The sequence below is a fragment of the Antennarius striatus genome, chromosome 4 (genome assembly GCF_040054535.1).
Source record: "Antennarius striatus isolate MH-2024 chromosome 4, ASM4005453v1, whole genome shotgun sequence".
NCBI lineage: Eukaryota > Metazoa > Chordata > Actinopteri > Lophiiformes > Antennariidae > Antennarius > Antennarius striatus.
This window is the reverse complement of record NC_090779.1, coordinates 9,436,106-9,555,605: the sequence shown is the minus strand read 5'-3', so window position 1 is coordinate 9,555,605 and position 119,500 is coordinate 9,436,106. Positions and strand designations below refer to the sequence as shown.

Below are 119,500 nucleotides of genomic sequence, written 5' to 3'. Positions count from 1 at the left end.
ATAAAACTGACTTTGTATTTGAAATTGCTGATTCAAACAAAGGCATAAAATTAGCAACAGCTTTAACACATGTTTTGCTACCAGAAAGAATCACCCTTTTCTCATCATTACATACAATTAAAGGCTTAACCTGTCATGGCTCTGGTTTACAGGAATACGACGCATCTGTTTGGACAACACTGAACTTGACTGAGGACATGTACACAGCACCAGAGACTGTACTCTAACTCTTTCTTGTAATAAGCAACTAACTTTTGATTCTAGTAGAGTAGTTTGTGGAGCTGCTGGGTCATTTCTGCCCATGTGAAGCGATACTACAGCACAAACACAATTACATAATGAAACAGCTGCACATTTGTAAAGAAAAACTTTTTTGTGGTTGTTCCAGTAAATGATAAATGTGTCTATCATTAGTTATATTTAGGATAACCTTGATTATTGGTGGCCCATCAGTAGCTCAGTGCGATAACAGTGCTCCCCTTTTCCTTCTCATGGGTGCCCCAGGGGTCCAGTACCAGATCTCAGGAAACTCAGACATGTGATTCGTGTTCTTCAAAATGGACATATACAGTAACTCAGTACTGCAATGGGAGGACACTAGTGAACAGTATCACCACCTGATGAGCTAATGTTTCCTCTCATGCCCACAAGTTTACAAGAGTTGTGAGTGTTTATTACAATAAGGGTTTTTTTTTTGTAATGATTGTTCAGAAAACTATTTTTAGGAGACAGTACATTTTTCCTGTGCTGAATTGAAATGAGTTAACAAGACATTTCTTTTTCTGTACTGTAACCATTCCCAGACTGTTTAAGATACATGTACAGTGCATCCCCGTTTATCAACGTTCGCAACTTCACCTCATCGTGGGTACGTGATTCCGTACCCGTGTTCTATTGTCTGACGGTATTCGGAAGTGCCCTCCGTTTCGTGAGTCTCAGACTTCAGTGAGACACAAAAGCACTTTAAGCAGTCTATCAGACTGTGGGAAAAGGTAATACAGATAGAAGGTGGTTTATTATCAGTATGGGGAGGGTCACAAATGTTTAAATTACTGTAAATAATAAGATAAATAGTTCATCGCTCGATTACGGAATTCATTAATCGTGTGTGGTTCCTGGAACGCGTTAACCGCAAAGAACGAGGGCGCACTGTATTAGGAAGTTAGAAGGGTAATAGAACTCTAACCATGAAAACCTTTCAATATAAACTTAGCAAAAGTTGTGGATGCCAAACTCTAAACCTAATATTTCCAAATCTGTCATCTGAAGCAAACAGAATGCAGTAACAACACTGTCGGTGGTCACGGCAGTGTGTCAGGAGTGATTATTAAAAACGCAGCTTTTCTTGATCTTCCTAATTTCTAAGCTTCTTGGTGTGTGTACATGCTGGATCACTGGAAGTAGAATGTAACAAACAGCATCACACTAGACACGTTGCATCTGAGAGCATGTTTACAATATTGGACCAAATCCAAATGTAAAGAATTACTGCAGGAAGAGAGGGGTGTTAATTAATGCGCACCTTTAATTCACTATATAAACCCTTGTAGAGGAGAATAAACATGACTGACTCCACACATCTGGGCATGGCCTGGATATTATAATAAACCTTTATTTTACAGTTACATATTCTTCTGGAGAAGGAAAAAGAAACAACTCAATATCTTCCCTGAGTTCAAAAAATAAGAAATGAAAGCTTGTGCGCCATGTAACAAAATAATCTTGTTAGTTTCAAGTGGTATGGTCAGTTGCCAGTGACTTGACGTTAGTCCTCAGGGACGAACTTGAAAGGCTGAACTGCAGAAAAACATCCTTGGGGCCGAAAGCGGAAGCAGCCCAATCATTGTGGTGATAAAAACAACCTGCAGACGAGCACTGAGGGCCACACAGCCCTGACCGCGGTGGAGCAGGGCTCAGTGACTCCACACACCACTCCAGGAGATAATTACACAGGCTGGATGCCGATTGCGTGCGTCTGTTCATCACTCCCTTGTTGTCACACAATAGTCCCTTGGGGTGTGTATGGGGGACTCTGTGTGTGTGTGTGTGTGTGTGTGTGTGTGTGTGTGTGTGTGTGTGTGTGTGTGTGTGTGTGTGTGTGTGTGTGTGTGTGTGTGTGTGTGTGTGTGTTGTGTGTGTGTGGACTAAGGGACTCTATGAGCCGACACCTCCTACCAACTTGCTGAACAAAAATAAATCTCATGTTTGACACAGCCATCCAAACAAAAACTAAAGTAAAGACACAAAACCTGTTTGAACATTCTCTGTGCAATTAAGACGCTCGGGGTTCTATTTTTTTTTTTTTAACTAAAGGAAAAGGTCTGAATTGTTTTTCTTTCTTTTTTTTTACTGCCTCTGTGAATATAAAAGGGACTCAGAGGAAGCAAATGTAGCCTAAATGCCTGAAATGCGCCTGGAAACTGTAAAAACCACTGATGTGTGTAGGCGTTAACGCTGCACTGCAAACACCTCTGAGTTGATTACATAAATATTGCATTACTCAATTATTTATGTGTTATTAATTAAAAAACATTTTACTTGGAAAGGAAAATATTTGTATCACCGGACTTGTGTTTAATATATTGAAGCATGCTTTAGCAGCATAAACACAGATATTAGAGCGTCAGTCTGCATGCTTAAGGAAAATAATCGCCACAAATAAAATATGAAATGAAATAAAACTGAACAAATATTATTGTCTTTTCAACGTGGGACTTACTTTTATCCATACAGTACTGTAAACACAAGTAAGTAAAGAAATATGAATAAAAATACCATCTTTCCTGTGTTATATCACAGAAAAACAAGATGTGTGCTGAAATAATCTTTGTATGACCAAACCTGGTTTAGATTTGATTATAGTCCACCTGGTTATAATCTAGATAGTAATACATTTTCAGGTACACAGAGACATTGAGAGGATGATAAGGAGAAAATATTAGATTAAATCATCATTACCTCTTTATATTTTCTTTTTAGATCACTTGCTGTGTAAGCTTTAAGGGACAATGACTGCAAACATTGATGTTATCACTTCCGCCGCTGCTGTTTTTCCATAACACACTGACAGTCATGGTGCCGATGTCAAAATTAAAATGCTGATTGTATTCATCTCCATTGAACCTCCAACCAGCAGATGACTTAATATACATCCTTTATCATCTTGAGGGCGATCATTTCCATTTTTCTCACTGAAAGTGACAGATGTGAACCATCCCATTGACCATAATTAATCTGTGTTTAAAATGAACAGACCACATAGTAGTGGAGGCATCGCCCTGGGTCTGAGGGCCTGAGTCACAGTGCTGTCTGTCTGGCCCCGTGCATTTCAGTGTAATTATCCCATTGCCATGAATAATGGGACAAGGAGGGGGTATCAGAGTGATGCTTTGATAGAGATGAGATTAGTTTAATCAAGTTCATTGCTTGGGCTCTGCCACTGAATCTCATCATCCTATCCTCTCAAATCACCAGACCCTCACCCCGCCCGCCAAAGTCCCCTTTGTGCCTGCCACATTAGCCAGAAAAATTTATGACATCGTTAGTTTTAAGTGCTACCTCTGTTAGGACAATGCATACTTAAAGCAGAGCCCTTGGTGACAAAAGGATTCATATTAAATGGGAAAAGCAGGAGTTCTGAATCCGTGGCCTGACTGGTGTCATATGGTTAATAAAGGCACATTTACAACAGAGTAAAAAAAAAAAAATAGTGAACAAGAACTCTGTTATAGCTGTGGTGGGAGTTCAATTACAACTGATAGAGTTCAGTGTAGTTGTATATCCTACATTCACTACACAAATACAGGTACATTCAGTGTGACCTCAGTCAAACAATAGAATCATTTAACACCAGCTCCAGAGTCATTCTATAAAAACTGTTGGTTTTCAGTAGTTTAGGTACCTCCAATTAGGAAGTCAAACACAGGATTTATCACCGTGACGTGTTGCCCCCCACCCCTGAGGAAAATGTTCACGTAAAATAGCAAGAATGTCATAGGGCACTGTGTGTATTTACAGACAACACATCATGTTTGTCAAAACTGACAAACCCAGTGTGAAACAAAGTGGACTCCTATAGTGATCTGAGCTAGAGAAATCCATAAACACATGTTCCCTGCAGCACATCATCACTCTCCACCGCTGGCCTGACGTCAGAGGACAGGGCTTAAAATGTCCACAGAGGACAACAACTTTGCAAACAAAGCCCGAAGTCCAGACTCTCTGAAGTCCCGACTTTGACTTTCTCCTAGCTCCGTGTCAACACGCCGCTCTGCAAGCTCCCTTCCTGCATAAAAAAATACTATTACAGCACAATTTGGGAGTCATTCATCAAATAAGACATAGGATTAATTAAGCCTGAGGACTGCATTAGCCTCCCTCTTCACTCATCAAGGTGTACCCTTGGCCTGGGGTTGGAAATGGGGGTGGGGGCTGGTGGAGAAGGGGATAGGGATGGGGATTTCTCTCTAGCATGTGTTTTGTACACTGAGTATTCATACTGGTACAAAAAAAGAAAAAAATATCCCTTTATCCCCAATTTACATATGATGTATGACAATAAAAAGACTCCAGAGGGGAATGCAACCACAGTGCTGTTCATTACATATTAGCTTTATGGCAATATATTTACCGGGCCAAATATAGGGGGGGGGGAGCTGCAAGATGACTGAGTATAAAATATGAAAAGTGTGTCAGCTGCTAATTTTTCACATTAAAACCTGGCATTAAACCTTCCAATATTTTTATAGGACTAATTCCACGTCCAACACAAGGACATGAGCTGCAGAGAGAGGCGGACCCCTCTCTCACGTTTCATCCTGAAACATGACACATGTGTGTTTTATGTGTTGTGATGGCCTTTAACAAGTAAAGATCCCCCCCCCCCCATGTGCAGAGATACGTTCACACCAAGCATCGAGTTCATTAGTCCATAGCATTCTGTCTCTCATGGAGAGGGTCACGCTTTTGATGAATGGACTGTGCAGCTTGTAGCTTCAGGCTAGGATTGGGTTCCTCAATACACAGAGAGGACCCAAAACTGGTAAGAGTGAAGAAAACAGACGCAAGATAGGAGGAAATGAGGGAGAGAAAAAGAGAGATGAATTTGAATTACCCAGGAGTTCTGACTCCCCTGAGTCGAGCCTCTGAGAGACATTAGGAATCTAATGTGCTATTATTCTCCATCACCCCCCTAAGCCTAAAACATCTGTCCTTGGGGTGTCTCCAGTAATAGACAAGGGCTTTCGGACCCTTCACTATGACAAGACAGCAGCTTCAAGAAGGGCCCTTGTCATCCTGCCGACTTAATCTGCAGGTACTTTCACAAAATTGACATTGCCTAGAGAGTAAAGCAATCACCAGACACGTGTTACAGAGCATTTATATTTCAGCAGTGCTTCCACAGAAAGTGGAAACTGACCTTTTGGAGGCCTAGCAAGAAGAATACACTTCTCTTTTTTTCTTTTTTTTTTTTTTAACTGTAAAAAGATTGTGAGCTTCTTCAAGGTTATCAAATGGCAAGCATGTCATTTGTGTTTTTTTGTATATGTGAATAGTTCATGTGTCAACTATTACATTAGTAGTCCTATCCTATATTCTACTTTACGCATGACGGTTGGAGGACTACAGTACATACAATATGACACACTCCTGATGGCTGTGTTTTCACCACAGGAGGATTTATACCTTCTTGAAGATGCTATTTTGGATGAGTAAGAATAGTCCACTTTGTTATGATGAACACAGTTATTAAAAATCATTAACAAAAGCCATGTGTGCTAAATACTCTTACTGATCATCCACCTTCCTTACACTTGTTCTGAGTGGGTGTTTTATGGTCAAGTTCCCCTCACAACATTAAACACCAATGTTTTCATGAACTAGATTCCCATTTTAGGTTGATTTCTCTCCCAAACAAAAAGTCTGGCAATTTTAAGTATTTTTTTTGTTGCAGACAAGTTTCATGAGTAGATTTTATAAAACCAGACCTCATATACATTGTAACAATTACAGAAACACATCAGTGAAACTCACTGATACAAACCAAATACCTTTGTTACAACCAGTATTGGGAATGTAATAAGTCACACACTCATTGGAAAAAAACTCATCTGAAGAGCTAATCTTCAACTAATCCCCAATAAACCGCTATTTACTTAAACTGTAAAGAGAACTGTCTCCTCAAAACTACAAAAATACAAAATATTACACATCTTGTTAATTCAAGTTGATTATGGAGACATTAAAACAATTTTAGACAAAACAAAAAAAAGAAAAATGTTTTATCATTATAAATCCATGCTTTGAATGAATTGATTGTTTACTTTTTTTATTTTATTTTTTTACAAATTTTAAAGGAATCTATGCAGAAATTCAAATTAAAACAGCCTGTAATAATGTGTGAAACAACATTTCGTTCAGATCTATCACCCACACACTAAAGGGAGATCCCTTACACTTTTTCTTTGTTTCTCTATAGCACCAATGAATACCTGTTTTCATATTAGGACAGATACATTATTCATGATACTCATTTTTAACATGAAAGACCTGTTAATAGACACATAGTATTTGAGGTTGTATTTCTACTAATTGAATTAAATCTAGTCAAAGAGCAGAAATATTTGTCTTAAAGGCTTTTGGACCCCCGAGCGCTGATTATAAATGCGCCCCATTAAATGAAAAGAATATATCTTGATTCATTAATTTTTGATGAGGGGGAGAAGAGGAGATGGAATACTATGGGTGCTCATTAATTTAAGAGAAATATTGTCTCATCATTACGTAGAATGGCATGACAACATTTCCCAGCAGATCCGTCACACAGGACAGTAGAAAACCACACAACCTGTTTAACAAAGTTTCTTTGCCAAAGAGAAGGCGTGGACTGAACAGATGGCCGAATCGATGCTTTCCACTCTTGTTCCTATCAAGCAATTAAAAGTTTCTGGCTGTTTTTCTCCCTTCCCCCTAAAGTACAGATTGCAAACATGACAAGAGGTCAAATATCTGCAAGGGAAAAAGGAGTAGAACAACTGTTCCATCGAGCCTCTCCGGTCTGGCCTCAGCTGGTGCACGAGCAGACAAGTATTCACCTGCACGAGGACTGGTAATCACCCCACACCAAAGTGAATAATTAGTGTAATAATTATGTGGCTTAAAATGAATCTGTGAGTTGCCCCGTCTCACAACGCCATCCAGAATAACAGGTGTTGAAAGTGCCTCGAAGGGACAGAGATTAAGGATTATTTCGTTATCCTGGGTCTCCTTCAGGCAAAAACTGTTGTGTTTTATCCTGTCATCCACAGCAAGGGTCGAGTGGGGGCTCATTTTCCTGTGGCTGGGCGGTTTGGGGAGCTAGGCATCTGACAGAGAGTGAATGCTGTTTAATCTGGGAGTGTGAGCTGTCCTTGAGTTTCATGGACACTCCGTGTCCACATAACCTACAGCTATCTGGAGTTAGGTTGCGTGAATAGTAACTATCAGCTGCCACAGTGTTTTTCCCTTCAAATTGAATATAATAGATAAACACAAATGGTGTTTTGGTGTTTATTCATAGAATTTAAGCACAATTACAAAAGCATAATGCTAGTGATTAAATCCAAATCATTGCTCAGCAGTGTATTTGTACTCTGATGACAGTATGGAGAGGCTCTTCCTGGCTTTATACCCTTTCAAACAGCACAGTAGTCTATATTTTCCTGAAGTGATGTCCATTAAAAGCCTGCAAGTTTTCTGATTTCTGAGGCAGCTTAGAGCCTGTATGTACTTTCTGTTTTGACTTAAGCAATGAAGCAAGTGAGCCTAAGGGTGTTTGTTCTCGCAAGAATTACTTAAAGACTTGTCAAGATGCCACAACTCATGCTTCAGTTCCCAGGCTCTTTCTGTGTTTGTTATTCAGGCTTCCTGTGTGTTTTTGAAATTGCTACAGCAGGTGTAACCGATATTAGACATAAAAAAAGTGAAATATTTGTTTCCAGTGATCCACAAAGTGCATTTTGTGTTTTAATTACAACAAAACCAAAAGAGTCCCAGTAGTATTACAGGAAGTTAGCTTTAAATAGTCATCGTGTTTTCAGTATTATTTTAATAATGTAGCAGGAATGATAATATCGTGATGTTTTTTGGTGCTACACAAAGAGATCCAGCAACATAAATATCCATTTGTATGTTTCCATTCAGCACTCACTGGATTGTGTGAATGCAAAATCAAGATGAATGAATGGTTGAAAGAGACATCGCTTGATTATAGGATCAGCTTGACATCCTGCACTTCATCTTTTACTGTGCTGTTGTCTTATAATGTCGTATCATTAGTTTCCCTGACAGTGATTTAGCATTCAGCCACCTACCCCGTTGACCTCTGCTGTGTTTAAATGTAACCTTCTTTTAGCCCCAGCCATCATTTGTCACTTCTGAGCTGTCAAATTCCCACAAATTGGACACAACCTGCCGCGACCAGTGACAGCGAGACACAGAGGGGCTGCAAAAACGAAGGCAAGGTGCTCGGCTGCATCTATTACATTTACATGGTCTGGGAAGGTTAGCAAGTCATTCCTGAACGATTACCACCTCTAATTTCTTTGGGGACAATGGGACCTTGGTTCTGTTGCCAAGCCTCTTTTTTCAGGTCAGGGCCCCCTGAATGTTAAATAAGACCCAGGAGCAGGTCAGCTGGCAGGCCGAGGGACCGGAGGAAGCCCCGCGCTTAGCTCTTAACTCTGGGAGCAAGCAAGTCGTGCAGAAAGTTGCCATCCATCTTTGGTACAATGCTAATGATCCATTTTGGGAAAGGTCGGTGGTTGGGAAAGCCATCCAGGTATAGCTGTCCGCTGGTGCCTCCCTGCTGCTTAGTGCAACACCAAGTCTGAAATCTCTGCCAACAAGAAGACACACTCACCAAAAATTCTTTAATAGGAAGCAGAACTGTTTGATATCCTCACAACTGCTCGTCAACAGCTCATTGCTGAAAGAAATTTTCATGTGGTGGCATGCAGGGCATCTCCAACTTCCATTTTATTTTATTTTTTTTAATTAATTCTTGCCTTGATGTAAATTATTAAACAGCTTCAGCTCAAGCTCAAACTGTTTTCATTTTGTTTTTGTAGCTCTAAATCACCGCTGAATATCACTCAGTGTCTTAACCGTGTTGCAGAAATCGATATTATATTCAAAACATAAGTAGAATATAAAATCGTTGCACCGTCTGACATGTACTTATAATAGTCATATGGAGCATCAGTACTGCAGAGACAACAAGAGACCTTTAAAAACACATCATGAAATCTGTGTTTGTTTATTACACATGACATGTAATGACTCCTTAACCATGAAAAATTGACCCAAAGTGTGGGACCACATCAGTGTCATTGTTGGATTGATCTTGTCAATGGATGATTTCTTTAGGGTCCAGTTCAGTTTTGATTGAAAAAATGACAAAATTGTCATTGTGAATCACTTCAATTAAAACTCAATCTTTGTTGTATGTATGTATGTGTTTTTTATGATCTCACATTAGTAAATGTTTTATGAGCCCCATACATAGAATCATTCTATATTACCACATCTGGAATATTACTTTGAACAGACTGATGAATGATAGATCTAACAATAATTTTTTTAGTGACTGTCTAAGTATTTTAGGTGTTGTCCATGATGTTGAAAAAAAAAATCTGCAAACCAACACCAGCAAAAACACAACCTCCTCAGCAAAGCCGAACATTTCATTTGCCATTTGGAAAACAAAGGTAAAGAAGACAAATACTCTATTCACTTCTTCAAAATGCGTCCCTGTCATTTTATCTAATTTGGTTTACAATGAAACAGCCAATTAAAAATAACTGCTGTACTTTGTTAATAAAGCAGAGGACTGACTCAAGGGAACATTTCATTGGCAGTTAATTATGCACCCTGGTATTCTCAGATGTTCTGGGCAAATGTACAGTGAGACAATAAAGCTGTTATTGTGCATTGGTTCCTTTTCATATTTGCATAACACAAAGAGCACCATGTGTTTAGTTGCTGGCGCCGCATGCTAAGAGGCTCGGCGTGTTTGGCAAAATGCTGGTGGTATTTGTATCTGTGGAGATGTATTATCAGGACGTCATACCTCAACGGATTCAGTTCTTGAGACATAAGGTAGTAATCCCTGGTGTTTGTTTTCAAAACATGGGTATAATCATATATTTATGTTGTTGATGTTCTGTAATCTATAATTACACATTCACTATACACTGAAGAATTGATGGCCACCGCATACAAGAGCAATACTTACTGTCTAATGTTCCACTGATATAAAAAAAACACGTGGATCAAGCACAAGCTGGATTTCACTTTTTTTTACCAGGACTTGAACAAAATTCTTTAATGCTTTTATGTCTCAGTTGTGTTGTGCTGCTCTTGGTTTTTGTGTCTATCCGAGATAAATGATGCTTGAAGTGCGGGGACATCCCTCACTGTTAACCATATGGTTTTGTGCAAAAGGTCACCAGTGTTCCTGTGGGTTAATACCAAATGCTAAAACACAGCCAAAAAAACACATGAATATTAATGACGGTCCATAGAAGATCAGCAGTATGGTAGCTCATTTTTAACGCAACAGTCCAGTGTTTTGAGATCATGGATATCATTAATTTTTTTTCTAAAAATGATGGAATAAACGGAATGGATTTACACAGTCCGTTATCCTACTAAAGAAATCAAAGTTTAAACGTATAAACAGCATAAAGGGTTACTTTAATATGTGATTTTTCTTCCAGGTGTAATTTTTCTTATCCTATCATTTCTCTTTGCATTGACAGAGGGTGGGATCAATCTCCACTCAGCACCAACACTAAGTGTTAGCTTTAAATATAGCATGTGGGTGCTCAACGCCATTCCAACATTGTGTAAAAGCCTAAAGGGACTGTAGCTTCCCCACAAATCTGCACCAAAACAACTATCTCTTTATGTGAGAATTAGCAAACAGTTATCATTTCTGTGACATAAAAGGGTCCGTGCCAACATGCACTGAAATAATAAAATATTGAAAGGTCTATGAAACATAAATGTGAATTCTTGCTACATCTGTCTCCAGCTAATTGAGTTGCTACCAAGAATGTTAGTACTCCGGAGAATAATTTGTCAGTGAAAAACATCGAATGGACCAATTTATTGGTTGCTGCGGGCTGTAGAGTTCCAACAGTCTTTGATCAACCTTTTTAGGTCAGTATCTCTGCAAGTACAGAGATGAGAATTATACAGCAGAGAAAATATTTCATCTTTTTAAAAAGACAAGAGAAGTACTTTTGTCCTTATGCTGTTTGGCTGTATGGGTGAATAAATTCTTTAGAGGACTTAATGCCCGAGTATTGTTTTCAGCGGATGGTAATTTAAACATTTATCATGGAAAAGTGACAGTGAGAGTAATTATAAGTTTTGCTTTTTCTCATCACTCACTGGGTGTGAAATGCACTGACAGGTACCACTAAGCTTTTCTGACATGTTAAATTAAAAGGATGCTTCAAAGATGTACGTTCCCGTTGGCTGAGGGGTGGATCAGTTGTGATTTTGAAAGATTCTTGGCGTTTTGACAATCAGTGAGCAAAAGGTTGTTTCACACCTCAGTCAAATGTCAGAAATTCTGTTTTCCCTAAATTATATGATATCTGTGTGCCGACTCATCGGCAGTGAGTATCCTCACTGAACCTCACTCCGAGGCAGATTCACTGCTGTTGTATCAATAGTGCTGCACCTTCATGTCGTACACAATGAACTGGTGTTTTAAGAGTAGCAATTAACATGACCGATAGTTTACTGTTGACCTTATACGACTCCAGCCATTACCTGGACTGAATGCTAGAAATGTAAACTCTGGTTAAATAAAGTACTTTAAAGAGCACTTGATAGAATACATATTTACATCATTTACATTGATGTTTGTTGATTTTTTTGATTTTAATAAAAATGTTATGATCAACTTCTCTTTGGATAGCGATGTGGGGAGGGTCATCCTGCACGAGTCACCAGTTTACAGCTTGGCTACACATTAAAGGACAAAGAACCGATCACACTCAGATATGAGAACGTGAAAATCCACTACAAAAATACCCGGTCCTCAGGTGGATTTGAACCCAGGACCTTCTTGCTGTGATGCAACAGCTCTAACCATGTGATTTAATTACAATCATTTTGTTATTATTTCTACAGAATACTATTTATTTTAATATTTTCTGACTTCAGTTATCAGTAAACTGCACACTTGCTGTAAACTGAATATTTGATTCTTTGTGTCTTGGTTGGGAAAAAATCTTTCACCTGTCTCTGGATGATGTGAAACTCACTAAAGGCTCCTTTATTTGACTTATGGATTTTCTAAAAGTATATAATTTTATCAATATTATTATCTTGTGACATATTAAACTTTAATAACTTGAGAGTACAGCCGGCTTTTTGCTCACTGTGCAAAATGCCAACGAGTATGCTGATCACTACCTTATCCCATTCATTATACTGGTGAATGGTCCCATAGTCACATGGCTGGAAACTACACTTTTGCTGGCATTAAAAGAAAACCTTGAGTAGAAAATTTAAAAATGCTGACTTGCTTTAATTCATTTGGAAACAGAAGGACTTTCCTCGTGTGTCCCACCTGAACTCTCCACACCAGAACATCTCATTCTGCTGTTAGCTTTATCTGATGGGAATTTTGAATACTACTGAAATGAATGCAAAAATTCTGAACATACCAGAGAGTCCTATCTCTTGGTACAAAATTAGGTAACACTAAAACCTCATATTTCAACCACGGAAGCAAATATCTGCTTAGCAATTGGAAGAGTCAGAGCGCAGACACAATAAAATAAAGCATGTTTGCTTGGAATATATCCACACTCCTTAATAGTGAGGTCATATAATTCATTTCTACTCAAAACATTTCAACAAGGCCCTCCAGATAAGATATCAGGTTGTGCAGCGCACTACATCATTAGCTCACATGTGTACGGTGTCTCAGAGGACCTTTAATTTGAGTAGGAAAAGTCTGTTCCACTGCAATGAGGTTAAAGAGTGGGTGACAAGAGAAGAAAATCACAGTGGAATGCATTAATTAGATAGACCTAAAAGCATATTTATCAAAGGCTAAGCCATATGGGATTCATCTTAGAGAGGATCTAATAAAGACAGGACAGGTTAATAGAATAAAAGGCCTTGAAAGGAATGTGTGCTTATACATAAAATATCAACCTGAGCTCACATGTAAACGAATCATTAGGATGTAAGGATAAAATGTTACAGCAGGCAGATCCCCACAACTGCAGTGACCTCCATGTGGTCTGACAGTGACAATTGGCTTCTAATGTTCACTCTGATTAAAATGTCAGAGCCTCCGACTTAATTCATCACAGCGTTTGAAACATTCAACATGAGATAGACCAATATTTGCTCAGCGAGGAAAGACCGTTTGCATTAAAGTTGATATCAAAATAAATATTTCATGAAGTCATTTTTTTGGGGTGGAGGGTGGGGGTGGGAAAAATAAACAGTCCAGTGATTGGGATTGAATCACTAAAATGATGTCGATCACAGCTGAGCGTGGAGGGCTCCCTTCCCACTGGTGATGACTGATGGCCCTCCGGCGGCAACTGAGACAAACGGAGCTGATTGAGAGAGCTTATCTTTATGGTGGAGCCATGGAATTGTTAACAGGATGTGACGGCTGGCATCCGCCGAGTTGAGCTGGGAAATATAGCTGTTGGGCTCTGACTACCCCACCATCATTCACAGAGGTAATGATCTCTGTCTGACTCAGAGGTAAGTAATAGTCTGCCCATGGGTTGGTAAGGACATGACACAGCAATGCTGACAAAGCTGAACCTGGACAGACCAACGGCAGGTCAGTGCACTGCTATGTTTGAACAAATTTGATGCTACAGAAGACCAGAATGCATTGCAAATTGTTTTTAAGTGTATTCAGAGGTGGGAAGTCTAACTGTTGTCTGATGTTCCTTATAGGAATAATGCAAAGCAAGATTTGCAGAGTTAAAAAAGAGCTTTTTAAATGCCCCACATGTCACTACAGCACAGGGAATGCTGTAGAGAACGAGAGATCACGACGACGGAGACGAGACTGTTCTTCGGCTCTCGCTCACGCAGGCGACAGCGTTGAGAGGAAGCAAGTCAAAGATCTAACTCAATTATCTTTAGCAGGATAATTAATCAATTCAGTATGCACATCCAAGTCTCAGAGGCATCTACGAGATAATTGTTCTCATTGACTTGAATAATTATTTGTTTGCTGATTTAATTATTTTTGCATTTGGAAAACAAATGAACTGCTGGTATGTACTACAGACTTTTCTCTTTTAATGATGGCAGGCTTACAAACTTAGCTTTGGTGCTGCAGACTGAAACAGTGATGCTATGAGAAACCCCACAGAATGTATCTTTAGAGACTGAGTATGAATGTATTATGAACTCATGTCTATGTGGGTTTTTTTATGAGGGGATATTATTTTATTTTATTTTTAATTTTTTTTAGTTGCCTGACCTCAGCTTGAAGAATGTCATTAAAGCATGGAATGTTTCTGCCTCGTAGCACCAATACAAACTGCTCTGAATTAAAGGCTAATATTTCTCAGCTACTAGTTCAGCCCTGGGTTACAGACACAACGTCCTCATATAATGACTGGCATGTTGAAAGCAACTGTCAGAGCCCTCTTCACAGCACTGCGAGTAAGAAGGAGACCTTATGGCTGCTGCAGCAAACAGCACAGATTACTGGGGTCATTTTAACAGCACTATTTATCATGCCAGTTTAAATGTTTTGCTCATTTGTTTCCTTTAAATATTTTATCTTCCCTAAAATATTCATTTAACTTCCTCTTTAAATTTTTTACCACTCCCTTTACAGTTGCTGTCTTTTTGCCTCCCTTTTAGGCTTTGCAATCATTAATAATTATTCATCTACACCCAGAAAGAGATTGCATAAAACATGCACATGAATCCTTTTTGTCTTTTCTCATTAGTGATATACTTCGAGTAGCCTAAATACTTCCCGCTACTCCACTTATGGAAATTGGTTGAAGAACCGTCTTAATGATTCTGCTCCACAAATAGGTTACAGCCCTGATCCTGATGTTCAGCACTCCTTTCATCATGAATGGAGCGGTCTGCGATAAGGTCTGTGATGATATCTGGAATTCTCCTGCAGCCTTTGCAAGGTGGAATCTGACGCATCCTGCATCAGACAACGCTATTTAAACTTCTGTTAACAGCAAGAAATGCTTGCTCACTCCTAGCTGTTTATTGAAATGAAAAATAGAACTCAAATATTACAACTGTACTTTTTCATTATAAGGCTACTTTATAGGCTCTTACTGGTTTAACAAAGTTTTCTTCAGGTGACATTTTTGCTCAGAAAATTTACATTATTTATTATTTTGTGAATTTTCAGATAAAATCGAGAAGGTAACTTTAAAAAAATCAGATAACTATGAATAAATTAAGTAAATAAAGAGAAAGCAAATTGAATTTGTGTTATTTTAGGTGTTATTCTTAAAATTGACTCTGAAATTTGGGGCATCAATTTGAAATGGATTGAATAAAAATATTTGGAATAAATTAATCTGCCTATGTTGTTTGTGGATGCTAAACCCTGGTTAAACAGATTTATCTTAGTTAAATAGATAATGTGTTTTAATTTGTTAGATAATTACAACATGACTCATTAGCAAACAGCACCATTAAGGGAGATGGAAGGGGAGCATAAACTCTCAATTTGACTGGATTATCCTTTTGTGATAAGGCCTAATGATCCAACAGAGTAAATAGCAATGTGTTAATTAGAAATGATACTGGATGATCCCCTGCACATAGAAAAGGTATTAAACAGACAGCATCATAATGTTAGATCTATAACTGCATTATATTTTCTCCATGAGGTCTGACAGTGAAATACCCCCCACCCCCACCTCCAGAAGAGAAACAATAATACTGTAAATTTACTTCATTGTGGAAGTCAGTCTCATCTCTAAGGACTTAAGTAAGAAATTGGCTGATATTCTCTGTACCTGTCAGAAACTTTTACTGATAAATTTTATTTCTGGTTGACTCAACTGGGCTATTTAAAGCATGTAATTTTTAAAAAGTATTTAATTTCCCCCTGACTCATAAGGAAAATACATTTCCTTCCAAAATTCAAATAAATATTGAGTGCAAGTCAAAATGTTGTTGGTTGTTTTTGTAATTTCACTTCATTATATGGCAACAGATTTTTTTTCTTACAACGTGGATTAGAATTGTGATAGGTTATTTAAAAAAGGCGAATACAACGTAATGTGTGAGTATCTGCCTCCACCTAATGGTGAAAACTAGTCACTGCTGACAGAGTTATACAAAATAATTAAAATGAAAAGTTCTTGAAGTTAGCATATAGGTTAAAATGACGACTGATCAGCAAACTATTATTTACATCCTCTTTAGATTAATTAAAATGAAGTGTTGCCCAGCCCATATTTATATTTTAAATGTTGTTTACTGATATAATCTTTCATACTATCGACATACCTGCATGGCAAAATCCAGAACAAAGAGAAAAACAGTTAAATGCAGCAATAATCCATACGACTGCAAAAATATACTAAGATACACTGATGGATACACTGACGTTTTTTGTCATGTGCTGTTGACCTCTGATGTCATATAGACACAGAGGCGTTTTTTCATTGTAAGAAAAATAAAAACTAAACTAAAAGTAAAGCACTAATAGGCAATAGTAACATTTCAGTGGTGGACACAAAATTGAGATTTTTTGCTGTGGTAAAATCCCAATACAGAAATTTCAAAATCTTCGATTACATAAGTAGAAAGGGCTAGTACTCAGGGAAAGTACAACCGACACTATAAACTTCTGATAATAATGTGTAATTAAAATATTATTCAATAGAAACATTTTAACAAGTAGAGATTTGATATTGAACTTTAATCCTAACATTTAATTCAATCTGATGGGCAACATTGTTTTAGGATGGACTGTAAAAGTCCACCCTTAAAAGTTGGTTTTGACCCTTGGTTTTAACGATCATATGAGAATAAATAAGAGGAATCATTTTTGTTTTTACATATTATTTATCTTGCACGTATCTTACTGTACTGTCTTATGGGAACGACAGAATTATCTTGTGCGTATAGCATATTAATCTTTGCGCACAAGATAATAAACTGCAACTATTAATGGTCAGAACAATCCAGATTTGTGATCTTAGCGTGATTATACAAAGTTCAGTGTGGGTGATGGGTGTTGTGTGAATGAATATCTATTTGATTAGGACATGTGTATGTTTACAGCGTACAGTTGTTGCGTGCAGGCAGAAGAAATAACTTCTTGGGAGTGCAAAAGAACTAAGATGTCAGTCGTGCTCTCTTTAGTCTTTCGCGGGCATCTTTATTAACAACTTTTAGCGGGTCACACAGCGGGACGACAATTGACTATAAACACCAATAAGCAAACTGAATGGGGGGAAGTGACGTCATACACCCTACAAAATAAAAGCCTCTTTTACACAGAGCGTAAGAGCGTTCTAAAACAAATATTTAACAACAGTGTTTTTAATCAACTTATTGTTCAGCCTTGTTTTATGTCAATTACATTAGTCAATATGAGGAAGAGGAACAAAGTTTAGGTGCATTACCATAATGTGACTTCATCATCATACTTAGCCCACACCGGCGTTTTGGTCCATTCTGCCCATGCATGGAAATGGTCCTCTCAGTACAGAAGCCCTGCCAAAAATGTGCCAGTCCTCTATATTACATGCTGTGTATTGTGACACTAACTGAGAATGTAAAATTATGTTACTCAAGTCACGTCTTCCAATTCAAGATAAAAAATTGGAAGTGTATCTTTGGAAATTTAATTCCCTATTAGTCATATGCTATAGATAATTAACTGAAGTGACAAATAATGAAACTTGTTTGACAGGTGGAACATTTGCAAAACGTAGCCGGTGGGAAAGTACTAGAAAACACTTAAAAACTAAACGAAGAACTTTACAAGTACATTAAGCAAACAACATTTCGAAGAAACAGAGACTTGAGTCAATAAATAATTTAACTATCTTAATAAAGATGATGGATCGTTCCTACAATTATGTAACTTTAAAATTTAGTAAAAAAATGTATTACATGCAGAATGCCAAAGACGTTTTTGCTTTTATATACGACACAGATATAGCTTTATTTAAAATCTTGAGAAAACAATAAGTGCTTTAGAACGTAATTTAACAGATTTGTTTAATTTAAAAAATAAATACTTTTTTTTCTAAATGTGTGATTTTAAATAAATAATCTTTATCTTATTGTATATATTTATTGTGTTAATAAACATTTCCCTCCGTACTGTATTGTGAGACGAACACAGAAATTCGCCCCCCCCCCCCCCCCACATCCCTCACAGGCGCTGAGCCGGCATGGCGCCCGCTGCTGCACTGAGTCGTCACTGCTGTTAGCAAACAACTAATCCCGTCTGATAGTGGCAGAGACTCCGTTCGGTAAACCTGCGGACGCTAACGCTGAGCAGTTGTCTTAATGAGCTGTGGTCGTGCCTGCTGCCGGGGTTTTCGAGGATTAATGCGGAGCAGAAGTGGCCGACATTAGCCTGTGGTTAGCCTCCAGAGTTAGCCTCCAGAGTTAGCCTCCAGAGTTAGCCCCCAGAGTTAGCCTCCAGAGTTAGCCCCCAGAGTTAGCCCCCAGAGTTAGCCCCCAGAGTTAGCCGGACGTAGCTCGTAGCTGCTGACTGAACTCCGAGAACTCTCCGGAGGAAGCGGAGAAGCGGACTGCGTACAACCGCTTGAGTCAAGTTAGCATAATTTTCGGACATACTTTTCGTTTGAATGTCGATAGAAATATAAAGACGGTCGTTTATAACACCAGTGTGACGCTTCATAGTGTTTAGTTCGTTAGTTATGTGTTTAGTTGCTCCAGCTAGCTGTCAACAACAGGAGGAGCCCCGGGGGCTAGCCGTGTAACGACACCGGCCTCAAACTTCAACACCCCCGGGTGTGAGTCGGCTCCGGCCGGCCGGCTGGCCCACACAGGCTCGGTAGGAAACCAGAGTTTATCGTTTCAGGCGTTCTCTCTGGGAGAGCAGAGGATCCTAACTCATGGCATCGGATGTTATTGCGGGCGAAGCTGTGCTGAAGGGTGTGAGTGAGGTGAATGTGAACAATAGCACCCCAGATGTTGTCACCGATAGGAGGACTCATGGAAACCCGGGAAACAGACGCACGTCCAGTCCTTCATCCTCCGGGGTGTCGGGGGAAGGTGATGAGGAGGAATCGGATGAGTTACAAAACAGCACAGCTTCTGCTGTTGAAAATGGCGAAGAGGCATTTCAAGAAAGCCTGAGCAGATCAGGAGGTGCGCCACAGGAAAGGACGACTCCAGACAATGAGCGGAGGCAGCCTGGAGGGATGACCCTCACCCCGCCGAGCCTCCCCCAGCCCCGATCACCGCAAGGCCCCGCTGGAAGGTCTGTACGGCATGAGTGCATCTAAAGTTTCTGATTTAATCCGACAAGTGCAATACTTCTCTTCCCACGGATAAAAACATCTGAACCAGATAATGAACCTTGTTAAAATGTCTGTCAATCTTTGTTACAGGCACTCGCAAATGACTGTGTTCAGCTCCTCAAATGAATTCCTCCTCTTAGAGACAAGTTTGCCAGCTTAACTCTACACACGCAAGTTTAACACAACTGCTTGGATTAGAGCTGGGTGGCACACATACTTTTATACCTATAATCTTATTTTCAGCTGGTTGTCAACATTAATACTTTGCGTACTGACAGCTAATCATATCCAGAGAGGAAAGCATATCACTGCAAATCCTATTTACATTCCCAGTGTGTACAGTAACCTGGCTGCCAAAGCAGGTAAATAGAAGTTAGACTGCAGCTCATCCGGACAATCTAGATGAACGATCCAGTCATGAGACTGGGTTGAAGCTGGTCGTGCACTAGTTTGCACCAGCAGACAAAGCAAGGCTGATTTTGTGAGATAGTGCTTTTCAATATTTTTGACTAGGACTTCAAGAGTGATAAAAAGTTAATTAATGTTGTTCCGGAACACTCAGAGCACTCGGAGGTCAAACTTGAGAAATTAGAAATGACTTCTCAAGTAATGTTAATGAAAAAACTGCAGTGATTTTTGTTTTTTTGTTAATTGTGTTTAAAAAAATACACAGAGAAGAACACTCTGCCATAATGTCACTTTACTTGAATGTGTCTTGTGTCAAATAACACCAGCTAATACAATAACTCATGAGCACAGAACATCGTTTGGTTGAATTACACAAACATAATGTGAACAAGGAGGAGTGAATTAGTCATTAGGAGTATGTGTGCACCTCAGTGTTGGTGCAAGGTTTCTAAATGCCAGTACCTGTATATGAAAAGGGTAACAACTGGGCAGCAATCAGCTCATATGTCTTATGAAACCACTAGAAGTTGACAATTCATGGTGTTGCCACTGCTTGGAAATGCTTGATGTGTTGATTTATTTTATAAAATAACCATATTTACATATCATGGACTGTTATACTACTGCTGTTTTACTACTGGCTTGTCTTCACAGCTCATTTTGTGGTTTATTATTATCAAAAATGTTAACCAGCCATTAATCTTTTGACTTCCTATTGTGACTGGTTCCCTTTAAAAGCAGCTAGCTTAGACTGCAAGAGTTCCTGCTCAGGAGACTGAATTCCTGGGTCACGTCAAACACGCTCAGCTGGATTTCAGATGTTATTCAGGGATAAGCAATAGTCAGAAGAAAATGGCTAAACTGGTTATGAAATGCTGAACACCAAATGCTCAGAATGTTTCCTTGTCTGGAAGCATAAATACAGTCATGTTTGTGATTAATGCAGCCAAGGGAGTTCTGTGCATTCAAAAGATACAGACGCCGTGATCAGTATTAGCGAGAGGCCTTACGGTTTACAAACTAAGTCTTTCAATACGGGCTGTTAATCTTTTCAAGACGCCAGTGATCTGATTATGTAGCCAGTTTAAACTCATGAGATTCTCGGGTCAGTATGCAGGACTGTTACCATAAACGATTGTTCAGTGTTCACACCTATAGACAGGCTAAATGCATTATGTCCCAGGTTATGACGGTAGAAACTACTGTTTTGGAATAAAAGTCGTTGAATGTCTCAGAAATGGCTTGAATATCAAATGGAACATGTCTCGTGTCATTAAATTGTCTCCTGTAATGTGTGTTGAGACTAAAATCTTCACACTGATTTTAGATGTAAACTTATCAGTCAATTCACCAGAAATTCATCAATTTGATCATAGAAGAAATGGGCCTTTGTCCGAAGATGCGTCAGTCAGAAATCTACGCATAATTGGAATTAAAAAAGATTGTTGTTGACATCAACTGGCCTGCATTTGATTCCACGTAATATTAAAAGCCAAATTTGCATGGTGTATACAACATGTAATAGTGGATCTGTTGTTTTGGTATTCTGATAACTTTTTTTTAACAATATCCAGCTTTTGCTAAAGATTTTAGTTGCTAGGTTTTTTTACCCCACAAACAAAAGTGACCTTTGACTCTTTGATTATGTTTCCCCATTAATTCTTTGAGGATTAAATAAATCACAGCAACTGCTGACAGGTTACCAATTACATGTTTGGATTGTGTTTGTCTTGGATAATCTCTCCCAGCTCTGTTGATGATCTAAATGTGCTGCTGTGGACATTTTTTCTTTTTGAGCAAGTACAGATTATTAAATAAAAGTGACCCCTTTATGTTTTGATTCCCAGTCTGGAGCGACAAGAATCAGTCGCCACAACAGAGGCCCGCTTAAGAATGGAAGGAGTTGAGCTTAAGGAAGAGTGGCAGGATGAGGACTTTCCACGGTAATGTTAATCGTTAATCAGCTCATTATGACATTGAATCATGTATTGATCATAGAATTTATGTAATAGTGACCTCACTGAAGGCGTGATCACTTGCTTTATGTTTGTTAGGCCGCTTCCTGAAGAAGAGGAGCTTGACGATGAGTTATTTGCAGGAACCTCTGAAGAGGGAGACACTGGTAATGAAAGCAGAATGATGCGTCTCTGGAGAATATTTAAGGATTTACTCACTAATGCACTTATACACCTTATTTTTGATAGCAGTTTTTACAAAAACAATAGTTTTCAGTAGTTAAGTCAGCTTAAAAGCAAGAAAGGTGTCTTCCAAAGTCATCTCTGCAGCAGAACAAACTTTCTCAAAAGAGACTAATGTTGTTAGCTAATGCTGATGATTTCTTCCGCTGCTTCTTACTCTTCTGTTACGATGGGTTAACACTTCATCAAGTCTATCATATCTATAAAATCACCTTGACTGTCTCTCCTAGGCTATGCAGGGAACCAAGACAAGAAGACAAAGAAGAAGCTTTCAGCTCCACGCATCAGTCTAACACTCGACCGCAGCGAAGGCTCGATTATTTCTGACGATCTAGAAGAAAGTACGGAGCTGGACCTTGATGGCATCGACACGCCATCAGACAACAGCAACGAGTTTGAATGGGAAGGTAACAAGACTTTTCTTTATGTATACAAATTGAAACAGTGACGTTTAAACTGAAATGTTGATGTTTTGAAGGGGTGAAGGCTTGTCCTGCACGAAGCAGGTGTGATCTGACTAATATTTCATTTCTTTGGACCCCATGGAACTTTCCTGACTTCATAGGTCTGGGCCAGCTGCTGACTGCCACACGTGTAGTTAAATTGTGCTTAAATGTTTTTGTGTTTCCACACTGCTGCCTTCCTCTTATTCACTTGGAAGAATTGTTTCCATTCTCTGCCTGGAAACAGGCGGCAGGCCAGCACCAGGTTCCTCTCCCCTTTGTGGTAAGGTCTGCTGGACAAGCTCCCTTTTTTTTTTCCCTGCCACCCACGAGTCAATCAACCCCCATTGTCCAGATTATGTTCTGTTGTCAGACGTGAAAACGGATCAGGGGAGACTTCATTTTTTCATACTTATTTTCAGTTTAATTTTTATGCATGCCAACTTTCATTTATTTTGTTAATTTTTTAAAAATGTACCTTATTCCTTTTTCCCTGTTTTCAACAGTCAATAGCAATTTGTCAATCAGAGTGTTACTCTGCACTGAATGCTGCTTTTTTTTTTAAAGTTGATCATTTTAACATTGGCTTACATGTTTTGTTAATAGTTATTTAGTGTGACGTCTCTTAGATTATATCACACAAATTACTGCTAATACATTACAGCATAATTAAAATGTCTGTTGTATGTATTTAGAGTAATTTGAGGAGGATTACATTGGACATTTTTGTGCACCTATGCCAAGAGGATAAAGTCAAATGGAAATGAGTACAGATCAATAGAAAAGGCAAAAATAAGTATTTGTACATCAGTCAAATGAAAGTAAAAATAGAAATTCAAATAAGCAGCAAAGCATGACACAAAGGTGCAGAAATTTTGTGCAGCATTATTTGATTATATATGATTCGTGTGGTCGATGATGATGATGATGATGATGATGTCTGGAAAGAGGAATCATACCTCACATTTGATTTGTTACGTTTATGAAATGAGCCGTTTAGAGGGAGATCCTCATAAAAGTGTGTTGGTGTGATTTGCTTGCACCGTTCACTCATGGATTCTACCTGTTGCATGCTTGGTACACATAATCATTCAAACACATGATGTCACTGATGTCCTACAAAAGATGCACAGAAGGCCTCATTGTGAGTCGATGTTGGCTCAACATGTTTACTTCCACTCGTTCCGTCTTACTCCATGCCCTCCGTCTTCTCGAGAGATGAAGTTAGAAATTAAATTCAAACTTCATCAATTGCAGTGCATGTGCCTGAAATTATCACATTATTTGATTGAAATAATTCATCATATCCAGGGTGAAGTCATACTGGGTTTAAAAATGCCTCTCCTGCTTCAGATGACCTTCCCAAGCCCAAATCCACAGAGCTCCTGCAGAAGGGAGTGGAGTCGGTGCAGGAGTATTCTTCCTCGGAGGAGAGGACAGAGGGTCGCCGCTGGCGGGTGTTTCGTATCGGAGACCAGGAACACAGAGTGGACATGAAGGCCATCGAACCTTACAAAAGGGTGATCAGCCATGGTGGTCAGTGGCAATACACTGTGTAGTCAGACACACACGTACAATCATGTTGTTTCTGTTGCTCATTAAATCATAAATCAATTGTATTGATCGTTTGTCGATTTAACCATAGAATTGTGTTTTGATACCAAAACAACACTTTTTGATGATCACTTTTAATGCAGGTTACTATGGAGATGGTTTGAATGCCATAATTGTGTTTGCTGTGTGCTTTATGCCGGAGAGCAATCAGCCAAACTACAGATACATCATGGACAATTTATTCAAGTGAGTATTTGTTTGCTTTATTTCTTATTTTACACTCGTCTGGCTTTGGGAGACGTGCTTTAAAGCCGGTGTTAACTGAATTTTCCCGGCACAGGTATGTTATCGGCACACTGGAACTTTTGGTTGCTGAGAACTATATGATTGTGTATTTGAATGGAGCAACATCTCGGAAAAAGATGCCAACCGTTGGCTGGTTGAGGAAGTGTTACCAGCAGATTGACAGGAGGTTAGTCGAGTCGGCCAAGTCTCCGAAGCGGCTGTGTCTCATGAAGTGTGTGTTGTTTGACCCCTCTCACTACTCTGTGTACAGACTAAGAAAGAACTTGAAGTCTTTGATAATCGTCCACCCCTCTTGGTTTATTCGCACCCTGCTGACACTCACAAAACCTTTTATAAGGTACCTTTTTACGTGCATTTTGAAAGAAAACTCTTTTCTGTATTTTTAATTAAATCTTGACATTTTCTAATTCTTTTCACAGCTCCAAATTCAGTCAGAAGATCAAGTTTGTGTACAGCTTAAAGGAACTCTCAGAGCTGGTTCCAATGGAGTATGTGTCCATTCCTGATTGTATCAAACAGTGAGTATGCCCCACTCACACACCAGTGTTAAAATGTCCACGCCATCTGGAGGTGGGGCTGCAGGAACGCTGTGATCTTCCTGTGTGGCCAGAGCAGGCAGGACGTTCCTGGCTCTGAACGAGGCTCGCTGAAAATGTCAACCGATTCATTTTTGTTCAAAGCCCGGGCCGTGACGTGACTGCCTTACTAGTTGGCTTACTGGTTTAATGGGTATTAATTTGGAAACGATTCAATCTTTTCTTTAAATTTTCTATGTGAAACAGAGATGAATTAATAGACTCAACACATAACTAAAGAAAGTTTTTAATTTGTCCCATGAATATGAAAAATAACATTTTTTTAAAAGAATATATACAGTAGTTGATCTTATCCTTGCTGGCATCTGTAGCACTGAGAAATTGTGTGTGTTGTATTGTTTGTTATTATAGCTTGACCTGAGGAAAATCTTATTCTTGTTTCTCTTCAGCACAAATATACATCACGTTATTCTTGCTCTGTTGATCATTTGATTTTTGTTGGCTGTGTATTTCCTACCTGACTTTTTCCCTGCCCCTTCTTAAGGTTTGACGGCGAAAAATTTAGGAAAAGCCGTAAAAGGTATATGCATTTTTACTCTGGATCAGTCTCAGTATCCCCCCCCCTGCATTTCACTAAACTAACATTTTAAAGCTCTCTCGGCTTCCAGAAATGCATCGATAGACCCGTTACCTGCTAGATAATTACAATGTTCAACTTCTTCCTTTCAGTGAACTCAGAAAGTTCCTTAGAATCAGGCTGAGAAACCGTTTGATTGGCTTCCCAAAATGGGTGGCTTGCTTGTTTTTGAACCAGCTAGTCCAGACTCGATCGACAGAGTTCATCTCAAAGCCAGTTCATCTTAAATTTGACATGTAAATATAATTTTTTCACCAGCTGCCTATGGTTTAATATGTAGCTGCATAGCTTTGAGATGTACGTTTTTGTTATTGCTGCTTTGAGACATCAAAGTTGGAAGCATCAAGTAGTACTGACATGCATGTTTCTTTTTGAAAAACAGCTTTAGAATTTGATGCAATTGATGGTGAGTAGGTTTATGTTGTTTTTATTATTTCTTTTTTTTAATTTATCCTTAGTCACTGTGGTGTGTGTGTGTTTTTGTGGTGACACTGCAACCATGTCTTTCCATGGTTTCTCCCACCCTCAGCAAACGCCCAGCTTGCCCTGTATCACAACACCTTGCATGACTCACTGCATACGCACTCCCTGCTGACGTCGAGTAAGACATAAATTCCCACTGCACTCCTGCACACAGATTTATTCTGCTCACCACCAATAAGAACGAGGGCTCAGTTGAGGTGATTCATTTGCAGGTGTTGGATGTTGGAACATTTCAAAAGTAATAACCGTGGTGTTAGAGAAGAGTGTTCATAAAACACTGCATGACAAGATGCATGGATGTTAATATCTTTTATTACAATGTAGTAAAATCTGAAGGCTTCAATCAATTCTGTACCTTTTTAAATACATATAAATAGAACAGAATTAGAGTTTGGAACAAGAGTAATATGATATAAATGAATCGCACTGCTCAGAGGTGTTAAACTAAAAGAACATGTTAACGAGACAAAGGTAAGCTGTTCTGGGTCTGGTATGTCAAAAGAAATCACACAAACATGTTTTTTAATGTTGTAAGTAATCATATTTCAGAACGGGATTGTTTTTAAGAGAGTGTTCATGAAAGGGCACTGTGTGATCACTCTGCCCGTGTTCAAAATGTCCACAGAATTGACCAGGACATGCACAGCAAGGTGGAAATTGCAGCAGCTGCTGTTCCAGAGTGAGCCTGATGGGACTGCATGATGTGGAGGAGAGTGACGAAGAACGCCAGGAACTGCTGCCGCTCTTAAGTTCAGAACACGGACAACTTGAATGGAGACTTAGCTTTTTGCATCAAAAATAGTGCCTATATGAAAATATGCTGCCTCGTCGAAGTTTTAAAAGCTTTATCCTCAGTGTTGTTCACATGCTGTCTGGAACATTTTCAAAAATCTTTTGTATTTACTGCCAGTACGTCAAGTCAAACCTAGTTACTGTTATACCCACATTATTGAAGGCACTCTGTTACAATGGTTGCTACATCTTCTGCTTTATTGCATTTATATACATATATATATATATATTTATAGTCACATGATGAAAATGAAAAATTAATATATTTTTATGGCTGTTCTGATTATAAATTGCATTTTAGGTCTCTGACCTGTTCATTGGGTGAAATTTTCATAGAACAAATTTGATGGCACCTTTTTCACAATCCACCGCTGACATTCTCCGTAAAAATCCTGCCTGGGGAAAATAAAGTATTGTTTTGCCTCACACACTTGAACTTGTTCCTTGGGTTTGTTGGGGGTGGCAATTATGAGAGTAATCATCTACAGCAAAGGTTAAACAAGTAAATTCATGGACACACATTACTTTGTACATTTTTTATCTCATGTATTGACAGTTTTACTGTTGTGGAAGTACAAAAAGCATCGACTGACCCAACAGTATGGTGACTAACACAATAATGACTAAAATATTAGGGATGGTTTGTTTTTGCTTTGTAGAGCTGTTGGACTTACGTTAACTTCCACTAGATGGCGCCACAAGTAGCAAATCTTTTAAAGTACAGTAGTATTTTAAAATCTAGTCAATGCTTTGGTAAAATTACAGAAGAAAATAGAAAATTGTCTACATTACGCTTGCATTGTAAACAACACTCTGTAAAATGATTGTGAAAATGGTTTCTGCAGTAATATCGACATGGCAGGGATCAACTCACTGACCCCTGGTGGAGTGGTGGTCCAACTGGTGACCCATGTCCAAAACCTGCATTAGATGGTGGGCGGAGGCTTTGTGAAAAGTAAAATAAAACTTTTTAAAAATCCACGTTGGCATGAATTCAAAGAAAATCTCATTCACCAGGCTCCTGGTGCTGTAGTCCTTGTTCTATGTTGGTTCAGTGTCATGAACGACAGTTTGATTTAATGGCATGTTTCTTTATCAATGTAAACTACACTCAGTTCACTTCACAGTCTCATTTTCTTATAGACATTTTGGTAAATCGCACAAAAGTTGCTTCAGCAGCGATGGATTGTCAAATTTTAAAAAACCAAACCCACATTTAAGGCTTTAAAATGTAGAACAGACTCCATGCATCTAATAACGGTATCATCCACCTCAGGATCAAACTTATTGGCGAGGAGGTGATGTTGTGACAGGAGCCACTGGATGTCCCCCACCCCGTAGACGCACACCGCCCTCTGGTACGCACCGGTGCACGGAGGGTAGGGCGCGCCCTGCCGCACGTCTCCGGACAGATAGCTCCACTTCACCAGGCGGGCGAAGGCCTGCATGTCCGACGTGTCGTACTTGACGTTAGGAGGCATCGACCCGGGAACTGAGGGCATCCTCTGCAGGGTGGCCCACAGGTGCTCATCGGGGCTGTACGTGTCCTTCTCCCACTCCAGGAGGTTCTGGACCTCCTCGTTGTGCATCACATACTCCACAAAGGCTCTGGACACCACGAAGTACGCGTTCCCCGAATACATAGGGGTACTAATGGGCGGGGGGCTTTTCCTCACGTTTGTCCCCACGACATGATCGGTGACATTGTGGTGAAACATCCATCGGTTCTTTTTGTATCCGCTGGTGCTCTCGGACTCCATGCTGTTCCCCCCGTTCAGCGCCTTGAGCCTCTGGACCATCTCTCTGTTGGTCTTGATGGGAAAGTCCGTCCCGCAGGTGTTCAGCAGGTACCTCCACCGGACGCGCGAAGCCAGCAGGTCCTTCATACAGTTCAAATCAGCCTGCACCCGGGACCACGACGCATATACCACGCTTTCTAATTTACTGGTGATAAAAACATTTGGGAAGCATGAAACAATCGCTGCCACAGCTTTTTTAAACTCCTCGGGGGATTTCTGGTCCACGTGGACGCAGTAGACGTTTTGAGGCGCGTAAATGGCCCGCAGGAGCCGCTCGAACATCTCGATCTTTTCATGGATCACCATGGAGTAAGCAATGGGAAAAGCTCTCTCTTCTTCACTGAGAGGAACTGTAAAGAAAGCTCTTTTTGCAATATACGTTTTACAATCATTTGTCTCATTGAGATAAAAATGCGTAGATAAAGCTTTTTTTCTTGTCCTGGATGCCAGAAGCGCTTCTATTTTGGTTTCACTGCCCTGCGCATCACCGCGAATGATCGCCAAACAGCCGGGCAGGTCAACGACGAACTGGTGTCGTATTCTGTGTTCAAACCGTGGCTGCTGTTTGGTGACGGTTTCCCAAAGGAGCACGAAAAGGACCGTGCTCATCAGGATGATACAGAGTCCCCTTGTCCACCGCGCTAAAAGCATTCCCCTTTTTTTTGGCGAGCAAGCAAGTGATGTTTCCATTGACGCAGTTGACACTTAGAATAATCGGGGCGAAGCTACAGCACTTCATTTGAAGAAACTATGTCCTGGTGGAGGTGTGTCGACGGCGCAGGGAAAGTTCTCAGGAAATCTCGAGATAATAAATAGGATCTAGTGATGGCATGTCCTGGTGTAGTAAGTGGAGGATGTATTACGTGTGGAACCTACCGTCAACACAGACGATAAAAGATCTTGTTTGTTTTTCCTGAGGCATTATTCTCGCATATTCAGCTATTTCCCGTCACTGACTTTTACTATTTCCTTGATTACTTCTTAATTTGGTGCCTGTCCTGGGAAAATAAATCTAAATCTAACTAATAAGTTATTTATTTTGTATTAATTTTATGTTTTATTGAAATCAGGAAGAATATGTTGCGATAAAATACAAAAAATGTGTGATAGTGTCAGTGTAAGCATGATTGATTATTTTTATATTGGGGAAAACATTTTAAATTCTAAAATAATTCCATCTTTATTTTCATCATTCGTTCTCAGGTATGTCTAAAAGCTGTAGAGGTAATAGGATTTCTATTTCTCCAGACATAAAAGTGTTTTTCATGTCTTAAGAAGATATTTTTATGTTATGTTGCACAACATACAACATCATGTCCTATATTGTAAAATTACATTATAGGTGTGAAAGCTGACAAGTTATGCACTACTTACCAGTTAAGTAATTTTATTCATGAAATAAATGAAGACATTATAATGCAATAAGTCCTACTATGTAATTGACATAATAATAGTACAGTATATTGTCACAGCAATAAACATGTGTTCTGTTTTGTATGTCATAATACTAAACTATCTTGTCAGAATATGAGAAAAAAAAAAAAACAATTTAGAAATGATCAGACTCCTCTCCAAGGAACCATCACCTTATCGTGGTGGAGAGGTTTGTGTGCCCTAAGGATCCTGGGAGCTATGTTGTCGGGAGTCTTGTACTCCTGGTAGGGTCACCCAAGGCAAACAGGTCTCAGGTGAAGGGCCAGACAAAGAATGGTTCAGAAGATCCCATGAAAAACGGAAAAGGGAAAAATGTGACCCTGCCCGGAGGAAGCCCGGGGCCCACGTCTGGAGCCAGGCCTGGGCGGAGGGCCCGTCAGCGAGCGCCTGGTGGCCGGGTCTGCCACGGGGCCCGGCCGGGCTCAGCCCGAAAAGGCGACGCGGATTCTTCCCACCCCTGTGGACCCACCACCCGCAGGGCAGACCGATGGGGTCGGGTGTGCTGCCATATGGGTGGCAGTGATGACAGGGGGTCACAACGGACCAGACCCGGGCGGCAGAAGTTGGCTTTGGGGACGTGGAATGTCACCTCACTGGTGGGGAAGGAGCCGGAACTTGTGTTGGAGGTGGAGCGCTACCATTTGGATCTGGTGGGGCTTACCTCCACGCATAGCCTCGGTTCTGGATCCAAACTCCTGGATAGGGGTTGGACCTTGTTTTACTCCGGAGTTGCGTCAGGCGTGAGGCGCAGGGCGGGTGTGGGGATACTCACAAGCCCCCAGCTGAGCGCCGCTGTATTGGAGTTTACCCCGGTGGGTGAGAGGGTCGCTTCCCTACGCCTTAAGGCTGTGGGGGGGGGAACTCTGACTGTTGTTTGTGCATATGCACCAAATATCAGTTCAGAGTATTCGGCCTTCTTGGGGTCCCTAAATGGGGTCCTTGAAGGGATCCCTGCAGGGGACTCCATTGTTCTCCTGGGGGACTTCAACGCACACGTCGGCAATGATTGAGACACTTGGAGGGGCGTGATTGGGAGGAATGGCCTCCCTGATCTGAACCCGAGCAGTGTTATGTTGTTGGACTTCTGTGCTAGTCACGGATTGTTCATAACTAACACCATGTTCGAACACAAGGATGCTCATAAGTGTACCTGGTACCAGAGCACCCTGGGTCGGAAGTCAATGATTGATCTTGTGATCGTATCATCAGATCTTCGACCGTGTGTTTTGGACACTCGGGTGAAGAGAGGGGCAGAGCTGTCAACTGATCACCACCTGGTGGTGAGTTGGGTCCGTTGGCGGAGGAAACCTTTGGATAGACCTGATAAGCCCAAACGAGTAGTGCGGGTGAACTGGGAACGTCTGGAGGAGGACTCTGTCCGTGAGGCCTTCAATTCACACCTCCGAAGGAGCTTCTCGTGCATCCCTGTGGAGGCTGGGGGCATTGAACCTGAATGGTCGATGTTCAAAACTTCCATTGCTGAAGCTGCAGCTGAGAGCTGTGGTCTCAAGGTCTTGGGTGCCTCAAGGGGCGGTAGCCCTCGAACACCGTGGTGGACCCCGGTGGTCAGGGAAGCCGTCCGACTGAAGAAGGAGGTCTTCAGGGGCATGTTGTCCCTGGGGACTCCTGAAGCAGTTGCAGGGTACCGATGGGCCAAAAGGACTGCAGCCTCGGCTGTGATGGAGGCAAAACAGAGGGTGTGGGAGGAGTTCGGAGAGGCAATGGAGAAGGACTATCGGACGGCACCAAAGTTGTTCTGGAGGACTGTCCGACACCTCAGGGGGGGGAAACGGGGAACCATCCAAGCTGTATACAGCAAAGATGGGACACTGTTGACTTCAACTGAGGAGGTTGTCGGTCGGTGGAAGGAACACTTTGAGGAACTCCTGAATCCAACTACCCCAACTGACCCATCCTCTGTTGCAGAGGCAGAGCTGGAGGATGATGGGGGATCAGAGTCAATCTCTTGGGGCGAAGTCACCGAGGTAGTTAAACAACTGTACGGTGGCAAAGCCCCGGGTGTTGATGAGATTTGCCCGGAAATGCTGAAGGCTCTGGGTGTTGAGGGGCTGTCGTGGATGACACGCCTCTTTAACATTGCGTGGAAGTCTGGGACAGTGCCGAAAGAGTGGCAGACTGGGGTGGTGGTTCCTCTTTTTAAAAAGGGGGACCAGAGGGTGTGTGCCAATTACAGGGGCATTACACTCCTCAGCCTCCCTGGGAAAGTTTACTCCAAGGTGCTGGAAAGGAGGGTCCGGCCGATTGTCGAGCCTCAGATTGAGGAGGAACAATGTGGGTTCCGTCCTGGTCATGGAACAATGGACCAGCTTTTTACTCTCACAGGGATCCTAGAGGGGGCTTGGGAGTATGCCCATCCAGTCTACATGTGTTTTGTAGACTTGGAGAAGGCATATGATCCGTGTCCCCAGGGATATACTGTGGGAAGTACTGCGGGAGTATGGGGTGAGGGGGCCTCTCCTCAGGGCCATCCAATCCCTGTACACCCAAAGTGAGAGCTGCGTTCGGGTTCTCGGCAGTAAGTCGAACTTGTTCCGAGTAGCTGTTGGCCTTCGCCAGGGCTGCGCTTTATCACCAATTCTGTTCGTGATTTTCATGGATAGGATATCGAGGCGTAGTCGTGGTGAGGAGGCTTTACAGTTTGGTGGCCTGAGGATTGCATCACTGCTTTTTGCAGATGGTGTGGTCCTGTTTGCGTCATCAGCCTGTGACCTGCAGCGCTCACTGGTCTGGTTTGCATGGATGAGGTCTGGATGAGGATCAGCACCTCCAAATCTGAGGCCATGGTCCTCAGCAGGAAACCGGTGGAATGCCTTCTCCAAGTGGGGAATGAGGTCCTTCCACAAGTGAAGGAGTTTAAGTATCTTGGGGTCCTGTTCACGAGTGAGGGAACAATGGAGCGTGAGATTGTGAGAATTGGGGCAGCAGGAGCGGTATTGCAGTCGCTTTACTGCACTGTTGTCACAAAGAGGGAGCTAAGCCGAGAGGCAAAGCTCTCCATCTACCGTTCAATCTTCGTTCCTACCCTCACCTATGGTCATGAGCGATGGGTCATGACCGAGAGAACGAGATCGCGGATACAAGCGGCTGAAATGGGCTTTCTCAGGTGGCACGTTTCTGGCACGTCCAGCTGGGAGGAGACCTCGGGGCAGACCCAGGACCAGGTGGAGGGATTATATCTCAACACTGGCCTGGGAACACCTTGGGATCCCCCAGTCAGAGCTGGTGGATGTGGCCGGGGAAAGGGAAGTTTGGGGCTCCCTGTTGAAGCTGCTGCCCCCGCGACCCGACTACGGATAAGCGGTGGAAGGTGGATGGATGGATGGATGATCAGACTTGCTGTCACTTTGGTGACAGTAATAAAGTATGTTGCCATAGCATCAGGCTATATGTCTGTTTATTGATAGACTTACTAGATAAATTTAAAAAAAACTGATCACCTAACTGTTTGACAAATATCAAAGAGACCAACAAGAGTTGGTCAAAAGAGAAAGTCACATACATACATATACAAATAGACGTGCATTTTCTTCTCACTGCTCACGTATAAATGCCTCATATAATTCAGGTTGAGGCACTTTTTCCAGAAAAATAAAAAGTTGACATCAAAAGGCAAATAAACCAAAGTTTAAAAAAAAATCCTACAGATTAACTCTCTTGAACTCTTCTGTCAGTCGTGATTTGTCAGCGTCTGTGACACATTTCTTAAGTATGGATGTATCTAAGAGTGATTGAGACATGTGTTCTCATCCACTTCCCGGTCTGCATCGGTGTCCTGCTCATGGATAAAACTGTAGCGCCGATATACCGATCCACCTCTGCTTGTGTACACCACATCCACTTCGTCTCCGCTGTCGGGCTCTGGCACGCCATGGGGCATGTTGATGCCGGCGTTGCCACTCAGCCTCTCGTAGCTCCGGTTCCAGCAGAGCCTCCTCCTGGCGTGGGCCTTGACCACGGCGAACACAGCCATAGCCAACCCCAGTGCGAGCAGCAGGGAAACAGCCAGTGTGGCAGAAGTGTGTTTTAGAGCTCGAGATGACATGTTCAGGTCTGTCACATGGTTTCCTGACTTGGGTCGGGTGGCTTCCACACACAGAGCTATAACAAAAAAATAACATAATATTAACTCTAATATCCAATCAATCCAATTATTTTTGTGACAGGCAGGGCCTCTACCTGATTGGCTGTCACAAACACAGCAGTCAGAGTCGTTCCTTCCGGCCTTGCAACAACGGGCGCACCGGTTCTCCACCGCGTGGAGGGCAGCGCCGTGGGGACAGGTGAGACACTGGTCTGGTCTGGGGCCAATGCAGTGCTGACACGAGTCGTCACACGGCTCACACGTTTCCTACAACCGGACACTTTCACAGGTTATTTGTTCTGCATACATTATCATATATCAGATGTAGAAATTAGGCCTGTCAGTGATGTGGAAAATGTTTCTGCAGAACATTATGATGACAGTAAAGCTGACTTTTGACCATGATTTTATCCTGAAGGATGTTTATCTGTAAAATTCAGTTAAATAACATCAGTTTTGAGGTCACAGCGATCATTGAGTCCAATTTGATTCACCCATGAATGGATGTTTGTGCCAGATTTAATTATTAATTTATTTTTCATCAATATATTTTTTTTATTTTATTATTACATTATTATTATTAATTTGATTTTATTCTATTTTACTATTTTATCTATTTATTAATAGCTCATATGATAAAACACACTGAACACAATGTTATGGAGCGTGGCTCTTAAAAATGAAAAAACAAAAAACTTGAATTCCTATATTATTTCTTGACATCATAAACTACTAATTAAAAACTGAGCAATGCTAAATGTTAACGTAAGCTGGTGAGTATTTAATGAAGTGTTTTACACCTAACCGTGCTCAGCTATGGTCTAACTTTGCAAACATGAAGACTCTTAACAAAACAGTTTGGGACTCATTCACCAAAAGATCACCTTCACTGAAAAGTACCGTCCCACTTCACAGCGAGGATAGCAGACTTTGTCCTTTAGAGTGCTGCCCCAGTCGCAAGTCACACAGCTTTGAGGCGAGGCATCTGCAATGTACATAACATCTGATACTGACACAGCTGGTATGTATAAAGACTAGTCCAGGTGCCAGATATAGTTAATAAGCAACTTTTTACAGCTTTTTATATTAAAGCTAATTCAATTGTACCTGTGCAGGTCTGACAGCTGGTGTGACACTGTTTGCAGATCTCATTGACTTGATAGAAGCGATGTGGGCAGCGCTCAACACACAGCTTGGTGCCTCGCAGGTCCAGAAGAGGAGGTGAACAGGCTTTGCAGGACTCAGGCCCTGGTCCCGTACACAGCTCACATGACTGGTCACATTTCTCACAGTGGAAGCCATCTTTGTAATATCTGAAGAATTGCATGAAAAGATCATTATTATTAATAAGTCTAAAAAGATCCAGGTCCTTCCAAAATTCCAACCGACAACTGTTTTTGTACAACTAACAATTTCTTATACAGTATTTGAAAAATAATTAATTGGACACATCATCATATGACATTAAATTGAAAATTGTATTTGTAAAAAACTCCCTCTCCCTATGCTCTCTGGTTTCTCTTTCCTCTTTGCTGAACCAAGTACTGTAATACAAAGTAAACATTTTCCAAACAAAGATGAGCTTTGTACCCAGGAGGACAGTGTTTGACGCAGACTTCAAGAACACGTAGGTATCCTGGAGAGCAAGTGAGGCAATCCCTGGGCGATGCCCCAGTGCAGGTTGAACAGGCATGGTCACAAAGCAAACAGTAGCCAAGTTCTGAACCATCAGCCACTTCTCGTGTGTCGTAGGTGGCATCCGGACACTCGCTCACACAGGTGCCATCTGAGGAGTAGTACAGTTTATTCCACCCATACAAGCAAAGAATGACAAGAAATGAGTTATTTAAATAAACAGCAGATGAAGCGGTAGACAATGAATGAATGAATGAACATTAATAAATCGCTAATACAGACATCAAATTTAAAATAAATTTTTTTCGGAGAAAATAAAAAAGCTTCATATTTCAATTTTTGCAAGGTTCTGTGATGAGCTGGCATTTGGAAGCTAGACTATTTTAAATTTTTAAATAATATTAAATTCAATTCAATAAAACATCCTCATATAAATGTAACCTTACATGGCTGCCGTATATAAACATTTTTTTCATAAGTCACTGTTTGCCATGCGGCTGTTTAAGCAAGGCTGAGGTTGTGAAATGTTTGGATAGGGAATTAATAGCATGATTACTGTATTTATATAACTCAGATGGCTGACGTGATGTTTATCAAGATTAAAGACAACTGCTTCAGGTAGGGTACTTTTGATTTATGATGTAATTGCATACCAAAAGGGAATTGTTAAAATGTTTTCTGCTTGTTTCCATTTATTTCACATTAACAGTATTGACAAATATTGACATTAAATTGCTCACTGTGAAGGAATTTAGGGATGGCACAGGTCAGGCATTCATCACTTCCTGGCCCCACACAAGAGTAACAGTGCCGGTGGCAGCCCTTGCAGGTGAACTGGTCGCTGTGCAGATAGGACCTGGGTGGACAGTGTGAATCACCCGTCACCCCACACAGCAGTGTGTTTGGATCCAGCACCAGTCCTCTTTCACACTGGCTGCACTGGTTTGCTTCTGGACCAGAACAGCTCATGCAGGTCTGGTGACACTCTGGTAGCACACAGGCAAATGAATTGGACTGTATCAAAGCCATATCACATAATAATAATAAAAATAATAATGAAAAAAATAATAACAATAATATATATACAGTATACAGTGTCCCCCCCCCCCTCTCTCTCTCTCTCTATAGATATATATATATATATATATATATATATATATATATATATATATATATATATATATACATACATATATATACATATACATATGTACACACACATACACACACACGCACGCACGCACGCACACACACACACACACACACACACACACACACACAGTCTGTCGGTCTGTCTATTCAAATTGAGAGAATAGCTTCAGAAAAGTCTGATTTGATTTGGAAATGTTGCTCAGTCACACTGAATGACTTTATTTACTTAAGCTGAGTCAGTAAGAGTTACTGAAGTGCTGCCAAAACCCATAACCTATAACCAATTTTTATTAAAAATTCCTTTATTTTCAGTGCATCGCAATTCATCTTATTCAGAGGTAGTCACAAAACATCCACAATGACAACCTATGCTAAATGTGACAGAGAGAATTTCATTATCGTTCATCATTATTCATTATTCTAGAAATATAATTACAGTAATGGGGTAAATTTTATACATATATATATACTGTGTGTGTGTGTGTGTGTGTGTGTGTGTGTGTGTGTGTGTGTGTGTGTGTGTGTGTGTGTGTGTGTGTGTGTGTGTGTGTATAATGGATATATGTATACGACAAAATCTCACTGTGGACCCTTTTAAGATTGCTCACTGCAGTTAAACATTAAATAAACAACAATTCTCTTTCTACTGTTATTTTACTCTTCTCACCATCTGCACCTTCCTCACACCATCCAGCACTCTGTTACCCTGCATATTCAACACTGTTCCAGTGTCTACCCCAGGCCACGTGAGTATCGAGATGCTCACCTTGACATTCCATGGCTTCAGTTTCATAGTAAGTGCTGGAGGGGCAGTCTTTGGAGCACAAACCCTTGTAGAGTTTGGGGCTGAATGTTGCACAGCTCTCACAGTCATCCGCCAGGGGCCCAGAACAGCTGCCACAGGTAGGATGGCACGGACCACAGCGACCCTCATCCATGTCCTCATAATAGCCCATTGGACAACTAGCCTTGCACACACCATTCAGCATCAGGTAGAGGAAGCTGCATTCTAGAATGATAGGGAAGTTCCAGAATGATCATAAATAATATCGGTCACTTGGACCATTACTATAATGTAGCTCCCCACATGACCGATTTACTCACTGAAACAGGTCCTGTCATCCGAACAAACATCACAATGGGGTGGGCATCGTCTGCAGGTGCCGTCATCTGCAGGGTATGTCCTCAGCGAACAGTTGAGTCTACACATACCACTCTCCAAGTAGTGTCCATCAGCACAGGACAGACACTGGGACTTGATACCATCACATGTCAGACAGGAACTATCACAAGCTTCACATGATCCCTCAGCTGTCTCAAAGAACCCTCTGAAATATATAAAATAAGGAGATTTATTGAAATACAAAAAGGGACACACTATTCCATCAAAGATCGACTCAGCTCATCCAATTGCTTACTCTGGGCAGTTTGACCAACACTGGCCCTGGTGGAGAAAAAGTTTATAGCTGCTCTTGGAGCAGCTGATGCAGTTATCGCTTGTGTCCCTGCAGGATTCGCAGTTTGGGGAGCATTCCTCACACAGCTGAGAAGCAGAGTTTCCAAAGGAGCCAGATGGACACTGCACTACACAAGAACTGTCCTGATCCAAGAAATATCCTGCAGCACAAAAATAATCCCACATACAATGCACAGTAAGAATGGGGAGGGTTATGATTCTGTCATAAAGAAAAAGAAAGAATATTTTTTACCTTTGAAACAAGAAGAACAATCAATTGCTTGTGGGCCAAAGCATGTCTTACAAGATGCATCACATGTGAGACATCCACTATATTTACCTGAAATTACAGCAGAGTAACTTTTTAACCTTCATTTAACAAGAAATCTCATTTGACATGACATAGCATCAAATCCTGTTGAGTATTTCTTGTTAAACTTTATTTCACCGCTAGAGGGAAGCATAATTTACTTCAGTTTAACGATAGTGTTTGTCATTAACAAATGATGGCAGGTGAAAAAAAGCTATTTACTGACTGACACCTTTCATGGTAGCCTTACAAAAATGAGCTAAAAGGGAATAAAAATCCAATGACATCCTGACAATGACTGCAGTACGGACCACAGAAGGATGTTATCCGACCAGGACGGCTGATATGTAAATGGTCTGATTTGCTTGTGCTATTAATACGAGTACGGTGTTGTATTCCTGTGCTGCTGACATAAGCTCCAAAAGGGAACAGATATGCAGGTGAAGAGCTAGTGCTTGAAGCAGAGGACTCTTCAGAAATCGCTCCATTAAAGTGGCTCTCTTGAATGAAAGGTGACACGGCACACGTGCAGCAGGCTGACAGTGAGTAGGAGGCCACCACTCGGTCTCCCATTTGAGAAAAGCAATTATTTCCATCAGGAAATCAACCAGTCGAGTAGTGTGTTCACTAACTCCACCGTCACCTGACTACTCATTTGCCATTTAGCATTTTATTGAAGAGTAAATCACACAGAGCCCACCAGCCTGAAACACGGTCGAGTTAAATGCAGCAAAAGAATTTCAAAAGAAATTAAGAAATGGTAATAAGCAGTTTTTGGCAAAATGCCTGGAAACTATTTTCACATTGCTCATGTTTGACAATGGCGTTGGGCTTTCTAGCTGACATCTGTCATTGTTCTGAGCTGCAGGAAGAACCTTGAAGGTGTTTGTCAATATAGCAGTCCATGACTGTCCAAACTCACACCTGTATTAAAGACTTGGAGGGGATTAAAGAAAAAGCAGCACAGGCAGTTGATACAGTTTTAAGGTTGGTATAGTTCAAAAGGTGAATTATGGTTTTAATCTTGCTTTCCGTTCCTGTCAATAGGCAGAAAAGTGTTTTTACAGATTTGCAAATTCTGTGTGTTTCTGTGCATCGACATCATTGCAAACATCCAATAGTTTTAATGGAAATAATGAACAAAATAATAAATTCAGTGGCTATTTGTGCAAAAAAAAAAACACTCATGTTGATCGATGAAAACATGATGCTTCCATGCGTAGCTATCAAAGGCACCACAACATGGAAATGAACAACCACAGCTGAAAACGATCCCAGCGGCTCCTCTCACCGTCATAGTACTGCCCCAGTGGACAGTTAACCAGGGGGCACTGCCCATGCAGGGGAGGGTTCCCACCCAAGCAGAGGTCACAGTCTGCTGAACGAGAGCCGTGGCATGTTTGGCATGAACTGTGGCAGGGCTGACAGCGCCACCCGCTGGAGTCACTGAAGGTCTGCTGTGGGCACTGCTTCATGCACACACCTCCTAACAGGGCAGAGCAGCACAGGGAGGAAGCAACATTATTCTGCAGTACTTCATCTGCATATGCAAATAAAAGGTCTTAAAACTAATAGCTATTGATTGACTGTGCTTTCATTTTTAATATGTTTTTATTAAGGGAGTTCTTTCAATTTGTAAAACAATATATTAATTAAGCAGTCTTTCTCTTGGTAGAAAAAATCTCTTCATAATGTTCACTTGTTAAATCCTCTTCTTCTTCTTCATGTCTCCATTTTCAAACACATAAACCAAAAGAACAGAGAAGAACAGCCTCTTTGGGACACAATGTACAATCAGATATCCCAGAAATACATGCTGTATATGATCATGTTAAAATGTTTTACAGAGGTGGAAGCTTTTTATTTTTCCAAACTAAACTTCTAGTTTCAATCCTTGTTTGAATAAACCATTTTTTTTGCATGTGTCACATTACAGGTTCGCTGAAAAGGATATTATTTGCAAACCAAATAAAGACTCGGAGTTCCAGCTTTAGTTTTTAACGAGAATAATTTATCATGTTAACAAACACTGATTTCAGAGCAGATCAAAAACAAACTTCACTTCACTGGATGAAAGAGTCATCTGAATCCTTTAGCAATTAAAAGACAAATTATAATTATCGTTGTGTTACCATTGAGGAAGTAGCCGGGCTGACAGGAAAGACAGTGTGTGTCGCTCCTGCAGTCTTTACATGGCGCCGGACAGGACAGACACACACCCCGGCCCCAGTCCTCGAAGGTGGTCTGGGGGCAGTGCCTCCTACACTGGTGTCTGAAGCTGGGACACAAAGGGTTAATTCAAAACGGGATCAAATATCAATCAGAAAACTTGTTAGTGATTATTTTTTAAACTGGTCTGTGTATGACAAAAGGTTAAAAATTAAAGGTCGACCAGCACGGACAAAACAGAGGCTTGTTTTCCCAGGGCAAACATTCAAAACAATGCAACTGAAACACACACACACACACACACACACACACACACACACACACACACACACACACACACACACACACACACACACACACACACACACACACACACACACACACACACACACACAAAGGAAAGAAACCTTTGTCATTTAATGGATCTTTCAAGGTCTTATAATGAATGATGCTGCCGCCTATTTTGTCTACAAACCAAAACCACGGACAACAGCACACCTGCAGCTGTACTGTTTACTTCAGTACAGTCCTCAGCCACGAGGTGAACTCCGTCCAAGCAGACGGACGGAGACACAAAGCAGATTCACTTCTTCAAGATTATTTTGGATGTTCTTTCCCCTTAAGGTGCAACACTAATTGGTGTTTTATTAGTAGCCTGAAGGCATTAGGAGATTCCTGTCATTAACCTGTCCTATGAGTCCTTCAGGGCTGAGCTGAAATATCAAACACCAGACATCCTCTAGAAAAAGACAGCCTTGGGCTGAAATATTGATTTTAAGATGCCACCTATTAAACATTAATGCAACGACTTTACAGACATATCGCTCTAAATGAAACATGTTAAAAGGGTAATAAGCCACAAGCTTTACAACTTCCGACTGTGTTGCTGTGGATTTGCTGCTGAAATGCAGCGGTTTGTTCAGGAAGGAACAGCTGGAGGCGCCACACTGCATCCATCAACTCGCTCACAATAGTGGATGGTGCAGGCCGGTCTTTGGCCTGGAAACGGTAGCCTGCTTAAGAATCTGGAGGATGTTTTAGAATCCCTCTGTGCAAATGTTAGACTATGCATTCAGGGAGAAAGCATCCTCATCTCCAAAGCAACTTTTGTTTCGTGCTGTAGCTCTTTAAAATAGTCAAGGAAAGGGTGAAAAGATGCTGTAGGTAGTTCATAAAGTTAAGAAGAAAATAAAGCAAATCAATGATATAAAAGACAGATAAATGGTATAAATCATATTAAGAGTGGATCACAGCAATATGTTTTGCTCAGCTCCATTTAGTTCCTCAGAGGGAAAGCTAAATGTCAATAAATGCCAAACATCCATCATGCTGTGACTCAGTGTTTTATGCAAGGCCCACAAATTCACAGCTACGCCGAAGCTGTCCGACATTTTTCATTACTGCTAGCAAAACCACAATAGAGGAATTTCTTTAAGAGCTAGGAACTGTCACAATCTGTCACAGTGAGGCTGGTGCTGCAGTTCATCATCTGCCCATGCTCAATTGGGTTTCTTTTATTGCTGTTTGCTTCCCATCACAGAGAGGCTGTACTGTAATAAGGACTGCGGCCACGGAAATTACAGAGACGACCAGTCATTCTTGTCTCTCAGACCTTTACAGTTAAAGTAAAAGTTGTGCAGGAGACTGGAAGTCCTCACTGAACCCACGCAACGGCAGTAAAAGGAGGTGAAAGCAGTGATTTTCCACAAAACCTCCCTCACAGAAGTGAAAATGCTGTACACATATAACAGCTAATGGCAGTTTTTTTTCCCATTATACCCACTTTCTTTTTCTCTCCAACTCACACATGCAATGAGAACATACTCTTAAGAATCCACTCACTGGGCTCACAGAAAGGCTCAGGTATCAGTGTATGACTTGGACTGGAAGGTAATCTGACTCACACAATACCTGGAGGCCTATTGTGGGGGTAAGTACACAATCAGAGGTCTGTTGTAATGTAACCTGCATTATACACCTTTTCTATGATACCCTGGTGTGAATAGGAATACAAGTGCAAGTTTCTTGAGCAGTGAAAACTGAATCGCATTATGCATTAAATACATTATCTACCTATTAGTGCATGCTGATTTACCTGAATAACTATAAAGCAGTGTAAATATTATACAGCTGCTACACAGCAGTGAGATGGGACTTTGGGATTTTCAGGAGAAATAGCAAAGAAGGAAAAGGAGCAGGAAAGCAAAAGAGGTTTACAGGATGGACCATTAGCAGAGCTGTGGTGAACAAAAATCTTACCACTAAGTTATTATAAATTTGCTGTAGTGCCACCATTAGCACTGTTTGCCCACAATGCCAATTTGGGAGGAGGCATGGGAACTGACTGAATGAAGATAAGGAGGAGGAAGAGGAGGACGAAAGGAAAAGAAAGAGAACAGTGGCAATCCTAAGATCCTAGAAATCAAATTCAAAAACTAATTTTCAGGTTAATTCCATGACTAATATAAACTGCTTGACCTGAAATAAAATGTACATCACAAAGACCAAGAGAAAATTTGTTTCTGTTTTAGTTGTGAAGGTTTGGGGGTATTGGTGAAACCATGAAAGCTATTGAATTGCATCAGACATTTCTCTATTTTATTTAGTTATTATATATGTGTAAACAAAGTGAGCAAAGCAAATATCACAGGTGGAGTCATAAAAAAAAAACTCCTTAGCTGCAGCCTCTTTTGGGCATTTTAGATAATACCAGTGTAAGTGAGTTCATAACAGCATTAGAATCTAGACAAGTCCAACTGTCAATGGATAATTAAAATGTGGGAAACCAACTCACAGAAAGTAGCCTTCAACACAGCTGCTGCAGATCTCAGGGTCCTCTGTGTACGAATGAGAATGAGATTGAATACAGTTTAGGCTTCATTAACTACATTCATACATTCTGCTGCTCATCCTTGGTGTTTAATTTATAACACAGTTCCACTTCACCCACCAACCTACCTATGGAACATGTTTTGCAACCCATCTCACAGTCGATGCACTCTCCTGTGTCAGGGTCCTGCACCTGCCCTGAAACAAAAACCCAGCATGACAAGCATTACTGACATTCTCATGAGCTCCAACCAAGGTGAAAACTCTGCCTGAGCTTCACCTATGTCACAGAACAGCGTTTGGCAGACCCCGTTCTGGAGTTTGTAGTGTTCCCGACATTTGGCACATATGTTGCCATCTGTGCAGAGTTCACAATTGGCTATGCAGGTCAAGCAGGCATAGTGACCCCTGTCAGGGTAGAATCCTCGTGGGCAGTGTGTCCGACAGCGACCTTGGTGGAGGAAACGTTCCTGTCCATCTTCATCTGAGGAAGAGAAAGAGAAGGACAAAGAAGACTTGTTAACATAAAGTCTATCCCATTTTCTCCCCAGAAGATGCTATAGCCATTGCCAGGAAATACCCTTTCCAAAAAATCCCACACTCATCTGAAAGCAAAAGTCAATCTGTTTACCATAATGAATGCAGAAAAAGAGCCAAATTATCTTTGTTTCATGAGATGAAGGAAACATGGATGGACATGCTGCCAACTGCATGAGACTTCAAGAAATAACAGCCAGGCGATTGAAATATGTCATGTGGCTTGAGAATTGGTTCAGTGGCAATTACGAGGAAACTGAGGACTGAGTTATTTCATCAAAAAACAGACAACAATGGCAGAAGAAGTGGACATGGAAACTAATATCCATTTAATGGCTACAACCCAGCATGTCGACTGAAAATAACAAATTGTCTGTCTTGGCCTGCAAATAAAATATCACTGTAAGATCGCTGACGATGCCCTAACTTATGCAAACAAGACCAATCGGAGGCAGATGAGAGGCGAGAGCTGTGAGCAGAGACAGTCTCGTGTTGGCTCTAATGAGTAATACTCCAACCTGCCACAAGCTGTGGCACCTGAGGCATCTCTTCATGCAGCTGGGTTGCATCATTGTCTCATCTTCTCGATGTGTGAGACATGGAGGGGAAGGACAACAAGCTGTTGCAGCCTTTCTAGCCCTCCCACTCCCTTCAGCTTCAGCTCACACAGAGAAATGTGGCTTTTATACTGAATCAAACCACAAGGCAAAAGGAATGGTTTGATGGTCTTTCACAATGATCATAATGTGGCTGTAAACACTAGGATCGAACTGTATACTATTAAGTCTCCTCCACAGAAATACCCAGCAATGAACGTTAAATTTTAGTCTGCAAAATGCAAAGAAAGGAAGGACTGTGTGGAGTAAATGGCAGGTTTTGCAGGTTAAGCCCAGTGAAGTGCAACAGTAGACGTTTGACACAAGGGGATATTTCTCCTTTCCCTCAGATTAACAAAGGCCCCATTCTAACATGATCAGATTACACTGAAAACTCAGGAGAAAAATGATCACACCTTCATTTCATACCTGATTCAGTGTGACAGAAAAAACAACAACCCCACACCATCTACAGTCATTCATCGACTGTTTAATGACAGTAAATAGTAAATCAGAGTTACATGTTTAATTGAGAAAAAAAAGCAAACAATAAACTTTGCTTTTGCAACCTTGAATTCCCTTTGAGGTGGATAACTGAGTTAGTGACGTTGCTTTGCTTTACAGTCATCTTTAGAACAATTTAAATTAGAATCGTAAACTTGTGTGGTGGTGGTAGTGGAAACCATTTCGGTATTTTTAACGCAGGTCTAAGTCATGGTGACAAATCCTGGCGCAAACCTTTGTTTGGCTACGGATGGTTCGTGTGTGTGGCCAAAGGCTTGACAAAATATTACTTTTCAATTCCGTCTAAGGTTGAAATGAAATGCACCGTTCTTTGTCCACAATAAAAGTTTAACTACAAATGCAGTTCGCCTTTGTTTCTTAAAATAAAATAAAAAAGACCAGATTTGTTTTTCTTGGTTTGCGGAAAGTAGGTGCGTAAGAGCGGATACTCACCGACTCCACAGGTAGAGCAGTCGAACAGCTCATGTCCGCTGCACTCGGAGCAGGTGGGATGACACAGGACGCACTGGCTCTTCAGCAGAAACTGCCCGCTCGGACATTGCGACGATGGTTTACATCCAATAAATCCGACGCCATAGACGAAGATCAGAAATGCAAGATCAGACCTCATGGCTGCCCGAGGACTTTCAGTGGGAGTGAGGAAGAAGAAGCCAGCAGCGGGGGAGTCTCCGAGGACGGTGCGTCCGTGCGGCAGGTACGCTGTTAGAGCTGAGAACAGCTGCCTGCAAAGAATCCGAAGGACATGCGAGGCACACGGAACAAAAGCACAGTTAATTGCAATGTTTTGTTTTATTGCATAACTGACCAAAAAAAAAATTCTTTGCTCAAAAAATAATGCGTAAAAATCCAATCCAAAAATATCAAAGGATTAATATGCGAGAGATGCGTATAAAAAGAAAGTGTCAAGGTCTGAAATAAAACCCACCCACTGACTCAACTCAATTTATAACAGAATAAAATGATAAAAAATAACAAAAGGCTGTACTTCAGTACTTGGTTGTAATGTGTAGAAAGTTTCCTGAAAAAATATGTAATTGATTTTCAGTTATGTTCCAGAAACTAAACATGACTCCGCACTCCATTTGTGTTGGCACTAATATGACAGAATATTTAAGCAGGTATGATGAGAATCATGAAAATGACAATTCAATGGGTTAAGCCTGTTTGGTTCTAAACGTGTCTTGAATTCATTCAAACACTGGTGTTCAGGTTTAACTCTACCTGTAACATTATTTAGTTTTTAAATTCTTAGCTGACATGATTTTACAAATTGGAGATTTCTTCCCAACTGAAAGTACAAGCTAATGATGACTTATGCTCAGAGAACATGAGTTACAACATGACCTACAGTTCTCAGACAGTGTCCAGTCTCTCTTTCCTGACAGTTTCATACTTGATATCTGTGGGGACTTCTGTGACACACCTCTCTAAGGAGCATCACATTCACAGGATCTCACCAGTCCCAATCATAAATGAACCATTTACAAAATGTACAAAATGTATAAATGCCGAGCTGGTGGGAAGATCTCAGCCAGAGGAGCCAGAGCTAACATCAACGACATCACAGTTCGATGGAGTGAAGGTCCAGTGTGCACACATGTGTAAGTGCAGAAAGCGTAAATGGATCAACTGGTTGAGATGCTGGATCACCTCTGATCCAGTGGCACAGTCTGGTCAGCGACAGCGGTTCACCCAAACAGCTCCATACAAACACACAAGGAGCTGGTCAGCTGTGGGGGTTTGGTGGAGGACATGGATTATGATTTTTTTTGTTGGATTTTTTTCTTTGGAGCACCACTCCACTCCAGGACTACAAAAAGCAGGTGTTATCTGAAAGATCAAGCTACAGTATGAAACTCCCTGCACTTTGTACAGGACGATGGACCTTCAGCAAGTACTGCTTTTGCCTTTTCACTACAGGACAATAGACGCTTGATTGACTTTGGTTGTCAGCTGTCTTATAGCAGCTTTCTTCTGTAGCATATTTATAACTGTCTGTCTCTTTGTAACATTGAGTTGCTGTTGTTTTTAAATAGCATTTTTGCATACACCTGGAAACCAGATAGATTACACAAATCAATATGTCGATTTTGTATGCATACCAGTGTAGCCCTGGAGGTGATCTGCTGTGTCCCAGTGACTAACGGTAGTTCTGTTCAAGATGAAACATTAGCAGACGTAAACCTTACCCTACAACTGTGGTATAACAATTAGATAATGTTAGCGGTCAACAACATTTATGAGCAAGATCCAATTGCATTAAATAGCGATACAAAGCTACAAAGCTATATTTGTAACAAATGTTCACACATATACAGAATGTACAGGTTTTATAGTTGATATTACAAAAGTACCTAGATACTTTAATTTCATAACTTCTTTGTTGTGTAGGAGGTGATCACAAAACCCCAAAATGTTAATTTTATGGGTGAATATTATATAATATACATTTTTATATAATGGGTAGACTGCAGTAAAATAGCTATCTGCATGTGTGATGTCCATCCCACATGTCTCAAGTGTGTAAGGTGTGACTGCAAGTGTGCTGTATGGTATTATTAGTGGGTAAAACATGTCTACTCGTCATCAGCCATAATATTATTTAGTTGATTAAAAACTATGATTTTTTTTGTACTTCTTGAGATACAACTTCTGGGTGTTCTGTCACAATCAGTCAAAAATCATTAATTGACCAATTAGATATTCATAAAGCAGAAAGACAATGGATATCTAGGGCCTCATACATCATTTGTAGCCATTTTAGGTGCAAATAGATTAATGGCGAGTGAGGAGGCAGTACTGTATTTTAATAGTGGATAGTCCTGGTCGATACTTGAGAAAAACAAAGGTGATAGCAGTGATAGAAACTTGTGCCTCTTTAGAGTCTTACTTCAAGCAAGATGCCTGAGCAATATAGCTTAGATTAGAAGGAGAAGTGTGCTGGTGTCCATTTTTAAGAGCAAGGGAGATGTGCAGAGTTGTGGCAACTACAGAGGAATAAAGCTGATGAGCCATACAATGAAGTTATGGGAGAGAGTAGTGGAAGCTAGACTAAGGGCAGAAGTGAACATTTGTGAGCAGCAGTATGGTTTCATGCCAAAAAAGAGTACTATGGATGCAGTATTTGCTTTGAGGATGTTGATAGAGAAGTGCAGAGAAGGCCAAACAGAGCTGCATTGTGTTTTTGTAGATCTGGAGAAAGCTTATGACAGGAGAGGAACTGTGGTATTGTATGAGGAAGTCTGGAGAGGCATTGTGATCTGCAGTGAGAGCAGGGAACAGGTGGAGGAGAAGCTAGAGAGGTGGAGGTTTGTCCTGGAAAGGAGAGGAATGAAGGTTAGCCGCAGTAAGACAGAGTACACGTGTGTGAATGAGAGGGACCCAAGTGGAAGAGTGAGGTTACAGGGAGAAGAGATCAAGAAGGTGGAGGTTTGGACATGTTCAGAGGAGAGATAGTGAATATATTGGTAGAAGGATGCTGAGTTTTGAACTACCAGGCAGGAGGCCTAGAGGAAGACCAAAGAGGAAGTTTATGGATGTAATGAAGGAGGACATGAAGGTAGTTGGTGTGAGAGAAGAGGATGCAGAAGACAGGGTTAGATGGAGGCAATTGATTCGCTGTGGCGACCCCTGAACGTAAAAGTCGAAAGGAAAAGAAGAAGAAGAAGCAATAAATATGAATTAGGCATTTCACGGCTAAATATAAATAAAATATATTTTGCTGGTTTTATAGACTGCTTTGTAGACTGCCTTGTGAGGAAACATTTTAATTGATTTGCTATTACTGTACTGTTGATTGAGTTACTTTATCAACACTTGTAGTTTACAATTCAGAGTTACGTGAGTATTTTATAACCTCATAATATATTAATATCTTTGTTGTGTGAAGTGTTATGCCACAGAACGCCACAGTCCTCTTTAAATAATTTCGAAGGGGGTTTGTTGTATGAGCACAGCGGCCTCTAGCGGCCGATCTCAGGACGTGAACTCGAAGGCGCGTGCCTTCCCATAGCCCTTCAGCTGTGACGTCACGCGGCAGCGTCTGGCTGGGGAGGCGTGGCTTTGTTCTGCTGCAGCGGAGAAACATGACATGGGGATGAGCGAGAGAGAGGGAGTGAGACAGCCTGATAGGAATTAACGGTTCGTCAGAGGTCTGGACTGAAAACCAGAGGATGGGGAGTAATGACTGAAGGAACGGTAAGAGACGAACACGTTCTTTTTGGGTTTTTTTCATTCACTCACAGCGCGACAGGTCGATAAACGTCTCGTTTGACAGCGAACACAATAGGCTACCACTGCAGACAGGTGCACCTGTCTTTTTTTTTACCAGAACGCGCCTCGATGCATTCAACTTCAGGTTCCGGTAAAATAGCTTTTTATTTTAGGTCGAAGGCGCACCGAGGCCACAAATCTCTCCGACGTTTTGGGATGAAACCCAACCGGAACCACACAGTCAAATGATGCAAACCTGTATGTGGTCTGTCTGCTTAGTCACAGACATTTGTGATGTAGGAACCTACAAAGTAATCCGTGTCAGCTGAGTACATGTTGTGATGGGACAAATAAATAGCATACTAGCTTATTGAGGCTATAATACACAGAAGGCTTCTGCTTCCTTTGCAGACATGAGATATTAACCCACTATTTTGGACCAGATATCCAAACATTGTGATGAAACACTCAACAGCTTCACGGTCCATGTAGTAAATCACGTTATTTCTGTCTCATCTATCAGAAAACCTTACATTAACTGCAAGCACATTGTGGTGTCATCCAGATTTGGTCTGGTTTTAATCATCTGGTTCACAGGATGTCACAACTGAGCCTCTCTGTAGAGACAGAGGGCCACTAGTTCATTGCTTTGGTATGTTTAAAACCATATTTGTTGAAGACTTACTTTAACTGGTGTTCATTAAATGCATCATTAATGTCAAATTGTATTTTTGCTTCATACAATTACAGTGAAATAAATTTTTACACAGTTTCTCCTTGCCCTTCTGAGAGATGACGATTTACAATTCAATCAGCTGTGTAATCTAAATATGGATTATTTAGCTATCTATGATCCCTGTCTTCATGCTTCACCAGGGTTTGTGTGACAGAAAGTTGATTTGGGGACAGTTTTGAGTTGACAGGGCAGGAGATAGAAAGCGAGGCTGCCAGGCCAAGCCAGCTTCACAGAGGGCTTCGGTGCAGCCGGGCGCTGGGGAGACGGTGCTTGGCACCTGATCAGTTATCACAGTGAATTCTGTTCCTGTCAGTGGCATTTAGCTCCAGAAAAGCAGAGCAGAGATGACGGCTGTTGTTGAACCCAGTTGGGCTTTCATGTCAGTGTTGCTGAGCCGCTTTATCAAACAGCTTCTCAGCTGATACAAAATGACATGCTTTTGCAAACATCCGCGCTCACGCACCCACCTAACTTCATAAACCGAAGCATCCAAATGTACTCCTGCATTAAATATTGTTATTAAAGTAACATTTTAAGATTATGTGTGTTTTGCAGCAGAAGCCCCATCAGCAATGATGATTTTCACTGGTGTCATTATAGATGAATCAAAGAACAATCAAAATAAATCATCTTGCAGATCCTGAAATGCTCTCAGTCCCCTAAAAGTTTCCTCCAGAGGACATGATCGAGTCAAGTGGCAGTGGTAATCATGGTCCAATCACTGTATGTTCTTCAGACATCTCCACAGATGGGGAGGCGATGTGAAGTGTTCCGTCTGCAGGCAGTGGGAGGTCAACTGGAGGCCACAGAGACACACACAGGGGCAAACATGTGGAGGGTGGTGGGGAGAGATGTGTGTGCTGGTCCTGGTGTAGCTTAAATACTTCTGGGGAAATTTGAAAAGCATTGGTAACATGAAGTCTTAAATTATTATTATTATTGGGTCATAGAGCTGTAGTTAATACACTGATATTCTCTTTCATGTTGTGGCAACACCACTGAGGTGTTGTAATAAATTAACTGCAAAAACAATCTAAAAATAATTTCAGAACGTTTTCTATTCAGAACATTTTTGCAGTGAGTCCAGATTTGGCATGACCTACACCTGTAGGAAAGCCTGGACTTCTAGCTTTTTTGTATATTTTTGACAGTGGAACAGGAAAATTAAATTTGAGCCACGATGAGGAAACCCATGAGTGAGGCAAACCACAGTGGCCTTAATGGGAAGACCAGATTGAAGTGTCATTCAAATAAACATTCCCACAAACACTTTCTCTCCCTTTCAAGAGGGAATTTGTGAACATTACATTAAAAACAAATCCAGACTTTCTTGAAGTTAGCCTTTAATGGAGCTTAGAAAAGTTTTATGACTTCAGAATGAAACTGTTTTGGCTGTTTATTGTGTGTGTTATTAAAATAGAAAGAAACGTCCCAAGCCACGCCGCTGGCATTTGTGGTTTCAAATTGTTGAGTCAAGATATTGAAAACAAAATGATGATGTAAATAACACATGATGCATTTGTGCTTCTGTAAAAATAATGGAATTTACAAAAGAGATACACAAACACACTCTGATTAAATACAAATCTAACTTTTAGAACTGCAATGTGATAGCCAGGCTTATAATAATATTTGTGTGTACTAGTCCACCGCAAAGATATTACAATATAATACAAATAGCAAGCAATTATGTACCATTTTCCCCAGTTGAGCATCTTGTCTGAAATTAAACTTACATCACCACTGAGAAAATGTACAGTATTTTTCACACCATAGGGCTGACTGGACTATAAGGCGCACCTTCAACGAATGGCATTCTAAAAGCCTTTTCATATATAAGGCACACTGGATTATAAGGCACACTGTCAGTTTTTGAGAAAATTAAAGTCTTTTAGGTGCGTCTTATAGTGTGGAAAATACTGTAATCGTAGGTTGTATGTTGACCCAAACCGCAGCAGGAGTTAGATGTCATGTTTTCAGAAGTAGCATTTGTGTACACATTGCATACATGTGTATACACGTAACTGCATCTCTGGCACTTCATATGCCTGCTGAGTCTTGCACCAGGCTGACTGTTGAGCACGTCTGCCTCCGTAACATCCTCTCCACGAGGCCGGATGGGCACTGCCAGCCCCTATCCTGCCTGGAATCAGCAGGGGAGCAGTTTCTAAATCAAACAGAACGCTGTAACACAGTATACCCTCAGTGACTCAATTTAGATTCATGTGGGCCCACAAGCGTGGTCATTTTTACTCATTCAGAAAAAAGAGGTCAGGCCTCTCTTCTCTGCAGAACCCAGCTGCATTTGTTGGAAACTCACTGTATCTCCATTTTGTCTCACTTCGTTTCAAGTGAAGGAGGCGTTAGGAGGAAATGCAGGTTAGACGCAGAGCTGTTGTTCATCTTGTTTTGAACGTCATTGATTTTCTTAAGTAGAGATAACAAAAGCATCGCTGTCTGTCATTGTCAGCACCTTCTGTCACATGTCATCTAATGGTTAACAAAAATCCATTCTTGGATTGTCGGGTCGGAAATGCGTTTTCTGATTCTCAGCTGTAAAATGTTCCTCATTTCTTGTTTATCTGACGAAGCTTTGCAGGAAAACAACGTCACCATCTGTTAATGGTCACACGGTTGTTTGTAAGCTGTACATTCATTCGTGTTGGAGGTCTCTGATTGTTCACCCTGCAGCTCATTTCCCCGTATTGCTCTGTCTATGCCTCTCCCATTTACAGACAAATTGTAAATACATAATGGGGGGGGGGGGGGGGGGGTTGAACCTCATTTGACACTTCTACCTTGTCAATTAAAAAAAAAAAATTCTGAAAGACAGAGCTGCTGGTAATAATTACTCAGATTGTAGTAAGATGAACAAGATCTCCTCCTGACACAGTTTTTCTATGAGAATTTTTCTTCAATCAAAAAAGAGGAACATCATTTGTCATTGCACTAAAATAAATGTTGGTTACTGATTCCTGCCTAGTATGACACATCTTTCCTCCGCATTTACCCACACCCACTGAACGCCTTGTCTATGGGAGTGAATGAAGCCGGCTTTGAAAATATCACACAAGAAAAAATTGTTTTTTTCCATTTGAGAGCCAAAATTAAAGTGTATGTCAATGATATTCAAATGATTAAGCCCTCCAAATAAGAGTTAATATACTGTATTTTATTTTGTCCCTTCTGGTCATGTCGAGGATGCAAGCGTCCGATTTATCGTATCTGCTTTGTTTTGCGGCGTCCATTAACTGTTGACTTGTACTCTGGTTCTGGAGCATTCGTAGTGAAAATTTGGGTGTCAGTGGAAGTGGGCTTTCACTGTTGCCATTTAATCGCTCAACCAAACTGACCAAAGTAAAGTGCCAGTAGCCATTTAGGTAGGTCCTGTGGTTTAGATCAGGGTAATTTGTAGCATGTGGGGAATCATCTGTTGTTTATCATGTGTGCTGTATTTTAAAGTCTTGATTCATACCTTGGTATTTTTCCTGTGGAAATTCAACTTACTTCTCACAGAAGTCAGCAGTGAGGCTAATCATCTTCACAGATATCTTGTATTATTTTGAAAGCATGCATGTGTCCTCAATACTGGAAAACTACAGAATGCAGCGTTTCGTTGGGGCTATATATGAAGATAATGGATGATAATAACGACTTCTCCATCCAACCATTGTTGGAACTGCTCAACATATGCAGGGCAGCGGGGGCTGCAGCTTATCCCGGCTTGACATGGAGTGAGATGGGATACACCCAAGACTAGTCATGAGTTCCTCATGTTGTCTACGCACCTTAGACAAACAACTATTCACACTTACATTCCAATCATTTGTTTATCTGTGGACTGTGGGGGGAATCTAGAATCAGCATTGACTGCCACAGGCAGCAGCTCCACTTTTCTAGATCCACGCTAAGAAGGCTGTCGCCATGAGGTGACAGAACTAACCGCTGTCTGCCTCTGTCACCAAGTCCCAGTGTAAAATCAACCTATTCAGGTTCATGAACTGTACTGCAGAGAAAGAATTGTGTTCAAATCTGTAATGATACAAAACTCTCTGCTGTAATTGTAAAATTACTTTTATGAGACTTCACCCGCTGACAAACTACACCCTTCGTTGCAATGGACCACCAAAGGGTCTGAAAAAGCAGCTGCAGACAGAAGGAAGAGCCGTACCCTGCCAGAGATTACAATACTGTACTAGGTAACCAGTGCAACAGCAGTGAAAGATCCCTCCAGGTGTTGTCCTCAAAAAACTCATTGTCTGACTCAGGATCCTGCAGGTTTGTGTGAGCTTTCTGGTGTGTTTTCTCTTGAGATGCTGAATTAAAAATAAGGTTACTTGAGTGTACATTTACAGTGATATGCAAACCCATATGTTTGACTATACTGTATATGTATTCCCCACATGTACAGTACTAAAAAGCCACAACTGTAAACGAAGTAGACACAGGGCCATTATGCACTGCTTTGCACTAAAAGCTGTTGTCATGTTGTACTTGTATGTTTGAAAAATAACATTATCCGGTCGACAAGAAAAGAGGAGCTGCCGAATAGCTGCCCATTTTAGCTGCGTGCATGCAGTTAAGTGAAAGTCGTAAGAAGTACATTTCCGACATGTCCCACATGAACCAAAAAAATCATAAAATAAATCTTTCACCTGTAGTAGTATTTTGAAAAATGTAGACCACTGTCACCCTCATCAGCTCAGCCAAACGCCAGACATAGCTGTGTGTTTCAGACTACACTGTGACAATATATAGCGGCCCATATTTTGATCCACGTCACTCCACACACAGATTTCACAATCATAAATATGTTCAATTTTGGGGGGTTGTCTCCCGTGTGTTAGAAAATGTTACAAATCATGTTTGTTATAAGAAAAGTTAGTTTTAAAATCTTGGATTTGCCCCTTTATCTTGGGTGTACAGTTAAATTTGATTGGCTTGTTGTTGACCCAAGCCCCACCCCTTAAACAAACAAACTTTAGCACCGTATTTAAATGTAAACTTCTCCCAAAGAACCAACCAAACGGACAAACTAAACTACTTAAACACTAGCTATCAGTGATGTCCAGGTTAAACTATCTACCTTATATCATACTAACAGACATTTTTGACAGAAAAGTGCGAGAAAGTGAGTGGAAGCAAGCAATTGATTGTGTATGCTCATCACATGAAAAGGATGCCCTTCGTCAGCACGAACACCTTCTGGAAGGCTTCAGTGTGTTGGTTAAGCTTCTTGCTTAACGCTCCCTATCACCTTGTCATCAGTGATATATTTACATCATTATTTATGATCCCCCAGTAACTTTTCTGGTTATTTATATTATTCTTTATGTTATTGTTTTTTTTTTTTAACCTGTATTTAACCATGTAAATCAATTGAGAACCAACAACCTTTTATAATAACAACCTGGACAAGAGGCAGCATTAAAAAAGCAGCACAAAAACAACAAATACCCATTCATACAGAGAGCACAATGAAACATGTAGAATAGTAAAATGCTCCATATCAAAAACCCAAGTAGCTAAAAGCGGGTCACTGATCCTGCGCCCCTGCATGTAGTAAAGGCACTGATTGGAATAAACGTGTGGATCAGTTAGATGGATTTATGACTTGTAGGGTAAACACTGAGGCTGGGCGTCAACACAGATATACAAACATAACTTGGTGGCAAAATTTCTCCGGTCGACGGATACCTGTGATGCATGTGATTGGTCCACTATGTATCAGATAGATACACACCATAAAGCCTGTGGTTTGGGGAGGTTAAGCACAAGGTGTTTGATAGGAGATCATTAACTTCAACACTGTAAAAGTGTATTTGTGTAAAAGTTATGTAAATATATAGAGAGGGCTGGTGGTAGGATTTTATCTAACTTGAATGTACCTAATAAATGCTGAATGAAATATTCTATTAGTATTTGTTTCTTTAAAGGTACTGGTGTTAGTAATGGTATATCATTATCAACATTTTAGTAACTCAGCTCTAGTAACTCAGTCTAAGCAACACCACATAATTCATTCCACTATCATTTCAAAATCTGTCTTCATCATCAGTTGTGTATGCCTAATCAACACAAGTATGAGTTTCCAGGCTTCACAAACCAGAAAAAATGGACAATTACAAAACCTCTAACTCCTGTTTACCATGGTAACGACAGGAGAATCAGTAAGTTTGATAGCAAGCCCATAGATTAATCTCCTGCACTTTCAAACAAAACCTGAAAGGCTGTCTAGGAACATTGATGTCCCTCAGGCGCAGTGCAGATCTTAACCTGACCACTTCATCATTAATTGAAATTTACCTCAAATATTAATATGATGTTGCATTTAGTGCAAATTGACAACAACCCCCACTGCATGCATATGATGTGCTGGCAGAGTGCAATTCAGCAATGAGATGCAAAGTGACATTATTGCTTCAAGCAGCATCTTTCTCACAGCATGAGGGGCTGCTGCACAGAAGTCTGGCTTTTTCTTCAAGTTTCCAGAATAATTACGAGTAAGACAGACTCTGTCTAGAGGTCAGTACAGGATCAGCAGCTCAATGTGTTTCTGCAGCACAGGGTGTTTGACTGACATGCAGCAGACTGTCCGTCCATCTTCTTGGTGTTCTCTCTCTCGACTCAGGCTCAGTGTTTTTTAACACGGTGTCGGACCGGGGGTTTGTAAGGTCGTGGCTTATGAATAAGTGTGTCTTGATTGCGAGGGTGGAGGGGGCATCCCATAAGTGAGTAGAGCAAACTGGTGCCGGGCTTCCATTGATGCACATTACCTTCATACAAACACACACATTTACATGCATCTGCAGCTGCTGTACTGTCAACACAAGTGAGGCATGTTCACAATGACCACAAGTACAAACTTGTCATTGTGGTTACCGGAAGAAGGGGAGATTGAGGCTGACTGACTAATGTGAAGGCTGAATTATAAGTGCTGCTTCCACCCTGCATTAAAATTCACTGATTGAATCTCGTGCTCTCAAGCAAGGACTTTGAAACGGTGGAAGTGCTTAGTTTGTAGATTTACATTCTAGTATTGTGTTCCTTGAACTCGCGGTGCCGTTTGAATGTTCTGCGTTAAGAAGCACACATATGGATCGTGATGGACCATACAAAACAGGAAAAGCCTGAACCTTTGGATTTTTGCTCATGTGACTTTTCAGTAATAAAATTACCTGGTAGTGGTTTTCATTTCTTATAAGTCGTCTTTCCTCTGACCAATGCTGAGACTTGACATTTCCACTGTGCACAGGCATGTGAATAAGCAGCGGATGACAATGAATGCCATCTTTTATTAGTTGTCCTCGGTGTTTTGGCAACCCTTTGTTGAAGCCTTTGCTCTGTTGGCTTTGAAGGGGGTAGATGCACAAACACAGTACACACATGCTGTGGTTCATGTCCTTGCACACACTTGTTCTCATGCGCTCCAGAGACGGGGATCACAGGGTGGTTATCTAGTAGTGCTGAACACAGCAGCATGAGCCTGATGGTGCTCAGTCCTGCTAACGGCAGCTCAGCTGATATGCCCACTGTTGGCCCTATTGAGCTGTTTATCCAATCCAGAATGTAAGATTTTATTCCCTGCCAGTCTGGAAGAATCCAAAACATTCTGTCCCACAGTTGAGGGATTAGCCTTTTTGAAGTTTGACTAAGTTCATTTATGTTTAAGCTGGCCCACATTGCCCACACTTGCAGGACAGGTCTCTTGGTTCTGTTTTGTGAACTGGTTTTAGGTCGTGTTGACTCCCATGTGAAAAACTGGGAAGCTGAGGATTGAGCATCTCTTTTTCATCACCTGTTTTATTTTTTTAAATCACGTTTTGTTGTTTTGATCACAACCTCAAGCCCACTGTTGGCTTTTGTGATGTCCCCTCCATGAATATGACATAGGAGGAGAATATGACATAGGGTTCTATCAATTCCTAGATGGCGTAATTTGTTTGGGAATTTAAACATTTTATTGAAGAATTTATAATTGAACATTTTCTCAGATTAAAGATCAAATAAATAATTAAGATTTGAAATTAACACAGATCTTGAATATTGTTTTTTGTCCTCATCAGTAAAATGACCCCGGTGACGGGGGATCCTGAGAATATGCTCGTTGTTTGCTTCAGCATGTCGCTTCATCTGCTCTTATGCAGCATCTGTGAGTCTTCGTTTTTGTTTTGTTTTAGGAGACATTGTCCACTTAGCAATCAGTAGAGAATACATTTGAAGAAAAAAAATATACTATACAGACTGAATATGGTTTTGTTGTCGAAGGGACAATTGTTTAAATTCAAAGGTAAATTCAATGAAAAAGCAGAAACTGGATTTAAAATTTTGGTCGGTATACAGATATTGTTCAATATAAAAAAATATCAACACCTCAGCACTGAAGCATTGAATGGCTGACAGTAATATTGATGAAACATGACTATTGTTGCTCTTTTATATTTTTCATTGTCCACTGGACGGGAAAATGTGACATGATGGAAATTGTTTCCTCTGTCAGGTAAAAAGAGTTTTTGGAATTAACTTATTTCGCTCTTAGAGGGGATTATTTATAGACCGCGTACCAGTTTACAACCTTCAGAATGTTATCATAAAATGAGATAACAAGACTATGAATGCATCAAACATAAATTAATGAAACCCAGCAGTGTGCTGAGGATGGATTTTCCCTGAACATCATCTGTCTAGTAAAGTCATAAATGTCAGTTCACATTTTAAATTCCCAAACAAATGTGCATGAACTCTCATTTGTAAAAATGTAAAAGTCCAATGGGAAGAAGGCTTTTAAAGGCTTAATCAAGAACATGAGTGGAAATACATATATTGCTCTTAATCTTGGTTTGCATTAATGCTATCTGCTACCGGACTATTTCCCAGTTCTGGGGGAGATGTAGTGCAAAGAGTTTGTACATTATGTTCACCTCCCACCTGCTGTGTGCCTGCCCTGCATGTGGGCGATCACTGCTCACTGTGGAGACAGTTATCTCAGCTATAACTCATCCTATTACTCAGAAATGGCTAAGTATGCACATCATGGAAAGAAGGACCAATGGAAATCTGCACAAACCAACAATCTGTTGATGAGAAACCATTCGTTCAGTATTTTTCCAGTGAAATCTGAAGCATTCACACAGTAAATGATGAAAGCAGTTATGATTAAAAAAATATCTTTTTACACTTCTGTTCAGCCAACTAGTGTACTGGTGGTTACAAGAAACAAAGTCTCAAATAGATTTTAAGCACAGAAAAGGAAGCAGTGGGCGTGGAGCTGTTCTACAGTGTTAAGATGAATATTGTTTGGTGGTTTGGAATTAAATTTCTTTGAGGTAGAATCAAAAACAAGCATGTGTTTGTGTTGGGTTTTTTTTTTTTACTCTTTCAAATTGATTCTTCTTCAGTACCTTTTTTTAAACGCCGCTTTTAAGAAGTCACACTGGTGCAGTGATTGTCTTGCGCTACAGAGCACTGCAGTGACTGGCTGTTTATAATGACTGAGCTTAACACACAATATATATATATATACATTTTAAATGTCATTGTGTAGCAAAGGCACATAATTTCAACGTGTGGTTTTTTTTTTTAGAAAAAAATTACAGTATTTGAGTTTGCATGAACGAAGCACTTCTGATAGGTTTGATCAGATGTGAAATTACTTTTACAAGTCATTTGAGGTTCTTCAATCTCATCATTGCTGAGTGCAAAGTGATGCTGGGGGAAGAATTCAGTCGTCCATCTGAATGACGATTATGAAATGAGTTGTATTTAACTGTTCGTGGTCTACACGTGGGTCGTGAGTGCAATAAGAAAAATGCACAACTGAACCTTTTCTGTTTCTTTTGCTTCAGTGGTATAGAAGGATTGAAAGAGAGCAACAGCACCTTAAGCAGAAGCTGTTTGAAAGACCATATGATCAGAGAGATGGAGCCGGCAGCCATGGTGGGATGGTCATCTGTGACCCAGTTATAGCATCACACACAGTGACCAATCACGGATATGAATGCCTGCCAGCATTGTTACATCACTTGAATTGTTTTTGGGGGGTTTTTTTGTGGTTTTTTAAAAATCTGTTATATTTTTACTTTTAATTTTAGGTTAGTCATATAAAGTATTGAAAATATTCAAATTGTTAACTTTAGTTCAAAGCATATGACCATATGCAGATGCATGAGAGTTAAGGGGTGAGATTCAGGGATTTATTTTTACTGTGACAGGCAAAGACACATCTAGCACACAGGTAATCAATCAAAATCCAAGCATAAGGCACGTTGAAGTAATCAAAGAACAAATCAGACAAGAATTGAGCATTTCACTGATCCTCCTAAACAGAAAAAAATAAAATTCATGACTGATACTCACAATCTTTACACGGAACAAATTCAGCAAAGCTGCAAATTTCAAGATGTGACAATCCCCAAATGACAACATACCAGTTAACAATCCCCTAATGTAACAGGAGGTCAAAACAATACAAACCAAACTGGGACAGATTACCTCAAAAATAGGCCTCAAGTTTAATTTGATCCCAGAAGGAGCCCACGTTGTCACAACCCACCTCCAGGCTGAACAAAGTAGGAAAGAAACCAGCATTTGTAGTTAAAGTAAGTTTGTTTTAAATAAATACATAAAAGCAACTAAAAGTGGAAAACAAGTGTCCGGTTTTACACACGAAACCCAACAGGTGTGCATCTCATGACTGGTCCTTTCATTTTACTTCCTTTGATAGTTTGGTATCTCTGGACTGATTTTTTATGTCAGTTTCCTCACATTAACCTGTGGTGTCTTTGTTGGAACCTGCTGTGATAGAAAATGTAGACATACAGTACACACACACACACACACACACACACACACACACACACACACACACACACACACACACACACACACACACACACACACACACACACACACACACACACACACACACACACACACACACACACACACAAAGCATATTTCTATTATTATTTATTGTTTTATTGTGAATTGTGTATAAAGCTGAAGGCCAAATTTCAGTGCCACTTTGAAGAGTTTGATTTTAACTCCTGAGCCAAGGAGGCCGTCTTCTCGCTGAGCTGGTGTGATCCCCAGAGACAGTGGCAGAATATGCTCTAAATTTCCACTGTTCCTCCTTGTGTGTCGCTACTCTTTCACTCTCTTAGCACTGCTTCCATGTGGGTTAGCCTCCACACACCACGTAAATGACGTCTCTGCTCGCTGGGTCACGCAGGATCAACCTTTTCAGCATCAGCATGTTTGCATTTCGTTATGTAAAAGCAAACGTCACGGCGCTAGCGCTGCACTTTCCTTACCACGTCAGTGTTTGGATTCGCACACACACACACACACACACACACACACACACACACACACACACACACACACACACACACACACACACACACACACACACACACACACACACACACCTGCAGTGTGACAAACTGAAAATATGATGATGTTGGTGGACTGTCAGAAGGTGGAGCCTGTGTCTGTCCTGCTGTTAAGTAAACTTTCATCCACTTTAAGCTGTTTGAGGAAATGTTGATGAGCATTTACAAAGAGATGAGGCTGATTCCTAGGGTTCTGACATCTGAAACTTGTGAGGCAATAATTTATTGTATAACACCTTTTTTTTGGTGAAACTGCTCCAAAATCAGGAAATTTACAGAGACATCTAAATGACAGGTGGTTATTTGCACATGAAGACCGATGCACAATCTCAGGAATGTGTTTGGTTTCACAGAAGCTTCAGTCAGCGTGTGGATAAACTTTCTACATCAAGAAGATGACTTTCAGTATTTGTGTTTGTGTGTGTTCCAGAGCTCTCTCCATCCCCGGTGTCTTCCTCTCCTCTGAGTCATGGACTAGAGCTGCATCTGGTCCTGACAGTCCTGTGGTCATCAGATGGCTTCTCAACAACCCTCAGCAAATCTGAAGAAAGTATGTCACTAAAAACTCTGAATCACAATCAGCTTTTTCTCTGACAACTACATATATTTAAGAAGAGCTTTTAAACCTCACAAAATCACTGGAAGGATCCTGTTATTGTAGTAATATTAATAATAAGGTTGTTTTATATTTTAATGTGATAGACGATGTACAGTCTGTACAGTCACATAAACTGCTCTGGTCAGAATTACGTTACACGTTTTTGTGTTGTAAGCTGTCACCCTGTGTCGTGTGTCAAAGGCCAATTTTAAGTTTTGTGTTTAAAATCTTTTTTGTTTAAGTTTCCTATGTGGTGAAATGACGGCACAAAAGAGTAAAATTGAAAAATGTGAGGAAAGTAACTGATTACCCACCACTGCTCCTGGTGTTATAAATGGTCAGAATTATACCAAAGATGGATTCATTAATTATTGAGAATTGTGCAGTATTAGTGTACGACTCCCCTCACATCTGGGTAACATTTGCAGAAAACTACAGTTCCCATGGTATATAGCTATAGCACATTTTATCTTCTAGTCTATTCATGAGATCTGCTGAAAAGAGGTAAATTATGGAACTCCTTTATTATTGTAATCAGATCTTTTTTTATTCACTATCTTTTCATAATACCTTCATATTCTGTCCAAGCCTGATCCATTATGTGTGTCACAGATATCCAAATTGTTCTTATAATTAACAGGAAGCTGGAAAGGTTCCTCCAACCAACATGATTTTATGTCATGTAAAAAAGCACGCATTAAGGTGTTTCTTAACCGTAATTACCTCCCACTGGGAAAACAATCTGAAAGGGGCTGTTCTAAAGGGAAGAGATGAGGTTGTGACTTTAATATTCAGCTCTTTCACCATTAGACTCAAGGCGTCGTTGTGCTTTAGACTGGCAGACTACGATCCATACTGAGTCAAGAGTGTAACATACACTCTAGTAACTCACAAAATTTACTGCAAGCGACAGCCTGTAAGTGAAGTATGTCAGCTCGTCTTTATTAAAAACATTTTATAGTTGTCAAAGAAAGACTTTTGGTTGAAACAGCTCAAGCTGTGTTTCCTGTATTTTAAACTACGTTTAGATTCTCACAGTTCAACAATGCAGAGCAACACAAGTGGCTGACAAAAACTAGGTCAGCTAAACTGTGGCTTAAGTGCAGCTTTGAATCATTAAAAATGTATACAATAAAGACTAAAGTTGCTTGGTGTTAAGCAAAGGTATTATTCCATGTCTTTTAGTTGTTGTTGTTTGCTTTTTTTCATTAAAAAAAAAGTCTGAGCGGATATTTCTGACATTGATCCGTCATGGCTGGTAAGAAATATGCTACAACATTTGCAGTGGGAGTAATCCACTAATATCTTTCAGCCTTGGGGAGCCGGAAACTTCACCATTTGAAACATCACCTCAGTTTAGCGTCTCCTGGTTCATGACGCTCATCCAAAACCTGACTGACAGTCGTGTCTTCAAGCTGTTTGGCCAAGACTTGGAACTTGTACATAATATCCAGCACGTCACCAAACCTCCGGTCTGTGCGCAGGAGGCTTGTTGTTGGAGCTGCAAACCTGTGGGTGTGTGTTTCTTTACTGACGGTGCTCTGTTCCCGTGTCACCCACACAGTGAACGCTATGCTGCACACAGACACTCTCTGGGCTGAAGGACTGCATCTTGTTTGTGGCCTAACAAGTCAATATTTGTTGATCATTGGAGCCGAAGTGCCACAGACATTTTCTCCAAGTAGAGCAGTGTGACATAGCCTGACACTGAATCACCCGGCTCCACAAACTGTCACCAGACATCCTCCTGTGCTGTCCAGCTCAGAGTCCTGAAGCTGGGTCGTGCTCAGACGCCCCGGTTGGCGCTCTGTGGCAGGAAGAGGGTTACGGTTGTTATGATCCCAGGCAGTCAGCCAATGGCTTTGGAGACAGGCAGGTGCATCCTGGATACAACCTCTGGCTGCATTGTTGATTTTAGGTCTGTTACTGGATATTCTGTTAGGAACGTTAACAAGAGCTGGGAGGGGCACTGGGAAAGGGACGCTGTTCGCATCTAAACGATCAGCTGTCTGAACCGTCACAGAGAGAGAGAGAGAGAGAGAGATGGGCTATCCAGATCTCACTTGTGTTAATGTCTGTTTACTGTGATGTGTGTTTAAAGCCTGCTGCTTTTTTCTTGTTTCCATTTCCAGATGAGATCGTGAAGGCTGGCGTCCACCAAGGCCACCGCTGCACCTTGGGCAGCGCACACACATGATCACATGACTCTGGACATGGACGCGGTCCTGTCAGACTTTGTTCGGTCCACGGGGGCAGAACCGGGTCTGGCAAGAGACCTGCTGGAAGGTAAGACACTAACGCTGTCCTGCAAACTCTAAACCAAACTGAAGCCGTGCCTTACAACACTTATTTGGGACTTTCTGCCTCCGATCGGCTCCTACGTGTTGTGTTGAGGTCACACTCAGGCAAAGAGAGAAAGGAGAAGGGAAAGGCTGTAGAGGTGGACTGGAGAGGAGCACGGCTTTCTGATTTAGAGGCCGGTGTGACGTTTTTACGACAGCCCTCCCCTGGGAGAGCTTTTGCCCATTCATAGGAACTCATTGAGGAACAGTGCACTGCTGGCTTTTATATAGCTTGTGTCCAGTGACACCTGGAAAATAATGACCAAAATAGTAAAGAAAAGCTACACGTATAATCTGGCTGATAATTAGAAGAGATTTTTAGAACCCATGAAAGTGATAAAATATCAATATTTGTTGTCACTGTATATTCCAGCCTCTCCTAAATGCGTTCCCACACTCACCACTGTGTTCCTCATCATGAACACTGGCAGATGTGGGAGCACTCAGGAGAGCAGCTATTTGATCAGATCAGATCAGAATAGGAGCATGGGATGTCTCTATATCCTGGTGTCATAATAATTTCTTGGACTTAATGAGATTTAAAATCAAGGACATTACTGATTTTAGACACAACAGAGACACAACTTCCAGGAGTGTGACTCACAATGGAAATGTGGACATGGTTACCTTATGCAAACATTTAGGTTTTTAGGCCATTTTTGAAGAGCTCTTAAAATTTTATACTGTACTGACAGACAGAAACAGTCTGAATGGTAATCAGAGTAAAAACAAAGGGACCAAACAATGCTCCAGTAAGTGTTTCGGCTTTTTTTTTACATGTTTTCTCTTCTACCTTTAGAGCATCGTCATGTTCTCCTTGCTAATCAAACCACTACCTAAAATATTTTTCACTCTCTGCATGTCATCGTGTTTTTATATTTTAAATTATTGACATGTTCTTCTTTTGGGTTTATTACTATAGTTTTTTTTTGTAATTACATTTAGCTCCTTGACATATTTATGCATTTATCCATATGTTTCTGTGGCATCTACACTCCCTGATGTGGTTAATAGTTAGAATTTTAAAATATTTCATTTCAGAATCAGCTCAAACTGCAGTGAGGAATTAGGGAACTATAGCTGCAAATACCGTTTTGGCTGCTTTGCAGGAATAAAAGCATGCTCCAATCAGACGTCCATTAGGGGATAAAATCCTCATATTTCTGGGTGTGTGTGTCCTGTAAATATTTTTTGTCTCAGTGTGTAAACTGTGCAGCTGGTGTCTGGTCTGATGAAAGCATTAAAATGCCGCAGGCTTCAAACAGGACGCTGCACTCAAAGACAGATGTGAGCAGGGATGTCCTGTTTTGCTATTAGCTTTCCAGAGCTGCATCGATCAGTGTGACCCTCTGGTCTGAGGATGGTGTGAGGGGCAAGCATAGACCAGCAGTTTGTGTACTGAAGGGTATTCTTTAACTTTTGTGGTCAAATTATTGCGAGCCATGATGAGCTTTTATTAGAGGAAACAGGAAAAAAAGGTCAGTAACCTAATTTGTGTGATTTTTTTTCAGTTGATAAATTATATAAAACACACACATAAAGATTCACTATGTGTGTCTGTGTGTGGAAAATCCTCTGACACAACTGGTGTCAAAGGCCTCTAATGAGAAAACAGCAGGTTGTGAAGCTGGTGTGGTTTTCTTATGCATTTTCATTCTCCAGATGAATTTTGTTCCTTTTGCGGCCCCAGCCTTTCCAAATGAACAGGCTGAAACAATGCCCTCCGTACCACAGTAATAGCAGGCTAATGGTGGAGCATTTAAAGATGGTGCATTAGATGCAAAGTGGCTGTGATGCTGGACCTCTAGTTGTTTTGTAAGTGTCCATAAAGCAAAACCGGTTTTGCATTGATTGCCGTGCGAGGCAGAGATTGGTCGAGTTTCACGTCCAGGCTGACGAGAACCGTCGTGTCTGGAAGTCAGGAGTGGAGAAGATATCATCCTGAAGGCCTCACACACACACATGGAGTCCATTAAAGGAGCCTGACTCGCAAAGATGCCGAGATTACAGGGAGACTGAATATCGTCCGTTTAGGCACTGATGTGAGTTTTACACAGACATCGTGAGAGGGCAGGTTTAGTTACAGTACAGCTAAGACGCAATTTATTGATCTTAAACCTGATCTCTGTTCCCAAACATCATTGTTTTGGCACCAGCCAGCCCCTACCTCTGTAGTCCTGATGACGCAGCACGTTCTACTCAGACGTCATCGTGTAGCATCGTTTCACATCTGCTTTATCTATAGACCACTGAACGATCTTGAATTTATTGGTATTTATTTCAAATATACAAAAATCTAGAGATCCTCTTTAAATCTACAAGTTACTTGCTGATACTTGACCTTTCCTGCTGCATACCCCTAAGGTCTTTTTACCCTAATTGCCATCACTCTGTGCTGCTGATGGAGTTATGTACCGTGAGATAGCCCTGTTTACCATAAACTGTGTCCTGTCTCAGCGGAAAAACAATGTTTAGAGGGTGAGAGCGTAGTATTAGCAAATGCACTCAAACGTGTTACATATTGTCACAAAACTAAAGAGTTACTCTCGATATTGATAATCAGCTTCGTGTGCAGTAACCACATTCTAATGTGTGACCTGCAGGTAAAAACTGGGACCTCAGCGCTGCTCTAAATGACTATGAGGAGCTCAGGCAGGTCCACACTGCCAACCTGCCGCAGGTCTTCAACGAGGGCCGCTACTACAAGCAGCCAGAGACACGTGACACGCCCACCCACATCAGCAAGATCGAAAGGCCGTGTGCACAGAAGCAGGAGGACAACGCACAAGGTGCGAGGCCGTTTCAGTGCTGTGTTATCACCTGTCCTCAGCTTGCCTCCCTTTCATCCGTTCACCTCTCCCATGCAGAGAAGCGTCTGTCCCGTGGGATCTCCCACGCCAGCTCTGCTATCGTCTCCCTGGCGCGGCTGCAGGTGGCCAGCGAGTGTACCAGCGAACAGTTTCCTCTAGAGATGCCCATCTACACATTCCAGCTGCCGGACCTCAGCGTGTACAGCGAGGACTTCAGGAGCTTCATAGAGAGAGACTTGATAGAGCAGTCCACCATGATGGCTTTGGAGCAGGCCGGTGAGACGATAGGACACATTATCTTCTATAATGGATACAGTCTATTATATAATAGCAATGATATGAGATATGTAACAGCATTCTGTGTGTTTTAAGACTTTCTGTATCGAGAAATGCAGCACATAGCGGCAGCAATGAGGAAGCATGCTTGTAAGACAGAGGGATGAGGCAGATCAGAGAAGCGGCAGCATCTGGAAGCAAAACACCAACTAATTCAAAGCATCCAGGTTCTCTAAGGATTCGTCTCCCAGCTGAATCTGTGAACCAGCAGGGAGAAACCAGTTAATGAAGTTTCACATCTTCCATCAGACTTACACACACACACACACACACACACACACACACACACACACACACACACACACACACACACACACACACACACACACACACACACACACACACACACACACACACACACACACACACACACACACACACACACACACACACACACAGCAGAGGCTGAAAACTTTGTTTCACTCATTTGCTCCAAATCTGACGACAGTCATCCAAGAAAAGCTTTGAGCAACTGAAATTCAATGACCTTCATACTTCTATAAGCTCATAAATATGTTTAATAGTGTTATGAATCCCTTTTTCAACAGGGACTTAAGCAACCAGAAGATAACATCTGATCTTTAGTGATAAACCGAGGATCTAGAGTTAAAATCTCAGCACCATCATGAATGTAATCCAAATAAGACACCTCACCATCTGTGGGTATCTACCCGAGTAGATACAAAACTGTGGATGTCTGCATAGAAGAAAAGATTAAGTGAAGTCCAACAAGCCAACCTATTCCTGTATTAATTATTATTATTCAACTGTGACAAACAGCGAGAATCCTAAAAATATTAAGCCCATCTACACTGGGGGCAAAACCATTCAGAGCTTCTTCTGTGTTTACTGTTGTTGAATAAATGATGCAGTCGGATCATCTCATGCTCAGAGCGGTGAGGCTGCCTGCAGTAAGCTGCTGTGGCGTCCCCCAGGGCCCCCCCTCGGGGGACGTAGGCTGAACTTGGAAGGAGCAGAAACCTGAGCTACTGTAAAAGCCGATGGACAAGGACGATAGTCTGCGACATTCCCTCTGCACACCAGCTCATCCACCCACCTTTTAGACCTCCAAAAGTTTCATGAATATTTGGAAACTTTGTGCTATAAATAATTTTTTAATCTTATTTCTCTCTAGTTTTCTGTTGATTTATTTTTCCCCTGCTGTAGCTGCTTTTTTCTTCTCTGAAAGTCCTTCCCTGAAGTCTTTTTCATCTTTATTGTGAATTATATTCCTCTTTTCATAGAATTGCAGGGCTGGACTGGTAGTAGATTTGGTTGTTGTCCTTAAAGACATCGTGCTGTACTACAAATTAACTTGCATCTGGAAACGTCACCAGTCGTTTTGTGTGTGTTCAGTCTGACAATTGTTTTGACTAAATTATACCTGTGTTCTTGCTGTGTGTGTGTTTTGTGTGTGTTTCTCAGCATGTACATAATTCATGGCTCCGTTACACCGTCCCTGTGTGCAGGTCGTCTGAATTGGTGGTCTACCATGTGCACCAGCTGTAAGAAGCTTCTTCCTCTGGCCACCACAGGGGATGGGAACTGTCTCCTGCACGCTGCCTCCTTAGGTGAGCTGCTTGTGTGCGCCACAGTATATTTAACATACGTTAGGACTAAAATATCTGTGTGAGACAATGTCACAGCTGTCTAATGAGAGTGTCAGCTCTGAGTCCCAAGTGCTGAATCCAGAGGAGGATGCATGGAAGAGGGGAAAGGAGACATTAGCAGGCATTCATGTGTGAGATGTTGTGTGTCTGTTGTTCAGGGATGTGGGGTTTCCATGACAGAGACCTAATGCTGAGGAAATCCCTGTACACCATGATGAAGAACGGAGCAGAGAGAGACGCCCTGAAGAGGAGGTGGAGATGGCAGCAAACCCAACAGAACAAGGAGGTATCCATGTCAGTGCATCCTCCATTCCTGTCTCACAGACAGGATGGCAACCGTTATGTGAGCCCAGGAGGGATGAGAAGTAGTGCAGCTAATGCCGTCAGCCCCTCCGCTCTTCTTCCCCCTTTTCTTGATGTAGAAGGATTAAAGTATTTGCCAATCTATTAGAAAAAATGGTGTCACCAAAGATAGCTCAGGCGAAGAACTAGTCCAGATGCTCATGTTTTAATAAATGCTCGAGGTGCTCTGGTTGTTTCGTGTTCGTAGATGCAGATACAGTGCATGTCAGAGTTGTGTTCTGGTTTGAATCTGACCAGTTACCTTTTCTCTAATTCTACGTTTCTCAGTTTACAGCAAAAAAAAAAATGTTGTTGAAGAATTACAGGTGTAGATGCATAAGGCTTCAGGAAATGCAGATGAAAATAGCAGAAATGAATAATAATAGTCACTGTGTGGGCGAACAGCAGCACGTGCTCATCAGAAAGCTCCTCTGTGTGTGTGTGTGTGTGTGTGTGTGTGTGTGTGTGTGTGTGTGTGTGTGTGTGTGTGTGTGTGTGTGTGTGTGTGTGTGTGTGTTTTTGTGCAGTCGGGGCTGATGTACACTGAGGAGGAGTGGGAGAGGGAGTGGAACGAACTGCTGAAGTTGGCCTCCAGTGAACCTCGAACTCACCTCAGCAAAAACGGCAACACCAGCGGAGGGTAAGATTTTTGATTCACACCCCCCACCCCCACCCCCCACCCCCACACACACACATACACATACAAAGCCTGCAAGCCTTCTTACACAGAACTCCCTATACATAACAAATGTTTGTTTATTTGTCTTTAACTCTATATCTGCCCCATGATCACTGTGGACTGACCAGCAGTGAGTTGTCACACATCACACAACATGCCCCTGCTGCTGGGTTTCTCGAGGCCTCTCAGACTGCTGCTTTTTCAGACTGCTTCTTTGAATTCGTAGCATCATTGAAGCTGTGGCGTGAGACTGAGCCCTCCTCTGGCAGCCAGTGGCACTACAGTAATCATTTCTGCAGCCTCTTCTGAGCTGTGTTCGCTGACATGATTCGTGCACCCCCTGTTGCATAAGCAGCTATGAGTGGGTTTAACTCAGGCTGCAGAGGCAGGTTGGAAACAAACTCTGGTTTCCTCCTGCTATGCACAGAAACCTTGAGGTTTGTTTCTTGTTTCCATTTTTACTGAAATAACCATACTCTCATGCTAGACATAGCAGATCAACTTGTGGGGGAAAGAATATACAGTGATCAGCTGGAAAACTGATAACGTTATTTGACATTTAACCACGTTTAAGGTTGTGACCGAATGGTGTTTTTCCATTTTCTTTTTCTTGCTATTCACCAGTGTGACATGTCCAGCGTAAAGCCCTCTATCGCTGGAAAGCACCCCATTACAGAGCATCATTTACTCATTTAGTCGGGTGGTTTTAGCCTCTTGTTGAGTTTGACTTTAATAAAGTAATCAGGTTAGGGATGTCTAATGGTCCTACTGTGAAATGAGGCCATAAATAGGATGCGTGGGATTCACATATTAAGAGGCTCTTTATTAGAAAGAATTTGGCAACGTGGCTGTTTGTGCGGCTGATGACTTAATTGTTGCACATCCTCCGGTTCCCCGGTGGTTGTATGGCTGAGAGCTCTGCGTCTGCTTTTTCCCTCCATCCCTTTTTCTCTCAAACATGCACAAACAGAGGGATCGGTTCAACATTATTCTTCTTGTCCATTGAAGATAACCAAAAGCCGACACTGATCTGAGAAGATCAGGCTAGATTACGATTAAGCAGCATCATTTACCATTTAGGCTGCTTTTCTCAATTCAGGAAATTGTCGTAGTATCCCATGATCCCACTGTGTTACATGTTTCTTCAATTTCCCTGCAGGGTGGATAACTCTGAGGATCCAGTCTATGAGAGTCTTGAGGAGTTCCATGTGTTTGTGCTGGCCCATGTGTTACGCAGGCCCATCGTAGTGGTGGCTGACACGATGCTCAGAGACTCAGGAGGAGAAGGTATCCCGTCTTCATCTCTGGCTTCATCCTCTTCATTGCAGTGGAATGAGTTGGACTCACTGATACTATTTATGGTTTCCCAAATGAATTCCAGCGTTTGCTCCCATCCCATTCGGAGGGCTCTATCTTCCTCTGGAAGTGCCTCCGAGTCGCTGTCACTGTTCTCCTTTGGTCCTAGCCTACGACCAGGCTCACTTCTCTGCACTGGTGTCTATGGAGCAGAGAGACCAGCAGCGAGAGCAAGGTAAGATACTGATGAACATCTGGTGACATCCACAGGCTATGTCGGATGAACTCTGTTGACATTATCACAGCGCCTTAGGCTCCGCCGACAGCTCTAGGAGACATTCTCCTAATCCAGATTTTTTGAAAATTTACCTGGTAAATCAACACTTCCAGTTTGAAGTCAGGTGAGAGTTATGCAGCTTTTGCTTTTCGCATTAAGTGAGATTATTGCAAGAATAAAGGTGAGTGGTCTAACTGTCCTGCTGGGGGTGAATAATGTATTAGATGGCAGTCTAATTACCTGTGATCCATTATTAAAGTGGGCTGGTTGGCAGCTGGAACCAAGGAGTGGCCGACACAGAGGGAAAGTTGACAGCAGCCGCTGTACAACGACAAGCCTGCATGTCACTCTTGTTTTAATTCTGTTCCAGGAAGTGTGTCCGCTAATGGGTTCACCTCTTACATAGAACTCTGTGCTGTGGAGAGGATGTTATATTGATGTGGTTAGGGTGTGTTTTTGTCTTGTTTTGCCCCAGTCAGAAGCCAGTGTTCCCACTTCACATAGATTGTTAGTTCTCAAGCTCAGAACAATCCTCACACAGAGTTCCTTCAAATGACAAATAGAGACAAGCAGTCTCAGTGGTCACAGCAGTCTTTTGTGTTTGGCACAGTGGGTGGAACTCACTTTTCACTTGAGTGGGTAGACGACCAACTCTTTTTGCCACTCTTAAGAACAGAACAGATTCACGTCATTAGTCACTGTCCTTCTCCCTCCGTCGTTTTTTGTGACTATGTAAGCTTCTTTTCTCGGGCGTACAAAAAAATATAGTTCCGAAGGGTTTGATCACTGCAGGCTGGCAGACAAATGATTGCCAACCTGCCATCACTGCCTTCAAGTAATTTCCTTCAATGTCTGCGCTGCATTAAAAGCCGACTAGACTACTCCTCAGCTAGACTGTCCAGTTCTTAGCAGCTAGGTTGGGCTGGGGCAGTTCTCTGTTTGTCCACTAGGTGGTGTTGAAATCCAACAAATCCACTGTAATTTGGACACGACGAACTGCATGATTGTACTTTTTCATTCTGGTACACTGTGTCCTGTGATAAGTTCAGAGGGCGTTTAAGGTGCAGCTTCTCTCCAGGACGACATGAAAAGACGAGAACGTTTCGATTGGAGCATTTGCATGTCTTGCAATGAATCATACAGCAATAACAATATACGTATACAGTAGGTGCTGCTTCAAATCATGTCTTTTTCTGCACTTTTATGTAGGTGAGTTCTCACTATTCAATTAGAAAGGGGTATTTGCATTTTATTATCACTACAGAAATTTATTCTTTGACTGAAAAGGTGCCAGACAGATGGTCAGATTCAGTGTTCCATTGCAGATTTGTGTAGGGTTGCATTAGCTGGCCCCTAATCCCTTACCACATCACCATCTGACTTACATTGCCACATATGGACAGGGTACTAGGCTTCTGGGGCACCGACAAACCAAATGACACGCCTGACAATCAGGCCAATGTGCCTCACGTCGATGACTGCCCCGGCATGGCAAAGAGCATCCATGAGGCGAGCGCGTTCAGGTGCCACGAGCTGGGTTACCATGCTGTCTCTTTGTGTGGAAGATTATACTGTAGGCTGATTCCAAATTGTGCCAACATATCGTGCATAGTGAAAAAAAACAAGGCAAGGGTGATTAGAGCCAGTTTGTTGCTTTTCTGACTTTTTGCCAAAAGAGCAGTTGAGTGAGGTCGTTGGGTGATCCCGGATTCCTGTGTACACGTCGTCTCCGCCCATCGTGCAGTCGGGACTGGCCTATCTGCAGCTGCCGCCGGCCGTGTGTTTTATCAGCCTGTTTGTGGTCCTGTGGTTTTTACGACATACGAGTGGAACTGGTCCTTCTGAAAACTTTGGTTGCTATTTCAAGCTCAGCTCCCATTATCAAAACACTTCCAAGTTTTCATTGGCATCCCATCATCAGCCCTCTAACACCCGTTTGAATGAAGTACTTTTACACCTTTTACACAAAGACCACCTACATAACAGAGAGGTGTAACTACCTGGCTCCAGCCAGGTTTCTCTATTTATTAAAGGCGAGCAGTGAACCCGGTAAAATGTAGTCAGTGAAATTAGAACAAGATGACGAATAGAATCGTAACGCTATTTGTAATGGTTTTATGTGACTTCAGATGTGAATCTGTTCATAAAGAAGCTGTAAGAAAAAAAGCCCCGGCTTGTTTATATGCATAGCTGTTGTTTCTGCTGGTGAATAGGACCCTTTAAGTCTGCAGCTGTGCAGAGTGACCAAAGTCAGGAATTCAAATTTGTGCATTTCCCAGACAGAACAAATTGTTCTTGAGTCGCAAACCGAAGGAAAGATTGGCTCGGTGTTGCTGCTGCGAAGGAGAAGCTGGGATGAATGGAAATAAAGAGACGAAAAGAGGAGAGAGAGTCTCCTCTCATCCTTCTCTCATCACACGAGGCGTGATGCACATGACGTGATCATACATACAGTCATGTGAGTAAAATCTTAGGCAGGCTGTCTGCCTCCATTCAGTTGTTGGGTCGTACGTCACCCCCCCACCCCCACCCCCCGTCCGTGTCCCCCTGAATCGAAGATGCAAACAGAGCAAGACAAGGTAGACCAGCAGATATTTTGCTGAGTGCACAGCCTGCATACCGCGGAGGCCTGTGATGTCATCAGGCAGAAGCTACGTGATTCGGTCATTCAAGGACAACAAAAGATGGCTGCCAACAGGGATAGTAAATACATTACACCACACTCTATTCCCCCAAAGCTCAATTGGCAGGGCTGGATCTCTGGATCTGGACTGGGCCCAAAGAGGAAACAACACACACACACACACACACACACACACACACACACACACACACACACACACACACACACACACACACACACACACACACACACACACACACACACACACACACACACACACACACACACACAGAAACACACAGAGGCCTTCAGCTTGGCAAGAAAGGAGGACAGCTGTATCATGGGAGCGAGGACCCACCCCACAGAACCTCCACTGCCTGCAGCATGACCTGAGCGGGAACTTACTGGGATGGTGTTTCTGTCTGTGTTTCTGTTTGGGGTTTTTGGAAATCCTTCTTTTAGGAAAATTTTTTTTTTCTACTTTACTGCTGTTATTGTTGGTCTCTGTGGCTACGGGCATGAGTCACAGCTTTTTATTGGCCGGATGGTGGAGGATGTATAGTAATTTGCAGGTATGATGCAAAGGAAACCCTGAGATTTTGGGACACATCTCCAGATAAAGCCCAGCCATTCCTCAAACACATGTTGTTTACTTGGCAGCTAATGAGTCAGATATAAATAAGTCAAAAGATGAATAGAGGTAAATGCTGTTCCCACGCTGTTTTAGGAACTCAAGACACAATCACAATGCATTAACCAGGATGATTTTAACTATGCATGCTTATTTGTGCTTTACACCTATCTGATGGTATTATGAAAGAAACACCAGAGGTAAGAATTAGTATTTGACCTGTAGTAGGGGCAGATTCTCCCACTGTCTGTGTCTTTATGAAGCCTGTTGAGCAGAGCAGACTATTGGCAGTGGAAGGATTGATGAGGCAGGGTGGAGACCGTATCGTCCATCTGTGGCTGACAGTGAAGGCTGGAATGTCCTGGTCCAGAACAGCCTGCCTCCCTCTGCTGTCATGTGGAGAACAGGCCCTACATTTGGTAGCCTGAGGAGAGCTGTCATGTGGGCCAGTAGGGTTGAGCCAGTCCTGCTCACACTCCTGTTTTGAAAGGGCAGCCATACACTCTCACATGCAACTGTGCGTATCCTACAGCACAAACACACCTCCCATGAGAGGAAGCTCTGGTGGGCGTCTGTTTTATGTTCTGCGTCCACTGATTAATGTTGAAAACCTAAAGCTGCTTGTGAGCAGCTGATGATATCGGCAGGACATGAATTTAATTATGATTCTGTACTGCCGTCTGATGGCAGTCTTATAAAACCAAATCAGTCAGAACAGCCCTAATCAAATGTAGAGCTGCCTGTTTAGATCGCCAAAGTCACTCAGAAAAGAAGATGTGGAAACATTAGAAATTATAAATCATGCTTTCCTAATTATATTTGACTTTTCATACATAGTTTTGCTGCGCAACAGGGGATTACTCCTAGATTTGATGTGCACTCCTTTTACCCCCTAATAAAGTGGCATTCAAACATAAAATGCTTTTTTTATTTTGTGCTCCCAGATCCCTGGAATATCTCTGGTGGGTGCCGAGTTGTCAGAGACAAGGTTTAAGGATTAAAACGCACTAACCTGGAATATTATGTGAGGGTATGGTGGTAAATCAGACTGGTTAGGACAGACTAGAGCAGCTGCAGAGAACCAGGATCTGGATCAGTTTGTTATAAAAGGAGCAATCAAGCTAAGCTTTGTCAGAGCCCCCGTCTTCTGTGTCCTGGCTCAAGTGTCACTCGCTGGTCACAATCACCTCTCTGTCTAAAGAATGTACGGTAGATTAAATAAACCCCCTGAATACTTTACCCCACAGTGACGTGCATGTGGGACAGTTAATGGGGCATTATTCCAGCTCTGACACGACTGTGGCCTTGTGAGGGAACACACATGAGGTAAAGCTAGACCAAACTAACCCTCTGATACTCTTGTCTCTTCCAGCTGTTATCCCTCTGACAGACTCGGAGCACAAGCTGCTGGCCCTCCATTTTGCCGTGGACCCTGGCAGGGACTGGGAATGGGGGAGGGACGACAATGATAATACCAAGCTAGCCAAGTAAGTCGTGTGTAGTATATCACGGGGTGTTGATGCTTATCAACAAAGCACACACACACACACACACAGGCGCTGACTAGGAAAGCAGTCCCACGAAAGGGGAGAGAGTACAGACTGCGGGCCAAGGCGATTCTGTTAGTCTACCCACAAGGCTGCATGTGAAGGACTTAACTCTGATTATCGGCTCCATAGTCGAGTCACTTCAAAGAGTGACCAGAGAGAGAACAAATCGTGAGTCACGTCAGTCATGCAAAGGGTTTCCCAGGACAGCCTCACTAAAGCAGCAACACCCTTTCTGAGTTAGGCAAAAAGTTTATGCAAGCGTGTCTGTTTCACATTCCCACCAGTCATGAGGTTAACTTCACTTTTGACAAGCTGCAGTGGGAACCGCTGAGACAGACAGAGAAATGATCTCAAACCACTTCTCCAATACTACCTTTTTATTTTTACAAATGAATGCTTTGGTTTTCTTTTCTTTTTTTAAAAAATACAACAAATTCTCATAAATGTCAAATCCATGAATGTGTCATAAATGTCAGCTGTGTCAGTTGTTGGTTTTGTTCATTGTGGATAAATGTTCTCTTACAGTCTTATCTTGTCTCTGGAGGCCAAACTCAACCTACTGCACAACTACATGAATGTAACATGGATCCGAATTCCATCTGAAACAAGGGTAACTCTTCTCACACCTGTCCAGTTCTTCACTGTTCATTTAGCACCAAATCCACTGCTTCACGTCAGATGTTGATGAAGCAGAATCTTTTTCTATTTCTGTCATTTACCATCTCTTAGAGATGTAACTGTTTGACTTTCATCTGTAAAATCTTAATACCTTAATGGTTTCCAAGTTGATAAAGGCTTGGTGTTGCTGAAAATTTCTGTACGTCATCAAACATGAAGTTCTTTTTTCTTGGTGACATGATTCACTTGAAAAAAAACATGAACAGTGAATGTTCTCATAGTGGAAACAGGAAGGAATAAGTTTGTGGGTAAAGTGTGCGAACACATTTTCTCATAAACTGTTGAAGACAGGAAAATGTATTTTTCAGATGGCTGGCTGATGGCTGAATATTCTCATTTCAAACATTTTATGCAGCATGACTACAGTCTTGTACGAAGGTACAGATATTAATGACGATGTCTTCTTGTTTTTGAATATTTTTTGCAAATCTGAATCCATTGGGAGTCTTTTAAAACTCTACTCATAAGCCAGATTTTGAGTCATCCCTGTATCAGAAATGTATGGTGTGTGTTGTCTTCATGTGTTAATGTGTCTCTGGATGCAGGCTCCCTTGGCTCAGCCAGAGTCTCCCACAGCCTCTGCGGGTGAGGATGTCCAGTCTCTAGCTGAGTCCATGGACTCTGACCGCGAATCTGTCGGCAGCAACTCTAACGTCAACAGCGGCAAGCCCAGCAAAGAGAAGGACAAAGACAAGCAGCGCAAGGACAAAGACAAGAGTCGGGCTGATTCTGTAGCCAACAAACTAGGTAGCTTCAGCAAAACACTGGGAATCAAGTTGAAGAAGAACATGGGAGGCCTGGGAGGCCTTGTGCACGGCAAAATGAACAAATCAACCTCTGGCTCAGGTCGCAGTGGGGAGAACGGAGGGGAAAAGGCAAAGAAGAAAGAGTCAAAGACAACCAAGGGGAGCAAGGAGGAGTCGGGCCAGTCAACAAGCTCCACCTCGTCCGAGAAGGCCACAAGTCCCTCCCCGACAGACAAACCCTCCAGCTCCTCCCCCACTGAGAGACAGGACAGCGCAGGGAGAGCATCAGGGGACAAGTCCCTAGAAAACTGGAAATACAGTACCGATGTCAAGCTCAGCCTCAACATCCTCCGCGCTGCCATGCAGGGGGAACGCAAGTTCATCTTTGCAGGCCTCCTGCTCACCAGCCATCGACACCAGTTCCACGAAGAGATGATCAGCTACTACCTGACCAACGCCCAGGAGCGCTTCAGCCAGGAGCAGGAGCAGAAGAGGAAGGAGGCCGAGAAGAAGCCCCCCGCCCCCACGGAGGTAGCAGTCAAGAAGCCCGAGCAGGAGAGCGTCTTCCAGAGGGACAGATCAGACAGTTCACCCCCGGAGAGCTGCTCTCCCGTCCTGCCCCACCACACCCACACCCACACCCACACCCACACCTACACCCACAACTCACAGTCCTCACTGGCTCTCAAAGTGCAGGGGAGAAACAGTCCCACTCCCACCGCTTCTCTGACCTCTGTCCCGGTCCCTCCTCTCACCCCACCCACAGCCTCCCACCACATGTCCCACCTACCCCCAGCCCCTGCGCCTTACTCCTCCCCTAGTACTGGTGCTAAGAGACCCGGGCCCGTTCCTGTGTCGGCCCACTACAGCCATACACCGCCCATCCAGAGGCACAGTGTGATTCACTTACAAGATGTCAACATGCAATCCTCCATCTTCCAGAGCGACCCCTATAAACCTGTGGTGGGTACCCTAAAGACATGCGCCACCTACCCCCAGCAGAACCGCACACTCTCATCCCAGAGTTACAGCCCTGCCCGCCTGTCAGGCGTCCGCACTGTTAACACCATAGAGACCCTGTCCTACAACATGCCCGGTGAACACAAGTCCCACACCTACACCAACGGATTCAACGCGGGGGATATTCAGGACTGCCTGGAGTTTGCTGATGAGGACAACTCGTCTCACACCTGGCTCAACCAAGACAAAACCAAAGGGCGTAGCTCTGGAAGCCCTTTGTACTGCTTTCAGCAGCGTCGCTGCAAGAGGGAGAATTGCTCCTTCTACGGCAGGCCGGAGACAGACAACTACTGCTCCTACTGCTACCGAGAGGAGCTGAAACGCAGGGAGAAGGAGAGCAAAGTGCAGAGGCCAGCATAGCCATCACAACCACTTCAGCCACTCGTCAGCGAGGCCACGGGAGTCTTAAGGGAACTTCACCATCTGCACTCTGTATTTAGAATTACATGGTGGCAAACATTTTCCTACTTTGTTAAAGAATGCTCTTCTTATTCTTGTCTCCCTTCCCTTGTCAGTAAAGAGAATTACTTTATGATGGGGGGAAACAGAACTTGGAAACAGTGAGCAGCTTTGGCCAGAAATTGCGCTATTTTGTTTTGGATTTTTTATTTTCTCTATCATGGAACTTAGTCTTTTACTTGTTTTAGAGTAAAAGTCATTATTTAATGATGTAACTTTCTGTATGTGAGGGAGAGTTCTTTATTTTCCAGTGCAAAAGAGTTTCATCTCATCAAGAGGGAACATTTTAGCTCTTTTAATCAGTTTTGAATGCAATACCTCTGCTTGGTTCTTCAAAATCTCTGTGGAAACTAGTTGTTTTGCAATCAAAAGAAATGAACGGGAGAATAATATTAGATTTTAAAGCAATAAATTGGTGATCTTTGCTACACCCTCACCCAATTTTGTCTATGCACCAGTAATGTAGTTACTGTAGGTTAACTGTGTCTTGTAAATTGTAAGGGATTGTCACGGTGTGTTTTTGTAAGCAAAGTTGAACTACAGGAAATAAAATGTGTAAACTTTATAGACTGTAATGTTGGATTAGAATGAATTGTTGAACCATCTCCTTTGTTAAGTGTACTTTTGCTTTTACCACAGGGAAAAAGTTTGCTGTGTCAGAATTGGACTCAAAAAATATTGTGTAAGTTATGATTTCACACATTTGCCTGTAGTTGACCTCATAAAGACCACAAGCACTGCCAAACTGGCATCTTTAAAATATTCAGATTCAAATTTTACAATTTTTTTTTTCCTTTGTGGTAAAAAACTAACAGTGCGTATAAGATGAACTGCATCTCAAATGTGGTGTGTTTCCCTAAGTTGCCTGTAACCTGTTCAGTGAGTGTGTTAGATGAGATGAAATGTGGGTAGTGCGAGCAGGTCAATGTGTTTTTGTCTGAAGTGTGATCATGTGTCCGCCCCGCCCCTACTCCTACTACACGATGTGCAACCATGCTATTAGCACTACGTGGTGATCTGCAGTATAGATGTGTCACGGTTCAGTGTGAGATCGTCTGTTGTTCTTCCATATCCAGAGGCCGCTAAAAAAAGCACCTGCTGCTATAAGAGCACCTCAAGCCTTTGTGATCATCAGTGCTTTAACCAATCAGTGGGTTTGTAAAACCCCGGGCCTCCAAGTGCTTTCTGCTCATTCAACATGACTACTGTAAAGACAGTGTTTGTGTTGCTGTTTGTTCTGGTGATGTTTGGATGACGTACCTTTAGTGTGTCCTGGCCAAGGATGTCCACTGCTCCCTGGGTTCGCTTCTGTCTCTCCTGTACACACTGCAGTGTTGCTCCACTTTGTTTCCATGTGACCAGTTCATGGAGTTCACCATGTTAGGACTGTAAAGTATGATTTTATATTTCTTTAAGAGTTTTACACTACTTTAAATTATTGATTTGCACATTAGGTACAAATGTAAATATAAAAAAAATAGTTTATTGTTACAATCATGGTGTTTCTGTGTCATTTTTCTATTTGAGCAGGTCAGCATAATACACTATTTTGCTCTATGTTTTCTTACATATGATAGTTTGTTTACCAGATCTTTTATCATATTGGCAAACTTTCAAGAGACAGATTTTAAAAGAAAAAAAAAAAAAAATGATGCAGAAGAGTCAAACAGAAAACCAGTCCATCTCCAGAAAGGGTTCGGCCTGATCTTCACTACTGGTCTGTTTCTATAATAAAACCCTGAATTTTCTAAAAGATTTTATTTGAAATATAAAGTCTCCAAGATCAAAACACAATAACCTGGATGGCCTCACTATGACACTGTTTCAGACTTTCAAAAGACATTGTGTTCTCCACTATACCTCATGACAAGTACATTGTGTAAAATCAACGCAGTGCCCCTTTAAGAGGATTTGACCGTTTAGACTAGGACGCTCTCTATGGTTATTTAGAGGACTGAGTGTAGGAAAAAGTTCATCGCTATGAGTCAAATAAAACAGAGTGAGGGGAAAATTTCCTTCAAATTATTCTGAGGTTACACGATTGAGATTCCAGAGAGCGACCTGCCAAAGAGGGCAGCATTCCAGACTGAGAACTGTAAATCAGCCTTGTTCCTCCAGAGATAGGATTGATACCACGCTGTGAGACGAGCCTTTGAAAAGCAGCAGAGAATGATGGAATGCCTTCATGGGGACAGTCATCCATTGCTGCAATAGTTAAGCCTGTGAGGTTTTTCTGCATGGGAGCCCCAGTCACACCAGAAGACAACTGTTCTCATTAAATCAAAGAGTTCACTGACTTAGATTTCATACAGGTGGTCTGCAGAGAATTCATGCTCCACCTCAGCCATATGTTCGGTGGTATTAGCAATCGCTAGCATGTTAATTTACTAACTTAAGAGAATGACAGGTATAAGCATTTTAGCAGGCTAGTATTCTGATGTTAGCGTTGACCTGAAGTCCTACAGATCTGCAGACATGCTTGTCGACTCAATGGTCCTCTTTAGCTGTGGAGGAGATGAAGACATTAAAAAGAAAGGAGAAAAACAATCACACTTAGCAGAGGTGTAAACTGGGACTGTCAGAACTCTCAAACACATAAAAAAGCTTTACGATGTAAGATAGTTCAGAATGTTTTAATCAACCTGTCTTCGAGTATGAGGTAAAATCAGACTGTAGCAGCCTGTGTGTGTGTCTGTGTCGGATGAAATCCATGCTTGTGAGCATACGGAATTGTTATTGAGGAAATCACAATGAGTTTTGCTCACATCTCCAGCTACTTCCTCACATCTCAGCTGTGGACTGTTCCTGCTGATAATGTGGGGTGGTGTGTTAGATCATGAGGAGAAAGGATAGCCCCTCTTGATCTCCAATGTAAGTCCCACAGTGAACGGCCCTGTCTCCACAGCAATGTACGCCGAGCTTTGTATCCTGTCTGTCTTCCAGAAATACAGAGACAGACAGAGCATATTGCCTTCTTTCTTGGATCCCATTTTCTCAACATTTCCTTTGAGTTGACATCAGGTACCTCCCTTTGCTGTTCAGAACAACAGAGAGCCCCGTCAGGCGCACAGCAGTTGTTTGGCAAGCTTCAGAAACAGCTCAACCTCCCTGTAAAATTCACTCAACTCATTAAATTTGCACACGTGTGTGTGTGTGTGTGTGTGTTTGCGTGCGTGTGTGTGTGTGTGTGTGTGTGTGTGCGTGCGTGCGTGCGTGTGTGTGTGTGTGTGTGTATTCACATGGACATACACAGACACACAACAATAAAAACTAGGAAATAGGCAGTCACAGACTGCAACATCCCGCAACACCCTTGAATTCAAAATTTTACCCTGACCTACTTTCATAGGTCAGGTTCATTTAATAAAAGACCAATGTTCCAACTAGTGCATAGACTAGTGCATATGGAGAAGGCCAGTGTGAGTAAGACCACGGATCAAAGTTAGTATATAGGTAGATCAAACCAATGCAGTCACAAACTGCAACATCCCGAGACACCCCTGAATTCAAAATTTTACCCTGACCTACTTTCATAGATCAAAGCACTAGCTTTGATCTATGGTCTTACTCACAATGGCCCTCTCCCTTGTCTTTCTATCTTATCCGTTTCCTGAGTGTACAAAAGTTGAAATTTGACCTCGACCTAGTTTTCTCAAGGTCAAGGTCATCATCTCATTTTCATCTCCTTTGCTGTCCGAGTAATGTGCTTTTTGTTTCTTCTTTCTATCTGTAACGGTTGCGAAGATATTTGGTGGACATACGAACGAAGACTGACAATTACAATACATCACTGCTTTGAAGCGGGATGTAATAAATATCAAGATTCAGAAAATCCTCCTGCTTCTTATTTGCCTTTCAGGTGTGTGTCATCACTCACACATTTAGAACCCATTAGAGGCTTTAACACAACACAGTCATTTCCAAGTGTTGATTTTTATGTAAATGAGTTGTCTTATTAAGACAGCACAATAAAAATGTAGGACTGTTATGCATATGTACGTAAATGAAATATTTAGATCATTTTTGCTCTATCACATCTATTCTCATCCACTAGGTTGTAAGCTACTCTACCTAGCAGTATTTCTACACATACACACACACACACACACACACACACACACACACACACACACACACACACACACACACACACACAGCTAGTGCCAGCCTCCAGTATCTGAGCTCATCCCACCCGCTCTGCAGGATCTATTGCCAGCCTCGCCATGCACCGCGCTGAAGAGTGGGTGGTATCACATGGTCCTTCAGCCTGCTTTCTGGGGCCTGTCATGGTGAAAGAGGGACGTACTCTCTCTCTCTCTCTCTCTCTCTCTCTCACACACACACACACACACACACACACACACACACACACACACACACACACACACACACACACACACACACACACACACACACACACACACACACACACACACACAGTACAGACAGGCCTCTGTCTGATCAGGACCACTGCAGCTGCTGACCACATCTCTCCCATTTTTTTGTATGGATTAATTCCACTGAGTCTTAAAGTCAGCGATGCCCACACACCTCAGTGGAGCAGAGGCCCTTTCTAGCCCACAAAGCCTCCCACGCTCTGCACTTTCAGTGTGTCTAGCTTGGCTGCACCAATCCGCAACGGGTAACACCACCCACCCACTGCTTCATCCTCATTCTGTATCTCTTTCATGCATCCTGCTACACAGTCCCTCAGACAATGCATTTCAAAATAATCCACAATTGAAGCTCTGGACAAACACCTGAGATTGTTCTTCACACTGAGCTTCACCTGGGGACTGAGTGCCAAGGAGCTGATAACCAAAAGAAAGGGTGTGACTGAACAGATAAATCAGTCAAATTGAAACCGCCTCCTCCGCCTCCACATCCTGTCTGCAAGGCGATACCGGCGCACAGCTCTCATGCTGCTCATATAACTGCCTGTACTTTTCATAGCTCAGTATGGAGGGGGAAATGTGTCATTAGAGAGTCAACATGTAACTGACAGAGTGCAAGCCTGAGAGTACACATGCCTCACCCACACAACTAGCAAAACCTGAGATCGTTCCTATTATAACATCATAGACCATACACTGGTCTGCAGGGGAGTGCTGCTGGTGCATGATTAGAAGCTTTGCTATCTGTCTAAAGTGATATTTAGGGACTTATGACCATACTACACCAGTGGTATCAGCTCACCTTAACCTCTACACAACTCGCTTTTTTGTGTGTTTACACGGCAAAACGGGTGTTAATTTTGGTTTCACCTCAGCTGAGGTTCCAAGCAATCCAAAAGCAATCGTGGAAGTGCTTTAAGTTGCTGATTGTTCAGATAGAATCGAAACTACTATGTGTCATCACTGAGAGACAAACTTAAAGACAAACAAGATTCACCATTGTTAAATATTCGTGCAACCTCGCACAATTTATGCAGTCCGCCTGGCTTTGAACACAGACATAGTACTTTGCTCTGGCAGTATGGAAATGTGTGTGCTTTAGTGAATGGAGGAGATGAGGATGTTTGTTTGTTTGTTTGTTTGTTTGTGGGGGTCACTATGACAACCAGCTACACTGAGTGGCACTACAGCAGCAGCGTAAACAAAACTCTGCTGAAAAAACAAGTACAGACAAGTAGAGGTGAGGCAAGCTGATACCATTGGTGTAAAAGAGGCATCAATTTTCCTTAACATCTCCCTTCCATCAATCAAGGCTTAAGACTTGGAGAAAATAAAGTTAATAACACATGAATGCCAACTGTGCAAAAGTGGTGTTGCCACACAAACATGAAAAACAAGCTCCAGGAACATGCCGGCTGGGATGGCACAGCAATTTGTGCCAATCTCTGCCAATTTGCGAGGTGCCAGGGGTGGCAGCTTGTCTTGTTTGTGTAGCATGGTGTGCTGCAGGCTTTAACCTGCCTGCAGACAGGAGGTGTACAGCCTGAGAAGGGAGGACAACAAGCTCATTATACAAGAGAACACCTTATTTCTTCCCCTTCCTTTCTGTGACAGAAGTCACCACGAGTAGGAAAGGCCACTCGGCCATCGCTGATAATGTGGAGAGGCCGCACTGGAAAGCGCTCTGAAATTTGAAAGTGCACTAATGAATGGTAAAGGAAATATCCCATTTATCAATCTATCCTCACTGAAATAAAACAAGGAGGAGTCCTTGTCACTGGCCCTCTGCCTGTTTTTTATTCCCCAGGACTTGTTCAAAATGTTTTCTAGGCTGAAAGTCGAGACTGATGTAAATCCTGTTGCAAAAATAAACTGAAGTGGATCGCAGACTTGTGAGAAAAGGATGTGTACCTGAGGAGTGTAGTTCAACCACTCCCTGTATTTCTCTCCTGTCATCTTGCCTTATATTTTTACGGTAAGGAATACATAAATGTTACTTTAATATGCCATGTATTTAAAAAAATCATCCTCCATAATCTTCACTTTATAATGTAAAAGTATTTCCTCCCTTGGTATGTTGTTTACCTAATGCTGCCTAACGTTTATCTGATGTAACTATTGTTACGGTGATATACCAGGACTCACTGTCAAACAGACTTGAATGAAAAGCTAGAACCTCTGGAAGTTAAATATGATGCTAGTTTACAGCCTGTTTCTAGTTTACCTCACCAGCTGCAGCCCATAGGCTTAGTCCAATATTTACCCAGAGATACTATATGTTTCAACCAAATCCATTTGCATGTTGCAACTCAGTGTCAGACTCAGCAAATTCATGCAACCTGGAATTACTGTAGATTAGCTCTGCTGTCAAACTGATGCAGTATTAGCATAAACAAGCATTGATGGCTGACATACAGACTACAAGGTGTATGACTTAGAGCTTCTACGATGGAGGACACTGTGGATAAAGTGTGAGGAAAAAAAATTGTTGGCATTCTTTTATTTTTTTTTAATTCATGCACTGCTCGGCAACAATCAAACAGAAAACGAATTGTTGCTTATTTTATGAATTTATTTCCAAATGTAAACTTCACTATTTCATGCATACAAGTTATGACAACATACATTATTCAACAATCTGTTATTTTTCATATTTGCATAGGACATGGTCACAATATATTGTCTAACATGTAAAAAATAATGCCATAAAAAGGTACAGCAGAGCAGCTAAGACCAGCACATTATTTGTGTGTAATCCGAGGACTGTACAACTGTAATACTTGAATGTAGTGATTTTGGTTTGCTGAGCAAAAAAAAAAAAATGACACCTGAAGATTAGAGTGAGGTCATAGTGGAATGTACTGGCCAAAGCTGTTATTTACAGATTAGATTATACTGGTGCTGAGAGGGGAGACAGCACCATGGAGTCACTACAACAGGCAACTGATGGTGATGGGCAGAGGAGAAACGCACAGAGGTATCAAGAGAGCAACGTTACACTGAGGACATACAGGTACAGGAACGTAACCGAAAGGCTGGTGAGAGGCTCTGCATGTAATCAAAGGGAGGTCATTCACAGCACTGTGTGTCGGATAATCTGAGACATACAAATCATTTAAGGGTAAAAACATCCAGCGCTTGAGCAAAATGCTTTTTTTTTTTGTAAATGTGCATTTCTGTAGCGGAGAACGAACGCAACACCACGTCAGAGGGTTCAGACAGACGTAGTCTGCTGTGCTGCACGTTCTCACTCACACCGGTTCTTGTCTTTTGACTCGCTCAGTGCTTGATCACATCATTACATGAGTTTTGTTCATCTAAGCGGTCGCACAAAAGAAACTATAATATCAAAGTTGCTTAATTAAGATGTAGAAAAAGGTCCTCATTAATCACAACATCCACTGATCAACACCAACAGCATGTAAAGTTGAACCCAGGGGGACCAACATTAATGCAACATTCATCTTTCCATTCAAAGCCTTTGGTCACAACTTGTAGGTACGGACTGTCCAATGAGCTGCAAGAACTCCAGGCTCCTTTTCACTGCTTAAGAATCATCTCTCCTCTCATGACCTTCCATCATCCTGACATTACCTGACATTATCCCACCTTTAAAAGCCTCAGGCCTGTCTGGGAAGTCATTCTCCGTATGTTCTTAACCTAATATATCACACTCCCTTTAAATATTGCATGTGTTGTATTGTTGAACGTTTAAATTGAGTTATACTACTCAAAGAGCCTGGAGAAAGGAAAGGAGAGATAAAACCTTGGCAATGTTGATGATAAAAAAAACGTACCTTGTACACACAATGTGTAGCACACACAGTCAAACGGACTTATTCATAACCTACAAATATGCATCGGGTCAATGTAGAAGCAGCACATTTATAGCAAATGTAGTTTTTTAATCCTTTGGAATGGTTGGGTGTTTGTTGTCATCAAGATTGTTTACGTCAAAAATACCTGCCATAAGCCATTACACATTGCTTGAATATTGTACAGCAAAAAAAAAAAGACAAAATTAAATAATAAGAACCAACTGAGAACAAAGATACACAAGTAAAATGTTTACACAAAGCAGAATATTACTGTACATTTCATAAAGACATGTCACACTTTATAAAACTGTACAAGTCTGTTAAATGATAGGAGCTAAGTTTTTTTTAATTTTTTTTTTTAAGCACAACATCTGTAGCATCCTCATGAAGTTACCATTATAGTTTTGGCACAAAATTGCATCAATCAAATTTGTACATTGACATCAGTCATTTCTGAGAGAATCTGATCAGTGATGAATTCATGCAATGGATATGAACTGTTTAAATAAGATTATTCACTATGTATTATTATATACTAGGCAACAATCAATTGATCTTTGTGTATTTTTTTTATAATTACATAAAATTATATTAACCGGTACACGGTTAACATCCCATAGAAACCTCGTGTCTCAACTCTTTTAAGAGTTTTATTTTCCTGTAACAGATGTTGTATCTGTAATCTGACTTACTGGTAAGATTACAGATTTGTATTTGTAATCTTACTTATAATCGTAGAGTTGGATTACAAAATGCTGACATGGAGTTTCATAGTAAATAACATCTGACATCATACCTAAAGCACAAAATGTCTCAATGAAGTGAAGCTCAGTATGGAAGGGATAATATAAAAATGTAGCCCCTTGTTTTGTCTTGTCTTTCTTTCTTAATTCCTTCCCTCTTTCCTTCTTCCTTCAAGTAGGGACAAAGAAATACCAACTATTTGTGCTACTCACCAAGCAAATGTAAGATATATGATGTACGATTTTAAAAGATATGAAGATATTTTTAAAAAATCAAACATATTTAAGAGGTATGATTTTTGGAAAAAAAATATACACACTTAAATAATTTCATATACGACAAAAAAAGTAAGAACAAAAGTTATGACTACATTGCTAACTCACAATGTTGTGGTCTCTATTCTTATGGAAATCTTTCAAAATAATCTAAAAAATAAAGAAAATTAAGAAAATTAGTCACTCCATTTTAAACTGTTGAACAGAGAGGTCAGGAATTTTCTTTTTTTTATCATCTTGTAAAAAAACCCTTAGGCTTTTGACTTTTTTTGGATGGCAGGCTAACTGTAGTAGCTGGCATCCTGACATCAACGGAGTATCAACTGCTTACGATTAAAGGGGTGAGCCCCATCAGTGGGGGTTAAAATGATGTTTTTTATGAAACAAATCATGGTGCCGGTACAAAAACAGTCAGCCTTGATGCTGTGATATTCGCTGAAATGACCTGAAGATGACGGAAAAATCTTGAAAACAATAAATCAAATACACTGTACACTTTTCTCAAGAGAGGTTAATTATAATTATTTCACAAAAAGAAGTAGGTACAATAAAAAAAAAAGGGCATGTACAAAACTGTGTTCAACGGCCTTTTGTGTTGAGCTATTCAAGTAAATTTGGTACAGTGAGAATAACGTTATGGAGGCCTTTATATCACTGGTGCAGTCTGTATGGATGGGTAGACCGGGTTGTTTACAATGTCACAGTCGGTTTATTTGCAGATGATAGATGCTTCTTGTGCCTAATGTAAGTCCACTGACACTAAAAGGTCAAAGGTCTTTTTGGGGCGTTTGACTGGAAGCAGCTCCAGAGCGCCCAGTGCTTACTAAGGCGTATAGCTGAACCGGTGTACCGAAGCCATTGGGGGGCAGGAGCTGGGCCCTACGGAGGCGTTCCTGTGTTTCCAGTGTGTTTGGACACTGACCAGCAGTGAGCACTAAAGCACCCAAGAACACCAAGAGGAGACACATCTGTGCAGCAACTCATCTTACGACAAAATCCACAAACTGTCCCGTGTCTGCTTTTGCGGATGTTGACCCTGAGGTAAATGTGCAGATTATGGATTAAGAAGTGCTTAATTACACATGCTTGAAGGTGAGCTACTCCAAAAAAAAAAAAAAATTATTAAGAGAAGGTATCTCTACCAAGTCAAAAATTGACTAGAATTTAAAAAAAATAAAATAAAAAGACATGGAGAGAAAACTCCCCAAAAAGCTGCTCAACAGCCATTTTGAAGACTTTTTTTTTTTCAGAATTGGTAAATGTTAAAACCCTCTCAGTGCTTCTTTCACTGAGAGCTGCTTCTCAGTGGCATTCAAAGTGTCATCTTGCAGCCTGGAAACAGTTTCAACAACTTACAGAGGGTTGTTTTTGTTTAATATGTGATATTAAGAGGAAACTGCTTCATTTGATCCAAATAAAAGGAAGTTTTCTCTCTGGAGGATGTGACAGAGCTTATTCTTCAGAGAGACAGCTACTGTGGAGAAACGGGGGGACAAGGCCCTCCATTCATGAGCTTACACCTGCCGCATTGCCTCCAAAAACCCACAGCGCCTCCGAGGCGAGGCTGTTAACATGCATATGGTGTGAAGTGTAGGACTTTGAGGGAAACGTTTGGTTGGTATAGAATGAAGCTATAGCAACACGTAACCGGTGATGACACCAGTCTGGAAGGACCAAATACTAGGATGACACTATTTCCGACAGAAGCATTAAAAGAAGATGTAGGCATAACACAGACCAAAAGGGGCTGCAGCAGTTTGGATAGCGGTGCCCGTTTCCGTGGAAGGTTTACTGTGCCTTTTGCCTGACTTATTGATGCATGTCTGTCTAGAAACACAAGTCAGCTTTCTCACGGGAGAAATCGGAGCTTTCATAGGCAGGACGACGTGAGGCTGGTGTGACCGCTGCGTTTTGCTGATATGTTCATTTTGGCCGTTTTTACAACAGTTTAAAAGCCCCCCACACACACTCTTTTTTTTTTTTTTTATTTGTAAGAGAGAAGTTTGAAAGCAGCTGTTTGAGAGCTCCGGCTTATCACTGTCAACTGAAGCAATGTCGTTCGTGGCTTTTATGAAATTTGACTCTCTAGCAGCAGAGAAGGATTTGTCCCTGTGCTTAGGATGGAGCTGGATACATCCCACCCACGCTGCTAGCGTCGTCTAGGTAGTTCTGTTGTTCATGCTCTTCTCTCCTCTCTTATCGCGCGGGTCGGACCAACCCAGTAATTACAACCATTTTTTTTCCGCTCACAGTTTCTACAGTTGGAGGGAGGAAGAGGGTTGAGGAAGGAGGAGGTGTCCCCTTCTCTGTGCTGCTCGGCTCGTGATAAACCTCTTCTCTTTTATCAGGACCTGTCCTCTCTTGCCTGCATATTGAAGATAGCGGCTTTGTTCGCCCCGTGCTCCACGAGCCCAGCCCCGGCTCTACCCAGGACACTCTGGCCTACATTTGACCCCCGTGTTCGGCGGGTCTTGCACAACTTGGGAGGTTCAGCCCTCTCTGACAGGACAGGTAGAGCCATATGGGAGAGGGAGGACTCCCCAGGAATGGTGTGTTAGCACTCCTCCTGCAGGCTGTGAATGGCTTCTTGTTGGATGCAGCTGTTTCCTCCAGAGAGGCCACAAAAGGAAGCCGTGAGGAGGGAAGTGAGCCGGCTGTCTGGCTCTACCTGCAATACCGCCAAACACCAGCCCCAGGCCTCGATGAAGGGCGGCTTACAAGACTGAATAGAAAGCTTTCATTCACTCTCGTCTTTGGTTCTGTTTCCTATGTGCTCGAGAGAGGGATATACATTGTTTTGAATTTAAGCCCCTTTGTGTTCAGTTTGTGTGAAATAGATGCTGACTATACAGCGTTTTGTTTTTGAAGCAGAAGCACGAGCAGCTGCTTTGAAACTTAACTGTCTCTTTTTAAAGGGTCTGAAGTTTCTTTAGTTAATTTTTTTTTTTAATAAACTGTCAGTCCAACATCATCTGATCCTCCCTCCATGCAGCATTACACAGAATACACCTCTAAGGAAACACACGTTTCACCCAACGCAATGGCGACACTGCGCTGGAGGGGATAAGTGTTTTTTTGTTTGCTAAGGTGGATTTTTTTAAAAAACACTATTTACATTAGATTTGAACTCCCCCTGGATTGTGAGGGGATAAGAGGGCACGGGTTCTTTGAGTGATTGACCGTATGGCTGCACGGCTAGATTCCTCGGAGAGAAAAAAAAGAAAAGAACAACAAAGAAAACAAGAAGAGTGCAAATTGTGTTGAGTGTAAGGCTGCTATATATGAACTGTATGTCTCTCTTCACCATGTTCATTCTTTCAAGCTAACAAGGCCATCCCTGAGCAGGGCATAAAATTCAACACCGGTTGAATTTTTGAGTAAAGTGATGAGTATATTGTGCAGTCAATGTGAGTACTGGTCAGTACTGTGGTATTACAGAAAAAAACAACTGTCTTCAATCCTGAGGTGTGTGTGTGTGTGTGTGTGTGTGTGTGTGTGTGTGTGTGTGTGTGTGTGTGTGTGTGTGTGTGTGTGTGTGTGTGTGTGTGTGTGTGTGTGTGTGTGTGTGTGTGTGTGTGTGTTGTGTTTGTGTGTGTGTAACTTTGAGTTTGTACCCCCTCTCTTCACCTGTAAATAAAACTAAAAACAAAAAAGATGCATCTTGATAAGACTTATCGTGGCGTCTGTACCAGGATCGGTCTTCTTAACCTTTACTGTAATTGTACGTTGAACCAACTAGCAATGATCACAATAAAATACAGACTTATGGTACAGAATGTAACTATTGCCATCTGGGAAAGGCATTACCTTCTTTTTAGGATCACACGAGTAATTGCACTGGAATAAGCAGTTATGTACAGTATGGTACACCACAGCAAGCGCAGGAATAGCAAAGGGTGGGGGGGTTACTGACAAGTGTGCAACACTATGACAAAAAAACACAGGCCTCCCAGGTTAGAGGCAGAAAGTGCGACGGGGGTTTCAGTTTAAGGCGAGTTGGCTGGGCTGAGGGTGGGACTGGAGGCGTCTGAGCGGCTGTAGTCGCTGAGGGAGCTGGGGCGTGTGGTGCCGCCGGTGCTGTGGGGCCTCTTCAACATGCCGGGCTGGAAATCGGAGTGGCGTCGGGCGTGCTTCATCAGGTGGTCGCTGCGCATGAAACGCTTGTCACAGAGTGGGCACCCAAATTTCTTTTCGCCTGTGTGGGTGCGGTAGTGGCGGGCCAGCTCGTCAGAGCGGGCAAACTTCTTACTGCAGTCGGGCCAGGTGCACGGGAAAGGTCGTTCTCCTGTAACACACACACACACACCACAAGGTAGGGATGAGGTCACACACTCACACAGGAAGACGCTAACATGGCTTTTGGAAAAACAACACCTCATGTTTTATAATTGTCTTAAAGTAATCACTTGCTTCTTTGCACTTTAAGATGCACGGCTTCACTACATTGCGGATTTTTAGTATGCAGTCACATGATACCGTATGCACATTACCATAAATAATAAGATAAATAATTTGTCACCATATCGTTTCCATATCGGAATTTTTTTTTTCAAGGGTGGTCCAGGAACACATTAATCGCGAGTAACGAGGGATTACTGTATTTTGTTTTTGCACCAACTTTCCCATGCTTACATATTTGAGTCAATACATTTGACTTTTTTTTTTAAATAGACCACACGTGGTTTTTAGGATTTTCAGTATTTTTTTCAAGGTGGCACCTGGACAGCAGTGCTGTTATATACAGGCATCACAAAGGTGTGATGATGACACAAACAATAGAATATGAATGGGGCGAGCTGGACAGTTGGAAGATTCACAAAGCAGCTAGTAGCTGCCGGCAGCTAACACATGAGGAAGAAAATCAGCCAAAAATACCTTCAAACTGAAGGTAAACACCATGGAGAGAGGGATATGCATTGGAAAGATAATAATTCTGTTTTTGTTTTGTCATTTGATTTTTCATGTTGCTTGATTTGTGCCACAAAAAATGGCGAGAAAGTGTTGTGTGGTATTTGCATTTCAGACTTTTTAAATGAACCAGTGATTTCTGATAACATGTTCAAACCGGCACCTGCCACGTCCTAAGGGATCGCCACAGTGAGACATGTGACTCATTGTGAGGCGTTGACAGGTGAAGACGAAGACTGCCACACACCTTAATAGACATTAATCACAGAAGACCTTGCCTGCAGAACAAGACAGAGCTATTTTCTGCACATGAAAGTCTCTGAGTCACCCAGAAATAATGATCACAAGCTTATTGCTTAGCCTGATGGGTCAGTAAGAGGAAGGATGTGAAAACCGACCAACACATCTTCAAAATACAGCATCAAAAAAGTCTGTGGTGAGTTGTGGGGCAGGAAAACTGGCACAGTGCTGGGGTAGCAGACACAGCTTAATTATTTTAGATCCAGATGCTAATCACACTCACAATGGTTACCCCATCCATTTTCCAACATGTAACTATCTATGACTTGGCACATGGAAATTACACCCTTCCCCCTCCATCAGGCAATAAAAGTAGGCTTTGACACAAATCTAGGCAAAGCCAGATGGTGCTATATATCCTGTGGTTTCCTTTTATTCTGATGTGGAAACAGTATGCACCGATCCTAAACGCAGCATTCTCCATCCACTGCCCAACACGTCTAATAGGGAGTTCCATTTTGTTCCATTTCACTGACTCTCTGCCTGACAATAGCAGCATCTAGCTTCTAATTTTACCAACATCACATTATATTATCATAGCAAAGGGCAGGAGCACTCTCCTAATGTTATGTTTAGAATAAGAATCACTATCATGTGTGAGCCTTGAGGATTTGATTCACGAAAAGAAATAAGAGATGCATGAATGTTTATAGGTGCTATAACAAATAAGCGCATAAGAACAGACCTGCCAAATGTGTCTTTGTTCTGTGGTTTTTCCCTCAGGGCCCACAATGGAAACAAAACTGTCCAACATGAAACACTCTTATGCTACCTGATGCCACTGAGGCTCTAAAACAAGAACTCCGGTTCTCAGTCCCCCCCCCCCATATATTGCATGGTTACAAAACATGCAGACAGACAGAGCAAGTCTAGACTGTCCAGTCTGTGCTCCTGCCTCTGACGCCTCACCTCAGCTCCTCAGACACGTTCAGTCTGCCCTGCCTACAGCAGTTCCTGCTGGTACACACAGGATGCAGCGTATGTAAAAACCCAAACTGACAAGTAAACATTTGCATGTACACATCTAAAGCTGGATAAATATCTCATCTGTTCTCACTCTGTCCAAAGAAACAATCCATCTCAGCTGCACAAAGTCACAAGACATAATAAAGCAGAGTTTGTTGGACCACCTTGCTCATTCTGGATTACACTCTGGAGACTAAAAGGCGTTTTAACTTTTGCGGCACTAATCCCATTGAAGAGACCCACCAAAGTCTGATTTCATACCTTATTAGCAAGAGACGCCACCTGGCACTGCAAAATTACTCATCGGCTAAAAAGTAGAGCTAAGCTCCGCAGGCTGCTTACAGCTCAATAACCAGCGTAACGGATCCAACGACATCAATATTTAACCAGACACCAGAGAGCTAGGCTGAGATATCCCGTCTAACCGCCCTGATACAGTAATGCAGTCATAGTGGTAGCATCAGGTATCCAATGGTAACTCGCTGAGATGCATCAAATTATTTACAACTGTATGACTTCTTAGGAAATGTAGAATAAATACAGGCTTCAGCCATCTTTATCCACCACTAAACTGATACAGCCGGTATTTAGGTCACCAATATGAATATGCATTTAAACGCTCTGCTGCTTTAATTCCTGCCTTGGAAGACTCACATAAAGAAGAAACACGCAATGCCCCATTTACTTGTTGAGCTGCCTCATGCCATAGGGACTGGGATTTCCTTTGGGGGATGGGGTGGTAAAATAAAATATTTCAGGTAATAATGAGGATGATAGGGAAGCAATGTTTCAATCCTGTGAAGAAATGATGATAGGAAGCGTTACCCTGTATAGCAGGAGGAAATCACTCTGCAAGATGCTTCCATACTGCAGCCATTAGTCAGCATCTCTGTCTTGAGAACAATGCTGCAAGCTATCCCCCTGACCCTGATCTTACTTCCATCTAGCTACAGCGCTGTCACAGTAGGGCATCTGGGCAATTGTGACGTCAGACTGCACCGATTGGTTGTCCAGTCTCTGCCAGCACCTCATTCAGGGAGGGGTTGTGTTTCTCAGAATGTGTCGGTTGCAGAGGGCGAGGAGGTCGCCTAATGAGGGAAGCTTTTCCCTAACAAACACAGTGACCTAGTTACTTGTTAAGAGAGTTACATCATGCACACAAACTGTACCGCTACTAAGCACTAGCGTCCCCCCTCCAAGGAGATATGATTATGTCACAGGTACTAGTGTTGTATAACTGTTCTCCATGAGGCCATTGGGTTGGTTAAAAAAAACAGCTTATCTCTGCTCCCCTCCCTCAACTCCTCAGTCATTCATGTCAGTAGAAGTCTGGCCTCTTGGATTCTGCAGAACCAGTTGAGATAAACTGTATCTGAGTTCATCTCCTTGTAAAGGATATGCCATCTGCTGCAACGAGATCAGATCAGCAGCAGCGCAGGAACTTGAACACATACCAGCATTTCAAACCAGACACGATAAAATTCCTGGAGTGTCCTCGTGCATGGTTCAAATTTACAAAATGTACAGTTGAGACCACGTGAGCCTGCTGTAAGAGAGCTAGTGGAAGTAGTTCTGCAAGGTGAAGAGAAAGTCAACGGGGTCACTTTGGAGTTACATTTGCTCCGTCTGCAGAGTGAGATCCAGAGCAGAAAATATCTTTTTAAGATCTCATGACAAACTCTAGGTATTTTGCAAACTGTTGAAGAAGGGAAAGTAAAGTTTGAGACAAATTTATGGATCACAGCTCATTAGAGTTAGGGCTGCATCACTTAAGCGCTGGCTCGGTGGCACAGTCATCTTGGCAACATGAAATGAAAGGGGCACCACTAACTCCAATGGCAAGGCTGAACACAATCTTGTAATTTGGTTTCATGTTTACGACAGATTATAACCTGTAACCAATCAGGAGCCAGATACTGTGCCAGCAGACGATTCAAGGGATTTTGGGTTATACCAAAATGACTGCTGAGGCCCTCATCATTGTAAACCACTGGAGCACTCAGGGTTGACTCAATACCAGATTGCACACTTCACACGCACCGTCATATGCCAACATGATTATAAAGATACAAACACACATGCAAAACAATGCACATATAGTAACAGGTCTGTAGCATGTCTTTATCGTTTCAACAGCCGCAATGTGCATGTGCATGCTATGCTTGCGCAAAAATAACAACAAAGCTTCACAAAGTTCTGTGGTCTACAGAAATGGGGAAAAAAAGGCACAGCTTGATTTGAAACACATCTGAGATCAGAACAGCTGTTTTTACATGTCAGTCTATGAAAACTGAACTCAGTGGGAGAGGAGTCAAATTACTAAGGAAATCACTCAGTCAAAACATGTTTTCTCAGTCTCCATTCAGAGTTGTGTAGCAAAAAAGGACCCTTGGGTGGGTCAGGTGTTCGTGATAAGAACCAGCTCGGGTTTGGGAGAAGAAAGCTACAAAAAAACAGGGAGAATTTGATCTATTCTCATCTTTTGTCTTTATTGAGAGGGACCTTGCTTGCAACAGAATAGCCTACCTTCCCTGGTGGGCTTACGGCTGTTAGGTTGTGAACAATAGCAGCAGCCTTGCTCCCAGTAGGACAAGCACTACTGTAATGCATTTCAATCAGACAGGCTGTGCGTACTGACCGTAACTCACTCTCTTTTGGTGTGTGCTGCACAGGGCTATTGACATTCACCCAGACACGCAGCGGGGTCGAGTGTGTCGGCCTGATTCCTGCACACACTTAGCTATACATTACTTCATCCCTTTAACTCTTTCAGGGAAAGGCACAAATGGCTACATTGACCAGCTCATCACATTTACCTCAATTAGTTAAAGTGGCCACTCTCTTTTTACCTTGAGTGCATGTAAAAACAACCTGCAGCCTTGGTGTATTCCAGACTGTCTCCTTTCCTTAAAACCTGGTTAAGCAAACAGCTGTAGCCATTAGCGTCTGTTTGGAGGCACGTGAGAGCGTGGATAACCCATCATCCCTGTCTGTCACTCTGAAAATACAATAGCAGCTCATTTCACTGATGGAGTCCAACACTAGATCGAAGCCCTTTACCAGCTAGTGATGATGAGCCATCATCCCATTCAATCCTCACAAGCCTCACGTTGCTGTGAAAGGGGGAGATACACGCAAGAGATATCTCATGATACACAGTAGTTGATATTTTTTGAGATGGTGAGGATGAGAGAAATGTCTTTATTTTAAGACTCCTCGTGTGCAGGAGGCCACACCCGTGGGTGTCACGGTCTGTCACCGACTTATTTATCAAGTTGACAAAGGGGGGGCACACCTCACACACCGTAGAGAACATAAACATTCCAGCTAGAGACAAAACATTCCGTCTGGAATTAGCTCTGCAGCGCTCTTCATCCATTCACTCTTTATTCAGCCAAGCTGCACAACAACAGAGGAACAGAGGATGCAGTCAGTCGAACCTCTTCAATGGAACCCTGCAAGTGGCGGGATGACAGGGGTGTTCTCTGCTGCAGAGGTCACAGCCCCTCAAACGTTAATCAGATTTAGCTGCAGATGCAGCTGAATAGATGACCTACATCAATGGAGGGCACTGACAGTGAATATCGTGGTATCTAATCCCACCCCCAATCTGCCGCAATGTATATTCTTCATCATTGTCCTGCAGATCCCTCCTTTGCATATGATTGGTGGTTTTTGAGCCGTCCACAGGTCTGTATTTCTGTCTTCCTGCTACTGGTAATCAACACCGTGTCACAAGCCCTGGCCGGGGCTCGGCCTTGCAACACAACACGCTCGAGCATCTTTAGCTTTGTAAGCAGGAGAATTGTGGAAAATGCTGTACGGGGTATGGAGAGTAGCTTTTATAAAACTACTCTGATGCTAACTAAAGAATACAGGAGCCCTGTGGACCATAAATACCCACCATGCATGCTTGGATGCTTCATCACAGAAGAATCAGTTTAATGTTCTAACATTTGCAAAGAGCTGTTCTCCCATTAGCCTAGCATATGTACGCTCAGTATAGCATAGCAACGCTGCATCAGAGGATTACAACAAGCAAGATAGTGGATGCGCTTTGGCTTCATTCACCTCCTGAGGATCAAGTAGATTTAATTAATACCTTCTTTCCATTTGACACAAATTGATCTGCTTCACAAGACCTTCAGGATCATTCACCAAAGATGCTTTCATAAAAATGGCAATCGATATGACTTTTGTCGTTCAAAGGCACAAATATCAGTCTCACGGTGGTGCAACAGCAAGAAAAAAAGTCCCCCGCTGGGATTCATCACCTGGAAGCCATGTATGTCTGTGCTGACTTTTGTATCAATCCAACTCATAGCTTTTGAGATATTTCAGTTTGGACCAAAGTACTGGACAGACCAACATGTGGTATAGCCCAAAATGTAATCCCTATTACAGACACAAGGTGTTGTCTTCCTTGACCATCAAGTAAACTTTTTTGCGCCACATTTCACACCTTTCACAAGACAGAGAAATATTCTCTGAACTATCCCAGGGCACTAAAGGCTTGTTCAGACTGGTTGCCTATATTTGATTTTTAGCCCATTAAGATTGATATCGTATATCCCGTTTGTAGTCTGAACAGTGCCGTACCACATGATATCCGATTTTTGCAGAGCGGATTGAAACCAGATTTGGGAGGTAGTTTCGTGTCGGATAGGGACAGATACGTCTCAGTCTGAACAGTTCCAAACACTCTGATTGGATATGGCGGTCCGTGACATCATATCTGTGACGCGAGAGCAAGGCGCCAGAAAGAAGAGCATCACGCATTACGGAGTGGTAAAACACGGAAGAAGAAGCTGACAATGTCTGTTGTTTCATAGATTTTCTCCACCTCTACCAGACAGTGATACCCCCAATACTCTAAAATAACCAGACTCCACTGTTACCACTGTCGCAATTATGTGACCTCACATATTACACGCACTGAGTGACGCCTCTGCCTCAACGTCGTTGTTATGGCAACCTGTTAGATCGGCTGATAATGTGGCCCAGTCTAAAAACAGTGTGAACAGTCAGCCCTAAAAATCGGATATGGAAGGAAATCTGATATGCCTGCAGTCTGAACGCAGCCAAAGTGGAAGAAGTCCAGACCTGTCACAAAGCTGATAAAGGACCATAGATAGATCCAACATGCAGGAACACAAGAAGGAACAAGGATTTTCTCTCATGTGGCCTCAGAATGCTCAATGTTCAGCTCAAACTTTTGAAAGTTCAGCACCACACCCTCATACTCAGTTTTTCTAGAAAACCTCTGGGGACAAATGGAAACTGTTAAGCATCTCCCAACAGAACTCAACACTTTTGTCACATCTGAAGAAGAAAAACAGCTTATCTGGAAGGGATGGTGGAAATCCTGCCATGTGGCAGGTAGACAGACTGACCCCTTTTGCCCCAGCTAAGTTTTAACCACTAAGCCAAGGTCAGGATCAAGGCAGGGCAGGAAAACCCCATCTCCACCCTGCTACCTCATCACTGCCACCAGCCACACAGGAACACTGCACTCTGTGTAGCACTGCAGCCAAATGTAAAACCACTGGCAAGAGATGCAGCATAATCAGACACTCCTGCTTCTTTTTTCCATGTGGAATTTGGGATAGTTTCACATTTTAAAAAGTATCATTAGGTTGAGTTATTAGGCTGAAAATAGTAAGCCTGCATGAATAACTGGGTCTGTATGGCAGTGGAACTGCACTGCCAGGTGGTGCCACTTATTTTTTAGGGGCACAGATTTACAATCACCTCACACTGTTGTAGGTACCCCCAGCAAAACACAAAAGAGGAGCAGACAAAACGTCAACCCAACTGTAAAATATGTCATTAGGCTCTTTGCCTTTGAGGACCATTGACCCAGATCATTCCAGAAATTCAAAGAGTTTTGGAATAGGTCTTGAACACTGACAGGACGGCCCTTTTGTTCAGCCCAGCTGCAGGGTGGGGGGTGGTGGGAGGATGGTGCTGTTCTGTCTAAAGAAGATGTGATTTGTGATGAGCTTGTCAGGGGGGCATCTGCACTTTAGTGATGTCTGTATGACATGACCAGAGCACAGTAATGAGGCTACACAGGACCAACATGTGCTCCTGGGCCACAACACATCATTTTAGAAAGAGACCCCTTCACCTTTAAAGCCTTATGCCCTACTAAATCTGAGTTTACCTGCACATCTGTGCTACATCACTGCATTCCCAACAGTCCAGGATGAATATACGAATATGAGAAAAGCTCCACATCATATACAAGAAGATCACACAAAAGCCTGTCTGGTAACCTTAGACCCCTAAACTGCAAGAGATCCCTCACCATCGAGCTAAAAGCAGTATAATGAGCAATTTAAATTCAGTTTATATTCTCATGTCTGCCACATCTTGAAGTCCATCTCGTAACTGTGCCAGTGACTGAGAAGGAATCTAAAATGAAGCCTGTCAGCCTCCACAAACCAGGAACTTATTAATATCTTTAAAGAGAAACATTTCCCAGTTAGACAGGATAATTGGCAAGCCTCATTCTGGAATGTTTTTCTTTACATATCCCAATGAAAAATATTCAGAAAAGTCTTGTCAGGTGGTTTGAATTGCTTACTTGTTACTTGTCAAATGCACACCTCTTAACTGATTTAAGGACCCTGTATGATCTTTTGTTCAAACCCATTGTATCACAAGTCTTATGAGAAGAGTTCTCAAAGCTCAGACAAATAGAGCTGAAGCTATCTCAATGGCTTTTACATAACTTGGAACTAAGAGGAACTGAAAGTGCTTCAGCAGTTTGCAGAGAGCACATTGAAAGTGGAAATGAATTTGTTTTTCCAAGTCGCCTAGTGGTAATACATCACACATTGCTTGGAATGGAGATCATCACACCCCTCTTCAGATTTGACTATTGGCTTCATTTTGAGGTGGGAACTAGATTTCTTATGCGCATCAGACACTGCAGAGTCACGTTTTAGCTCGTTTGGCAAACACTGGGATGAGGAGGCTTCGGGCGTTACAGAAGTCAAATGAGGTCGCTTTGTTTGTGGATCTGAGACTTTTCTCCCTCCAGATTAGATGGCAATGCTGAGACCTCCGCGGCTGCGCTGGAATCCATTCTCTCTTCACTCGACTAGTCGGGGCTGAAGGGGAGCTCTCTGCTGGAGTCTGGCTTCATGGAAGCACTTGCAGTGCTGTTTCAGGAGAGCGGCTGAACTCAGATGACCCACAATCTGGGACTACCCAATCACATACGTAGAAACAGACCTATTCTAAACATTTATGGGACACAGACCAATCATGAGGCCGGATCCATGAATATATTTAAACAAAAAGGCAGGGGAAGGGAAACTGAAGGGGCAGATCGAGAGACAAGGGCAGGGCTCCCACCGAGAAATAAAGAGCAATGAAAACACATGATCGGGCTGTAGGGACACCAGAGCAGAGTGATGGACGTGAGGAGCTGACATAACACACTGAGTGGAATCCATATGCATACAGTTTACATTAAAAAAAACAGTCACAAAGAAAGAAAGGAGAGGACGTCGCCCATCCCGATCTTTAACAGCGGACTGGACAATGAATTCAAACGGGAGTGAATAGTGTAATAAATTTTTAAAAAAACGGCGATTCTTGGCACATTTCTGCAGAACGAAATGTCTCACTCGATATGGGTCAAGTTTACACCAGCCGTGTGTCCTGCATGTGATTAAGAGATATCTCTATGCATATGTGTGTGTGTGTGTGTGTGTGTGTGTGTGTGTGTGTGTGTGTGTGTGTGTGTGTGTGTGTGTGTGTGTGTGTGTGTGTGTGTGTGTGTGTGTGTGTGTGTGTGTGTGTGTGTGTGAGGGAGGAGAAAGGGGGCTGCGGTCTACGGAGCGCTCGATCGGGGCTCGACTAGCTGAGTCTGTTGCTGGCCAGATCAGCTGGCGTTCTGTCTAGCGGGGGTGTGGCACGTCACAACAAAGGGCTTTGGGCAGACTGCTCGGCTCTTATCAACCCCCCAATTTGAGTCGATCTGCCCCCTCATCGTCTCTCTCTCTCCCTCTCCCTGTTTTCTCAGCAGCGTATCCTGCGGAATGCACAGCGAAAACACACAGACATGTTCCACCGGCCGCGCCGCTGCGCACGGCCGCCGTTCCCCCCGCAGTGGTGCGCTTTACTGAAACTACTGGGTTGATCTTGCGAACTTTTTAAAAAAAAAAAAATTATTCACGCATTACAGGTAGATGAACATTTTTCTCACGCAAACACGTGATCCGTTATAATTAATGCAAAAGGAAGAGCGGTGTCTTTTTTTTTTTTTCCTTTCTCTACGCCTGCGACGCAGTCTGGGGTCGCAGCCCGCCCGGCGCAGGGCTCAGGGGCGCGTTGACAGAGGAGCGCGGTGACAAAGCTCGAGTGGGAGTGGCACTATTTTTGATTCCCTCCCTCCTCCGAAATTAAAAGGACATTACACAAACTTTACACAACTTAAGAGGAACATAATAATTAAGACAAAATACGCGCCAATTCAGTTTCTCTGTACTGCGTATGCTGATTCTCTTCTCCCGATGTGGGTCCGTAGGTATTTTTTGAGGAGTCACCCTCCTCGTTACAAACACCAGAGTGAATGAAGAGAGGAAGTACACTTCTTATCAGTATTCTCATTTTAATCACCTTGCTGCCCCCCCCCCATGAAAGGGAACCACAGTACGTCACAGCAGCAAACATTTGCACTGAATCCATAGAAACTGACCTGTGTGTGTCCTTAGGTGGGCTTTGAGATGGGATGATTTGCCATAAACTTTTTCACAACCTGAATAGTGGCATTTGTGTTTTTTCTGAGGTGATTCCTGCTCAGTTCGACCTCTCGATCTTTTGCCTCTTTGTTTGAGCGCAGGATCGGAGATGGTGGTAGGTGTGGCAGAGTTTCCATCATCTACGATCGGCGCGCTCTCATCCTTTATTTTTGCCTGTTCGGCAACATTGTTGGGAGTCTGTTGGTTAAAATCCGCCAGAATCCGAGCCACCACAAAAAGAGAAGAGTTATCTTTCACCAAAGGCTCTCTGATTTCCTCCCCGTTCTTGGGTGAGGACGGGATTTCTGGTTTAATGTCCCTATTCCCTTTAGGAGCGTGAACAATTGCACGACTGGACATTGAAACAAGGCACTCTGCTGCAAAGTGATCCATTTTGTCTTTGAAACAGCCTCCTCTGCTCCTTAATGACATTCAGAAAAAAATCAAATGATAGCGTGTGAACAAATTTTAAAAAAAACTTGTTCCGTGGTTCCCTTTGTGTGGAGGTGATGAGTAGGAGGTTCTCATCTGAGAGAACTGACTTTAAGATCTTACCCGGCTTTTCAATATCATCAACATCCTGTGAGAGAAACGCCTCGGACAAAAAAAATGTTGGCAAGCCTCCTCGTTGGGGGGGGGGGGACGACAACAATAATGTCGTAGATTAGCTGAACGACGTTGGAAACAGGACCTCCACAAAGTTGGATGCGTTAACTCCCATCGCGTCTACAAACACTCACCAGCAGAGTGAGCGTCTCCGGAGCGCCTGTTCCTGCTGCTCGTATCCATGCTGGGGGCGTGTCGACCGGCTGAGCGCGGCGCTCGTCACCGCCGCTCACCCATAGGGCGCTGCGTGTCCTCAGATACCTCACAGCACACACTGCTTAGGAAGTTCCACCTCAGATTGTCTCCTCGACTTGGGATGATGTACATCACCGACCGAAGCAGTCATTGCGTTGCAGAGACATAACAAAACCTAACGCATGCGATAAAATATTTTGTCAGATATTCTAGGTGGGGTGTAGGGGGATTCTCCAGCATCTCTTGGTTAATTTGTGGAGTTATGGCTGGATACTTTTCTTATTTTCCCTTTGAGTGCTTATTGCATCTAATTCGTCCCAGACTTCAAGTTATTAAATTAACAGTGATATAAAACAGCGAGGCGACCTTAGGGTAGAGAAGAGACCCTGTTCATTATAAGGGGAGATTAATGGGCCGCAGTGTAACTGACTCCATTGAGTTGTTAATCGTAAAAAGTGTAGGAGTCTTACTATATCCCAGTAAAATTTTAAAAACTTTTAATCATAACAAAGGTTTTGATCTATAACCACCAAAAGAGATAAAATTCCTGTGCATTGCTGCCACACCAACTGCAGTTAAGGTCCTTATTATTGTCTTCACCCCTGCCCCACAGACACAGTCCTCTCCTGGCATTAACCGAGTCTCAATAAAGACCATGATGTCCTGTTACAAATAACACACAAATGAGAAAATTCTAAAGATAAGCACACAAGCTACAGTACATACAATAATATCTACCACTCACTCAGGTGATTTGTCTATTCTTTGTCAGCAGCATGCCTCTTGTAGTGAAATAGTACCGTGTAATGTCCCATTGCGATTCCTGGTCAACAACACTATGCATGCATGTTATGAACCACCAAATAATTAGCTTAGCCTGCAGAGATTCTCTGCATTCATAGACACGACAGGATGACGGTGTAGATAGATAGATAGATAGATACTTTATTAATCCCGGAGGAAATTGGGTTAGGGTTAGGGTTAGGGTTAGGGTTAGGGTTAGAGATAGTAATAAATGATGCAAAAAGTTACTTTCCTGCTTTAAAATAAACCTGTTTTCTTAGTACAGTGTTGCTAAGTGTTTGTTTCATGACACACAATTATTAATTAGGTTTTTATTAAAAACCATTAAGGTTTTTATCATTTATGTTGCAGTGAGAGTTTTACAAATAGTTGGAAAATGAACATATCTGATCTGCAATCACGTACTTTTGAATTTAAAACTTTGGAAGACAGCCTGGTAGGGAGTTTTTTTTTCAATGTCACCAGCTACAAAGTCCTGATAGAAAACAAACAATGTGATGCTACTGATTAGCAGCAAGGTCACTCTTATGTCACTGTTAACCCCAAGCGCTCAAAAGAACCCCTGTTTCTACCAAAGTTTTCAGGTTCTACTTGTCCTTGAATTTATTTTAATCAAACTTTCTATATACTGTTGAGAGATCTGCTGCTATTATTTATGATTCCCAGCTCAATCATGAACTCTATAACTGGAGCAAATTTATCAAGAATAAGAATTAGCTTTTAGTACAGCACAGGATGAGGACCTGCTTTCCTCCAGCAGCTGATGTTCTCCTGTGAGTATGAATGCACACTTTCAGCATTGTGCACAAAAGCCCACGCTAGAAAGTTCCCAGTGTTCATGGTGAGCAAGGCGATGTGGCATTCAGGAGGCCATCTGGCTGTATTATTTTACATATTCTTTCACTACAAAAATGTGGCATTCTTGTGTTTCATGTGGGGCTTGGTGATCTTTTCTGACGAAAAGAGGCCATAGTTCCTCTTTCATAGGGTTATTTCCCAGAGCTGTGTAGAAACTACAAGGGTTTATCAAATCCCACTGGGTGTTAAGCACGAGAAAAGCCAAAAGAGACAGAGAGGAAGTCAGCAGCAGCACGTTTACAACTGAAGTCTTACAGAGGTAATAAGCAGCCGTAGAAGTTACCATTTAAAAGACAAAACTCACATGGAGGCAAACAGAGAAGTCTCTCTATTTCTGCATATCTGCATCAAATGTGAGCATTCAAGAGACTTTTGGTATGTTTCCTAAAACCAGCATCTAGACACTACAAACTGTCTGTCGCTGACGTGAAGCTCTCTTCACCGCTGTGTGATGGAAGACATCCTCCACTGGCACAGGATAGTCTGACCGCTATGACAGTCAGGCTGGCTAACATGTCAAGGCCAGGCATTCAAGAGAGATATAAAAAAAACCCAAAGACCTTTAAACCACAAAGCACAAATTGTGGGTTTACATTGTTTTCACGTCTCAGCAGCAGGCGGTGATGTTCAGTGCAGGTCCTTGACCTCTGGCCTCTGACCTGATTTTGATCCCTACATTTGGGTTAAGCATTGAATGTCACACCAAGCAGTTGCAAACTGTAGGCAGAGCAGTGCCGTCTTTCTTACTCATATGCAATGAATGAAGCACTACTGCAAGGAATCAACTATATTAGCATGCTATTATATGCTAATTAATGCTAAACACAAAGTATTCCATTTAAGTTTGACATCAGTTTTGTATTTAGACCCATCTGGTCAAATGGTATGTTATTTGGTGATATTTATAGCAATAGTTTGCAGACATAAAGCATTTAGGTATAATTTAACAATTCTATTGGGTTTAAAAACTGTAAATGCTTAAAAGAAGCAGCAGAAGTGGCTTAGAGCCAACCCCACAGCTCGACAAGTAGGCTAATAATTATACAAACATGTGTCTAACATTACATAACGCCGGCAAACTCTAGTGCACAGTTTACAGACATCTTTTAACGTACAAGTTTTTTGAGATATGAGCCGTCGCTCTGTCCTTATTTTTGTTCAAGATACGAGTGAAAATCAAAGTTATGAATTGTGCTTTGGGAAACCACCACTAGTTCTCCATCTCCAAAACCAAGGAGATGGTGCTGGATTTCCGGCGGGCACCACCCTCCCCACAGCCAGTAGTCATCTGGGGTAAGGAGGTGGAGGTAGTGGGGACTTATAAGTACCTGGGGCTGCAGCTAGACAGTAGACTGGACTGGTCGCACAACCTGGACTGTGTATACAAGAAGGGTCAGAGTAGGTTGTACTTCTTGAGGAGGCTGGCCTCCTTCAACATCAGCTCTAACCTGCTCAGACTGTTCTACCAGTCCATTGTGTCCAGTGTGCTGTCTTACGCCATTGTGTGTTGGGGTGGTGGTGCCAGGAAACGGGACACAGAGAGACTCGACAGGCTCATCCGGAGGGCTAGCTCTGTGATCGGTCAGGATCTGGACTCAATACAGACTGTTCTAGAGAGGAGGACTATGTCCAGGTTTAGATCGATCCTGGGTAACACCACCCACACCCTGCACACCACCTTCACCCAGCAGAGGAGCTCCTTCAGTGGCAGACTGCTGTCACCAAGCTCCTCCACTGAGAGACTCAGGACCTCCTTTGTGCCTTGTGCCATCAGAGGGCACAACCACTCTCTCAGAAGGAGGGGGTCTGAAGCCACAGGGTCATCAAGGTCTGGTGAGAAGGGATAGACGTGGGGGGCCTGGGACGCACTGTGGAAACACTGTGGGACACTTTGTGGGGGTCCTTAGTCAGTTTACAGCTCGGTTCATCCACGTGTTACTGATCACACATCATCTACACCCAATGCTCTTTCTTCTCTTCTTCTCTCATGTCCCTATGCTTCCTTCCTTTTATTCCAGGTTCTTCTGTTTCCTGTTGTTATAATTATGTAACAGCATGTAAATAATGTAATTTATACAACGTCTTTTGGCTGTGCCATTACTTTCTGTCATTGTTATGTGTATTTATTGTATCTCTTGCGAGCAGATGTCACCTGAATTTCCCTTGGGATCATTAAAGTATCTATCTATCTATCTATCTATCTATCTATCTATCTATCTATCTATCTATCTATCTATCTATCTATCTATCTATCTATCTATCTATCTATCTATCTATCTATCTATCTATCTATCTATCTATCTATCTATCTATCTATCTATCTATCTATCTATCTATCTATCTATCTATCTATCTATGTAGTTGGTGGCTGATACAACATAAGCTGAGAAGATCTGAGGTGTTGTCCCTGAAGTAAAGACATAGCTCATGTGTGCTAGTGACTTTTGCATATCTTGTCATACATTTTCATTGTTTACATAACATGTATAATTAATTTTTTTTTCTTCCATAATTTAGTGGACTCTGGGTTTTTTTTTACAAGGCTGGAAGGAATTTGAATGATTTTAGTTATTTTAAGTGGGGAATATTTGTTTGACATGCGAGCAGATTGACTTATGAGCTCGGCCACGGAACAAAGGGTAGCTTGAATAAAATAACACTCATATGTCTGTTTATCTCTCCTATGCAACGTAACTCATAAATCCAGATAATTTATTGATTACAACTTCCTCGTGGGCTTTCTGTAATGTTGTGAAGTTGAACAGAGACAGTTGTAAAGCTCTTCATGGTTTTTTTGTGTGGAGTCACTCCCAGACGTGTCTTGTCTGTGAATGAATGTAAGAGAATCACACTGAATAAACTCAAGGTTTCAGGTCAATCACATTTTGACAAGTTGAAACACACCCTAAAATTTATCATAAAAGGTATTAGCGTGTGAAGAACTGACATGGAACAGAGGGGTTATTGTGTGGTCAGTGTGTCATCTCCTTTTTCCATTGCTAATTCACAAAGATTAGTCATCGCAAGTCACACGACAGTTGGTGCCCATGACTAATGATAACCAAACAGGCTGCAATTTCACCTGCGGAGCTGAGGATTAGTCAGACAGAAGACGTTGTGCAGGTGTCAAAAGAGTGAACATATTCATGGAAGTTAGCAGTGTGAACGCCCAGCAACAATATGGTTCACATCTGCTGGCTCCTCACCAGGCAACTGGTGAAATATGTGTTCCTTTGTTCCTCTGACTAAAGAGGGAATCAACACCAGATCAGGTAGAGCAGGAATAAATGCAGTAAACAAGTCCAAACTACATTTTTAAGTGTGACGTGTCTGCCGTCAAGCAGGATATTCTCGTTACAGTCACGGGATCCTTATCGCCCAGACTCCACTGTCAGAACCTTTCTCATTAACAAACTGAAAGCATGAGATTGAACAGCGTGATAAGCTTACCTAACGGGTGAAGGAGTAAGATCCCATGCACCAGCTCCATTCCATTCTATTCTTAAAAGTTTTCAGCCAGGATTTATTATTCATATTTGTGTTAGATAATATTTATTACAGACCAGTGGAACCACCTCTCACAGGAGAGATCCATCACATGTCATAGTTTCTTGGGTTTCTGATTTTGTGAATTTAAGCAGATAAATTAAGTATAATTAAGACAAAAAAAACTGCTCTATATTTCAGGAAAATTCTTATTTCTTATCTTTCTTATTTCTCCTGTTTCCTTAAATTACAGTAGAAGCTGTAGTGCTACATATTACAGAGACCCACGGCTAGTTAGCTTAGCTTACCATAAAGCCTATAAAATGGGAAACAATTTGCCTGACTCGGTCCAAAAGCTACAGAAACTCAACAAATGCTCACAAAGTAACGCAATATATGTTTTTCAGTCTATACAAATATGATTTTAGATTCATACCTTTATTTAATGAAGGCAGCTAGCAAACTTTATTTTGCAACACCAAATAAAAAGCAATAGAGCTAAACTAATAACAAATGAAACACCTCAAAACCTCTCTGTCTTTGAAGACATTTGAAATTATCAAAAGGGATCGAAACATTGATTAAATACTGTGTTATGTGTGGGACTGTTTCATACTCAACCAATAAAAGAACAGAGATTGTAAAACCACAAATGAACGTGTTTCCACATCTTTATTAATGAGGATTTGTGCTGCAGGTAGGTGGATTTCATTAGCTTCAGATAACAGGCTCACTGTTTCTCCATCTTTTAGCCTTTTATTCTACAAGCATACTTTGGCTGTTTGCAGAATACATACGTCCAACAAGTCTTCCTGAATCTGCGCCTTGATTGAGATCCTGTTCAGCCTAAGATCCACTTCCATATAAAATCTCAGTAAAATCTCATGAATATTTTTTAGACATTCGTCTAGATGACTGACAGATGGTGATGAACAGACAGACATGTTGATTGAGCAAACAAAGCTACCCATGCTACAGATCTCCTCATCTAGGTCTTGTTGGATGAAGAGATTCTCAATAAATTGTCTTACAATACTGTGAAATATTTTATTGCCTTCAGTGATAATGAATGTGTGAATATTTGCATTTACACTGATATGCTTAATCAGTCATGTCCTGTAAATGCTTTCAGGACATGTCTAGTATATAGATGAATGTGCAGACCTGTACTGTTCCTTTGGAGGAAACATAGATAAAGAAAGGTCTATGTGAAATGAGGCTGCAGTGACCTGCGTAAATATGTGCCGCTAGGACATACAGACTAATCCACAATGGAGGTCTGTATACACGATGTCCTCCTTAGAAAAAGATGAGGAGGAAGATGAGACACCCAACAGGAACCCGTCGGAGGTTGAAAGGTGACGGTCGCTACATCAGTTCACAGAAGGATGGGAAGTGTTGTCTAAAATGGAATTTTATTTGGTCGTCATACCTCCCTCTACTCGTGCCTCAAGGCTGTCCATGTTCAGCCACACAACAGAGGCAGCCTTTTTCACCAGTATGCTAATCCTGCCTGCCTCCCCCGCCTTGGTGCTGCCTCCCCAACACACCAACTCAGAGCAGAGTGCTGCCCAATCCTCACTGATAAAACGTTTTGGGTTGTCTCTTGCATAATTTGCAAAAGCCATCTGAGGACAGTTCCTCTATCACATGACGTTAAAACGTTGACTGTCCTGCTTACAGAGAATCTGGGGGGCTCCAGCTGACGTCGCTCATTGACCCCAGGCTGACGCTGATCCATGACTATGTACTGCTATCATTGTTCCTTCACGTCACAGCGTGGTGGCTTTGTCCGCTCCACACAATACGGCTCAAAAGAGCAAAGTGAAGCGGACATCGTTTTGTTTTTGGTCAGTAGTGGCCCCATTCAGAATGCATTGATTGGTGCACTGATTGGAGATACATTTGCCTCACAGGCACCAGTGACTATGAAATATACCATTCAGGTTGGCGGTGAGTCCGCAGGCGCTGCATTAACTGGCCGTGCTGATGCTGAAGAGCTCTTTTCTAGGGCCATTCAAAAGAAGCACTGAAATGGGAGGTCATCCGTGAGGAGTAAACCTGTATCACGCTTCAATATATATACAAAATTACACAGAGCCCTGCAGTAGCAAAATGAGAAACAAACATGTCTATACAAAATGATGTCAAACATTCAGGCTCAGTGCTTATTGTTTTATAATAATTATCCCGTGTAGTCTGTTATTTATGAATGGACAGCTGACTATTATTATATTTATTATATGTGAAATAAAAAAATCTTTACCGTAAAAAAGCTACAACTAAAAAAGCCAAAATTAAAACTAATATTAACTTGCACATAGGCCTGCTTTACCTTTTTCTGCTTGAAAATGTGTGTAATATAAAATCAATTAGAGCTGCCAATCAATTATGTGTTGATCATTCACAGAGCTCAGTAGAGTCATTCTTTTAGGATTTGGTGTCTGAACAAAGTGATTTATGTTCATTAATTCAAATCTATTTACCCACATGTCCACATATTCCTGTTTGCATAAAACACATCATAAATAAACTGCTCCTGTAACTCTGTGTTGAATAAAGCCAACTGGACTTGTCGGGAAAGTATGAAGACATTTCTAGAACTGAAGAAGCCTCTTGGATGAGTGGTGAAATTTCTTCAAGCACGTCCTATTAGTCCAGTTGACTTTATTGAATGCGGAGCTCTACTACGACCTGACTGAAAATCTCCGCAGACAGTAACAAACGTTTCTGTAGAAACAGAATCACATGTGTGGAAAATGTTTCATGATGGCCTCTGAACGTAGGATGACACAAATAAATTTTTTAAAAATGCGTTTAAAAGCTCAATTTTTCAGACTCGTCCATTTCTTCTAGCAGCCAAATCCACTTTTTCAGATTTTGTTTTTTAATTTTGTCTACATTAACCAACCTGCAGTTGTGTCGTCACCCTATAATTTGGAGAGATCATATGCTTCAACATACATTTAAATACTGGCCTCTGTGGTGCGGGGCAGAGTTCAAAGAGAAAATGGCGAGGTTGAATTTCAAAACATTTCCAAAGAGCGTGCAATATCACATGACTTTTGACCACCACGACCAGCTCTGAAGTCACAGGGTTCACCAGTGGGCGAGACTCCAATGGGAGGCGGTGCGCCACGGAGCCGCGCCGACCCGCGGAGCGCGCCCTGCGCGCCCTGCGCGGGGGTTTTACGCGTGAAACAAAACAAAAGGGGGAATACTTCTGTCTTCTCCCTTAAAACTTCCTCGATGAGAGTTGTGTTTGTGTCAAGACGTTTATCCTCGAATGACCCCAATGCCGAAGCGAGAACATCCCGTTCCCGAGATATTAATAGCTCCCCCCTGCGTCACCAAACTGTGGCAGACCGCTCCGCTTGACACGCAACAAAGTGCCAAGCACCTCCACAGCAGACAGGGTTATAAAACACGGAGTCATCATCCTCCACCAGCTGTCTGCGGGCGTTACAGCCAGTGGGATTACCACTACTGTTACACATATTGTTATTAAGGTGTGAGAGCTGACTGGTGGATGGGGAGTAAACTTTTTCAACTTGTCAAACTTAAATATTTGAGGTGAATAGCTGGGTCTTTCAGGATCTCTCCACAATACACTTTTCAAGTTCAACAGTTCCACAGAGTTCATGCCCCGGAGGAGAACCGATTCTGTTGATAAGCTGAGAGCATAGCCTACAATGCACAATAAGCCATATGTTAGCTCGGTCCCTTCCCCCCATTCTGGATCCAAGTGAGGCTCCAGCGACAGAGCCTGGCCTGCATAGCTCCAGAAGGAGGGAGGGGGGAGAGAGGTGGGAGGAGAGTTTCTGTTGCTATGTTCACTGGGAGTCTCCTGTCTGGGGGATCTATAGGCAGGCTGGGAGCTGACATGGCAGTGTTGTATAGGTCAGCAAGTGTGAAAGAAAAAAAACAAAAACTCCAGTCACCCCATGAGCACACCATAGAGAAAAAAAAAGGCGTTCTCATGCACGGCCTATACTGTACCCACTGTAGGCTTTTACATGTTACGGGTGTGCACAAAGATCCAGTGTGTACCCAATCATTCAGGCAGTGTTAGTGTAGACTTTTTTAAATTTAATCATCTTCATGCTAGAAATGCATAGCGCCTCTGCACCTGGATACACAAGAGTCAAGGCATCACTCCTAGAAGAGGCGTATTTTTCGAGCTGGCAAACTGAACATCCTGTGAAATCACTGTAATTATTTCCATTTCTGAGGTTGCAGAGCTTAAAGAGTTCGGCGTAAAGACGGGAAGAAAAAAAAAAGTGATTCAAACTCCAGATCCCTGCAACTCACTTTTTTTTTTTCCTGGAGGTTTTGAATGCATCATATGGTCCTGATCAGTGGAATGAGTTTCCTCGATAGTCAAAGTTTACATGTTTTCCATTCTGGCATGAAAGTTGAGGATCACCGTTCATTCTGAAGGAAAGTAAATCGTTTGCAAAAGATGACATCACAAGGAGTTTGAAAGTAAATAACCTGGTGTCACGATAGGTTAGTTAATGTTTAATTTATCCTGTTAAACTTTAAAACAAGGATCTTCGTCAGTTGTCCGACCATTATCCTTTTTATGATTTATGGCGGTATGGTGCTTCATACAGAGTGATCAAGATTTATATTATACCGTAGGAGGTGGTCTCAGCCAAACGCTGTTTCCTGTGACTCTGAGGAAAATGTTTGTTTAAAAAGGAACTGATCCCACTTTGCATTAACAGTGAAACTACAGATGAAATATGCAGACCAGAAGGATAAAATGAGACATCTTGAAAATGACACCTGTGTACGCAACTCAGGATGGAAATGAGCTGAACTTTGCATTCAAGATTTAATTTGTTGCCATTTCAGTCTTGTCTGGATGGATAACATGTGCTTGAATGATTGCTGGAAAGGTACCAGACTACATATGCATCCCTTGACAGCTACATTTAATGTTTGCAGACTGACTAGCCTGGGCTAAACTCGATAATTAGAGTGTTTAGCCTCAGTCAGCTCAGGTCTAAAGATCTGTCTGCTACCGCAGCCCCAACCGATTACTGCCGTTTGCTTAGTCTCCACCACCATCTGTGTTTGAGATCATCCAAGGCGGTTGTAATTACAGTCACAGGCAAGAACCCATAGATAATGACAATGCTGCAATGATCAACAGGATTAGACAGGTGCTTGTCGACTTGGCCTTTTATGGTCTCTAACACACCCTGGACAATTATTGGGGAGATGAGAACTCTTTGTTTCCTGCGAACACACACAAACAATTTCCTTTATTAAACCAGTGTTTATTTTCACTGGTGTTTGTCTAATCACAGATTTGTTAAAGAGCTGTCAGTGTTAGACTTGAATCATATTTGCTGATAAAACTTTTCAAATTAGCTGTGTGCGTTCACGCATTCATGAAGTGGTCCGGTAGCATCATGCAAATTGTTTATGTTGTTGGTCCAGTAAATGTAACTCAGTGGCATCTATGGAACTACGTATTTATTCTCATGCTGATTGAAAGCCAACTTCTGGTCAGATATTATCCAAAATTACAGTTTCTGAATATAAAATCTACATTTTCTGACCAGTATCCACATGGATCTTGTGCTGATGACTCAGGGAGATGATGATAGAGTCATTCATGTAAACCTGGAGCAAGAACTCCTGAAAGCTACATGTATGATGGATGGAAAAACTGTCTTCATACAGTATTGGATACGTTGTCAAAGCACACAGAGTTTTTGCATATGGTCACTCTAGATAATGCTACTGTATGCAAACTCCAGGTTGCACAAAAAAAACCTTCTTGTACACAACCTCTCTAAATGCAACCAGATCAGGCATCATTGTCCACAATTCACCAACAAATCCTACCTGAAAGTACAACCAGGCATCGAGGCTTTTGTCTACCTTCAGCCGTTGTGTATTTCCCTGGTGTCTAAATCATAACTAACTGAATGTCAGGAAACAAGATTCCTGGCCACCTGCGAATGTCCAAGAAACGTGGGCTCATTTATAAGTTGTCAGGAGCAACTGCCTTCAATTCCACAGGAACATAGTTTGTTTGAATCACAGTGTTGTTGTTCTCCCCTGTAAGATGCTCCTGTTGAAGGACGCAGTCTGACTGAGGAGCCATCGTGTTCGTTTCATGTAATCAAGTCAAACAATAGACACACTGGAAATACTGGTGCGGCTTTAGACTGTTACACATTTTTCATGAGCGTTCAACTGGTCACATTCATTTGCGATGATGCAATGATACAGATCTTGATACAGCTTTTGGATTGTATCAACAGAAATAATAACCACATATTGAGTTGATAGTTCATGCAGATGAACACTCTGAGTAGAGTGAACCGTAGCACCAGGTGCAAGACCCTCATCCATTTTTCTGATTTTTTTCATTTAGGGTATGCATGTTAAGACCCCAGAAGTGAATAGAAAGCAAAGCAACAGCAAATGTCTAATTTCTATTCATTAGAGTGTTTAGTCATTAGAGCATGTATTAATCAGCCCATGTTTCTGAAAAAGCACTGAAAATACTGACGTTTTTTTTTGGCTTGTAATGTTCAGCATTCCTGTTCACCACAGCTCTTGGCTACAGATAATCACACAAGCACACTGGTGACGATTGGCTTTGCCTGTTTACATCTGAATTTGACATTCATTTGCGTCTACTAAATAGTGGTTGTGGTGTGACACAAAGACAACTGCGTCATGCGGCTTCAGTTCCTGGTGCAAAAGTGTTGATCAGCTCTTCGTCTGTCTAGCTGTCTGTTCCTCTCTCGTATTTCCAGTGTTACTGAAGGCCAACTCAGATCTTTCTCTGGTTCAATTCATGATAGTCTCAGTGAAGGTCAAGAAAATACAGTGGGAAATGGGCCTCTCCAGTATGAATGCCACTTCTGCTTGTTTAGATGTAGGATGATAAGTTCATTCTGGAAGTTTTTGCAGCTGAGCCGAGGACTCATCACCCCCTCCTCCAGGAAGAGAACTCTGCTTCATCGCTCCCTGGGAAAGGCTTAAATCCTCCCCAATACACAAATACTAGACGCCGCAAACTCAGCAATCAAAAAGAGAGAGGTTTATTATCGAGCTCTTCTGATTGAGTGAAGGAAGTTCTGAAATGCAGTCGGTGGTTGGGGTAATTTCCTGCAGATCAAGACAGCTGCTGCCTTGCAGCCCCACTGCAACACATGGGTTCCCTGTTAACCTTTGTTCGGTCCCTGAGTCACTCTTAAAAATGACTTACACCAGCGTCCACTAGCTGAAGAACAGAATAGAGATATGTACATGGTCGGCCATTTAGCCACAGCAGGCAGGATGTTCACGGAATGTGTTTTTCCCTGGGGACGGGCTTCTAGGAACAGCTTTGCTCCAGTGGCGTTGGACGAGCCCCTCCACGGGTCGATGCAGACAGCTGGTTGTTCTGTTCAGTGGGGAAATTGTTTATCACAAGCAAACCTGTAGTGTGCCACGCCTGGTCCCCATCTACTTCCTTAAAATCCATTTTGTGCTGACAGCAGAAGGACCACTCCCATGAGCACTGAAAAAATATTTCACTATGAGTGTTTCTGTAACTTGCAGGAAGACCTGTGGCTCAACACCCTTGCTTATGCAATTTTACCCATCAACACCCTTGTGTCTTCTTGAGCCTGAGACACTTTTTGTGCTCCATTGAGACTCCTGCGGGAGGTTTCATCCTTCACCTTTTAAAAAACATCACAAATAATTTACACATTTACTCTCACATTAGCGGCTCATTAAACATCTTTTCACAGCTAAATTATTACTGTAACAAGATGAACATATGTCATGCATCACCATATGATGAGCCAAGAATTCAACAATAGTTTCCAGCTCCTGGAATGTGCCCAAAATTATCTTTTATTTTTACTCAGTCAGTCAGTTTTTAAACATGTGATAGGGCATAATTAGGCTGTATGAAAATTATTGGTGCTCAGATTCTTAACAGGAAGTGGGATCGAAGGAAATTTATAGCTACATGTACCACACATGGAGTTCAGACACGAGTGGTGGTGAAGGCTGATGACTCTGCTTAGACTGGCGAGGATGATGAACAAATGGGTGAAACTGCAGAGGCTTTTTTTTATTCTGAGAAATTGCACAATGGTAACTTTTATCTGCTTACAATTCATAGATAGGCTGTGTTTTCTTTTTTTAAAAATTGATATCTAGGACTGTGTTCTAGAGTCCCTTTGGTGATTTCTAACTTGCAAATTAAGTTTTAATTCATTTCACCTAATAACTGTTTTCTGTGTGGGAAGTTCAAGGTGCTTCCATGAACACAGAAAGAGAACATGCCCCTACATGGGCCACCCATAACAAACCACTAAAAACCATTTCCTGCCCTTAATGTCAGGCAGCGTTTTTGGTCTGATGAGAGAGATGAAATGTCACGACAACAACATCAGGTTTCTATTTTATCTACCTCCACCAAAACAACGTAAACCAATTCTGTGTATGTTATTATCACCTGTGTATTTGCCCTCCTGTGCAGTACTGAGGGACTTAACCCACCTTGGAGCCAAGGTCTCAGGTGAGGGAGTAGTCTCACTTCCTTAGCAACGAGGAGACACACCGGCTGAGTCAAATCACACATTCTTATTGTTCTGTTACTGCAGTCTGCTTGGTATAAATAAACATACTGAGAAATATTCGTACGTACATTTTCCATCCACAGGTTTCTGGAGGATTCCTGTTCCTCACATTTGAATGATCACTTTACAGTAAGTAAGAAAGGTGAAATTGAAACATGTTCCTTGAATGGCACCTTCATCCAGACTGTCTCATTTGGAAGTTGCTCCAGCATAACCTGCTTTCCAAAAGGTTGACTTTTCCATATCTTGCTTAACTGATAACATTAATCACACGAGACATTTATTAATCACTAAGAAACTATGAGCCTCAAATGAAAATGTGAGGAATGAGAACCTGGACTGTGTGAGTAAACCAATTCTTGCATGTTTTTTTTTTTTTTTTTTTGGTAGGATATGATATGAACAGACAAGGGAGAGAACCTGCACTGAGAACCTAAGGGCAGACGTTCTCCAAGCACCCAGCCATACTAGATGCCATGACACCCTCTTGTGGCCAAAAGAGGGATCGTTGTGTCCTCAGATCACCCTTAAGAGGACAGGAAGCCTTCCAGCAACTACACGTTTACTGAACATTGTGTCCTACTGCTCTCACGTTAACATCAGCGCAAAAACGTATGTAAATTACATGAAGCAGTCATGTTTATTTTGAATAACGAATAAAACACACACTTGTCGTTGCACATACTGATTTAAACATTATGAAGCTGAAGGGTAAATCTGTTTTCTGACTACACCCTGCAATGCAGTCACTCTCTGCCCAGCAGCAGTCTGTGGATGGATTGACACGGTGTCTGTGAAAATAAATCACCTCAGCATCCTTTTATCAATACCAATGTGTGTGTGTGTGTGTGTGTGTGTGTGTGTGTGTGTGTGTGTGTGTGTGTGTGTGTGTGTGTGTGTGTGTGTGTGTGTGTGTGTGTGTAAAAGAACATCAGTTTTGTGTATGTGCTGGAAACCTCTCAATCAACATCTTTATGCCTTTATCTAGATCATCCATA

At 41.9% G+C, this 119,500-nt stretch overlaps 5 protein-coding genes across 8 annotated transcripts; 2 read left to right on the top strand and 3 right to left on the bottom strand.

Moving 5' to 3' along the window:
• Positions 1-18,429: 18,429 nt before the first annotated feature.
• bnip2 (BCL2 interacting protein 2) lies at positions 18,430-27,882 on the top strand. Of its 4 annotated transcripts, none has more exons than XM_068312568.1 (12): positions 18,430-19,504; positions 21,800-21,895; positions 22,007-22,074; positions 22,381-22,557; positions 23,947-24,129; positions 24,291-24,393; positions 24,488-24,619; positions 24,704-24,790; positions 24,873-24,971; positions 25,534-25,569; positions 26,009-26,032; positions 26,735-27,882. In XM_068312568.1, exons 1-11 carry the CDS (start codon positions 19,137-19,139, stop codon positions 26,019-26,021), a joined length of 1,362 nt encoding a protein of 453 aa, XP_068168669.1. In that variant the 5' UTR covers positions 18,430-19,136; the 3' UTR covers positions 26,022-26,032; positions 26,735-27,882. The 4 variants fall into 4 exon arrangements, with proteins under 4 accessions (XP_068168669.1, XP_068168670.1, XP_068168667.1 ...); XM_068312569.1 differs by having other exon boundaries at positions 26,156-27,882; XM_068312566.1 differs by lacking the exon at positions 26,009-26,032.
• A 152-nt stretch (positions 27,883-28,034) lies between these two features.
• Positions 28,035-29,671, bottom strand: gcnt3 (glucosaminyl (N-acetyl) transferase 3, mucin type). Its single transcript, XM_068312570.1, has one exon. The coding sequence runs from the start codon at positions 29,388-29,390 to the stop codon at positions 28,098-28,100; it is 1,293 nt and encodes a 430-aa protein (XP_068168671.1). The 5' UTR covers positions 29,391-29,671; the 3' UTR covers positions 28,035-28,097.
• Positions 29,672-33,873: 4,202 nt separating this feature from the next.
• On the bottom strand, positions 33,874-46,199 carry LOC137594100 (proprotein convertase subtilisin/kexin type 5). The gene is made up of 16 exons (XM_068313353.1): positions 45,878-46,199; positions 44,068-44,271; positions 43,917-43,985; positions 43,753-43,795; positions 40,922-41,067; positions 40,081-40,275; positions 38,733-38,819; positions 38,442-38,640; positions 38,128-38,351; positions 37,790-38,032; positions 36,612-36,857; positions 35,827-36,022; positions 35,344-35,549; positions 35,121-35,221; positions 34,332-34,503; positions 33,874-34,253 (listed from the first exon to the last, which is right to left on the bottom strand). The coding sequence occupies exons 1-16, from the start codon at positions 46,053-46,055 to the stop codon at positions 33,874-33,876; spliced, it is 2,889 nt and encodes a 962-aa protein (XP_068169454.1). The 5' UTR covers positions 46,056-46,199.
• A 3,316-nt stretch (positions 46,200-49,515) lies between these two features.
• Positions 49,516-81,235, top strand: otud7a (OTU deubiquitinase 7A). Its single transcript, XM_068314101.1, has 13 exons — positions 49,516-49,642; positions 62,217-62,336; positions 64,517-64,670; positions 67,330-67,515; positions 67,594-67,812; positions 69,342-69,443; positions 69,641-69,768; positions 70,352-70,464; positions 71,663-71,790; positions 71,885-72,034; positions 76,703-76,817; positions 77,406-77,490; positions 78,104-81,235. Exons 3-13 carry the CDS (start codon positions 64,586-64,588, stop codon positions 79,682-79,684), a joined length of 2,892 nt encoding a protein of 963 aa, XP_068170202.1. The 5' UTR covers positions 49,516-49,642; positions 62,217-62,336; positions 64,517-64,585; the 3' UTR covers positions 79,685-81,235.
• Positions 81,236-92,669: 11,434 nt separating this feature from the next.
• Positions 92,670-104,719, bottom strand: klf13 (Kruppel like factor 13). Its single transcript, XM_068312283.1, has 2 exons — positions 103,902-104,719; positions 92,670-93,299 (listed from the first exon to the last, which is right to left on the bottom strand). Exons 1-2 carry the CDS (start codon positions 104,374-104,376, stop codon positions 93,001-93,003), a joined length of 774 nt encoding a protein of 257 aa, XP_068168384.1. The 5' UTR covers positions 104,377-104,719; the 3' UTR covers positions 92,670-93,000.
• Positions 104,720-119,500: the final 14,781 nt, after the last annotated feature.

Coding starts and splice junctions, on each gene's coding strand:
- klf13 (XM_068312283.1), bottom strand. CDS start 104,376: ATGTCATTAAGGAGCAGAGGAGGCTGTTTCAAAGACAAAATGGATCAC. Junction 93,300..103,901: donor CCACCTAAGGACACACACAG/GTCAGTTTCTAT, acceptor TGTGTGTTACAG/GAGAACGACCTTTCCCGTGC.
- bnip2 (XM_068312566.1), top strand. CDS start 19,137: ATGGCATCGGATGTTATTGCGGGCGAAGCTGTGCTGAAGGGTGTGAGT. Junction 19,505..21,799: donor CCGCAAGGCCCCGCTGGAAG/GTCTGTACGGCA, acceptor TTTGATTCCCAG/TCTGGAGCGACAAGAATCAG. Junction 24,130..24,290: donor AAGGGTGATCAGCCATGGTG/GTCAGTGGCAAT, acceptor CTTTTAATGCAG/GTTACTATGGAGATGGTTTG.
- gcnt3 (XM_068312570.1), bottom strand. CDS start 29,390: ATGGAAACATCACTTGCTTGCTCGCCAAAAAAAAGGGGAATGCTTTTA.
- LOC137594100 (XM_068313353.1), bottom strand. CDS start 46,055: ATGAGGTCTGATCTTGCATTTCTGATCTTCGTCTATGGCGTCGGATTT. Junction 40,276..40,921: donor GCCCGGCTACTTCCTCAATG/GTAACACAACGA, acceptor CTGCCCTGTTAG/GAGGTGTGTGCATGAAGCAG. Junction 36,023..36,611: donor CATCCCTAAATTCCTTCACA/GTGAGCAATTTA, acceptor ACTACTCCTCAG/ATGGCACCTGTGTGAGCGAG.
- otud7a (XM_068314101.1), top strand. CDS start 64,586: ATGACTCTGGACATGGACGCGGTCCTGTCAGACTTTGTTCGGTCCACG. Junction 64,671..67,329: donor GGCAAGAGACCTGCTGGAAG/GTAAGACACTAA, acceptor TGTGACCTGCAG/GTAAAAACTGGGACCTCAGC. Junction 67,813..69,341: donor GATGGCTTTGGAGCAGGCCG/GTGAGACGATAG, acceptor CCCTGTGTGCAG/GTCGTCTGAATTGGTGGTCT.